The sequence below is a fragment of the Pogona vitticeps genome, chromosome 5, assembly GCF_051106095.1.
Source record: "Pogona vitticeps strain Pit_001003342236 chromosome 5, PviZW2.1, whole genome shotgun sequence".
NCBI lineage: Eukaryota > Metazoa > Chordata > Lepidosauria > Squamata > Agamidae > Pogona > Pogona vitticeps.
The window spans coordinates 165,899,966-166,044,144 of NC_135787.1; the positions used below are offsets into that span (position 1 = coordinate 165,899,966).

The following is a 144,179-nucleotide window of genomic DNA, read 5'->3' on the forward strand; positions in this document are numbered from 1 at the left end:
AGAATTCAAGTTCTTGAATATTTTTAATAGTTAATGCTGTTGGGTGTTTTATTGGTGCTGTCATTTTAATATTTAAAATATTTTAATTGGTTTTATCCTTTTTTCATTTGTTTGTTCCCAATAGGTTGCTGCGGAAGCATGCTTGTGAAAAATAGTGTTCTTGTACCACCTGCTAGGGCTGGTGTTCTTATGTGGCAGGGTCAGGCCTCCTGTTTCAGGTCGCACATTTCTTTGAGTGGTACTACTAAAAGCCAGCAAGTGGCCAGTTATTTTATTTATGATCGTATTTTCATTATAGGGTGTTTACAGAGTTTAGAAAAGTTACTTTTGCGGTGAAATAGTCAACAGCCAAGCTGGCTGGAGGCAGAGATGGGATTTTTGTTTGTTTAGTCGTTTAGTCGTGTCCGACTCTTCGTGACCCCATGGACCAGAGCACGCCAGGCCCTCCTGTCTTCTACTGCCTCCCGGAGTTGTGTCAGGTTCATGTTGGTTGCTTCGCAGACACTGTCCAGCCATCTCATCCTCGGTCGTCCCCTTCTCCTCTTGCCATCACACCTTCCTAACATCAAGGTTTTTTCCAAGGACTCTTTTCTTCTCATGAGATGGCCAAAGTACTGGAGCCTCAGCTTCAGGATCTGTCCTTCAAGTGAGCATTTAGGGTTGATTTCCTTTAGAACTGATAGGTTTGTTCTCCTTGCAGTCCAGGGGATTCTCAAGAGTCTCCTCCAGCACCACAATTCAAAGGCATCAATTCTTCGGCGGTCTGCTTTCTTTATGGTCCAGCTCTCACTTCCATACATCACGACAGGAAAAACCATAGCTTTGACTATTCGGACTTTTGTTGGCAAGGTGATGTCTCTGCTTTTCAAGATGCTGTCAAGATTTGTCATTGCTTTCCTCCCAAGAAGAAGGCGCCTTTTAATTTCAGGGCTGCTGTCTCCGTCTGCAGTGATCATGGAGCCCAGGAAGATAAAATTTGACACTGCCTCCATATCTTCCCCTTCTATTTCCCAGGAGGTGATGGGACCAGTGGCCATGATCTTAGTTTTTTTGATGTTGAGTTTCAGACCGTTTTTTGCACTCTCCTCTTTCACTCTCATTACAAGGTTCTTTAATTCCTCCTCACTTTCTGCCATCAGAGTGGTATCATCTGCATATCGGAGGTTGTTGATATTTCTTCCGGCAATCTTAATTCCGGCTTGGGTTTCTTCCAGTCCAGCCTTCCGCATGATGTATTCTGCATATAAGTTAAATAAGCTGGGGGACAATATACAGCCTTGCCGTACTCCTTTCCCAATTTTGAACCACTCAGTTGTTCCATGACCAGTTCTAACTGTTGCTTCCTGTCCCACATATAGGTTTCTCAAGAGACAGATAAAGTGGTCAGGCACTCCCATTTCTTTAAGAACTTGCCATAGTTTGCTGTGGTCCACACAGTCAAAGGCTTTCGCATAGTCGATGAAGCAGAAGTAGATATTTTTCTGGAACTCTCTGGCTTTCTCCATAATCCAGCGCAAGTTAGCAATTTGGTCTCGAGTTCCTCTGCCTCTTCGGAATCCAGCTTGTACTTCTGGGAGTTCTCGGTCCACATACTGCTGAAGCCTACCTTGTAGGATTTTGAGCATAACCTTGCTAGCGTGCGAAATGAGTGCAATTGTACGGTAGTTGGAGCATTCTTTGGCACTGCCTTTCTTTGGGATTGGGATGTAGACTGATCTTTTCCAATCCTCTGGCCACTGTTGAGTTTTCCAAACTTGCTGGCATATTGAATGTAGCACCTTAACAGCATCATCTTTCAAGATTTTAAATAGTTCAACTGGAATGCCATCACCTCCACTGGCCTTGTTGTTAGCCAGGCTTTCTAAGGCCCACTTGACTTCGCTCTCCAGGATGTCTGGCTCAAGGTCAGCAACTACATTGTCTGGGTTGTCCGGGATATCCAAATCTTTCTGATATAATTCCTCTGTGTATTCTTGCCACCTCTTCTTGACGTCTTCTGCTTCTGTTAGGTCCCTTCCATTTTTGTCTTTTATCATGTTCATCTTTGCGCAAAATGTTCCTCTAATATGTCCAATTTTCCTGAACAGATCTCTGGTCTTTCCTTTTCTGTTATCTTCCTCTATTTCTTTGCATTGTTCATTTAAGAAGGCCCTCTTGTCTCTCCTTGCTATTCTTTGGAAGTCTGCATTCAAGTTTCTGTAACTTTCCCTATCTCCCTTGCATTTTGCTTCCCTTCTCCTCTCTGCTATTTCTAAGGCCTCGTTGGACAGCCACTTTGCTTTCTTGCATTTCCTTTTCTTTGGGATGGTTTTCTTTGCTGCCTCCTGGACAATGTTACGAGCCTCTGTCCAAAGTTCTTCAGGCACTCTGTCCACCAAATCTAGTTCCTTAAATCTGTTCTTTACTTCCACTGTGTATTCATAAGGGATTTGGTTTAGATTATACCTGAGTGGCCCAGTGGTTTTTCCTAATCTCTTCAGTCTAAGCTTGAATTTTGCTATGAGAAGCTGATGATCAGAACCGCAGTCAGCTCCAGGTCTTGTTTTTGCTGACTGTATAGAGCTTCTCCATCTTTGGCTGCAGAGAATATAATCAATCTGATTTCGATATTGCCCATCTGGTGATTTCCATGTATAGAGTCGCCTCTTGTGTTGTTGGAAAAGAGTGTTTGTGATGACCAGCTTATTCTCTTGACAAAACTCTATTAGCCTTTGTCCTGCTTCGTTCTGAACTCCAAGGCCAAACTTCCCTGTTGTTCCTTTTATCTCTTGGCTCCCTACTTTAGCATTCCAGTCCCCTAGAATGAGAAGAACATCTTTCTTTGGTGTCAGTTCTAGAAGGTGTTGTAGATCTTCATAGAATTGTTCAATTTCAGTCTCCTCAGCAATGCTGGTTGGTGCATAAACTTGGATTATTGTGATGTTGAATGGAGAGATGGGATAGTCAGAAACAAAAGGCTAAAAGAGATGGGATAGTCAGTAAAAAAAAAAAGCTAGCTAATAAATTAACTGGTCACCTACAATGAGCACCTGGACAGAACATTGTATACACAAGGTGAAATCTGGTTGCTTAGCAGAGTTAGTCGCAACTAGAGTAGGCCCATTCAATCCTTGGACATCTGGTGAGTGAACTCCCCTGTAAGTTTCATTGATTCAATGGGCCTACTTTAGTTCTACATATATATGTGTATACACGCACACAGAGTTCGTATTCCCTTTTTTGTTATTGATGTGTGAGCGATCATCCTACTCTACCTTTGATTACTGTAGACCCAGCCTAGAGCATGGGGAAATTACTGTACTTTTTAAAACTGCAACTCCCAGAACCTCTCCCCAAACCCGTATGGCCACCTTACTAGGGTAGTAGCAGGCAGGGGCAGGTTATAAGACATGTCCTTCTAATAGCCATTTCCCCCAGCTGTGATGTACAGGGGCGAGCCTCTGCACCTCGAAATGTACCACTGCACCATGGATAATGTCTGCCAGCATTTACACAGTGTGGTTCAAAATAATAACGTGTATGAAAGAGAAGAGTTATACGTAGTGGGAAAAGTGTAAGAGTCATCTATCTGAGAGGCTCTAAGAAGAGAATTACAATTCCCAGAGCGGCTGGTAATGCTTGGCGTGGTGGTTCAAAAAAAAAAAGTAACTTCCCCGCGCTCTTCTTTAGAAGGAAAGGGACCAGCGTGCCTGCCATGGCCAGTCTTTTGGACGGAGCTTCATCTCCTAGCCGCCGGTCAATCTTATTTTTGGCTCTCTTTTTTTTTGCCTCGGGTCGCCTTCCCACCCCGCCCACTGGAGTGAGTTTCCCTCCTCTGGGAATGGAATCCACGCCGCCTGCATTCTTGAGCGCAGGCGGAGGGGCTGCTGGGACTTGTTTTTGACTCAGGCCACCCCGGAGCCTTCATTCAGGAGCCGATCTGCCCCCGCCTGCCTCTCCCCCCCTCCCCGGCGACGGCCGCTGACTGCTCCCGCCAGGTGCGCCTCTCCCTCGCTCCCTCTTTCTCTTTCTCACCGTCTGTGTTTCTGCGTCTTGTTTTTGTGCGCGCGGGCGAAAGAGGTGAGTGGGCGAACGAAGGACTGAGAGGAAAGGGGCCCGAAACAAAAAAAGGGAAAAGGGGAAAATAAAAAGTTTTGCTGCTACATCTGGTTGTGGAGTTTGCTCCCTTGGGAAATAGGCCAGCAACTGGAGAGACTCGAGGTAACAGTCCTTCCTTACTTGTTGCAGTTCCAGCAGGAGTACGCTGGTGTGCACTGGAAGAAAAGCGTGTGTGTGTGTGTGTGTGTGTGTGTGTGTGTGTGTGTGTGTGTGTGTGTGTGTGTGTGTGTGTGTGTGTGTGTGTGTGTGTGTGTGTGTGTGTGTGTGTGTGTGTGTGTGTACACACCTTTCTGATTGTGATTTTTGCTGAGCGGTTGAGACCCTTGTTTGTGACTGTGTATGGTTGCCTCTTGTCTCCAAAAGCTACCTAATAATTGGAAATAATTGCATTCTCACTACCTTTCAATATCTGCTGCTCTTTCCCTCCTTTTTTTGTGTGTGGTCTCTTTTGCTTTTTTTCTCTACTGTTGTTAACTACTTGGCATGGGATCTCTGATACTTGATGAAGTGCCACCCATGTGGGGTGGTGCTGTTTAAATAACAGCATGTTTAGATTGATAGGTTTAATTTCATGTGCATGTGGAGTTTAATTTCTAAAATGATGGAGAGATGCTGAGGCCTAAGGTTGCATGGCGAAGCACAGCCTGTTCCCCGAAAGCAATAACTTAGATTTCTATCTCAAGTTTGAATTCTGTCTTAGAAATAAATCACTCTCTACCCCTCTCCTTTCTGATACAAGAGTCACATAGTGCTGCCTGCAACCAGTTTCAAACTCACCTTAAAACATTTTGCCTGGCAAAGTTCTGCCATGTATTTTTCGGGACATTCATTTCTAATTTTCTGCCCTGCCCTGTAAGTTACTGGGGTATGCCTGAAAAAAGGATTTTTAATCCATGAAAGCTTGCATTGATGATTTTTTTTTTGCAGTTTAATAAAGGTACTATTGTATTTTTCCACATTTGTAATCTGTAACTAATGTATTGCAGGAAGGACATCAGCTGTACTCTTTTTAAATTTTGCAGGGGAGAAACCTTGGTGACCTTTGGTTTAAAATCAGGCTAGGTGTGGGTCTTTGTTCTGTGAGTTGCTTTTCCCATGCGGTATCCTTTCAGCACTCCTGTGCAGCTCATCTTGGCCAAAGGGAATGTTTGAACACCATGGAGTTACGTGGAGGTGGAGTCGAAGAGATGGGCTAGCCTTGTGCTATTCTATTACGTTTTTCATTGACTCATGCACTGTGTGATAAAAGTGTAGACTGTTCTGTTGTGTGTACTTTGGATGTTCAGGATAGTCATGTGGGGCTGCAAAACAGGAGGAAAGAAAAGAAGAGTTAGTGGGAGTTTGAACTGAGAAATGAAAGGAAGCCTCATTCAGGCCAGTAACAATTAGTTAATGAACCAGAAGGAAAAGATTGTACTGCAACAGTCATACAGGCCTTTTTTTGCTCTGTTGCCAGCTGGACTTCAGATAATCTGAACTTCCCGGAAAGCACAATGGTGAGAAGAATGCTTGCCATACCAGAGGGATAAACTTACAGAAGAATTCATAGAAGTAACAGTTTTCATCAAGGTTTTTTTGTAACTGGAACTCTTCGGCATGACAGGTAAGAAGGTAGAAGAGCCCATCTTCTGCCTATTGGGTACGGTGTGGCAAATGTCTTACGCCAGCAGATTTTTGGATATCATGAAATAGAAGCATATCATTATTTAATTTCTTGTTGCATTTTTGTTGCCACGGTAAAAATATCTGTTTGATATTTCTGTCATGTGTTCAAACAACCTGGCTGGGTTTAAGTACTGTACTCTTGGAGTTGGGTAAATGCTGGCTGAGCGATGCCATTTGCTGCTCTGCCTCAGGCAGCAGGAAAGCTTGGGAGGCTGTGCAATTGGAAATCCTACTGACTAATTTTAAAATGTAAGTGATTATATATGGATGCATGTATGTGTGGGGAGTGAGGGTTGAGTTTGTGGCTGAAAGAGGCATTTATCCTCTCTCGCCTCCTTGTTTAAATACTGAGAAATCTATAATCTCACAAAGCCCATAGAATATATGGCAAAGAGTGATTAGAGAAAGTACCTACCTCCAGGGAAGCCTGTAGGGGATGGAGATGGAAAGACTTGGTGATTCAGCATTGAGTTTGAATGTCTGAGATCTGTGAGTCATGGCATCTCCTTGGAACTCCACTGTCTTGCCTCAGAGGGACTGTGCTTAATCACAGCCAGGAATGAAAGAAATAGAGCTACACAGCTTCATAATTAGTGAAAAGAGGGGGAAGGTTGCTGCCCCCTCACCTCATAATTCCTGCAGATTAAGCCAGCAGAGGCCATAATGCGGCAAGTACAGCTTCCTCGAGTCTTAAAAAATATTACCCTTGTTGTCAAATAGTCCCGTGAACTGGATGAGGTCGAATAAACTGAAACTTAAGACAGACGTGCTTCTGGTCAGTTGAAAGGAAGAGCAGGGAATAGGGATGATGTAAGCCGCCTTTTTTAAGGAGAAAGATGGAGGAAAATATTTTAAATACGTAAATAAAAACTGGAAGTAGAAGAAATCCTTAAGTGAGGTCATTACGTCCTTTCATTTCTCTCTATTCGACCCTGAGCATCAACCATCTGTTGCCTTAGTGAGGGTCAAAGCACACACACTTCTCTCTACCACCAAGAATATGGCTATTTACCTTCTCTGTGACCTCTACCTAGGATATGAGCAGACTGCAGCCATCTGAGAGCCAGTATGGGAGAAAAGCAGTATGAAAGCACCATAAGTAAATAAAACATTTAGTTCTTTAGCATCTCTTGTGGGCCACACAATTCAACTAGCTAAATAGCTCAGTGAGTTGAAGCACTTACCTGCGGTGCAATTTTGGAATCTTGGGAATTGAATGGAGCTAAGTCTAAACTGTGGCAAATCCTTAAAGAAATGGGAGTGCCTGACCACCTTATCTGTCTCCTGAGAAACTTATACGTGGGACAGGAAGCAACAGTTAGAACTGGATATGGAACAACTGGGAAAATTGGGAAAGGAGTCTGACAAGGCTGTATATTGTCCCCAAGCTTATTTAACTTACATGCAGAATACCTCATGTGAAAGGTTGGACTGGAGGAATCCCAAGCCGGAATCAAGATTGTCGGAAGAAATATCAACAACTTCAGATATGCAGATGATACCACTCTGATGGCAGAAAGTGAGGAGGAATTAAAAAACCTCTTAATGAGGGTGAAAGAGGAGAGCGCCAAAAATGGTCTGAAGCTCAACATCCAAAAAAACAACAACAAAAAAAAACAACTAAGATCATAGCCACTGGTCCCATCACCTCCTGGCAAATAGAAGGGGAAGATATGGAGGCAGTGACAGATTTTACTTTCCTGGGCTCCATGATCACTGCAGATGGTGACAGCAAACACGAAATTAAAAGATGCCTGCTTCTTGGGAGGAAAGCGATGACAAACCTCGACAGCATCTTAAAAAGCAGAGACCTCACCTTGTTTTTCCAATAGCGATGTATGGAAGTGAGAGTTGGACCATAAAGAAGGCTGACCACTGAAGAATTGATGCTTTTGAATTGTGGTGCTGGAGGAGGCTCTTGAGAGTCCCCTGGACTGCAAGGAGAACAAACGTATCCATTTTGAAGGAAATCAACCCTGAGTGCTCAATGGAAGGACAGATCCTGAAGCTGAGGTTCCAATACTTTGGCCATTTCATGAGAAGAGAAGATTTCCCTGGAAAAGACCCTGATGTTGGAAAAGTATGAAGGCAAGAGGAGAAGGGGACGACAGAGGACGAGATGGTTGGACAGTGTCATTGAAGCTACCAACATGAATCTGACCAAACTCCGGGAGGCAGTGGAAGACAGGAGGGCCTGGCGTGCTCTGGTCCATGGGGTCACAAAGAGTCAGACATGACTTAATGGCTAAACAACAACAACAAGGTCTAAACGTGGAGGGAGAGAGTCCTGGTCCACAGAGGTGGAATGTGTTGCATTGCAGGATTGGATAGTGCTCTTTGCCTCTGTGCAACCATGTCCCTTCTTTCTCATGCTTACACATACACATATAAGCAGAGAAGCTGCAGAGTTTGGGAAAGATACTTTTCTTACTACAGATACCAGAATATTCTAATGAATGTGGCCCCAAAATAATTTTTTCAAGTTCTGATTGCAGAATGTTTCCTAGAAAGGCCATCTTTACAGCATGAATTGGCCTGTAACATCTAGAGAGCTGGGTGATTCTAAGGGTTGAATGACATCAGGCTGAGATCCCTCAGGTGGCAACTTCCCTGCCCCAAATTAGAGACTCTTTTGAATGAGAATGAAACTGAATGTGTTAAGTCAAGGGCTTTACCAAAGGGGTATGCCTGGGGAATAGACTTGATAGAGGCAACACTATAAAGGTACTTTGCCTTGACATCTGTATCACCCTTGTTTGTATCATTCTTTGTGGTCAACTTTTCTGTCCAAGGTACTGTACATGAATTGGCTTCTATCTAATCAGAGGTGGGCAAAATGCAGTTTACGGACTTTCTATACTCCCTTAGGGATATTTTTGAGGTTCTCTCTTCCTCTCCTCCATTAAAAAAAATGGAGGATCAGTTTGGAATCTCTGGAGGAACTTTCAGGACCTGTGAATTTGCAGTCAACACAACTCCTTCAAAACAACAACAAAGAAAACCAGTAGTGGTTATTTGGCCTTTTCCTGTTTTGATCCTTTATTTTGCTTGCATCTTCCATGGTGGCGTGGTTTTCATTAGGCAGAAAATTGGCCCTGGACAGTTGGAAATATTGCACAGTTCTGAATTTTTTGTAATTTTTTTCTTGCTATGCACTAGAAGTGCAGAGATCCATAGAAGAAAATTGCTATATGTCCCCAGAATCCACCCCGTTTCATTCATTAATTGGCATTTGAAGTCTCAGTAACTCAACTCTGAGACGTTCGTAGGAGAAAGAATGAAAAAAAAATATTTTCAATTGCTTGGAATTAGACTTATGTATGCCACTTTCTTTGCTACGTGCATACTTAACAACCAACCAAACAGATCAACAGCAAACAAACAACTGCAACCAATAGAGGAAAAACTCAGCAGAGAAGCGGGGCTCTCTTTGAAATCAAAGACTGGAAGGAATGATTGGTTAGTGCTGGATAGACAATCATCCCAGTCTAGAAAACTCCTTCCCGGTCACACAAACTACAGACAGAATGTGAGGTTGAGAATAAAACTCCATCAAGAACTCCCCCTCCTGATCTAAGGTCCACTGTGCTTCTTGTTTCAGATCTGTAAATGCCTTCTTCATCCTTACTGTTTATTTCTTACATGTTCAATCCTGCATGTGCAAGATCACATCACTGTGCTTCACAGAAGGTAATTCCGAGAAACCAGCATCCACTTGGTTCCATGTTCTGTGCAGAGGTTCAGATACCCAGCTGAGCCATGTGCATGCCTCAGAAGGTTGCTAAATACCCCCTCAGCTTGTTAGTTCAGCTAACAGATTAAAAGCTCTTAAGGGAGAATTAATTCATTTTTAATGATCTTGAATGTGTTTCCTTAGGGCCTGAGGATCTCATCAACGAGGCCCAAAGCCTCTCTGAGGCGGAAGAGGAAGAGGGCGCCCTGTGGGAGAAAATTGAGAGTGCGCGGCACCAGCTCACCCGCTCTCTGAACCCAGCAAAACTGACACCATACCTGCGCCAATGCCGGGTGATAGATGAGCAGGATGAAGAGGAGGTGCTGAGTGCCTATCGATTTCCGTGCAAGAGCAACCGAACAGGTAAGGGAAGGTAAAGACTCATTGGGGAGTTCACAAGAGAATTGGTGCTGTGCAGTGGTTAGAGCCCGTTTGTAGGTTGCCTGTGCTTTCCCAGGCCCATCAGTGTAGCCCTTCCAACCCAAAACCACTAGGAATAAAAAGGCTTCAAAATGGTGGATCAGGTCCCCTGCAGGTCACTTTCCTTTAAACATGTCTTTTGCCCATGGCCTGTTTTAGGCCTTTACTTCCTCTTTCTTAAAAAAGACCTTTTAAGACAAAATCAGGACATTGTGGGTGAAATATCACTATTTTTTTGTAGTGTAGAGTAACTTCTTGTGGTGCTTGTTACATTTCTGTCACCTTTGTGTTATTGTGTGGGGAGGTGACTGAGGAACAATAAGAGAATGGCATAAAACTTGAAAACCTCTGGCAAAATATCTTTTACAAGGAACTCTTGAAAGTGGACTACGTTACACTCTAGTAACATCCAAAGTGACTATTTTTAGGTAGCTACTGTACATTACCTGTAGCGTATGATTTTCTTTCCAAGCTGTGGGTATGATGTGGAGAAATGCATGTTGAAAGACAGAAGAGGTGGCCATGGGAAGCTCCTTAATGAATGCCTCAAAAACTGTTTTGAAATGTGTATCTGCCCTCAACGCTCTTTAATATGTTTTCATCCAGTGATTGCTGAGGGAACACTGTGGGACCTCGAGCTGTCACGCCAAGTACACCAAGTATAGAGCAGTCTTAATTGCTTTGTTCTGTGGGAAGTAAATTTTGCATTTTGTAACCGGGGATGGTTTTCCTGGTCTGTTGGTCTTGTTCTTAAGGGTACCTTGTTCAACATGCTGGTGAAGAAATTAGCCAGGAGCCTATGTGTGTAGGGCTGAAATGACAGGCAGGTAGGCTTGTGAGTGAGATTAGCTTGACGGAGTCGCTCAGACAGAAGTCCCTGGTGTTTGCAACTTACATGTGTAAGATCTAGCCTTGGCTGGCTGTGATGAGATGGAGCTCCAGGGATTGTATGGGTTGATTTATTCAGACATGGAAGTTTTGATGTACACTTTTGTTGGGCAAATGCTTGCCCTGGCATCTACTGAGCCCTTTGGATTTTGGTGGGAAGCATGTGGGTGAGAGCCAAGGAGGATCAATGGTTAGAGCAGGGTGGGAGTATATAGTCTTTTTGGACTGCAGTTCCCACCAAACCTTGCCAAGCATTATGAATGTGGTTCTGCATACTGGTGATGGAGCAGGCGTTAGTTCTGTGGAGACTTTTTAAAAAACTGTACTTCTCACTACAGGACTCCTCATGGATATCCTCCGAAGACGAGGGAAGCGAGGCTATGAAGCTTTTCTAGAATCCCTGGAATTCTATTACCCAGAACATTTCACCAGATTGACAGGGAAGCAGCCAGTTCAGCGTTGCTCCATGATCCTGGGTAAGAATTGCTGAACTCTGGACCATTATATAGTAAATGTAAGCATCAGATGTGGATTTTTTTTTCCTGGATGAGAGACTACTAAAGCTAAGAGGCTACTCATCTTTTATGAAGCTCAGAGCTAAGCACAGAGTATGGGCAGCTTCGCAATTAGAAATAGAGTTGACTTAAGCTGTAAATGACATATAATTATTGTTTAACTTCCTTTGGTAGTTTTTTGAGTTCAGCTTTGGACTAGGTGATCACGTTATATCACCACATAATCTTCCTAACTAGAAAGCTATCATGTTTTGGCCTAAAGTGTTTGCAGTACTCTTTGTGACCCCTTGGACCAGAGCACGCCAGGCCCTCCTGTCTTCCACTGCCTCCTGGAGTTGGGTCAAATTCATGTAGGTAGCTTCGATGACATTGTCCATCCATCTTGTCCTCTGTCGTCCCCTTCTCTTCTTGCCCTCACACTTTCCTAACATCAGGGTCTTTTCTAGGGAGTCTTCTCTTCTCATGAGATGGCCAAAGTATTGGAGCCTCAGCTTCAGGATCTGTCCTACCAGTGAGCACTCAGGGTTGATTTCCTTCAGAATGGATAGGTTTGATCTCCTTGCAGTCCAGGGGACTCTCAAGAGTCTCCTCCAGCACCACAATTCAAAAGCATCAATTCTTCAGCAGTCAGCCTTCTTAGTAGGTCTTGGCATCTTGTCTGAAGACTCAATTTGATGTATGTTCTGTGTCTTTTGTTTCCAGATGAAGAGGGGCCTGAAGGCCTGACACAGTTCCTCATGATGGAGGTGAAGAAGGTGAGGGCCCAGCGGAAAGGCCACCTGGCTAAAGAGCATCAGCTTCAGGTGAAGAACCAAGCTCTGGAGGAGGAGTGCAGTCAGCTCAAGCAACAGCTGCAGGAGCTGCAGAAAGCGCAGGAGCGGTGGCAGAGGTTTGAGGAGGAGTGGGACTCCAACAGTTTGGAACTGCAGAGGCTGAAGGATGAAAATTATATGCTGGCCATGCGCTACGCACAGCTGTGCGAGGAGAAGAATGCTGCTGTCCTACGAAGCCGGGACTTGCAACTGGGGGTATGGTGAGCAGGGATGTGCTTTGTGTGTGTGCACGTGCGCTGTGTTGCCTAGGGGAATTCTGGGAGTTACAGTCCAAAAACATGAATCTGCAGACCTCTTGCAGTATTTTATATTTGTTTTGCGTATGCAATGTATACTTTTTCTATTAATTATATTTATGTCCCACCTTTCCTCTAATGACTTCAAGTCAGCATAAATGGCTCTCTTTCTCCCCATATTATCTACACAACAACCCTGTAAGGTAGTCCAGACCGAGAGGAAGTGACTGACCCAAGGTTCTATAGCTCAGTGAATTTGATGACTCAACGAGGACTGGAACTTTCAGAGCATGAGTCGCTACACCACCCTGCCTCTCTGATGAAGCATGAGGTAGTGTGTACATCACAGTTGAAGCAGAGTCACTTCCATGTGCCAGATGTCCCTGTACTAATGAAGCATCTCCATTGTAGCTGCTCTGATCTTACTGCAACTCCTATTCAAGGAAATAAGCAAAAGGCGTCTCTTGCTATGAGTTCCTTGGCTGTGCCTCATCCTGGGTGCTGAAATTATCTGCCTCTGTTTCCTAGTTTCTCTTTCCCTTCACTTGCTTGCACTTTGGGAAGTCCTCTTTTTTCTTTCTTTTTTTTTGGACTCTTGTCTCTCTGCAAAATTCATTGCCACACCTTCTTGCCTGCCCTAGTTTTTGCAAGCTTTGAGCTTGTCCAAATGTCTCCCCTGAGTCCACTGCAGCTCATCATAACCCCAACAGGGATTCTCTGATATGCCAAAAGACCTAAGCTGATAAAGTACAACCTTTGCTTCTCTTTTAAAAAAGAGAACAAGAGCTTGCTGCTAAGGTCTCAGGCAGAGCGGTCTGAGAATCAATCCCACAGCAGGTATTATCCTGTGTCTTGGCTGAAGGACCTCACTAGGTCTTTGGAAAGTTTTTGTTTTGGACTGTAATTCTCCTACCCTTGCTGTCTGACATATCTTGGGAGTTGTAGACAAAAAAGTCACTCTTCTAGCTTTCACTTTTGCACCATATCAGGATTTTCTGTTAGGATTCTGTACCATTCACTGGGAGAATTTAAATTCCTTTTGCAGTTGGAAGGAGGTGTCTCAAAAAAAAAAAAGAGTCCAAATGTACAGCTTTGGGTCGAGGCTTGGAACAACTTGGTGCAAACCTGGCTCACCAAATGAGTGGTCATTTAGGTTTTTTAAAAAATGTGTCAATAAACCTGTATGTTAAAGTAGATAGGGATGCTTTTTATTGGATAAAATATTTTTACATAGCTAAAATACGATTTAAAAAAAGAATGGTGAATCATTGGCAATGGTGAATCATTGGCAATCACTATATGTATGATAACTACCACGCCACCTTGAACATCTCTGTTGTCATCAATTTCCAGAAGTTAAGCAGAGTCAGGTCAGTACTTGGATGGGAGACCACCAGAGAGTATTTGGTGCTATCTTGAGGACCAGATATAATAGCTCACCATTTGACCATGTGCTTTGCATGCAGAAAGATCCTTGACATCTTCAGGAAGGACTAAGAGAATAGTGTCCCCCAGACCCTGGAGAGCCACTGTCAGTCAGAGCTGACAGCCCTCCCCCCCCACCTGGGCTGTGGTGGACCACTAATCTGACTCAATATAAGGCAACATCACATGTTCCTACGTTTTGATCAGTAGGTGTTCCATCCAGTTAAAGCATGTGTAAGCTTTCGTATAAGGAGGAAGAGAGCCCTTTAGAAAGGAAGGCAACCTGTTCAGGTCCATTTCCCTCCTCCCAGTATCTTACTGTTGCAATATTCAGAAGTCATTCACTTCTGCAGCAAAGGTGGTTGGAGAGGAGGAAGCGTTTCCAGTGTTGGCAGGCGTTTTGCTTGCAGACTGCTGTGCGCCTCGGGGCTGGGCCAAGGCACACTGTTGCTTGAGGAAAAGGACAAGATGGCACTCCTCCATGTACAGTGGAGGATTTGATTGGCTTTTGAATACTGGCAATGGGAGAGCCTCGCTCTCTGGGCCTGAAGGTGGTGGGCTTCTTGGGTGATTAGGACAGGCTCTGTGGCGTGTGCAGCCCTGTTTTGCAGCTGAGGGAAATGGGTGTAGGGCAAGGTGCAGGATGCTCAAGGCGAATGGCTTGCAGCTGTTCCTTGAGCCCCTGAGGCAGTTGGCTCGCTCTTGTCTGTCCTCAGGGTTAGAGTGAGGGTTTTTGTGGGCTTGCTTTGTTTGCTGCAGAGGGCCTAGATTCACTGCTCTTTTTAAAAATAATAGTTACGGTGGGAAAAGGCATTTATTAAGGGTACGATGGTTGCCAGCAAGAACTAGTTACAGTAGTGTGCATGCATGTGTGTTTGTGTTTGTGATAGAGCCCACAGCCATCACAATACCCACCCTGCCCACCTGCTTCAGGTGATTGTGATACATTTGTGCTACAGTCTGTTCATGTCCTGAAAAGACTGGACTGTACTAGTCATGGAAGTTTCTGTCCCCCAAAATGAAGAAAAGTAAGAAATCAGCATTTGAGGGAAGCAAGATAAAAATGGAGGATGCAAAGAAATGCATTTGTTTGGGCTGGCTGTCACCTGGATTCTCAGGAATAAATGAGAGATCAACTGGGTTCACTACCAGGAGAGGCCACACCCTGCATGTGTATAAACACCGCTTTCTCAGCATGAGGGGGTATTATTCATGCAGGTGATTGTTAAGGCCTAGAGCCATAAGAATTGAAATTCCAGATTGCTGTTTTTGCATAAAGCTTAGACAACATTGCACATCCTTTAGGAAGGCATGTTGGCACAAATAAATCTTTCAGAATCATTGTCCTTTGGTAATTCTAATTACCCCTTTAATATCTGATCCACTTTTTCCTAGCCACTCAGATAAGCACCTGTAGAGATTCTTCATTTCTGAATTATGAGAGCCTCTCATATTTCATTTTACAAAATGGAATATCTCCTCTTCCTTGCAGAGTTGGGGAGGTCAATTCCAGTCATTGGCTCCCCACTTCCATAGTAGCCTTACTTACCCCTTCTATTCTGTCTCAGCCAGAGCCTCCGTGCCCCAAGCCAGCATTTTTAATATTCAGGTTTCAGGGAAACCTTTTCCTATTTTAGTTAATTTCTTTGTTCCCACTGGTAGCACATATCTTTGTTGTGAGTGTGTTATTGAATGTTTGTACTCTGTTTTAGTTCTTAGTTATACATAAAATAAATAACAAGGAGAATTTGGTTTAACAAAACAAAAAGGATTTTATTGAGGGACTACAGGTAATTGGTATAAAGGGAAAGGTAGGGTCTGAGGTATTAGTAATAAAGATCAAAACGACAGTGAAATCCAAATGTATTCTTTCTGTAATTCAAGATCAAGCTAACTTCTTCAAACACTCACTGACTTGCTGACACACACACTAGGCTCTCAAAACAGGCTTTTTCTTGTAAATTCTAGCACAACTGATTAGTGATTAACTGTAAACAGTTTCTCCCTCTGCATCTAAACTCTTAACTCCAAACTGCCTTAAAACTAATACATAGACCAGATTCCTCCCCACTACATTGTCCTCAATTCAACCAGTTAGTATTCAGTCATTCAGCTGCCTGTCATACTGGCATTCTGCCTATGGTATTCTCAATGTAGACGGTCAAAATTGTTCACATACATACCTGATATAGTTAATTGTAGATACATATGTAGACAGAGGTTTAGAGAGGCTGAAATTGGCAACTGTGGTGATTCTTAGACCCTCCAAGGTTTGCCTTCTGCTTGTCTAACCAAATGTCTTACTTCAGGTTAGGAAGAACTTGGCTTTTATCAAGAATGGCTGACATCACCTCTCCATGGTTTTTGAGGAAAGGAATTAACCAGAGATGCTGGCAATTGAACCTGGGCTGTTCTGCATGCAAGCAGTGAGCTCTAGCACTGCGCTACAGCTCATCTAATATGCTTTACCACTGAACGGTGGTCCATTCTTCCAGGTACAGCATTCCGTCATGTGCCATATACACCCATCTGTTTCTTGCTGAGAAGCAATAAGGAGAAGTGGACAGGGACTCAGGAAATCTGGGTTCTCGTCCCTGGGTTCTAGTCCCTTTGGGGGATTTGAAACTGAATGGCTGTGTATGTGGCAATGGTGGACCACTTTTGAACAACTTAGATACCTTGAAAAACCTAGTGAAATCTCCATAAGTTGGAAGCAATTTGATGACTCATCATGAGAACAGTTCCTGTGTGTGCGAATCCTTTCTGAAGGCTCTTGGCCTAAATCTGGTTGCTAAAGGTAAAGGTTTCTCTTGACAATTTTTTTGTCCAGTCATGTTCGACTCTAGGGGGCAGTGCTCATCCCCGTTTCCAAGCCATAGAGCCAGCGTTTTGTCCGAAGACACTTCTGAGGTCACATGGCCAGTGTGACTTAGACACGGAACGCTGTTACCTTCCCACCGAGGTGGTCCCTATAGATCTACTTGCATTTGCATGCTTTCGAACCGCTAGGTTGGCGGGAGCTGGCACAAGCAATGGGAGCTCACTCCGTCGCGTGGATTCGATCTTACGACTGCTGGTCTTCTGACCCTGCAGCACAGGCTTCTGCGGTTTAGCCCACAGCGCCACCACGTCCCTAAATCTGGTTGCTAGTGCCACCTAAAGTACGTAAACCCATTGACTCAACTTCTGAATGGTTGCTCAAGATTATGTAAATCTCATTGATTCCGTGCACCTACTCTGTCTGGGACTTCTGGCTGGATTTAGGCCTTTGTCTTCTGTAGTGTTCTTTTTAAAGTTCTTCCCAGAGCTTAAAAACTGCAGCTGATTTCAGCCTGTACATAAACTATGTTTGCTTATTGTCATACCATTTTGTGTGTATGTCCGTTTGTCGGCCTGTGCCTCCTCTTATGGTCTCTTCGTCTGTCCCCTTGTGTATTGCAGCCACTATAGAGAAAGGAACTGCCTGCAGTTTTTCTCTACAAAGCTCTATGCATATTGATGATGCTGTAAAAATGATAGATAGAGGCAGTCCTAGTCTTCATCAGTGAGGTCTGAGCCCTGTAGTGACATTCACATTTGCTCTGAGAAGGCATTAATACACAGGCAGCGACCAAGCCATTTCTTAATCTTCTTTTTAATGAACTGAACAGGCTGTAAGCACAGCAAAGCATTTTGTGCCACCTTAGAAATATAACACATTTATGATGGCATAAACTTTTGTGGACCTAATTCATTGACCTTTTTTGTTTTCACTGCAAAAACTAACATGGCTACCCTTCCAAAATGAAAGAGGCTGCACTGTTTTTAGGGCAGGCATCTTTTTGCATAGAATAGTAATCCCAGAAATTGTGAAAGTGTTTTTGAGATAGGTGTGTATAGATCATATATGGGACCTAAAGGTAAAGGTTCCCCTTGACAATTTTTGTCCAGTTGTGTCCGACTCTAGGGGGCGGCGCTCATCCCGCTCTTCAAGCCATAGAGCCAGCGTTTGTCCGAAGACAATCTTTCCGTGGTCACATGGCCAGTGTGATTTTTACCAGTGTGATTTTACGCTGTTTACCTTCCCACCGAGATGGTACCTATTTATCTACTCGCATTTGCATGCTTTCGAACCGATAGGTTGGCGGGAGCTGGGACAAGCAACGGGCGCTCACTCTGTTGCGTGGATTCGATCTTACGACTGCTTGGTCTTCTGACCCTGCAGCACAGGCTTCTGCGGTTTAGCCCACAGCGCCACCACGTCCCTATATGGGACCTAGGTAGTGCATTGGTAGTGCATTATTTTTTGTATAATTACCTTTTGAACCTGTTCTGTATCTTAAGGCTAGGTATTTAAGATGCTTACCCCAAATCATTTAAACAACTTAAAATAACTGTTAGATAAGGATAATGTTGTTATTCTTATCCCATAATGCAGATGGGAAGACTGAGGCTTGCCAAGAGTCTTGTTCAGGACCATCTGTTGAGTTCATGGCAGGTGTATGATTTGAACCTGGGACTTTTTAGTTCTTAGTTGCTATGCTACACCAGCTTCAATGACCTATATTTTATCCGAATGAAGCTATAGTTAAAGAACCCATATGTTTCTTCACTGCTACTAAAATGCATGGCTATGAGAACTGCTGTGCATTTGAGTATGTGTATGTGAGAGAAGGAAACAGTGCAGAGCCTGGAAAAGTTATGCTTTTGGACTGTAATTCCCAAGAATTCCCTAGATTCTCTCCAAGGAATCTGAGATGTGTATTCTTTTTTTTAAAAAAAATTCCAAGCTCTGGAACAATGTATATTTGCTGTCCTTGCATCACAGTTTTGGATTTTTCTACATTAAAAACATTTGTCCATTCTATTTGCTTTTCTGTAGGAAAGTATCATGTATTTTAAGTGCATTCAACTGAATGACTGCATTCTCGGTGTGCTTACACATTTTCCCTGTGTTAATTTGTTTTCTGACATTTTTATGCCCCCACCTAGTTTCTGACTAATGTCTTCTTCATGACTTTGCAAGTACTCCAGGGGAAATACAACCTGAGTTTCACCCGGAACATTTGCAGATCTGCTGAGAAAACACTAGCTGGAGAGCCATAACATAGTTGGATAAGAAATCCATAACCTAGGTAGTCTTTACACTCTGGATAGTTCAAGGAATTTATCAGACTGCACCTTGCTTATCAGACTTTCATTGTGAGCAATAGGCACACCTATTTCCTCTGTCTGAACTGGAACACTTCAGCTGTGAGCTCATGTGTTGACAGCTGTGTTTACAACAGACATCCTTCTAGACTTGATTTCTTGCTATTTTTGTCTCTGGCTTCAGGGATTCTGCTCATTGCCTTCTCATTGCTATTGCTATACAGTATGGTCTTACGCTTACGAATTTACTCGAAGAGCAACTTAGGGAAGTGACTTTTTGGACTGTAATTTGAGGAATCCCCTGGCTAGTGTAGTTCAAAAAGGCACCTTTTCAACTTTGCAAAGTAACTTCTTTCTGTTAACTTATACTGGTCAGATCCAAGGAAATTCTGCTGATGGACGTATTTACATTAATGGAGCCAGAAAAGGTGGAGTACAGGGGGAATGACCCTCTTCTTCCCTAACAGTAATAAAATGTCTGCTGTCACGTCAATTCAGACTTATGGCAAAATTTTCCAGGGTTTTCTAGATGTAGGGTACTCAAAAGTTTATTTACTTTTGGGCTGTGCTAGGGACTGTACAACTATCCAAGGCTATACAGGCTGGCTCTTCACCTGGGACACACAGTGGGGAATTAAATTCCCAGCCTATGGCTCTGCAGCCAGGTATCCAATTCATTCAACTGCACCTTCAAAACTGACCAAGAGGTCTGGGAAACTCTTTGGAAACATTTTGGCTTTTAGGTAACAGGACCGTGGAGAGGAATTCTGTTATGGTGGCAGATGATGGCTAGCATTGACACTGAACATGAGTGTGTAACTTGCTACATCCCTGTATTTCATGTCATAGTCAAAGTGGGATCACCCCTGATTTTGTCCTGTGCCTGAGGTGGCCATGCTGGCCAGGAATGGTGGAATGGAGGACCCTAGGTGGATGGAGGCGACCTTTATACCTGGCTTTTGACTTAGAAGCTCTGTCTTGTAACTCCAGAAATGCAGAATACATTGTGGGAATGTAAATGTGCTTTGTCCATGCTTGGATGGACAGATATATCTTTTGCCCATATTTTCTGTAATTTCAGGTTATCCATCGGTTTCGTACTGCAGACCTATTCTGGAATTTAGCCCGAGTTGAAATAAAACTGTATCTAAATGTCTCTTACTGCTTTCTCAGCATTGCATGCGGTGGTGTTGAGCTGTTTTGGTTTTTTTGCTTCCTATATTTCTAGGTGGATCAGTTGAAATGCAAGGTTAGCACCATGGAGGAAGAATGTTCCTTACTGAGGAAACAGGCAGCAGCATCTCCTCAGCGAGAGGTTGAGGATCATGGCCTTGTTGAAAGGATATCCGAACTGCAAGCAGAGAACCAGAGGTTGGCTGCTTCATTTCAGGAGCTTCAGAGTATGGTGCAGGTACGTGCTGAAAATGGTAGAGATGAATATCTAATCTGTCAAAGCAAGCCATTGAGTTGCATCTAAAGTTTTTTTCTCTGAGCCTTCAGCTTCTTGTGGATGGTGGGAGCCAACATCTGCATGAAGAAAGTTCTTTTGGAACCACCAGCTTAAGATCATAAAATAAGCCCAAGTGATCACACAACATATTTATCCATGTGAGGGTTCACCTGTAGTGGCTCACCATTTGCCTATGGAAAGCCCATAAGCAGAGCAAGAGTACTTAATAAGCATGCCACTGCTAAGGTTTATTAGAAACTATTCTTCAAAACCACAGTGCCTGTGATGATGAATGGAATCTTTATCTCATTCCCTCTCCCTCCATAATCATCATGATGGGAAGCCACTTATAGCCTTTATTATGTATGAATTTTCCTGGTCTTCTTTTAATGCTGCCCAAATTGGCAGCCGTCTTTACATCTCCCGATTGCTCTTTCTAACAATGAACTGCGTGGAAAAAAAATCTTTTATTTATCTTGAAGCTGCTGCTGCTTGGTTTCTGTGGGCTTTCTAGCATTTTCTAGTGTGACTGAAGGCCATAACTTGGTGTCAGAGCATAAGCTTTGCATTAAAAATATTGCAAACAAATAAGTATCAAAGGGCTTCAGGTAAGATGCTGTAGGCTGGGGTGGGCCCATTTCAGAGGTCTGGGGGCAGCTCCCATTCCCCAGGAACCTTAGAGGGTGACACCCATCTCATGACACCCTATGGGCTGTGTTTTAAAAACGGAAATAATTGCTGTGGTTCCAAAAGGTCAATAAGGCTATTAGTGATTTCAGGCCATTCCCTGCAACTTATTTAGGCCCACAGGGGCCTTTGTCCCGGCCTGTATGTGAATAGATGGCCACTTCTGGGTTTGGGGTGAGGGAGTCTTTAGGGGCCTAAATAAGGTTAGGGTTGGGGTTTTAGGATTATTTCTCCCTCACTATTTTGTCTAGAAACAGCTGCATTGTAGGGGTGGGATACAGAGTTTCTGGGAGCCACAGTGGAGGCCCTATGGCACACTTTCCCTATTCCAATGTAGCCAAAGGGTGATGGCCAGGATTGTTGAGACATGAGGAGCTGGGAAGTTAATTTGAGCTTAAGAGTTTGTAAGGCCTGGTGTGTACCAATTGGCCTTGGGGGATCATCAGATTCTAGTTAGGCTGGTACAGGAACCAAGAGAGCACTCCGGACTCAGACAATGGCATCTCCTGGGTTTGCTCTGGAACAAGAGGGCTGGAGGCTCAGAGGCTCTGGTGCTGCTGGTGGGACTCAGACCTTGCCTCTGAGGCTCCTGTGCTTCTCCAGTATGCGGCTGGATGTGTCAAACAAGGTGCCAGTGCCAGCAAGGCTACCCCCCCCTTTTTTTTCTGCAGCAGTATGATGCCTTTTTGTGAATCGTCCTTTGCTTTGCTCTGCCTCATTTCCCCCGTCCTTCTGCTTTATATTTGGAGATGTTATTTCTTACATTATAAGTCCGAGAATCCTATCAGGTAGCTGAATGCAACTCCCACATGTGTGAAACATGGGTTTCTTGCAAGGGTAGAGGCCTCAAATTACAGCCTAAGTGGAATTTTACATCTGGGCATGCTGGGAGTTGCCATCTAAAAAGTGACTCCCCCCTTCCCACCGTTTTTCAAGGATATGTGTGTTACCTCTGCAGCAGACCGTCTCCCTAGTTTGATTTAAAAATACAAATGAGCTGAACAGATGAATCTTGGCAGATCATTCCTTGACATGAAAGCTAGATTACTCTCCTCCCCCTCTCAGTGCATTCGTTGTGAAATGGGATCTGGTGTCATTGGTGTGTTAGATCACGGCTCAGGTTATTAAAACGCTAAAAATATAACCAGTTCGAAGGAAAGCCTTCTTGTTTTGACTTAGATATTGCTCAGATTCCGAGTGGGTGGTTTGAACAGCTGTTGCTCTCGGCTCATGGCAGAAATGGTATCTGTGCTATGAAAGGACTCCCTGCTCCCATTACTCTTTATGTGCCCAGGTTGTTTTTTGAGTGCTTCTCTGCTTTGAGAAAGTTGTCCTGCATGAACTAACTCTATGTCACAACATTGTGATGAGACAGACCTCTGTTCAATTAGTAGTTTGCCTTACAGCCTGGAAGCAATTATTTTCTTTTTATGTAAACTAATTAATAGCCAGGTGACATCACCTTTGTAATGTAGCAAAGAATAGCTTCACTCTTTTTTGTGTGTGCTTTGTAACTCTTTTAAGAATAGTTGCAAGGTATGTGTTATCATTGCTTAGATGTGCTTTGTACTGCAGAACAATGGCTTATAGCATTCTGGTTATTTTTTTAAGGTGACTAGAATGTAACTATTTTAGTTGTTTTTGAATACTGTACTGATAAAAGAGAAACAAAAGCATTGATGACAACATTGGCCCCAAGTAAATTCTAGACTCCTTATTGAGGTTGTGCCTTTATAGGTAGCCAAAAGGTACAGAAAGGGTTCATAAGCGCACAGAAAAGTCCAAACTCTTGATAATTTTATCCCTTCATTAAGTAAGGTGCTAGAATAAGCAGAATAGGGAATTAGAACTGGAAGGGGATGAAAGGCTGATCTTAAATCCTTGTAATTTGCATGTTGTTCCAGGATGTGGTGGAGGATAATGGGCTAAATCTTGTTACATAACTTTGTACCTTGTAAACCAGTTGGGAGGAGGAGAAATAATTGATGTAAACTAATTTAATGCTTCCCGTTTCAGCTTCTGAGGCTCCCTTGGACTCCCTTTTACTCCGGGGAAGCCTTTGGGCGCTTCAGAAAAGTGAGGGGAGGACTTTAAAAGTGAAATGTAGTTGCTGGATTGCCACCATCAGGATCAAGCCCACCAGCAGTAATCCAGTGGCAGTTCTTGAATTTTAAATACTCTGCCCCTAGTTTGAAGCTCCCAAAGTCTTACCCAGGGCAAAACCAGTCCTAGAGAGCCTCAGAACCTGAAACGAGTTGATAGGAAGCGTTTAATGAATTTTAATGACTTATTTCCAGTGTCCTGATTCTGTTTACCCCAGTGGAATTGTGCCAAGACGAATTTGCCCAGTGTTTCTGACAGCCTGTACATTTTTATTTGCCTCTTTGCATATTTGGTTCCTTTTTTTTGGGGGGGGGGGTTAATTTATAAAGGTATCACCTCAAGACAGAGAAAATAGAAATTTTAAAAAAAGTTTTTTAAAATTCTTTTTAAAAAAAAGTTGTTGAAGGCAACTAACTACTTTTCCTGTTATTGTAATTAATTATGTTTTTGAAAAGAACTTCACATCACCTGACTTGCTGAGATTGCTTCTTTCCTTCTTCTGGCTTTTATTTGTCTGGCGAAGGTGCCAACCAAGTACCATTGTTGCCACCAGTGCCAGGGAACCGCCTGGTTTCCTTTCATTTCCCCTTGGGCATAAACAAACAAACAAATATAGGTGGACAATTTCTGAAGAGCCAAGCAGGTGGGGAGACAGGTTTCTCTTAGGATAGTCAGACACACATGTTCAAGCCTCAGGTCCTAACTGAAAGCAGGTATTACAGACGAAAGAGAAAGTTTATTTATTTAACTTATTTATTTATTTAACTTACTACCCAAAGGTCTCTGGGCAGCAAAAGCTTGAACAAAAGCTTGCAAAAACAGAGTATAAAGCTATATAAACATATGACTTTAGTTGACTTTGCGGATGAAACCATTTCAAGGCTTTTGCCTCTGCTTGCGTGGAAGATGGCCCCTATTGTTTTTGACCAGTGGCCATACTGGCTGGGGGATTCTGGGAGTTGTGGTCTGCAAATGCATCCTTTTCAAGCTTTGGAAAGTGACAATTGTAAGGAGATGGCTTGGGCTGCCTCTGGCAGAGTTTGCACATCCGAAAGCTTCCTCTTTGGTGGATCTGGAAGCCCAGGGAAAGAAATGTGTTCTAGCAAAAGGTTATGGATGCCAGTGTCTTGAGTCAGATACACATAGCCTCAGAGAAATAGATGCAGAAGGCTGGCCTAGCCCTGAAAACACACTATATATAGTGGTTTATAGCATTCTGATGTGTGTGGTTTTAAGAGGTTGCTAAGGATCTATGACATCCCTGATTTTCAAATGCTATTTGTATCACTTTTATTTCATAATTTACAACTTGTTCTAGTTTTTAAAATGTGGGGAAAACTCGTTAACTATATTTTCAGTTTGAACTTTTCCCTTGCCGTAGGATTTATCCAACAGAATATATAATGTTACTTCAGGGGGATTTTTTTTTTAAAAAAGAAGACAGCCTCTGGATACAATCAGCTGTATAAATCTATTACATGCTCAGCAAAATTTTGATATCACCAGTATATTGTATAATTTTGACTTGGAGTGGTTTAGAGCCGGTCCCATAAAGCATGTAATTACAAGGAGCCTATCTCGGAAGACATGATCATGTTCAAAATGAACCATAAAGCATTGCTTAGTTGTGACATTTTGACATTTCAGTGTCAATCTGACACAGCTTGGATCCTTTCTTTCAAGTTGTAGAGGATATATTTTTTGCCCTTTGGGATGTTCATTTGTAACTCAGTCAAGACCTAGCTGCCAATCCTGAGGCAGGCTAGGCATTATTTGATTTTTGAAGATAGCATAGCACAAATAGTGTAAAATTTGGAGTTGAATTGCCCCGAGTTAAGAAATCACTGTAGACATTATCAATCGCTTACTGAATTATATGACTCAGTCTGCAACTCCCAATGTCTATGTTTTCTTTACTTGGACAATATGCCTCCAAACGTTAGCCATTCGCATAGCTACACAAGAGGATTTTGGCCAGTGTATTGTAGTGGCTGTTAGTCTAGGACTGAGGACAGCTTGCTCATTTACAAAACTCACTTAGTTGGTGCTGTTTGTCCACTGAACCTACATCACAGGGTTGAGTTAAGGATAAAATAGTAGTGCGGGAGAGGAGAAGGCACAAAGTGAAGATGGGAATCACCATATACATATATATCTATATTGTTTTGAGCTGTAATAAATATCTAAGTAATCAGCTAATAGTTGCTCTCCTCCTCATGGCACTCTGAGTGATGTGGAGAGCTGCCATGCCGATGCTGACACAAATAGAAACATCCAGGTGTGTTGTGGAAGCTCTCCTTGTCCATGGGGACATTTTGTGATGCAGAGAAGCATGGAGAAATGTCAGGAATGCTCCTGCTATTAGGCACAGAGAAATACGTACCTGATTTTAGGTGTGAACAGCAAGTTTGTTAGTTATTTAATATGTTATTGGTCTGTGCCGTTAGTTGCTCTTGACAGCTAGTCTTTTTTTCTTTTTTCTTCCAATGCTAAAATAACATGGTGAGCCTTAGATTCTGTGCCTCTTAACTTGGAGGTCATTTGCTGCTTTTCCTCGGGTAGCCAGATATCTTGGCTTGACCCATCCTGGCCTAGAGTGCACAGGTAGATATTAGAGCAGTGGTTCTTAATAGTGTGGGCTCAGGAACAGAGAACTCTAAACAAAAATTCTCGTGATTCTTTGGGGGGAAAAATACTAAGTGGCATAAAATTGCCGTACTGTAGGTATGTTTTTCCATTCTGGTGAGGAAGCCTATAGGGAGAGCAAAAGCTTTAGAATAAATGGGCAAGGGGATTTTTCGAGCTCCTGCCAGATATATTGAAAAAAGCCCCACTGCGTCACTTCTTCATTCCATTCTACCATCCACAGTTCTGCTCATCCCTGCAGACTGGTAATAGTCCTCCTCTGTTGACTAGGTGGCAGGTGAAGGCCAGGTGTCTGGGTCTGCAAGGATCCTTTTAGACATTTTGGAGCATGACTGGAAGGAAGCCCAAGCTGACCGGCAGGAGCTGTGCCAGAAACTGGACTCTCTGCAAAATGAGCTGCAGTGGGCAGAACAGCTGAGAGATAAGGTAAGATATTTCCCTCTCAGGCATTTATTATTCAAAAGGCATTGATGTACACTCCTCATAGTATGTATGCCCACTCCCCCTGTCTTCCCCTGGTCAGGATGCATCCAGTGTTTAATAGAAGGAGGAGAAACATCCAGTCTGCAGGCCTCCAAGCCTCTAGAATCACAACTTCAGATTCCTCCTAAGCCTTACCTCCTGCTAGTCACACTCTGGGCTATTGACATTATTTCTGCTTTTCTGCTCCATTTCTAACAAAAAGTGCAAGCAAAGGAAGGACTGCATTGGTCGCCAGAACTTAGAAGAAATGTACTGGTAATGGTGCTGGATGTAACCTGTTATGTTTAGGAACTAAGGAGGGCACAATGATGTTTGCGAACTGGCTGGCAGTGCTGTTATTTTTTCCAAGCAACGTTTAATATTTACTCAGTAGTTTTTGTTGTTACTTCTTTAGTGTAAAAAATTTCAAGGGGGTATTTTTAAGACATATCTCTCCATCTCTTCTGATGTTCAGGCCATTTTCTTATGATTTCCAATTCCAGTTTTTCTGTTCCTTTATTACAGTCAATAAATCAGACAAACGCTTGTACTTTTTCTCACTTTTCTGGACAGATAGTCCCCCTGCTCCTGAAAAGAGCTGAAGAATAATGTAAGAGCGATGGGTAATGGAATGAATAATGTAACTACTTAGTAAAAATGTTCTGGAATGGTACAGAGTTACTTTGGGGTCCTTGCAATGGGTTACACAAGTTCTGTCTGTAACTCTGTCCTTATTTAGTACTAGCACATTACTTTCTGGAATGCAGAACCTGATAGGTTTCAACTGAGAGAGAGCAGAATGTGACAAAAAGAATTTTCCCTACTCCATTCTTAAAGCACCTCCTCTAAAGGACGTTAGGGAAGTCAAAATGAAAAAAAAAAGCCCTGCTTTCTACCTTGTCTGGACGATGCATGATGGCTAAGTTAAAGGGGAGGAGATGGGAAATATGTCCATATGAACTCCTTTTCTCACTGGATGTGTTCTCCATCTGAATTCTGGAAATGGAATTGAATGAGATTGTAGGACCAATCTCATAAATTGAGCCCTAAATACTTCTCTGTCTGGAAAGAGTCATCTTCTTTGTATCCCCCCCTGTCAGTACCTCCAAGACATGGAAGATCTGCAGCTGAAGCACCAGACTCTGCAAAAGAATTGTGACCTGTACAAGCACAGAATGAATACTGTGCTAGCACAGCTGGAGGAGATTGAGAAGGAAAGAGACCAGGTGAGTTGCTTCATTTGTGGAATCTTCTTCTTTTTTGCTAGAACAGTGGTAGGGGGAGGGTTTTTTTAGTGAAACCTAAAACTTGGAAAAGTTACGCTTTTTTGGACTATAGCTCCTAGGATCCCAGGTCAGCATAGCCTTGAAAGCTGCATCTGGTCCTGGGGCTGCCTTAGAGTATGAGATCTCTTTCATTCAGGAGGTCTAGCGATGTAAGACACTCAAGGTTGCCACTCTCAGGCAGCTGGCAAAGCCTCAGCATTCAGGGATCATCACATCCAATCTGCTATTCAGGAGGAGTCGCAGAAGGCAGAGTGGCCTGTCCTTTCTTTCTGATTTGTTCCTCTCTGAGGCATTGGCTCCTCTTTTTTTGCTATCCCCTCATGGAGCAGGGACAGGCTGTGTGTGGCCCTCCAGTTCCTTTTGGAAAGTAACTCCCAGCATCCTTCGCGATTGGAGTGCTACTACTGGTGGACGTGAAGAGTTCAGCAACATAAGGAAGGTCACAGTGAGCCTCCTCCATCAGTTGCTAGAAGCAGAATAAATGAATCCGCATAAATTATGCAGATATATACAAAGTTGCTTAATTTGCATACGTTGATCAAAATTTGGCTTTTGGGGGAAAAAAGCATTCCTATCTCTGGATGCAGTTCTGCCTCCCCCAGGTATCTTTCTCTCTCTTCTAAGATGGTGTTTCTTTCAGGCAATCCAAAGCCGAGATGGCGTTCAGCTGCAGTACTCCCAGAGCCTTGTTGAGAAGGACCAGTACCGCAAGCGTGTGCGGTCCTTGGAGGAAGAGAGGGATGAGCTGCTGAGCAAAATGACACAGGCCGAGGGCAAGATCAGCACACTGGAGGCGCAGCTGCAACGATGTCAGTGCACCCGGGGCCTGGCCAAGAAGGTGTGTTCAGCTGAATGAGACTCTAATTTAAAAAAAAAAAAAGTGGAGAGGTTGATCATTGAGAGGGAGTACAAGAGAAGGGAAGGGGGAGGGAAAGGAAGGGAATTCAGTGAGATCAGAGGAGACAAGGACAGTATTCTTGTTGAGGGAACTAGGGCCCTACAGAAATGGAAACCATAATAGTGACCACATCCCAGTTCTCAGTTTGTTACTTTGGTTCTGAGCTGAAAATTTAGAAAAATGGTAAAATGGTATTTCCCATATTTTTTCCACAGTGGACCTCAGAGTTATCGCCCCTTCAGGCACTGATCCAGCCCAAACCTGCTTAGTTTCAGGATAGTGGGTTTATCGTGTTCCTTCATGTTATGCCTTAGGATCTTGTAAAGCACATGCCATAATAGTGCAATAGATAATTGGTGCATTTGCAGAAGTGCCACCATTCAGGCTGGAAATGGGTGGCACTTGACTTGGGGATGTTCAAATCTTTTTTTGCTCTCACGTCTAGCCAAATGGGAATTGTAGATTCTTATACACACTTTCAAGGAAGAGCACTTGAAAGGCAAGAGGCTGTATCAGGATGAGGATGACAACCATGGGCAATGGTCTCTGTCATGCCAGAGAAACAAAGCCAGAAAAACAAGCTGTTGTCTGCCTTTAGCTCGTAAAACATAAACCTGGCCTTGTATTTCCTACTGCTTCAAGTACATATCACTAGGGGATCAATACAGCACTGGCACAACTGACTGTTCGTAACAGGGTGTACATCCAGTGCCCTATATAATCTTCTCAGCATGCCCTTGAAGGTGTTCTGTGTGACTCTAGGAAACTACCTACTCTGGTTTATAGAAGCAGGTGCTGTGTTAGTCAAATAATAAGCACATTTTGTAATGGCTTTAAGTCAAAGTATTCAGAGGTTCGTATTGCTGGGCGTTTACCAAGGCCTGCAGCACAGTGGAGTGCCCCTGAAGCTGTTTGGCTCTGCTTTTCTCTATCCTTGCCATCCCTGCCTGTTTACTTGTCTCTTTCAAGTGCGATGAGTGACTGAAACAATGAGCAACAGGCACTGCCAGGGGTTTGCTCTGTCCTTCTTGGCAGCTACTTTAGTAAGAAACAACAACAACAAATAAGTACAGTGGTACCTCGCTAAACGACGACCCCGCTAAACAACGAATCCGCATGACGATGACTTTTTGTGATCGCTATAGCGATTCGCAAAACAGTCATTCCTATAGGGGATTTTCGCTGGACGTCGATTAGGTCTGTGCTTCGCGAACCGTTTGTTCGCAAGATGATGATTTTTTTAGCTCCGCAAAATGGCTGCCCTGTGTTTTCCAGACCCATGATTCGCAGGGCAGCCATTTTTACAGCTGATTGGCACTCGCAAAATGGCTTCGCTATGGGCAATCTTCACTGGACGACAAGGTATCTTCCCCATTGGAACGCATTAAACCGGGTTTCAATGCATTCCAATGGGGAAAAGGTTTTCGCATGACAATGATTTCGGTAAACAGCGATTTTCCTGGGATGGATTATTGTCGTCATGCGGGGCACCACTGTAGATAGATACAGGACATACTGATTGACAAGTGGTGTTAAAATGGAATTTCCCCCTTGTTCTTAACAGGGAATGCAGTTAGATTGTAGCTGAACTTTGTAAAGTTATTTTGAGTACAACTGCCAGAATTCTCTAGCCAGCATGGAAGTTGTAGCCCAGAAATGTAACTTTTCCAATATATCTGGTTTATAGTTTCGAACATACATAAATGCAAGTTTAAACGTAAGTGCCAGGGTAACTGCTTATAATTCTTGTTTCGATTCCAAACAGTATGGTAACCCTGTTCACATTTCCTCACAAGCTAGTCTCATTGTGTCCAGCCAGATCTATCTTGCATGTACCTTATCACCCTGGCCTACGACTTCCATCCTCAAGTAATTAACGGCTTGATAGTCGTACTCCTGTGCTAAAGAAGCTTTGTCATTTTGCCTTATCTTATCATGAGTGTTAGCTCCACTCTGTATATACAGAATATAGAGAAGAGAAATAAAGCACAGTCAGTTTTTTGAAACGTGAAAATCTTTATTAAAATATACCAATGAAGTAAATGAGAAGTCACATGATTTACGAAGTAATCTAGATTGCTCATATTGTTGGTCAGTATTTTTCTAGGGTGGAATGGGTATTTGAGATTAAGTGTAATTTTCTTAAATGGTAAGAGTGGCTTGTGTTTAGAATTTTAAAATATTTAATACGTAAGATGAATAGTTATTTGTATTATCTGTAATGTGATGGATTGTCTAAAATAAAGTATTTAAATATTTTTTAAAAAAGAAAAAAGGACTGTCAGCACTATGGGTGTATGTATTAATATAGGGGTCATGTATTTGCACTCTGTATCTGAAGAAGTAGGTTTTGATCCACAAAAGCTCACATACATGTAAATCTGTTAGTTTTTGAAGTGCCACAATATGTTGTTTCCCCCCTCTTTCTCTTCCCCTCCCTCTTTCATGAATTTCATATGTGTACCTTTGAGATGCAATTGGCCTTGGAGTCTGCTCCATGTTAATGTGGGGAGTCTTGAGGCAGGAGGTACTGCAGTCTTCTCCAGGGCCACCTCAAGATATTTCGATGCTTGAGGCAAAGCAGCCAACAGTACCCTTCCTTGCCCCCACCTACAGAACAGAGGAACATAATACCTAAATCCACTCAAGTAATTTTTGCACATGAAGCAGAAAATCCTACAAGTGCCTCTCCTCTTTCTAGGAGGTAAAACAAAGTAAATATGTAATTTGCTGCCTTTTCATTGACATCCAAAATCTGTCTTCTGAGAGAGTCACCCAACCTTGCCTAATGGTAGAGCTGGCCCTGGTCTTTTAAAGTGGCTTTCATCCTCTCTAGAATTACTATATTATGTGGGTTCATGTAGGGCTACCAGCCTAGAGAGTAAGGCTTTCTTGGAAATCCTAAGCTCCAATACATCTCTTTTTAGGAATTAATGATTTATTTATTTATTTATTTATTTTATTTTATTTATATCCCGCCTATCTGGTCGGGTCAGGACCACTCTAGGCGGCTAATGATGCTGTTCTGAGACACCCTATCCCCCTTTTTTTTTCCATAGATGTGTTCCTCCTCCCACTCCCTCTGTTCCATCCTGAGTAGCACATGGAGCATGATAGAGAAGCCCTCAGCCCTGGAGGATGGGGTTGTTGATACACCTGGGATCTTGGACATCACATTCCCTGGCGACTGTATAAGCCAGGATGAGGTAAGAGGGGGATTGAATAAGACCAAGATGCATTTGATTGTGTGCTGTCCATGGGGAGTGTCCCAGTGTTTTCTGTTAAGGATCAAGAAGCAGTTGTTGGGGGAAATCTCTGTCTTGAGACCATGGAGAGCTGGTCCTAGATAAAGTAGAGCTGAAGGTTACTTCTTTGGACTACATCTCCCAGTATACCTTACCAGCAGGGTTGCTGATCGTGCTGGCTACAGATTCTGGAAGTTGGAGTCCAGTAAAGTAACCTTTCCAAGATCTGCAGTAGAGACCACACTACCAGTCTTAACTAGACCTCAGATCTGACTCTATACAGGAGAGTTCCATATAACCCTCCTAAGAAATTGTTTGTTTTGTTTTTGTCTTGCATTTGTACAGTCTAGCAACATGGAAATGATTAAGGAAACCTGCAATATCATTAGAAAATGGCAAGTTTGATAGGTGCTTGATTTTTTTTTTTTTACAAAGCATTGGAATTTTTATCATTGATGGCAAATGCATGTTGTCCAAGCCAGAGACAAGCGTTTGGGGAGGAGAGCTGAAAACAGTTCCCTATTGCTGGGAGGTGAGGTTAAGAGTGCAAAGCCTCTTCCAAGATGTTTGGCAGAATGCGACCAAATCCCTGTTCTAAAACAAACCAAACTACATCCTATGCTGTGATTGTGATGTTCATATCTTGTTACATTGCTGTCTTATCCTTCTTTAGCTTCTATAGTTGTCAGTAAATATTTCACGACACCAAGCCACACAGGTTTACTTATGTGCTAGAAAAAAAGAAATCTAGAAAATGGCTTCCCTGAGATTGCATTTTAAACAGCCGGATGTTTCGGGTATTGGTGACAAAAATGTCAATCCCATGTGCAATTTATATGGGAACATGATCCATTGAATTTAGGAGAGTGTAGCTCTGTGTATACATGACTAATAGAGTTGGGCTGCATGACAGTGGTCCAGGAGCTGCAGGGTACAAATGCAATTTGAATTCTTTTAGGTGGTTTGTAGCACAGAAACTCTGAATCAATTGATATTCATATAATCCTCCTTCCCCAGCTATGTCTACTCCAGACATGCTGGATTCTCCTCGTATATAGACCACTTGGGTGTGGATAATGGGGATTGCAGTTCAACCCATCCAGAGGGTACCTGATTGGAGAAGCCTTTCCAAGCTTCTTGCAAAGATAATGAACATGAGTACGTGATCTATTTCATCGAGTGCATTGGGGAATGTATATACATGTAGAATATAGAATGTGGGTACAGTGGTGCCTCGCTTAACGATTACCTCATTAAACGACAAATCTGCTTGACGATGAGGTTTTTGCGATCACAAAACAATGTTTTAATGGGCAAAATTCGCTTCCTGACGATCGGTTCCCTGCTTCGGGAACTGATTCTTCACATTACGACGATCAAAACAGCTGATCGTCAAGTTTCAAAATGGCCACCCACTGTGTAAAATGGCTCCCCGCTGTGCTTTAGGACAGATTTTTCACTGCACAGGCATCCGAAAATGGCCGCTCTATGGAGGATCTTCGCTGGACGCTGAGGTATTTTGCCCATTAGAATGCATTGAACAGGTTTTTTTATGGGCTTTTTTATTTCGCTTGGCGAGGATTTTGCTCTACAGTGATTTCGCAGGAACGGATTATCCTCGTCAAGCGAGGCACCACTGTATATAGAAATGGATACATAATATATTTGGGGCAAGTAATAAAGTGTAAAAATTCATACCAAAATGAATTTGACCAAACTGGGAAGCAATGGAAGAGAGGAGGGCCTGGCGTGCTCTGGCCCAGGGGTCACGAAGAGTTGGACATGACTTAATGACTAAACAACAACAATAATAAAGTGTGGGAAATCTAATCAGAGAATAGATATGGAGAGAAATAAGACTTGTAGGGTCAGATTTTCATAAATAAAGTAAAATTCTTGAAACAAAAAACATTAATCTAAAATTAAGAAGATCAGTTTGTAATCATTGTGTGCTGCCAGTACAGATTTATGCTGCATGAACCTGGAATGTTAACAAACTCCACAGTGGAAAAGCTCACAAAAACTCAAAGAGCAATGGAAAGACAGATGCTAAATATCCGACCAATAGATAAAGTAAATAATTAATTTGTTCCACAACAGACAAAAATAATAGATGTAAAAGAACAATTAGCATAATTAAAATGAATATGAGCAAGCCACACCATGAGGCAAGTAGATGGATGACATAATAAACAAATGTATCAGTGAGGATCTTGGATTGGAAGAAGGAGTACTGGAGGGTGGCAGACTAAATGAAAGGATGATTCTAAAAGGATCAGCAGGACTGAGATGGATTAGAATAGTGCAAAAGAGGAGGCCTTTATTGAACATTGGATGTCAATGTGCTAATAAAGAAGTGATCTATTTCAGACATGTTCTGGATGGCATCTTTGAACATACTGGTTGTTTCTTTTTTCTCTTATTCTCTCTTAGCTATATTCATATTTCTCTCTTTAGCCTTTTATACAGCATAGGAAGCCACATACACAACTGAATTGCTCATAGTCACCCTGAGGTCTTGGGACAGGGCAGGCTAGAAATAATAATTGTCATATCAATGTTTGGCTGAAATCCTGTGACTTCAGGATTTGCGGAAAGCAAATGGCGTAATTTTCATTACCTTCTAGCTGGCAATTAATAAGTGCTAACAGGGATTCTTGAGTGTGTACCAGGCTGTGTCACTCCCAAGAATCCCAGTAATGAATTGTTAATTGCAGCTAGAAGAGGCGGATTGTTATGCAGTTTGGTTTCGACATGTGTAACAAAGCAACAGGATTTCAACCATTGAATATTTGTGTGGAATTGCAACAAGCCTTATGATTCGTCTTTGATGAGAAAGGCAAGATTTAACCATGTTTTGGAGGAAAATGTGGAAAATTGTAGGATGCGTTTTAAATTAAGGTGTGGAAATCTGAGGAGTTGGGATAATGGTTTTGTGTTCATTGTTCCCATGATCTTAACCTTTTATATTGCTCAGCTTATCCTATTCAATTATTTGCCAAACATATCTTTTCTTTTCTGTCTTGCCTCAATCCTTCTAGTTTTTTCTCTCCTACTTTTCAAAAGGTTCAGTTAGAATAAAAGCCTATGCATATTATCCACTTGATTTGCATAATTCTAATCTGTCCCAGAATGTTGAGCCAACAGCCAGTGACTTCTTAGCCTAGACACCCTTCATTTCCTTTTAGAAGAGAAATCCATCAGCTGCAGCAGCCATCATTCTCTTCACAGCTGGCTTCCAGATGGAGGGGAAGCTGCCAGAAACAAATGGGTTATTATCCCTTGTGCTTCCTAAGGTTTCCCTCCCAGGGCAGCCAGTTCTGGTGTCTGGTGCTATAAATGTGCTAGTGATGGCAAAAGAGTAAAGACAAATGTGCTCCCCAGCCAGTCCAGTTGCCAGTTCAAAGTAAGGTAATGTATTGCAAAATGGGTGGATGGACATCAGACTTGCGGGATCTTTTTTTTTTTTTTAAACTAGAACCCCCAGATCCTCCAAAGGACATGACAAAAGATGGTACAGAAGACATTATCTGAGAGCTAAAGGATTTTGAATGTACACATTTTCTCTTGGGAATGTAATGTAGATTTTAGGGTGACATAATGTGTGATTAACATAAATCACTGATCCACATGCTTCTTTTTTGCATTCCAAATTTTTACAAAGAGAGAGCATTTTCTGATCATAGAAAATATGTGGCTTTCTTTATTAGTGCAGAGTGTCTAGTTTTTGGTGGAGAGACTGTGCAGAGATGCAAAGAGAGAGCAGAGAGGATAACAGGTCTGTAAGTACCTCAGCTGTTTAGCCTCTTTGCCTAAAAGTAATCCACTCAACAAGAAAGAGGCCACTGAAATCAGGCTGCTTAAATTAATCAGTTAATTTGGTTAGGGTATGGCCCTATACTGAAGATATACTGGTTGAAGAGCTGTAGGATTTGGCCAGTGGAACCGATATTCCACCACTATGAAATAAATGCCAGGAGAGTATCAAAGATAAGCTGGTGACATACCATGAACCAGAGAGGATTGGTCCGGTTTGGCAAAGATAGATAAAATAAAGCAGAGTCATGGTTGGCAATGTGGTTGGAAAAGAAAGGAGGCATTTCAATCCTACCCAATAACTCTTCCATCAATGGAGTATACCAATGGCGTAACCATTGAAGTTGCAATTTTATACCCACTTCAGATAGTACCTGCTGTACTTGTGTGTGCGTTGGATAAAACCAGCAACAGCCTCCCATGTATTTGTCATATGCAAACCTGCATATATTCAACTGAGTAATTAAGTATTTAAAACTTATTTGATCTAATTGGATGAATGCCCTAGGTGATGAGCAGATGTTGAAGGCAGAGATGTCTGACTTCCTCCCATTCCTTCTTAGGAAGTGACGCCAGACCGAGAGAAAGAAATTAACCGTCTTTCCATCTTCCCCTTCCCACCCTGCGCTGGCTCTATTCTTCGTCGACAACGAGAAGATGGACCAACTCCTATGAAGAGGTGATGGCTCTAGTCTTGCCCTGCCCTACAATTTCTGTCAATCAGCTTCCTGAATTTTACGATCACCTGTATGGGTGGCTGAGAGATTTTCCTAGGATTTGATTTTTTTTAATAGTGACCTATTTGGGGTAGGGAGTAAGGGAAAGCAATGGGACATAGCTCTGTGCTTCAGGCCTTTTCATTGTGTGGTTAGGGTTTTAGGAATTTCTATGCTTCTTGTGAAACCTGTGGCTAAGGTTGGTATGTGTTCCTCTGGCTCATCCCAAACATTTTAACTAAGACTTTTCCTATTTAAATTGAAGCTGAATGTAAAATTTTAAGATATTCAAGAAAGAAGATTTGTGAGGGAGGGCTGAACACTTGAACGTCCCCACGCCTCTCTTTGCACTGAGGCTTCCTTCCTGCACCACTCCTCCATTCTCCTTGCTGGTCTCTCTTTATCCTCAAGAAAAAAAGGAAAGGAAAGCAGTAATTTCTGTGAATGGGGAGAAGGGTAATAAGTGACAGAAGGCAGAGCATCAGCTAAGAGAAGCCATAGGTGTGCTCTTTCTTATACATTGGAATGAGAATACGTTTCGTTCCATGCTATGCATAATTTCCACCAATGGCCTGACTCCCAGGCCGTCTGCTTGCCCACCGTGACTTTTATTCTCTTTTGAGTCTTGAAGAGGTTACTTTTCTTGTGTGAAACCTGGGTAGCTGGCATCCTGATGTATTTTAATTCTCCCTCCCGCTGCGCTCCCACTCACCCATCTAGAGAGATCAGGCTTGGGATTCTACATGAGGGGAACGTAGTCAGGGCCCCGATGCTCTGCCTTTGGTAAAGAAGAAGGCAGAGGTGGGCCGACAGGGGATAGCCAATGCCAGAAGTGGGATCTTGCGTTATTTCCCCTCGGCTTTGCCTGGTGCGTGACTAGGTGAATCTTGTTCCTTACTCCTCGTTTCAGAAACACAGTATGTGTGAGAATCCTCAAAGTATATGAAGGCCGATGCGTCCTTGGCCTACAAGTGATTCTTCTGATGTAGTTGGCAGAGTCAGGTTCTTTTCCACATTCCCACCTCTTTCCCATCTAGGACTGGGATGTGTGTGTTAGTGTGGAACAATCCAGAAGGCTGGGTATATGAGGGAACTGGGGAGTAACTTGAGTGCTGCTTTCCATAGCCTCTTTTCTGGCCCATTCTTACTTTAAAATGAAAAGTGGTTCAACTGGGCAATTAAAATCTCATGAAGTTTTCATCCTCTTTAACATTCAAGAATCGAGATGGGTCAGAGAGTGGAGGAATCTTGCTCTGAGCCAGGAAAGAGATGGAAATAGCAGTGTTCGTTCTACCCTGTTTACTTCTTATCGCAGCCCTGTCTGTGTGGTGCTCTGAGCTATATATGTTGTGGGGTTGTGGGGAGTTGGGGTGTAAATGCAGGTGGGGCAATGTGTCTGAATTTGCTTGAAAGGCATACAGGACAGGGGAGAAAGACAGAACAGTTTAAAAAAGTCCCCTTCCCCCCCTCCATCTTCAGGTAGCAAATAAATAAATAAATGAAAATAGGTGAGTGGATTTTAAAAAGCACTTTACTGATGAAGATGTTTGAGTTACATATTATTTATTTATTCGTCACTTTGCAATTGTGTTTCTGTTAAATTATTGCACATTGCTTTAAATAGTTTAAACACTTTGCATTGAATTGTTTTAGATACGTTATTAAAGAACTTCATCGTTTGTAGCCCACTTGTTTTGATATTATATTTGTTTAATTTTCTTTTAATATTGTAATAATTTATTGTTTTTAGCTTTATTGTTTCTTTTTTAATCCTGTGAGCCATATTGGATCCTTTTTAGGAGAAAGGCAGGACATAACTATTTAAAATAATAAATAAATTTATTTAAATGAGTAAAATAAATGTATATCCTACCTTTATGGTTATTAATTCATGATAATGTACATGGTTCTTCTCTTCATCACTAAACCCTCTCAACAACCCTATGAGGTAGGTCAGCCTGAGAGAGAGTGTGTTGCTCTGGGTCATCCCAGTCCTACCACTTTGCTGCTGCATTGGTCAAGTAGTATATCTGGTGCTGAGGAATGCATGAAGCCTGAAAGGGAGTTTATGCACTATGTTATATATGATAATCAAACAAGATATATGTTGGTGTTGACATACAAAGCCCTTAACTGTTTGGGATTCTGATGTCTGTCAAGAGTGTCTATCTCAAAGAATTCCTCCCAGGCCACACTGAAAGAGGCAAGAAAAATGTCTAATACAAAGTGGTCCTTTTTGGTGGTGGCCCCATCCCTGTAGGACGGTCTTCCCCTGGAGGTATGCCAGGCTGCCTCTCTCCAATCCTTCAGGAAATCGGTGAAGGCAGAGCTGTATAGAGAGGCTTTTGTCAACATACTCCCCCATGATTTATATGCTGTTGTTTCATATTGCAGTGTGGTTTGCCAATTTGGTGCAGTGGTTAAACTGCTGTACTGCAGCCAAAACAGTGCTCACAACCCGGGGTTCATTCTCAGGTATCTGGCTCAGGGTTGATTCAGCCTTCTTTCCTTTGGAGGTTGGTAAAATGAGTACCCAGCTCGCTGGGAGCAGGGGCGGAGGGGGGCAATGTGTAGCCTGCATAATTAACTTGTAAACCACCCAGAGAGTGCTTTCAGCATTATGGGGCGGTATATAAGCAGCACACTTTTTTGCTTTTTTGCATTCTTATGTTGTATGTGTTGTGGAGTGGGGATGGCTGGTTGGTTGATTGATATTTCTGTATTTTTATGTTTCTTATGTAAACTGCACAGAGTAGTTAGTGGCTTTTCACTAAGTCAGGTAGTATAGAAATTTCATAAATGAATAAATATGTTTACCTGTTAGAGAAAATGCACTGAATTTGTTGAAGAAATGGAGGGATGGAGATGTAATCATTTTTGTTCGTTTTTGAAAGAACATTATATGAAGAGAGAGAGGTTGAGATAGAAACAATACATGTAAGAATCCAAATTAACACCTATCCTTCTTTGTTTCCTTTGTGCCTTTAGTTGGTCTTATGGGTCCTTGGGCAGCTTGGAGGACTTCACAGGTATTGTCCCTTGTGGTTTTCTATTACTGTACAGAGTTTCTTCTTGAAAGTGGTTTGAGAGGGTTGGGGAGAAAGGAGGAACTTCCCAGTCAGCTATATCACTGTTCTCCCAGAAGGGGGCACCCTTGCCCCACACTTCTCCTATCAGCTCAAGGAGTGCCTCCAGGGGCTCAGCCAGCCTCATGCATGCATGCATGGATGTGTTCTTCCCCTTCGATTCTGGCTTGGTGTGTTTAATTTATAGAGAATTTTTATTTGACAATTCGATTCAGTTTCAGAGGAGTGGGAACCGGAATTGATGAATGCTCCGACCTGAGGCCCTTATCGGATCTAGGTGACGGGCTGTAAATCTCCAGGGCATGTCCTGTTGTGTATCTTGGGCCTGGCTAGATTTGTGGCATTTTCTGCCTGCTCATCTACCTGACAGAACCAGCTTCTGTGCAAAGGCTGTCTGATTTCTGCATTCAGATGCTAAAGAGTGGGAAGAATATTTGCTCAGAGCCTATTCAATGCATATCAGAAGCCGGATCAGGTTTCTCCTGCTGCCTCTTGTCTGGAGAATTCTTATAATCCAGCCCAGGTATTACCAGAATCCAGGGGAAGTGATGCCGAAGACATCCTTCTCTGGAGCTTATAAACAAATTCTTGCAGAATTTGGGAACATTAGGGTTTTCAACCAGAACTCCTAGGGACATAGGAAGCTATTTCTGACCACTGGGCTAGTATTAGAGCCCCATGGAACAGTGGTTAAACTGCAGTGCTGCAGTCAAGCCTCTCTGCTCATGAGTTCAGTACCAGTGGCTTTAGACAGTTGGCTCAAGATTGACTCTGCTTTCCATCCTTCAGAGGTCAGTAAAATGAGCACCCATCTTCTTGGGGTGGGCGGGCAAAGTGTTGCTTGCATAATTATGTTATAAATCACCCAAAGAGTGCTCAAGTATAAGTCAACATGATGATGATGATGATGATGATGATGATGATGATGATGATGATGATGATGATGATGATGATGATGATGATGACGACGACGACGACGACTCTGGCAGCAGTGGCTGCCCAGGGTTTCAGGCTGGATTCATTCCTAGCCTTATTTAGAAATCCTTGGTATTCTCTGGTGGCCTCCCCTCCAAACACTGACCAAGCCTCCCCTCTTTAGCTTCAGAAGTAATATGAGATTGGCATATTTAGGATTGTCTGAAGTGGTATCCAAAAAAGTGAGATTTTCAAGCTGTGTTTCTGTTGCACAGGAGCTGTATTCTGTAAGCAGTCGTGGCACAGTCAAGCAAAATGGCTTGAACTGACAAGCAAGACAAAACTGTTTAACTATAAAGTAATTCCTCCTCCCAAAAATCTCAGTTGGAAGACATGAGTGATGGTTCAGAGATAAAGGCTCCCAAACCAGGTGGTCTCCATATGTGTTGCACTTCATTTTCTTTTATTCCTAGCCAGTCTGGCCAGTGGCTCTGGATGATGGGAATTGTAATCCAGCACAGTTGTGGGGACCAGACTGGTCTACAAGATTGATATCCATCTGCTTAACTGAAGTAACGAATGCAGGGGTTGCCTGTGGGAAAAGGCCTTGTAGTTTGAGCTTGTCCCGAATTATCTTTAGATATCTGTGATAACTTGTTCTCTACCTTTTTTCTACCAGGAAGCGTCACCACCACAGTGTCTTCTCTCCAATCCCCTTCCTCTTCCAGCAGTGCGCACACCAGGACAAAGTCAGAAAACTGCTTACTTGACATTTCTGATCGGCAAGAGTTTGCCAGGAGGTCTGTTTGCTTTTTCTTCTCCCACTTCCAACGATCTGTAGGGGAAGCTCTCTGAACGTAAACATGCTCGAAAATAGGGCACCCCCTGTCAGTGACTCTGTGTGGCCTGTGCTCATGGTTATATGTCGTCTTTTCCCAAGACCTGTATTCACCTGCTCCTGGGATCTACACTGTAACTCCTCCTCCTCCAATCCCCTTGCCTTTCCTTGCATGTCAGGACACTAACATGTAAGGTTGCCCAGTTGATGAAGATGTTGTTTTCCTCCATTGGATGGTGGAGGAACATGACTGCTATGTTCTTTCATTTTGGGACCTTATGTGGGACATTGTGTCTTGATTGTGAGTACAGTATTCTGATCACAACTAGGATTGGCTGAACTCACCCTTTGATCTTGTGCTCTACCTCTAAGTGAAAGGGCAGAATAAGGGGTTACCCTGCCTGCTGGTTGCTGCCGCTTCCTGCCAGGAGTGTATGCACGTCACTGGAACAGAATGCAGCTACAACCTTTAAGCGGAAGTTTCCCACAGAGTTGTGTGTCTCTGTGTGTATGTATTTTCCCCCAGAGCACTTTTAATTGAAAGGAAAATAAAATCAAGACAATCAAAAGACAAATAAAACATCTCTAAGCAATCATAAGAATGGAACATTACCCCTGCTTTAGAAGATTTAGGTGGAACTGTGCAGCCTTCTCCCTCCTGACATTTCTCAGACATGCTGCGTTACAACCCTTGCCATCCCAGCAGCTGGAGTGTTGAGATGATGGTTGTAGCCCAAAGTCATCTGGAAAGTACCAGGATGGGGTACAGCAGGAGATGCTTTGTATGCTAAAGATGCCATGTTCAGTGCTTGGCCACATTCCAGCTGATAAAGGATCTTTGGTATAAATAGATTATGCTCACAGTCCTGGAGACCGATCATCTGTAGGCTTGATGGACCAGTGAAACAGGGATGCATCTGAGTGCTCAATCAGGGTAAAAACTCTGCTTATGACATCTGGCCAGTGCCTAGAAAAGTTCCTTTTTGGGCTACAACTCATTCTGACTTGGAAATTTAGGGGATTGTCATCAAATCAACCCTGAGTGCTCACTGGAAAGACAGATCCTGAAGCTGAGGCTCCAATCCTTTGGCCATCTCATGAGAAGAGAAGACTCCTTGGAAAAGACCTTGATTTTAGGAAAGTGTGAGGGCAAGAGAAGGGGATTACAGAGGATGAGATGATTGGACAGTGTCATTGAAGCAACCAACATGAATTTGACACAACTCCAGGAGGCAGTGGAAGATAGGAGAGCCTGGTGTGCTCTGGTCCATGGGGTCATGAAGAGTCGGATACGACTAAACGACTAAACACACACATCCAAAAAAGACCTTTTTTTTTGCTCTAAGCCTATGTGTAAATCATAGAAAATATCTTGTTTCTCTGTGACCCTGACAGATAGCTTAGGTTGAAAGAGAATGATCAGCCCAAAATCATCTAGTGAGCTTTATGACCAAGAAGAGATGTGAAACTAGGGCTGTACTAGATCCATCTGACCTTGAATTGATCTGTGATGGGAAGAGAAATGTGCTTCTGCTTCCCTAGAATTTAGAAAAGTTATTTCTTTGGTCTATAACTCCCAGAATCCCTGGGTTAGTATTGATGTTTCAGCAGAAAAATAGATTTCCCAAAGTCTGGTGGTTTGTAGAGTTCTCATAGTATCTTTCCAGACAGGGCAGAGCACGCTGGTTTCTTTGCATATGCTTGAAATTTCACTCCTGGCTTTCTTCCCCACTAGATCTGTTGTGGTGCATTTGTCTGCCACTTCCCCCTTGATCATCCCAGTACCCCAATGCAGAGGACTGTCTGGAGACATCTCCATCCTTGGAGGAAACAGGACTGGGATTTATGTCCAGTGGGTGAGGCCGGGCTCAGAAGCTGAGAGTGCAGGACTCCGAGAGGGATGCCGGCTGCTAGAGGTATGAGACAAATGGGTGGAATTCCTGTTAACTTTTGAGCCAGAAGGACTTGACAAGGAATGGGAATAACTGCAACAATCAATCACTTGGTTGCGCTCCTCCTTTGAAGTCATTAGTTCATCAGGTCAATGTGACAGCACATAACAGCAATAACAAAGTGATGCTTAATGGCTGAGTTGTATATCCATCTTTATTAAGACCATTCAGAACTCAGAGATTTTTCCCCCCCTTGAACTCCAAATATCTTGGCCAGATTAGCTGTAGGGATTCTGGGAGTTTTCATCCAAAATTGCATTTTTTTTTCAAGCGCTGACATCACCTCCAAACTCTTAATCAGACAGTATAGTTAAAAAAAGAAAAAAAAAGGAAAGAATGGAGGAAGGAACGGGAAAGTTAAAAAAACTGACCAGACAGACTTATTTTTGTTCCCTCTACCCAGATGAAGAGTTTTCTGAAGATCCAGAGAACAGACTACAGTACATTTTTGTAGTACTTCAGTTGGTCCTACTAGAGATTATATTACCCAATGATTTTGTACCCATGTTTTCCTATGGTGGACCAACTTGGCTAACATATATATAGTTATCCTACCTTTCTCCTGAAAAAGGAGTGTAGTCATAAGTAATTAATTACAGGTCTTTGTCCTGACCTGTAGTTTGATCCATGGGAGGGGCACAGTTGCGTAGGGTTGAATTGCGTAGGTATGTTGTTTTTTTGCTGCCTTAATTGCAGACTTTTTCATTCCAAGAATATAATTCAGTTGGTATAAAGGCTATACTCGTAATAGGTAGCATTTTATATAGGTTTTTCAGATATTCAAAGGCTTCTAGAAAGGACTGTAACTCAGTTGTAGGCCATACATTTTGTATGCAGAAAAAATACCAGATTCAATGTCTGGGAGCATAAAGATGGTGAGAAGCCACTTGGTTTGAACAATACTGATACACAAATAATCTGGCCTGATATAACAGGACCTTCCTATTTCCATAAAGTACTTAATATATATTTACATGTAGGCCTTATTGCAGCCCTCTAAAACAGGTCAAGCAAGGTCAACCCGAACACATTCCTCTCTGAATCAAACAACGTAACTTCTCCTGCATTCATTGTACAAAAACTGACCAGAATGGCAGTTGAATCTTAATTCAGCGCTGGTGGCATTTTCTGCTCACGAGGAGAAGGCAGCTTAAGGGGTGAAGAGGACGAGGTCACCTACTGCATGCAGCAGTAACCCTTCAGGGTTGCCCAACATTGGCTGCCCAGGGAGGCTACCTCATCTTGCTTCGTAGTAGGCCCAGTGTTGAGGTGAAGGGTTACGTTCTCCCCATTTTTCAGATAGGAAACTGAAAGAGAAAGTTGCTTAGGGCGCTGTGGTGAGTTCACAGCAGAGGCAAGATTTGAACCTGGGATTTCAGTTTCTCCATCACAAGCTTGCACAACGTATTAAGGGGTTGTCTTATTTGACTGCAGCAACTGAAACATCATATTTGCCAGTAACTATAAGGGCTGTAATAGGAAAACCCTAACAGAGGTTATGGCTTCCACATCAACCCATGCTTACTTGGCCACTATGTACTTGTATAGCTTGCATAGGCAAGCCTGCTCTCATTCTGGGTTGGATCATGTATCTCAGAGTTGACATATGTGTGGGGATAATCCTGTTTAAAGCGAGTGGGTCGAAATTAAGGAGCCTATTTTCTTAGCCCTGGAAGTGTCCTCTGTATAAGAGGCCCCAGGTGTCCCACTTTGTTTCCAAAAAAGATTTAAAAATCCAGCAGCAGCTTGCAGAGACCTGCTTTAAAGCATGCATTCATTAGCCTTTTTCCTTTGTCGTCTTGTATTAAGATTACTGAGGAGTTGGATAGAGAGGTAGAAAATGCAGCTTTTTTTGTCCAAAAATATTAGTCTGATGCTAACGATGCTTGATCCATGCATCTCCTTTCCATGTGTGTTTCTCTGGTAGCTTAGGGGGACTCAGCTAAATGGAGAGGTTCTCTCCTTGGAGAACTGCACACGCGAAGTAGCTTACCTAAGTCTATTGCACTGGGATGACCCATCTGCTCTCCTTTTTCTGCCTGATATGAGAGGTAAGGTGCTTTAACAGTACATGATACATGTGGCTTTTTATGCTTAATTCATCTGGACAGCCAAGGCTATATGTATTCTGCACATCTGTGATGGCGATTTAGAAATACGGAACAATATTTGGCCTAGAATTCCATACCTTTCAAATTTCATTGAAGTATTAAAAAACAAAACAAATGAACACTAAGTTACTAGTCCCTATAGAGACAGGATAAACTCTCAGAATCCAGAGATGAGACTGCATAAGATTTCTCAGTATCAGAGGGAGTTGCTTCAGTGTAGTGCTGTGAATACTACTATGTTTTTCCCTCTTGATGGAGGGAGCCTCATGGCACTGTTGTTAAACAGCTGTACTGCAGCCAAACTGTGCTCACAGCTTGGGGTTCAGTCGCAGTTAGCTGGCTTAAGGTTCATTCAGCCTTCTGTCCTTCTAAGGTCAGTAAAATGAGTGCCCAGCTCAGTGTGTAGCCTGCAGACTTGTAAACCACAGAGAGAGTGCTGAAAGTGCTATGGGGTGATATATAAGCAGCACACTTTGCTTTGCTTTGATGCCAAAGATTTGCTAAGAAATTCCCACTTCGGAGGTCCTCTCAAAAACATTATCTTTGGCCATTCGTCTTTCCCAGCTTCATACCTTCAGATCTGTTGGCTACAGCCTGCTTCACACAGCCAGGAGAGCCAAGCTGGAGGCAGTGGGAGTTGTCCTCCAATGCATTTTGGAGAAGCCCCAGCTGGGGAAGGTTGCTGTGGAGAATTGGTTCCTGGCACACAGAAGTTTGTCCCAGCTTGATGTGCACTTCTCCATACAGCACCTTGGCACTTAAATTCCTGCCACAGTTTATATAGCAATGTTTCATTATCACAGAAAGGTGTATTTCAAGTACAGTAGGACCACGGTATCCACAGGGGATTGGTTCCAAGCCTTGCAGAAGATGCTGAGACCCATGGATAATAGTGAACACAATACCTAGCATGGTAAAATAAAAAATCCAGAAAAGTGTTTTCACCATGTATTATCAGAACTGGCCACTGGAGGGAGGCAGAGGCCATGCTATGTATTCTTCAACAACAAGGATACATAACATCTACTCTACCTCCCTCTACTGGCCAGTTCTGGTAAATATATCATGAAAATATGTATTTTTAGCTTTTTAAAATATTTTTAATATTTTCAGATTGCAGATAAGTGAAACAGCGGATACTGATCCAGTGGATATGGGGGTCCTACTATATCCACACACGTGTCACAATTCTCTTTTTCCTTACTCTTCTCTGCCATTTCCGCCGCCCTTTTACCCACCTCTTTTGCCACTGTTCAAATCTCTTCTTCTAATTCTATATCTAGCAATCCAAATAGTGTTGAACTGACAAGACATAGTAAGACTTTGAATTAGTGCTGTATCAGTTTAGTGCTATAGCATTCAGTTTAGTGCTATAGTGCTCAACCAGGAGAATTTTTTAATGCGATTAATGCAAGCAGGCAAAAAGAGTAGCATTTGCTCCCGTATTTATTTATTTAATTTATTTATTTAAAATATTTTATCCTACCTTTCTCCTTAAAAGAACCCAAGGTCGGTACCGTGCCCCACTCTGCATTATCAGGGATGTCATCTGGATGCACCCAAACATGGTCCTAAGACTGATATCAGTGATCACACAAGTCAAAACAAAGACAAAATAATGTGCATAGAAACACTTCATAAAGCACAAGTCACGCTGGCTGAAGAAAATGTCTCCCGTATTCATGCCAGAGGATTAGATCTACTTGTGATTAGTGATAATGTTGCCAGAAAAAGATGTGTATATCAATGGTGAGCAATATGGCAGAAACAATAGGGTAAATACCTATTTGATCCCTCCCATAGTCATGTCGTAATCCTCAAGCTTTGGGTCCTATTCTTGGAGTGGTTGCTACCATCTTGCTGCCTTATCAATGGAAAGCAAGGCACAGCACCTCCCTTCCACCCTCTGGGCAGAGCAAATACTGGGAACCAAACATCCATGTCCCATTAAGTCATATTTGCTTTTTTGATGCAGGAGGAAATCCCAAGTGATCCATAAATGGCTTGGCAGGATTTTGGGATCTCTTGCATTGTGAAACTTTCTATGGGTTTTATTCCCTGAGCTGTGGTTAATTATGCAGAGGGTGAATAACTGTCCTTCATGAAATAGAGCATTTCACATAGTATGTCATCCCTTCATGTCTCTTAGTAGCTGTTAGCCATGATTTAATTTATTTATTTGATACCGTATGTATTCTGTATTTCATGGGACTAAAAGAGGCTCAAAACAAGAATAACGTGCAGGGGAAGGGAGAGAGAAAAAAGGATCATATGAAAGCATAACTAAACACGTGAAGTTGAAGCACAATGGGATTAAAAGGTATTAGAAGGACTGCACTAAGGAGAGCCTTTGCCTTTGGCCGGTAAGGAGGGCAGCCTCACCTTGAAAAGGCATTTTCACAGCCACTGATATAGTCCTAAGTTGAGCACCTGTGTTTGGCAACATTTCAGATAGCGTTAAGGGGGGGGGTTGCCCTTATCTCCTGTTTGTGGGCTTCTGAGGTGAACTTGGGAGGGTGGAAGACAGGATGTTCTGTTTGGTGGACTTCAGACCTGATCCAGCGGGTCTCTTCGTAACTTGCCTGCTCTTCTCTTTGTTAGGATACCAGCCTCTCAAAGATGCTCTCGATGCTGGCCGGAAGGTTCCCGGTGACTCATTTTATGTGAAGGCCAACCTGAATCTCCTGGAGCTTACGGACCCTAATGCCCTGTGTGTGAAGTGCCGGGAGGTTCTACATGTCACTGACACCTTGCACAATGGGCGGCTGGAATGGTATTGTGCCCGAGTAGACCCCTTCACCCTGAAGGACTTGGACGAGGGTACAGTGCCAAATTATAGCAGGTGATGGGCCACATGGGCAGAAGACACCATTCTTGTGTTTTGGTCTGTTTGTTGAAGAAGCTATGTTTGGGGAAGTTACCTTGTTTGGACATTTAGTACCCTCCTCAAAGAGAAAGTTATTTTCCAACCTTTGTGACAAAGAGAGAATAGTTCACTGTATTTCCTTAAGGAGGGACCTTAGTGCAATGGCTAGCTTGGCATGAAGGTTGTTAATTTGTAGACTTGCATAATTTGGACACAAAACGAAAGAACAAAGTTAATTTCTTAATTATTCCTGCCCTTATCCCCCGCTTTGGTTTGGGCAATTGTAGCGTTTGGGTTGTGTGAGTTTTCAAGCTGCAGAGCCAGGGATGGAACCTTAAGCCTTCCAGATGTGTTGGAAATCAATTCTTGGAAATCTTAGCCAGCAGGGTCAGTGGTAAGGGACTATGGGAAATGTAGTCCAAAACATCTGAAAGGCAAGAGTTTCCCCAGCCCTGCCATAGAGCAATACATTTCCGGGATAACAGGGTTGCTGTAGGAAAACGGAACAGATTTTTTTTGGGGGGGGGAGGATTGCAAAGGACACCTCCTCCTTTAGTTAATTTCCGAAATAAAGGCTTTGTTTAATGCTATGTATTTAAGAAATGCAAACAGCTGGAGGATGCGTCAGGGCCTTATGAAGCACTCTGCCCACAGAGGATTTTGCTGGTGTCTCATCTGCAGGTTTTGAGTAGTTTTCGCAATACATTCTTATTTAAACAGGGTTTTAAAGTCCATTTTGTAATATTCATGTAATTTACTGGATTAATATTAGATGGACTTGGGGTTTAGAGTGCTAATTGAGTTTTATTTTGTCCTGTGCTTCAATTGTGTTTCTATTGGATTTTGAGAGAAGGCTGATTATCCATTTCTGAATAAATAAATGTAAGTGCTGGGCAGCCACTGCTGGGTTAAGGCAGTGGAGAGGGAAATTGGTGGCAGTTTTGAGAGGGATGGAGAGCAAGTGGAGAGAGATGCGTAGCTACTGTGATGTAAATGCTTTGAGAACTGTAGAGAATTGACAGTGCTGCCCAATGGATAAGACAGGAGTTGGCAGTCCCTGAGTTCAAAGAACTGGTCTTCATAGGTCAAAGTCTCTTCATTGGCCTTACTAGAATTTAGAAAAGTTCCTTTTTTGAAGTATTGCTATCAGGGCTTTCTGGCCAGCATGGAAAGATTCTGGGAGTTGTAATCTACAAATGGAATGGGTTGGTCCTGTATGACTCATTGGTGATGAGTGAGATGATCATTCCATAAAATAGGGATGGAGGAGAGGCATGGAGCAAATGGCAGACATTGCTGGAGTTGAACTCCTCTTCATCCCACCATTGGTTCACCTGGGTGTACCTGATAAGAATGGAAGCCCAGCAATACCAGAAGGGCCACCACAGTCCCTGGTCCAGCTTTTACAGATTCCCATCCAGTTGTACTAGAGGAATCAACCCAGTTGTAAAATAGTTGGAAGAGAGTGAAAGTAAGTAGTTTGGACATAAAAGTCATGGCTTTGGCCCTTAGTAATTTAAATTAGTGATTTGCAGCACATTTTGCTAGACCAAAGAGGCTGTTGAGATCTAACCAGGGGCCAGTTTACAAAAAGAAATGAAGTAAACTCCCCCCCCCACTGTAACTAGGTATAAAAAAACTAGACGATAGGCTCCATCTTTTCAAAAGGTATTCCCCTGCCACTCTCTCCTTCAAAGACAGTGCTGTAACATATTGTTCACTGTTTAGAAAACAAAGGGAGTGTTTTTTTTCCTTGTAAACGAGTGAGAGTTGAAGTCCCCAAACATCTGGCATGCCACCAGTTCCTGACTTCCAGAAAATTGAAAGGGTTACTTTTCTTTTACTGGCCATGATGTTCAGTGAGTCATACAAATGACTTTTCTAAAGTTTACTGAATGTACAGTTGATAGGAGAAGCCCAGGAAAGGAGATCCGGAGAATTAATTGTAGGTCCCAAAAAGTGACTTTTCCAAGCTCTAGTAAGGATGAAAGAAGTCTGAATAGGTTGTGATCAATATAAAGACCCTATAAATGGCAGGTAGCTGTACCTGTGAGTGCCCCAGTGTGCCTGTCAACAGCACACTGTCTCTTTTCCATTAACCATTGACCAGGTTTCTAATTTCTGTCTTCATTTCAGGGCTCAGCAACTCTTGAAAATCCAGACAGCAACACGGCAGAAAGGTAGCAGGACTAAGGTGAGCCAGAGGTGAGAGACTGGAGAGGAGTGATCTACAGATCTGTATTTAGAGAGTTGTACTTTGGGTTTGAGGTTAGAGCTTGGAAATAATTACATTTTTGGACTAGAAATCCCAGAATCCCCCAACTTCATGGGCAGTAGAATGCTCCCTGGGGAATGCTGGTACTCCAAAAAAAAAAGTATTTTGTCCATAACTCTGACTGGGGCAACATTTAGCTTGGATGAGATTTATTGTTTTTGCTGATATGTATATTTCTTTTTTCTTGGTCTTACTGGTCTATCAGACCTTTTAGTGGATTGTTGTTTGGCTCGGCGAATTCAATCTCTGGCTGTGGGGCCAGAGGTCAAGAGTTTGATTCCACACTATTCCTCCTGGGAGAAGAGCCAGCCTGTATATCCTTGGGCAATCTGTAAAGTCCCAGGGTAGTCCTGGAAGAAAGAACTGACCCGTGTCTGGCTTGGAGCAGAGAGGAACGGGTTCAGTTTCACTTCAGACACAGTGATCAGCAGATGCCATTAGGCCATGTTAGCTCTTAGACAAGTCTACCTTACAGAACAAGGTAAATACGTTGTAATGCACGCCAGCCTGTGCTTCATGGATGAAGAGCCAGATTTCGGTGTGGTTAATTCTAGCAACAAGGTCCCCCCCCCCCCCCAGAACTGTGTGATATAATAGCAAGAAGAGCATCTCTTTTGGTGTGTACAAAATGCTTTTCTCTAAACTGTTCTGTAACAAATTTGGAAAAATCTGGGATTGTTGAGGAACATGTTGTATGTTCAAGCCCCCTCAGATAGTTGAGGGGGGTACAGGGTATATATGTTCTAGATACACTTCCAATGAGAGGATTTTAGTGCTGACATTTTTTAAAAATAAACAAACACTGATCTTGGGTAAGGAAACCTCACCACCACTAAATCTGAATGGGGGACCTTTCCCTAATCTAGGTCTCCTCCCTTGTAAACACATTATGGACCTAAGAGGAATTAGAGGATTGGTTCTCTGACATCAGTATTTACTTGGGTTTATTTAAAGAAGCCTTCTGCAACTTCCACCCTCCAGATGTGTTGCTCATGGGGTCAGTGGGAGTTGTACTCCAGCACATCTGGAGGTCAGTGAGATGGGGAAAGCTGCTTTGACAATGGAATGGAACTTAGACAATGCAGGAGCCAGACAGTTGATGTCTTGTTCTGACTGGGTATAAGAAGAATAACTGGGGGACAGGAATAGCATCTCTGCATGATATCTCAGCAGCGGTGGCTATTTTCTGTGCCAGCACAGCATTTTCTTAGAGGTAGCATCTTGTTACTGGCAATGTAAAGTGATGTCTCTCATTGTTTTCCCGAGGTGTTTCTCAAAGGATATTGGAGAGAGGAGAATTTGTAACTGTTGATATGCCCCAGTTCGCCTGGGGAGTTGTATCTCAAGACAATGTCTATTTAACTTCCAGTAATAAACATGTAGCTGTCATTTTATAGGCATCTGAGTGATGCATTCTCTGTTCTCTCTGTCTCCCTCCCCAACCCCCAATATTTTTTCTTGGTTTCCTTCAGCTAAAAAAACGGGCCTTGGATCAGCTTCGCCTGGTGAAACAAAAACAACATGGAGGGCAGAGTGAAGGCCTTCAACTGGATCTTTTCCTAGGTGAATGGCACCCCTCCCAACCCCATGTCTACATGTGCCTGCATGTATAGAAAGAAGCTTGCTCGTAACATAATACTGCCATTCCACACAAGTAACTCCCAGGGGACAGTTCTACTGCCCTGGAGTATATTCTGTATATTAGAGTAGTATGTCTTTTCAGTATTCATGAGATTTCTATTATTTATGTACACTGTAATTTATTAAGATGGAAACCCTGTGCATTACTATAGCAGCTGACAATGAAATGTTAAAAACCTGGCAGAAGGAATGCTGTATATATAAAAAAGGAACTTAAAAACCCAGCAGATTTAGAAAATCAGCACATAAATAATAGAATCTGTAAGATTTGTAGAATGACAGCCAAACTCCTGTTGAATTTTTATGGTCTAATTTTTTTCTGGCAAATTTCAGCAAATTAAGTAGTTGCTGTGGCCATTTGTTGTGGTGCATCAAGTCTCACAATTTGGCGTGCAACCACAAATGCCTGTGTTAACAACCCACCAATGAAATTTACACTGTGGAGAGGAGGACCGATCAGATGGTCTGCCCATGCAGATTATTGGATCTTGTTGGTTTCCAAAATGCCTTGGGTGAGTTTCTGGATGAGCTGGTTGGTGTGAGTGTCAAAGCTCAGCTTGCTGAATGGAATACTGTGGCGACCTGGGCAGTTGACTCATTGATCCTAAATGTTCTCTCCATATAAAGGGTCTGGTCTTCTCTGTGATTTACTGCAGAGCTGCAGGCCCTCAGACAAGCTAGGAGAAGGCTAGGAAGCTATGCAGACCCTGTGGTGCTGTCTGGCTGCTGTCATGGACTGGACAAGGGCTGACAGGTTGAAGTTGAATCCTGACAAGATGGAAGTCCTGTTGTTGTTGGGAACTCCTGGCCAAGACCATTTACCTGGACTTGATGGGATCATTCTCCCCCTGAAGGATCAGGTGCAAATCTGGGTGTGCTTCTAGACCCACCTCTCTCAATGGAAAATCAGGTCTCAGCTGTGGCCTGATCTACTTTTTACCACCTGAGGCAGATCATACACCTTTGCCCCTGTCTTGACGGGACCTCCCTAACAACACTGGTCCATGCACTTGTAATCTTGAGAACAGACTATTGCAATGCTCTCCATGTTGGGCTGCCTCTGAAGGTGGTTCAGAAGCTGCAGCCAGTGCAGAACGCAGCAGCCAGGCTGGTTTCTGGAACATCACAATTTGATCATAGTTCACATGCCTAGGCGTGTCTGCGCTGCCTGCCTTTATGCTTCTGGGCCAAATTCAAAGTGCTTATGTTGACATTTAAAGCCCTTAACAATTTAGGGCTTTGCTACCTGTCTGAGCACTTGTCCCTCAAAATGGCTGCCCATCCCACCTCTACCTCATACACTAGGAGGTTGTGGGTAGTGACCTTGAGGGAGGCCCAAAAATCTGCCCCTCAAAAACTGCTCCTTCTCGATAATTATTCCATCACATTGGAACTTGCTCCCATCTGAGGTACGATTAGCCCCTTCCCTCCTTGGTTTCAGGATACAAGTTAAGACCTGGCTTTCTTCACAAGCCTTCTTTGGCCTTACTCCAGAGTAATCTTGCCGATCGATGGTTCCCCCCCCCCAACTCATTTATGTACCAGCCCTGTTTTGCTGGCTTTATTATATTTAATATTTTAAATATTTTAGGTCTATACTTGGTATTTTATCTTTTGTCATTATGCCTCACATTTATCGATTATGTGGGTGTTATTGCGGTTGTTCGTGTTATCCTGATTTTGTTTCCTGCCCTGAGTAGTAGCTCTACCACTAAATGGGCAAGATAAAAAAATATATAAAAAATAAATATTGGCAGGTGTAACTAATGGGATTTGGGCCAATATATATGTATAAAATAATATCTGAGCCAGAAATAGAGCAGATCAACACAAGTTTTAAGAAGCTGGGATAATAAAAAGAAATGGGCTTGATGCCAGAATGCCATCAGAGTGAGCGCTGGGTCAGGCTGTATGGGCAAATCATTCCAGAGCTGAGTTTTTTTCCACCAGAAAGCCCCTATCCTTGGTAATTGTCTGCCTTGCTTCAGACGGCAGGAAAAGCAGATGAAGGAGAGCCCCTGATGAGGCTCTCAGAATTAGATTATGTTGGAATGTGGTGCCTGCCCAATAATTTGGCACCGTGGGATTTCTCTTTGATATATAAAATTTCCCAGCACTACTGCAGAGAAAGTCTTGTAAGCACAGATAATGATGAGGATCTCAGGGTACCAGATCCTATCCTGAAGGAGAAAATACATGCTGTGATCAGTTGCTCACTTTTTATAATAGTATGCAGCCCTTTAAATTTTGTTGGACTGCAGCTCCTATCACCTGTAGCCAATATAACCAACAGCAAGAATGATTGGAGTTGCAGTCCAGCCGCATCTAGAAAGGCCACATGATATTGTTCTCGCTTTAAGGTATCGTAAGATTCTTTATTAATGAATACTGTTTTGTCAAAACGCATGAGCCAGGATAGGGCTGGGTAAATTTTCAAGTGATAAGGAAGTGGAGAGGTCGGTGGTCTGCGCATCTCATTGCCTTAGTAAAGGGGCAGCCAGGTTGGTGGCCCTCGATAGAATGCAACCCCCCCAGGACCATTTTTGCAACCCTTAAGTCTTCATATCATTTTCTCTGCCTGCAAGTCTCCAGAAGCTGTGACTTTGTTATAAAGTGGGATGCAGGGCCCCTGGTCTCCCCCCCCCCAAATATTCTGAACGAAGATCACTGCAACAAATTGAAGTGGTGCTTCAGAACCTTGAAACGGGTGTGTCCTTTTTCAGATTGGTCATACTTTTCCTGTTGATGTGGCCCATGGTGGATTCTGCCTTGGCCTCTGAAAAGTTGCTGATTCCTACCTAGTTAATGAAGCTTTTGTGCAGAATTCTATTGCCAGTTTACACTTGTGTAAATGAAATTGAATAGGGCTCAATAGCAGATTGTTGCTCAAAAATGAGGTGTTAGTTGTGTTGCTGGTCACATGCCTAACTCAGCATATGCCCAGGAATTTGTCACCAAAACTCTCACACAAGCATAAACCAGGAATAGGATTCTAGGCAAGGTTCCCTCTAAGCTGGATGTGTGTATGTGCGCACGCGCCTCTGCTTCCCTCTGCACAGCTGTCTTCCCCCTCTGCGCAGTGATTGCTTTAGGTTCTGGTTGTGATGGGCCAGAGTTGTGTGTGCACACGCAGTAACAAAGTCATGTGTCCATGCGGGAGCAAAGTCCCATGAGAGAGAGGTGGAGCTGAAAGTTAGAGGATACATTGATTCTGGACATTACAAATGTACTGTAGTTATTTTCCCATGTATTGAAGATGCACCCAATCCTACTTTTACCCTTATTGGTTACCATAGTTCATTGCCTTCTATACGCAGATGGTGTTGTTAAACCCTACAGTCCAGTACGCCCTTTGGTGGTGCAGACCCGTCGCCCTGTTGTGCTCTCACCTGGCTGCTTAGCACCATGGATCATCAGAAACCTTCTGGAGCTCCCTTCTTCGCATCAGGATTTCTACTTGTGCCCAGCTGGTAAGCTGAGAGTCGCCAGGCCCAAGGTGGCAGAGTTGGGGAGAAAAGGGTGTCCTTTCTCTTTCCTGGAACTGGATGTGACAGGATGTTCACTTTTGGACTCCCTGTGGAAATGGATCTCTGCTGTACAATCTTGGATTTTTGCAACAGGAAGCTTCTGTGTATTCTCTTTCTGTCTGATCAGTCATCATCATCATCATCTTCCTTCTCAGTCTTGAAGAAGGAGAAAGAAAGGCATTTGTACTACTCCATCTGAGTTATGCAAGACTGCAGAGATCTCAGTCTGGTGCAGAAGTTCTGAACATCTGCATTTAAGTAGAAAAAATATAACCCAAACCCATTCACATTTATGACTGTGGGGAAGAAGACTTGTTCATAGGAGAGGATCACATGGCAATGCAGTGATTGTTGTGGGGTTTTTGCGAATACAGTGCATTGATTTCTGGATCATTGTCCTGGCCTGGGCTCTCTCAGGGGATAAGGGGAAGCCTTAAAGTTGTCCTGCCATGATGCATGTAATTGTATGTGGACAATAAAGGTACAAGAAATTTATTCTGAGTAAAGATTGCTTTCCCTAACTGGATGCCCCCCCCCCATATCTGTTGGACTACAGCACCCTAACACACAGACAACTTAGCCAGTGGCTAGAGATGATGGGAGATGTAATTGAGCACATTTGGAGAGTTGCTCCTCTCATACCTGCCTTGATGGCCTTGTCTCAATGCTTCTTCTACTCTTACCTTTCTTCATATAGGCTTCCTTTTTCTTACTTTGCAAAGATCAAAGGAAACAACACAAAAACAAGAAGAGAGGTTGGGCAAAAAAGGAAGATGACAAGGGATAATAAATACTTTGTGATTTGCATAATGTACAGCTGAGTCCTTTTCAGGTTTACTCAGTAGTAAACCCAAGTGTGTTCAGTTGGTCTCACTGACGGGTAGATTGGTTCATTGGATTTCAGCCCTGGGCTGCATTTTCTGCTTTGTAACAGAAAGCAAATGTCATTCAATTCACTAGGTTTTACTTTTGATAAAGCATATGTACTGGAGGTCAAAGCTGCCTTTTTCCACCCAGGATTTGGAATTGCTTTGTTGCTCATAACTCAGGCTTATGGGCATTTTCTTTCCCAAAGTCTTCAAGCTCACTTTTTGTGGTTGTTCTTGTTCTTTTCATTCATAGATGTCCTTGCTGAACAAAGGCTCTCCTCTGCCTCCTCCAAGAACGGTATGAATGCTGATAGAATCTCTGGAAGCCAGATGGCTTATGAGAGGATCCATGCTATCCAGGAGACTATTGGAAAGGTGAGGAGGGGAGCCAGACAAGTCCAGTTCTGAAAGGCAGGGATGAATGAAGTGCTGTGCTGTGTATTCTGTAAGGAAGGACCCCAAAATGGATTAAAGCTCACTTTTGTTGCGATATTACCTTTGTGACCCTTGGCAAAGAGAATATTTAAAACGTGCTAAACTCTGTTACGGTGCCTCTTAGATCAGGGAGTGTAATAATCAATGCTTTTCCGGGCTTTGATTATTAGATTCTATTAGCACAGTTTGCTTGTCTGTGTTTGTATCTGTACAAACAATCCCTAGGCATTTTGATTGGTTTAGTCTTCCTTTCTCTGAAGAAAGAACTGTAAGATGATAGCCTATGTAGGTCCATGGGCTAGATCACTTGTCTTGCCCAGAAGACCCATAGCCCTGAAGGTAGCTATGGGCTCCTCCTCCCATGTCCAGTCCATTATATATTGGATGGCCATGCCCTTCAATTCTCTCTTTTTCCTTGCAAGGCTGCTTGTAAATCCCATCTTTTAATGGAATTGCTATTGGAAAAGCAATGATATTTCACCATGTGGGGGTTTGATTTAATATAACTTGTCAGGCCCAGGTTATTTCTTTTCCATTTAAATCGGTAAATCTGTTGGGTTGCCTTTCAGAATAAACACTGCCTGCTAGAGCTGGAGGTCCAGGTGGTGAGGGATCTAATTAAACATGAAATATACCCCATTGTTATCCACATCGAGGTCACTGAGAAGAACATCAAGGCAGTGAGGTATGAGGAGACCTTCTCAAGACTGACACAAGTTATGGGGTGGATGGGAAAAGCTAATCATCTCCAGAGTGTCATGCGGTAACATGGGCGTGAGGGGAGAGGGGAGTTTATAGAGGCCTGTGTGAAGCTCTGTTTTTCTCTCATATCGGCTCTTGATTGTACTAGTTTCAAGAGAGGAAAATTCCCTGTGAATAAGACAGGTTGTTATAACAAGGTGTTTTATAGTGCAACTAACCAAGTTGTCTCAGATGTAAGACCCACGTTGTTTCCGTGGGACTTACACCCATGCAAGTGGCTGTAGGTTTAAAGCCAATACCTTTGTGGATGCCATTGATGCTCAAGTAATGGCACCGGGCTCTACACCATAATATCCTCCCATCCGTTAATCTGATATGTACTGTATGTCGGTTCAGACACACATGGTTAGGTTTCCAATTTGGTGCCAGGGCAGAAGAGCAAGTGGTTCTCCCCATCCTGGGTACTCAAAGCTAGCCATGCTACTTTGACACATGAGGCAAAGATTTGCCTCTTTCAAGCCCTGGCAGTGACAGTACGGAGACAAATGCAACGGTGCCTGTTTTGGTGACATCCCATATCTGCTGTCCAAAGTGGCTCTCCCACTCTGCCCAATGGTATCACCTCCCGTCTCTGTCTGAGACTGCTTGGGGGAGTCAGTGTCCATGTGCCAGTACCTGGGTGCAGTCGCCAGCATTTTAAAGTCATGTCTATGATAGAGTTGGGCTGGGAAGAGACGTCAATGGTCACTAGTTCTGTGTTAGAACAAGGGTGGACAAGCTGTGGGATCTGGAAGCCTGTGCTCAGGATTTGCTGGGTGTTGCACTGCCCCCCATGGGAGGGGGGAAAAAAACCAAAGCCAAAATATGCACTTCCAGTTTTGTTAGTGTTTTTTTTTTAAACACCTTAAAACAGTATGGATAGATTATATCTTGTTGAAAAGAATTATTTTTATTCTTCGAGGTGCAGTTCTCCTTTCTTAACAGCGTTTTTGGGGGAGGGAGGATTGTGTGTGTGTTTGTGTGTGGACTGTAAAATGGCCTAGGGGGCCCTTATGTTACAAGATTCCCACTAAAGAAGGATAGTAAGACCCAGCTGGCGTGCTGCACAAATTAACCCTGGGCCTTAGAACACACCATTCATTCTCTGCAAGGAAAGGTGTTGTAGACATTTTTGTAATCTGCCATTTTAGAAACAGAGCTTGCGAAAGTACCCTATTTGGAACACAGCTCCCAGAACTTTCCCATGCTCTGGATTTAAAAAGCATGAAGAGAGGAAATTGATTTATATTGGCGATACTGGGCCATCTAGCTCCTGACTGAGTTGCAGTGACACTTTGGGCTCTGACAGGAGTTCTTTCCCTGTCTAGAGAAGTATGGCATTGAAATTAGGGCTTTCTGCTTATGGGGCAGGCGTTTTGCAGCTGAACTACAGTCCCCCCCAACATGACACAGGCTGCTAAGTTTCACTGAAGGAATGCCTAAAAGACACTCACAGCCTCTGTCCTGAGCTGTTGACTGTGCTTGGGCCTTCAGGGGGAAATCTGGATCATTTCTGCTAGCAATAGAAGTACATCCTACATTTGCGATATCGCACTAGTGCACCAGACAGGGCAAATGCATAACATTTCCTTGGCATTCTATCAGTTCCTGGGATCAGACCATTAGACTTCAGAATGCTTAAACTAACATGCCTGACTTAGCCCATCTCTGCTACTACATAATTCATAGCATCCTGAGGAATATACTGATGATGATGCATTTTCTTTCCTCCTCTGTGCTTTCCTTCTAGGAGTTTACTTGGAAAGTCCAGGCTGCATGATTCTGAGGTGCTGAAGCAATGCCGAAGAGCAGAGGGGTCTCTCCATGCTTTGCCCTGCTCATGGGCCTTGGTGGACCATCCGGCCTGGTCTAGTGCAGAGGAGCTGGTGAAGGTGGTGCGGGCTCACATCTTCCAGGAGCAGACCAGGATTGTGTGGGTCGAGGAGAGTGACTTTTGATTGATGCTGTTGCAGGACTGGCTTCGTTGTTGACTTTGGATCATATGTAGGAGATTAGCCTCTGCAGGACAGTGGCTTGGACTCCTTGACCATGAAGATTTTTCTGATCTGGGATCCGCACCATGCCTCCTGCAGGCTGGGACTTCTTTGTAGTTCAGCCATTTTTTTTGCTTTAATTTGATGGATTCTGCTTTTATTTTGAAAACTTGGGGTTGAGTGAGCCCTGTGAAGAGCAGAACTTAGAAAAGGTACTAGTTTGAATTGCAACACCTAGAATCCTCTAGTCACAGTGGTTCCTAACTGTGGATCCCCAGATGTTCTTAGACTACAACTTCCAGAAATCCTGCCAGCACAGCTAGTGGTGGAGGCTTCTGGGAGTTGCAGTCTGATAACATCTGTGTACCCAAGACTGGGAACCACTGTTAATGAGTTTTATTTGGTCTACAACTCTCAGAATTCCCCAGCTACCATTTTGCACTAAGTCAAGCCTCCCCCTTTCCCATTAGCATGCTAGCTGGGGGATTCTGGAGGTTGTTATCTAAAGGAGTAAAAGAGTAACTTTTTCAAGCTCTAGAATTCTCCATTTTGCCTCTTAGTTTTTCCATTTCAACTGTTATCAGAAACCTAATTATTGTCTCCTAATTTTGTCCTTCCTTCCATCCCATACCTACCTCATTGCACTCCCCAAAAGAAGTGGGCTTGTCCATGAAAGCTCATATTAAAATATAGCCGTTAATCTTTAAGGTGCTGCAACGTTTTTGTGATTGTGTTCCCAACCCCCCAACCCGGGTAGTTTCCGCTTTCTGCAGTTTTCTGTGGTTTTTCTGCACCTCCTTTCATGGTTTGACCAAAGGTAGCCAGCTGTGCTGTTCTCTCAGAAACATGGCAGGTGTGTGGACTTATGAAAGCATCGAGAAGGCTGGGTGTTTTGTGTTCCCTGCTCAACAAAGTCTGTTTTCACATACAACCCCTTCCACATCATGAAAAAGATGAAAGTGTTGCTGCTCTAGTTGTTCAAATGTTGGGAGTCTGAAATCCTTGCTGAGCTATTGCAAGTTAGACAGAGATCCACCAAGGGATCCAGAGCTTACCTTCTACCCACGTTGCTCTAGGCCACCACTGTCTGCCACAAAATGGTAAATTTGTTGGGCAAAAGCAATGGTCATGTGCCTTTGAACAATGTATTTATACAGAGCTTGGAGAAGTTATATTTTTGGACTGCGGCTCCCCAAATTGGATGGTAACACTCAGAATGCTGTCTGAAAAATTCTAGGAGTTGAGTCTCTCCTTTCATTAGTTTCCATGCTGTGCACTCAAATTAATGTAAGCAGCAATCCATTTCATCAAATGACTGTGTGTAGGGTAAATAAATTGAGCTTAGGTGAAAATGACTTGCACAGTGTCCAGGCAGTGATGATGATGTTATCAAAAGTGGCCATTCACTAAATTCTTCTTGGTATTAATATATGTGAACTGTAGCCCACAAAAGCTAACCAGGTACAGTATCTGCCAGTCTTTTAAGGTGCCACAAGACTCTTTGTCTCGTTTTTGGTGCAACAGATGAATGTAGTGATTCCTCTGGAGATTCTTATTGCACTTGTTAATAATCTATTAAACCAGTAATTCCCAGGCTTTGGTAATCCAGGTGTTCTGGGACTTTAATTCCTAGAAGCCTTCCTCACCAGCTGTATTGCCTGGGGTTTCTGGGGAAAGAACACTTAGGTTGCCCAAGGCTGGAAACCATTGGTGTAGTGGATAGAGTGACAGACCTGAACTCAGGAGACTTTGGTTTAAATCTCTGCTTGGCCAAGGAAACCCACTGGGGTGGTGGTGGTAGCACTGGTAAAACCACTCCTTAAATTTCACACCTTAAAAGACCTATAGGGTCTCTAAATGTTGGTTCTGACTTGAAAGCACATAACACAGAAGGCAACAATTGATTCACACTTATTCGATTTGGACGCCTTACCATCCAAATCTTCATGTGAACTTTGGTGGTGGAAAGCCTAGATGTTGCTGATTATACATGAGCCAGCATCTCCAAATTGTTTCAGTCTTAAGGACACGAAGAGTAGCCAGAGGACAGGTGTGAACTCTGGCATGGCTGTTTGTTCATTTGGTCCACACCACAATTGTGATTTGGAACAACTGACAGTGTGAGTGTGAGTGAAAAATCATGTCAGAGATTTAGCCACTGCTTTGTTCCTCTCTGGAACTCACTGGAAGGACAGATTCTGAAGCTGAGGCTCCAATACTTTGGCCATCTCATGAGAAGAGAAGACTCTCTGGAAAAGACCCTGATGTTGGGAAAGTGTGAGGGCAAGAGGAGAAGGGGACGACAGAGGATGAGATGGTTGGACAATATCATCGAAGCCACCAGAATGAATTTGGCCCAGCTCCAGGAGGCAGTAGAAGACAGGTTGGCCTGGCGTGCTCTGGTCTATGGGGTCACGAAGAGTCGGGCACGACTAAATGACTAAACAACAGCATTGTTCCTCTTTGCAGTCTTTGACAGATGGCTGTGCAAGTGTTCAGCTTGTGATGCTCTGGTTTTATCCAGCTTTTTCTGTGTTCTTTAGAGAAGTTTAAATATCAGTAAGCTAAATTGAATTGTTAATAGCAACTGAAGATGGCTCGTTGAATGAATGGTGCTTGTTGTGTCAGCACCTACATAGGTGCCATTGATTCAGTAATCTAATTGGGACTAACAATTAGATTTTAACCCAGGTGTGGGCAACTTTCAGAGGTTTGAGGGCTGCACACAAACCCCAGACTGAGGATGATTCTTGAGTTGTGGTCTGGGCCTTGTGTTGTTCAGTGTCTTGTGTTGTTTCAGTGACTTGGATGAAGGAGAAGAGAAGATGCTCATCGAATCTGCAGATGACACTAGACTGATAGGGTTAGCAGATACAGTGGTGCCTCGCTTAACGAGTGCACCGTATAACGATTAAATCGCATAGCGATCCGTTTTTTCGGATCGCTAATGCGACCGCACAACGTTGTTCCAATAGGGAAAAATTCGCTTTGCGAAGACCGGTAAGCGTTTCGCTTACCGATCTTCGCAAAACGACCCCCGCCGATCAGCTGTTCGGCGGCCAAAATGGCCGCCGGAAGCCGGGAAATGGCCTAAAATGGCCGCGCGCAGCGTTTTCGCGCCCTCGTTAAGCGAGGCGAGGGCGCGAAAATGGCTGCCGGCCATCCTGAAGCTTCGCTGAACGGTGAGTATTTGGCCTATTTGGAACGCATTAAACGATGTTTAATGCGTTCCAATGGAAATCGCTGCCCCGTTCAGCGATGCTTTAGCATAGCGAAGGTTAATCCGGAACGGATTAACCTCGCTATGCGAGGCACCACTGTACTTCAGAAAATAAAATTAGGATTCAAGATGAGTTTGACAGCTTGCCAGAAAAACCAAACTGAGTTCCAATTTTAAAAAATGTAAGCTTTTCTTCCCCACTGACGCAGTAAGCATCATGTACACAAATGTAGGATGGGTGACACCCTGGCTTGGTAGAAAAGCATTTTGAGATCTTAGTAGATCCAAGTTCATTCAGGTCAACAGTGTGATTGTTGTTATGTGCTCTGTCAAGTCACTTCTGATTTTTGTCAGTTGAAATGCGGTTTTCAAGGTACATGAAATAATGTTCAAGGAGTGATTTACCATTGCCACCCCTCAATGAGTTTCCATGGAGATTTGAACTCAGGCTGCTTTGAGTCCTATTCTGAGTGTGTCCACTACACCACACTGGCTGTTTATAACATTATAACACAATGACAAAAAATAATGCGTGTTTAGCCTGCATAGGGCCCAGATCAAGCAAAGTAATAGTACTGCTCTTCTCATCTGTGCTCAGACATCTTCCAGAGTATTATCTCTAGAAGCATATTGACAAACTGGAACATGTCCATCAGAGAGCAGCCAAAATAGTAGAAGGTCTGGAAACCAAGCCCTATGAGGAATGGTTGAGGTTGGAAAAAAGAAGCCTGAGAGGTGCTATGTAGCCATTTACCAATGTGGTGCTTTTGTGGGGAAGATGGAGCAAGCTTGTTTTCTGCAGTTCCATAGGACAGAACCCAAAATAGTAGATTCAAATTACAAGAAAGGAGATTTTAATTAAACATGGGAAGAACTTCCCAATGGTAAGACTTGTATAACTGGAACAGACTGTGTGGGATGGCAGTTTTGCCTTTGAGTTTATCAGTTTAACAAAGTAACAAGTACATTAACTAACAAAATTGTTAACTTTTTATGGTTAGTGTATCAACTTACCTTGTCAATTAACTACAGTATTTATGCATTGAAGGTGGAGAAACCAGTCCATATTTGGGGTACTTTAACTTGAAATTTTCACACCATTTTAATGATATTAATAAGAATGCCATGGGACAATCCTTGTAACTAGTTTGCCCCTTTGAACAGCCTCAGCATGACTTCAAGAGCTATGTAATGATTTATGAAGTCATCCATTAGTGTTATGGGGCTATCACAGTTCCAGTATAATCTTAGGTGAGCGTCACTGATGAACTTTGTCATGGAAGTAGATTGTGATTCATGAACTGGAATTTAGTAGTAAGTTGCAACTAGAGTAAACCCATTGAATTAGTGGACCTCAAACAGATGTTGACTCACTAAATCCCCCTAATTCAATGGAACTACTCTAGTTGTGACTTACTGCTAAATTTCAGCCATTGTGTACATGTACACAGGCATAAGATTTTGAAAATTATCTGGGAAATGGACCATAGTTTAGTAATAGAACCCATGTTTTGCATGGAGGGGACTCGGTCTCTAGCACTTTTTTTAAAAAAATGCTCAAAAGAGGAGGTTCATGGGAAATACCTTTGCCTGCATACAGATTCCTACATCACCTATAATAAGCTATCTATAGAGCTCAACATTGGTATGGCAATGGGGGTACTTGGGAAAAGGAGAATGGGAAGAATCTGGTTTGCTTTCTCATTTGCAAGACCCTCTTCTTGTCAACAGAAGAGAGAATAATTCTCTTCTTTGCTCACAGCTTGTGGTTACAGGTTGGTAGAGTTAATTTTTTTGGATGACGACTCCCAGAATTCCCAAGACAGGAAAACCATCAGATGTTTTGCAGTTCACAAATAGTTGCAACCTGGGAAACCCTGCCATGACAATTGAAGTAGCCTTATTACAAGACTGGGCCCGGCAGTGTTGGAACGGGTGATGGGAACAGCGTCGTTTTTTGTGTGGCACAGGCAGTAGCAACACTAAAGCTGTGAAGACAGATTAGCAAGCTGTTCTTTCCAGTCTCCTGTTGATGGCTCACTCCTTGGGTGTTTTTTTTTTTTTGGTAGGGAAGGCGTCTGTTGAAACAATGCTTGCTTACTGTTTTTGCTCACTTACTCATTCTGACACCTCTAAAATTGCCTCACACTGACAAAGAGGCAAAAACAAATGATTCTAAAAGATGCCAGAAAACCTGACTGTCAGTCTCTTGAGTAAGAGGCATGCCAGCCTGCTTCCCTTTTATAAGTTTGTTTTTGGTAAGTTTGGACATTGTGATGCGATTTCTTGTTGGATGCACTCCACAAGGTCTTCTCCCGCTTCTCTAATACTTACCCAGTTCTTGCTGGTTCACTGGCCAAGCTCCCTATGGAGATGGCCTTGGGATAATTTTTGCTAAATATTAACTTGGTGAATTAACTTGGCTTGCTATGAAACAAGGACAGTTATGGATTGTTTGGCAAAGAAATGCCATTTGCACCTGCAGGCACCTATTAATGCCAGTAAATGCCTTGTAGAAGGCATGTAAAGAGTCATAAAACAGAGAGGAAGGGGTGTGTGTGTTCTGCAACAGCAGACACTTGGCATGCAGAAGGTCCCGGGTTCAGGCTCTGCTGGCATCCTTTTGTAGGGCTAGGAAAGTCTCCTGCATGAAAACCCGGTGGTGAGCTGCTGCTAGTCAGTGTTCATAACAGATCAACAGTCTAACACAATGTAAGGCAGGTTCTCACATTCTTTAAATAGAGTAGGATTGCCAAGTCAGTAGCTTCTGACTTGGGGGCCAAAACCAGGGACCTTGTGTGGGCTTGTATGATGTCACAGAAGGTTGGGAGGAAAGAGTTTTCCCCTCCAAGCTTCGTGCTGCTCCAGTCAGGGCTTGTGCAACAAGAAGGGTTATGAGTTGGGGTGCTGGTTCTTCACTTCCTGCTTTGCTCCAAATGGCACGATGGTCCAAGCATTGGTGTACCTGAAAGCAGGAATTGGATGAAGGATCTAGGGGAAGGCTGGAGTGTACTTGCAGTTTGGGTTCACACAGCGCCTTTTGGTGCTCTCTCCCCAGTTCCTTTCATTTCTGACTTTATGGTGTGCCAATGTCTGGCTGGCTGGCTGGATCAGTAAGCTGGAGTGCCTTCTTCCAGAGTTTGATTCCTCACTGTTTCTCCTAGGAGAAGATCCAGACTCTAGTCTTGGGCAAGCTGCACAATCCTAGAGTATCAAGAGAAAAATGAAATGGTAAACTGCTTCTCAATATTCTATACCTAGGAAATCCATACAAGGTAATCATAAATCAAAATTTCAGGGTGGGGTTGAACATTCTTGTATGAGGACTTCAGAGCCTCTCAGTTGTGTGGAGGATGCTCCCTCCTTTGATCGGAGTCTGTATGCATAATTCATCCTCAGTTTCAATTTTGAAGTAGGTCCAGAAAAATGAGACATAATAGGGATGACATAACAGGGAGTTGCACAACAGAACCAGTGGGGCCCTGGACTGTCTTGTTGGTCTCCACAGTGGAGGCTGGGAGGCCAACAGCTGTTTTGTCCAGTTGTTAGTGTGTAAGATACATCTTAAGTGCCCATGCATTGCCTTTTCCAGTTTTCCAACACATGCATACATACTATACTTCAAATGTACCTGCCCTATTGGAATGTTGCAGAGTTCAAGAAATCATTACTATACTATATTAATATTGCTAGATGCAAATTCAGAGCAGCCATGTTCTGATCATTTTTTATTCCATAAATGGTTTTTAGCATCTGGAACTAGAGCTTGATATCTCTGAACAGAACTGTAGAGGCAAAATGAATATTATGTACATCATTTAGCACTTTATTGTGTAGAGTTTTGCAGGGTGGTCCGTCATGAACCCACACAAAAAGACTTTCCCAAAGCTGTATAGCTGATTTTTGTGATTGTATCTTCTACTTCTGGTAACAGCTTAGCAGTGCAGAATTATACAAGTCTGCTTCTGGGAAGAGGCCGTAGCTCAGTTGCACGGTGTGTGCTTTGGATCCTGAGTTTTGTTGGTGGCATCTAGTTTCTTCCAAACTTTGTGTCTGAAGAAGCCTGAAACAGTAGGTGGTAACCCACAGATTTCCTAGACTAAAATAAATGTGTTAGTCTAAAGGTGCCAAAGGATTTTTACTTTTTGAAAATTACACTTTTGTTGCACAGTTCTTAAAATAGGGCCCAAAAGCTGCTGGTGGGAAAGACCTCTGTCCAAGACCCTGAAGAAATGTTGCTAGCCAGAGTCAGTGACAGTAGGCTAAATGAACAAATCGCCTGAACCATGTGAGGCAGCTCACTATGTTCCTCAGCCTCCTGTGATCCTACTGGTGATGGTAATTTCTCTAAATTCCAGATTTAGAATCTTTTGGACCAAAAGACACAGCTTCTCTAATAAGATCTCCCGGGACATCCATGAGCCAATTGGAACCCTCCAGATGTGGATCGCAATATTCATCAGTTCTATCCAGTACAGCCAGTGGTGAACAACAGTTAGAAATGCAAGCCCAGGAACACATGGGAAGCCCTTCTTTGCCTGACTCTGAACTAGAGACTGGCTTTATGTTTATACTATGATCTATAACACTACATTTTTGTGTCCTGTCGTGGCCTTTTAGGGATATAGCTTGGCTGTTCATTAGTTCCAAGAAGACCTTCAATATACTTGGACACAGTTACAGGGAAATAGTTGGGCTGCCTTGATTTTCCTTGTTCTCGGTGCCTCCTTTGGTTAGATTGAAAACAGCACTTGCATTTTATTTTTTTCATTCATTCAAGAATGTATATCCCTCTTCTTTTTACCACTAAATGTTGCTTAAAAATAATAGTTCAAATAAAAACCACTACAAAACATCACAGCATTGACTCAAAATGCGTCCCAGGGAAACAACAAACCAGCCTGTTGGATCATAAAAGAAGCTCCTTAAAAGTCTGGTGAGACAGGAATGATGCTTGAACAGATCTTTTATAAGTAATCAGGTAATGAAATGAGTTCCAGAACATCGGCAACATAGGAAAAGTTTGTTTTGGGTTACATAATTTTTTCTGTATCACAAAAAAAGTTACAAATGAGCTGAGCCTTTCAGTCCTGTCAAACTTTGGATCCCCTGTGGATTCTGTCCATTGGCTTGACAGCCATATAATCTCTCTCTCTCTCTCTCTCTCTCTCTCTCTCTCTCTCTCTCTCTCTCTCTCTCTTTTTGGCTGGGAGCAGAAAATAGGCAGTGATAAAATGGATTTTATAGCAATATACAGTGGTACCTCACTTAACGAGGATAATCCGTTCCAGCAAAATCACTGTAGAGCAAAATCCTCGTTAAGCGAAATAAAAAATCCCATAGAAATGCATTGAAAACCCGTTCAATGCATTCCAATGGGCTGAATAACTCACCGTCCAGCGAAGATCCTTCATAGAGACGGCCATTTTCGATGCCTGTAAAGCAAGGAATCTGTCCAAAAACACAGCGGGGAGCCATTTTACACAGCGGGCGGCCATTTTGAAGCCGCAGATCAGCTGTTTTAAAAACATCGTCTAGCAAAAATTTGGTTCCCGAAGCAGGGAACTGATAGTCGGGAAGCGAATTTTGCCTATTAAAACATCATTTTGCGATCAAAAGCGATTGCAAAACAGTCATCGTATAGCGGTTTCATAATTTAACGCGGCAATCGTTAAGTGAGGCACCACTGTATTAGAAAAAGATTGTACTGTTTCTGGCAGAGCTTAGCTTTGGAGCAATAGTGGGGCTTTCAGGACAAGATTTTGAGACAGACATCCAGGGGCCCACATGGCAGAATGCATAAGGACTCCCAAATGCAGGAGAACAGGCTTGCCATCATTTGAAGTAAGTGAAGTGAAACACATTGCCATCTATAGAGAAGGGGGCCTCCATATGACCAGGGAACTGAGAACCTGATTCCTAGACTACACTGTTGATATAAAGATGCTCTCTGGCAAGGCTTAAACGGGAGATAGACCCAGATGTTTAGGGCTCAGCTTGCAGGTGGCTTCTCTGGGCTCAGAACATTATTTAATCAAAACAGACCTTGATGTGTTGCTGGCAAGGGAATCTAACTACAGTACAGTATTGCCACCACTGCTCTCATTGGGGGAAGTGGTTGGGTGTGTTGTGCACTACTAATGAACTGCATTGTCATTCCCAGCCAGAAAATTATGGGAAACATTATTCGGTTCTCTCTGGTGAGCAATTCAGATAAAGTACCATGAAAATGCTCAGAAGAAAAATAAATAAAAACAAACCAACAATTTGCTTGCCGCTTGGGGATGATAAGAGAATGGTATAAAGCTTGGGGGGTTCTTTGTCAAAAATTCTCCGAAAATATATATTAACATGTCCCCTACAAGCAGCTTTGAAAGTGGTTGTAAAACATTTTTTTTGTTACACCCTAAAAGTGGCCGTTAGCTATTTATGTTACTTTTGAAATATAATTAATTCAGATCCTCATTACCCCAAAGTAAATAGTTAAGGATAGCTACTTCTCAGCTGGGAAGCCTTGATAATTCAGGAGCCACTATTTTGTCTTGTAACTAAACGTCAATAGATGACCTGTACAGTTGCCCCGGGAGAGGCTGAAAATGTCAATATATTTAAATCCACTCTGCAAGGAACCTAGCTGTGCCATTAGCACAAAATGGCGCTTCCAGCCAGACTCCAAGGGAGGGATGAGGAACCAGTGGGCCATCAAAAACACATCTTGCTAGTGTTCAGTGCTCCTTAGCTTCACCCAGAACAGTAAAGGATGCTGGGAATAGATATCCAAAACTGCTTTATGGCCAAACATGCTCAGTCCTTTCTCCAAGAATCACTTCACATAAAGTGCCTCGTAGTGCTACGTCCTTGAGGCCACAGAGACAGAAATGATGGTAACCAAAGTCTTAGCAAGCAGATTGGGCGGTATATGAACTACAGCAATGAGCATGAAGGGTTCAGATGATTTTATGCCAAGAGGGTAATATAATAAAAATTTATTAAGCACCTGAACAGCCAGCCACCACACAATCAATAAAGAACAATACAACAAATGGTCCTGCCAACAGGCTTACTGTTTGTAAATCAAGCACAAGGCAGACATGCTAAATTATCAACTATTGAGAGCTGACCTGGACAGCCTCTTGGCCCTGAGTCTGTTTCAAAGCATCACGCAGCTGCAAATGCCACTGGAGGGAGAGGTAGGTGTGTGTACACCTTGCTCTGCTTTCTAAATCCCAGGGATAAATATCTCCAGTAAAGCTGAGGATTTCTGTTTAATCACCTTTGGATGCTTCCGCATCACCCGGGGAGTTCCCCAGGCACCATGGAAAACCCCAAGGGAGCTGCTGATGTTTGCTGTTTAGCGGCTATCTACCAGCAGAGCACACCTCAAAGAGTGCCGCCGCCTTTGGGTTCCCGGCCGTGTCCTTGGCTTCCCGATGGGGAAGTTAAGCAGACCACAGGAGGTTCCAGCACGCCAAGCACCTTAAGCATCTCAAGGCCTCCGGCTCAGTGTTCTCAATAAGTCAGTGAAAGAACATGCTGATGTTCAAAGGGAATCTAAAAATAAGATATATATTTATAATATCAGAGGAGTGTCAAAAAAAGAGGGGGGGAATGCCTGGAATTCTTTGAGAAATCTCAAGTGATAGAATGTGGTGCCTCCTGGAGAAGCAACGGCTTTACTGTCCCCAAAATGGAATATTAATAAACATTTTAGAATAGAGCTCGCAAATCATGCTGGCATGGGGGGGGTGTCTTTGGGAGTGGCATTCCAGACAAAATCCCTCCCTCCAGCTGTTTACACCTCTCCCTTTTTTAGTCGGTGGTCATACCAGCTGGGATGTTTTGGGAGCTGTAGTACAAAAAAAGAGAAACATCAGTTCTTTGTAGAAATATTTTGCCTGGACAATGGTGGAGTCCAGACAGATGTCCTTCACACCCTGCTTTGTGCCCCAAAGAAATTAGAATTCTGGGCCCAGGCAACTGCAACTCTACACCAAGAAATGCTAAATTCTGCACCCTATATGAATTATGGAAACGGGACAAAATTGCATACTTTCCCTACTTTTTACATAATTTACAGTACAACATTTACTCTTTTGCATAATTTACTTCTCTTATTGTTGTTTTAGCTTATCATGGGGAGAGGCAAAGCAGGACGCAAAATTCACTAAAGCTCTATCCAAAACAAATGGCAATGATATGGAGCCACCAATTTGCTTTCTGAAAGTTCAGCCGTTGTTGCTGGCACAGATTTTCAACTGCTCTTTTGTAGCAATGAGGACTATAAGCTTGCCTCAAAGAAGGGAAAACTAAAGTCTGAAGCAAGTTGCATGAGGCACCCACAAATTCCCGTTTTGCATCCCTTACACGTTCTTATGTCTTACTGCTTTGCTAGTACGTGGGCAGGCCCTATTGTTGGGCAAAGGGACATGCCCATTTCAGTGTCAAATAGAGAATAATTTTAGGATGTCTCTAGAAGTAGCCTGTGCTTTTCTTTCCCTTTGTATTTTACATTCCACAAGCTTAGTTTTGCAATTGGTCAAGGGAAGATGAACCTGGTCGTTAATTGCTAAGGCACATATGTCTGGTCCATGGTGAGTGAGAAGATGTTAATTATAGGAGATATGCATTTTCTTTGTTTAGCTGAACTCTCAGGCAGCTAATTTAGGAAGTCAAGAAGGGGCATAAAATGATTATGTTAATATATGTTAATATACTATTTTTCATTCTCAGAAAGAAGTGTCTGTTTTCTACTAGGTGAGTTCTACTTGGTGTGTTTTCTACCATGGGGATAAAATTTCTTGGCCACCTCAGCTTGGAGAGAATATGCCATTTGTGTGCCTCCTCAAAATGCCCTGGGCCAGTCCTGGATAGAAAAAGTAGCATTGACTTCACCATCATGCAGCCAAATTAGGGCTCTTGTGGCAGTTGGGAGAGCAGAATGTGATCATTACAGATAACGCTTCATCATTCCCTGTCGCTCAGAAAATGATAGTCATTACCTCACCATGGGCATGATGTGCAGCCACAATCTTGGTACCACTTTCTTTTTCCTTCTGTTTTACTGCTGGAAGGTTTTCCATCATAAGAAATGGAACGGCTGCAATTTCTCCATAGCATTGTGAGCATTGAGGCTACAGGAATTGGGAAAGAAGAGGCAGCTTGGTTATGCTATGGAACACCACCTCCAGCACAAGAATTCTGTGTTTCCCTCTGTGGGCCACTGTCAGAACTTGGAAAAGTTAAAAAGTTTTCTAAATAGCCATTCCTAGAATTGTACAGTCAGTGTGGTGAAGTTCATCCCCAGAAGTGATTTTTCCCCAAGTTCTGACAAGTTATCCTCCATTATGTAATTTTATTCCAGCTAAACTCTTCTCTCTGCAACCGCAATTTACTTCCAAGGAGGAAGAGGAGGGGAACAACTTGAGTTTGGATAATGTCAGAGGTAAAGTCTTTTTAAAATCTTCTCCCAAGAATTGCCAACGAGAGATGTTATGAAGGTTTTCCAAAAATTTGAATATCCAGTATTCAGATTTCCTATGTCGTAGTTAATTTTGCCCTGGTGTAAATCCAGAATTGACTGTGGCACTGATGTGACAGTACTCATACTATATTTTTCCAGATGGAATTTATGCTCAAGGGAAGCCTTGGTTCTGTGAGGTAGAGAGGAATAATGATTCACAAAAGGCAAGCATGATGCATCTGAGGGGCTTCCCTGCAGAATTGGCAACTGAAGCAGAACAAGATTTTTAGAACGTCTAGACATGGCAGTTTCCCCAATACCTCTCTTGTACCGTATATTAGTTGATGGAGTGCAAAAATCCAAGGAGGAGCTGTTCTGGTTTGCTGATGCAACTCACATCTCCCTGAAGGAGAAGGATGCTTATAAGCTCAGCAAAATTACCAAGGTTAAGAAAACATTCTTGCAGAATATGAGCTGATGAATGATACCATCGGGCAGTGGTGGGGAGGCAGACGCCACTGTGGTCCACAGCTGAGGGAGGGGTAAGATTGCACCATTGGGCACTATGGGAGCTGGGAAGGCCAAGAGGAATTTGGAAGCTGAATGGAAATCTTAAAATCTAGGTCAAATGACAAACTGCGTGAATCTTCCCTTTGAGATGCCATTGATAATATTCTAAAAGGCAAGGTTTTTTTTTAATTAGGTCACTGCTCATCAAAGCACATAACAAAGAGAAAGATGTGCATAAAAATGCAGAGCTGTGCGATCTACTTGGAATGTAAGATCATCCCTTATGGGAAGGCTTTCAAGAACAACGCACAGGCGGAGGGAGGGGGGACCATCACTTTCACTTCTGGAAAGTGGAGGAAGAGAACAGCTTCCAGCCACCAATCTCTGCAGCATAGATGTAAAAGGCAGTGGTGAACCCATGAGTGTGTGCATTTGCTTGTGCATGCTTAGCTGGCACACACATTCCTTTCCTTTGCCAACTTTGGAAGCCGGGTGCTCCTCTTCACAGGATTTTTCTTATTGCCAAGAAACAGACAGGATCTTCCATGGATCCTCACTATCAATGTGGTGCTCCTGTGATGTTACAGTATTTCAAAACAACTACTGCACAGAACATCTGACTGAAGGCTGGCCCTGCCATTAGGTAGAACAAGGCAGGTGCTTCAGGTGACATGCTGGGGGGTGGTTGTGGCAGCAAAGTGCAGAATGAGGGAGCTGTGTGTTATGCAGCGTCTCCTGTGACACAAAAAGCAACAACCCTGCTGCCTCTGGAGAAGTAGAGGATGATCTCCCACTGCCAGTATGGAGGGGATACTCAGCTTCCCATTCAGTTCTACATGGAATGAAATGGGATACTCTCTTGCTCTTTGTCTCAGGCAGCATAAGGTCTTGGGCCACCTGGTGATGTGATTATGCTTTCTTTTTCAAATCCTGCCTTAGCAACTTATTGCAAAGGAACTTTAGCAGCTGAAGCTCAGAGCTTGGGAAAGTTATTTTCTTGGACAGCAACTCCCAGAATCTCCCAGCAAAAGTAACATGTACAAGATCTGTTTTGATTACCCATAAGTGCTGAAAGAAGCAAACCAGTAGGCAGTAGATCTGCAAGAAGAGGGTGTTCACTTTGGCTGTGGAGGATCTGTGGATGATTCCACCTCCAGTGCACCATCAAAGATGCCTGGCCATAGCCAGGAATATATGTTTTGCCAACAGAGGTTGGTGGGTGCTGGCCGTGAACCAATTTAGATGTAGAGTGGCCTTATGGCTTGTTTTGGGGATGACAGTCCTCTCTTTGAATAGTCATCCAGCCCAACTCTGATTTAAAAGTAATGAACCATAAAAAGAGAGTTTCAAATTCAGGGATTGTGGGTTTTCCCATCTGTAGGGAACACTGGGTAGCAGACTCAGCAGGCACAAAAAGGCACCTAATCTGAGTCTCTCCCACTTAAGTGAGGTGCATTGGAGTTCTGTTTAAATTATGGATAATCATTTGAATTTTGCATATGCACACCTCAATTAGCAAATGCAATTTCATGCATAGCATCTTTTTTTCTCCTTTTTGGTGACAACTGCCTGGCCACCCTGTTTGGATGCGGCAGGTTACTAGCTCAGTTAATAGAGATCTGGTTAATATTCACACCGGACAACTACAAGGTGCTTTAAGTGGAACTGCCTTTGGAAAGATTTTGCTAGCTACTGCAGAATACAAAGTATGAGCTGCTGGTGAGGGCTAGGGGGCTGGATTGTGCGTTACGTCCTCTATGTCGGCTCTATTACCCACATTTCTCAACTCAGTTCAAAGTACTAGTTTTTTTTTTTTAAAAAGCCCAAGCAGTTCTTTCAGCCTTCAGTTTTACTTGAAAAACTGCCAGTACTCATACCAATGTCTTTGAGCATTAAAATCTGCTACAGAGACTTCGCTTGCTTTCTTGCTAGAGCTTGGGAAAATGTTTTTGCATTGAAACACTTACTGATGATGCTGACAAGGTATGTGTGTGCTTGGAAGCTAGAGGTTGTTTTTTTTTTAAAGATAGTGTTTGTAAATTTTGGGGCTTGGGGACCCTCTTTGCTCTCTAACAAAACTGACCAGCAGAGTGTAGGTAGGCAAAGAACGGTTAAACGGGAGATTTCCCCAGAGAGAGAGACCCTGTTGTGCCCATAAAAAGGACTGGGTGGAGCCAAGGGGAGGGGGGCAGGAGGCAGCTGGTGGGACTGGAGAAAAGCTGTTCTCTTTTCAGCTCTGTCTCTCATTGCTGTTGTCCCAAAGGAAGCCTGCGTCAAGTTTGAGGTGCCCTGCACTCTTGTTGAAAGTGGCTGGTTGTTATTTTGAAACCTCAATGCTTTCTGGCCTGCTTTTGGGATGGATGTTTGCCACGAAGGACCCTTGAATGGCTACCCATCCAGGGTGACTTTAAATGGAACCCAGAGCTGTCTTGTTTGATCATCTAGGCTCAGGTGACCTGGTCCTTCTCCTTGCTATCAGTAAGGTGTCTGTCACCTGTCTTTGGCTGTCTGGGAAATGAAGTCACCTTAACTTCTACGTTTCCACCTCAGAGGCTTTCCTAGATCCTTAGGTATATGTGTGTGTGGAAACCAGACAGAGGTTTGGGTTCTGTTCTGTTTTTTTAAAATAATTTTTTGCTTTGTTGAAGTCCCTCTTCCTACATTCTGGGTGTATTTCTGCCCCAGATCTCTCTTGGGCTGCTCTTTGTTCTGTTTCTTTCCCCTCTGAGAGAAGATGGGTCTAGTGGAGTAGGTACTGAAACAAGAAAGAAGAGTTGCAACTGGGCTGGTGGGCTACTGTTGTGGTGAGATCAAAATCAAGGAATGATGTACCGATGTCTCCTTCGGGCCTTGCCTGGAGCCATTCTTCTTCTTGGGAGTGTGCTGCTCCTTTCCTCAAGGCGTTATGGTAACCAGGGGGAGACCCTCACCTACCAAAACCTTTCAGAAGGGCTATTTAGCAGATGGGCACAGCAGAAGATGGCAACGGTGGGCGTGACCAACGATGGCAGTCACACAGAGACAGAGTCTGAAAAACTCCAGGTCCGTGAAAAGCCTTCTACTGTTGGAAAACGTCAGCTGATTGAAGATCTCTTCATTGCCGTGAAGACAACCCAAAAGTTCCACCAATCTAGGATAAAATTACTGCTGGATACCTGGATATCCCGAGTGAAAGAACAGGTTGGTATGAATGCAAACGTGAGTACTGATTGAATTATACGATGCCTCTCCTAATAGGATGCCCCCCAATAGGATGGACTACAGCTCCCATTATCCACAGCCACCAAAACCAATGGCTGTGCTAGCTGAGGACAAGACTAGCTGTAGTCTAACGTATCTGGAATGACCTGGATTGATGAACGTTGGACTATAGAAACTAAACTGTAGGCTACAATTCTATATGGCATTCCCCCCTCCCCAGGTTTTGGATGTATGCAAAAGATTTTATGATGTTTGCATAAGTTGGCATGGGCGCTTGCAGTTACATGATGAGGTGCCAGGGCACATCTTGGTTGCATAATTGGGTATGGGACCTGTCACCCGTTAGCCTCAGCTAGTTGCAGCAAGTTGTGCAAAATATATGTTGAAAACAATATGGTTCTGCTATTGTAAGATCACATGTTTGGAGCTCCTTGGATGTTCTGACCATCCTCATTATGCTGCTCCTGGTCTGTCTTATCCTTTTCTTTTACCCAGGAAAAAGTAACTTTAGTGCTGCTTAGGGAACCTCAAGACAAGCAAAAGTACATCTCATATAGCTCTGAACCAGAGTGTTAATGTGTCGAGGAGGAACACAAAGAAACAATGGTTATGGCTCACCCAACAAGACATATTTTTGCCTGAGGTTTGGCAGCAGATGGTACCCCTCCATTCCAAAGTTAGAATATACAGCACTCTGAAGGCAACCAAGTTAATTTGGCAGCTGAGGGAGAAATTCCAATCAGCACATTTCCAACTCTTTGGCAGCTAAGAAAAAGACAGAGACAAGGCATTGTGTTTTTTGGAATTACTCCCTCAAGAATGCCATATTAATAACAAAGTTTTTTTCCCCATGACATCCAGAATTTGCTGCCTGAGGCAAGTGTCTAAATTCACCTAACAGTAGAGCTGGCCCTGGTGATGTTAGTATCTCTTTCTCATCTCTAAGCTTGAAATTTCTTGGACTTTTCCTCATGTAAAATTGGTAGTTACTTCAAGTGTCATACAGTTCAACCCTCTGCCAATGCAAGAAATCAATAGATAAAGTATCTGTAGAAGATGGCTAACCAACCTCTGTTTAAAAACTTCCAGTGAAGGAGTACCCATCATGTTCTTAGGTAGTCCATCCCACTATCAAACATCTCTTACTGTCAAGAATTAATTCCTAATGTTCAGCTAAATTTGAATCCATTAGTTTGGGTCCTGCTCATGTAGCCACAGAAAACAAGCTCAGTCTGAGAATCCTTCAAGTATTGGAAGGTCTCCCATTCTTCTCAGTCTTCTCTTCTGAAAGCAATATATCAGCTCATTCAACCATTCCTCACAAGACTTGGTACTGAGAGCTTTAACCATCTTGACTGCCTTCCTCTGGACGTGTTCTGCCTCATCAATATCCTTTCTAAGGTGTGGTATCCAAAACCAAAGGTGAGGTCTGACCAAAGCAGAATAAAATGGTTCTCGTACTTCCTGTAATCTGGACAGGATGCTATAGTTCTGTTGATGCACCCTTGAACTGCATTAGCTTTTGTTTTTGCTCCATTGTCAACATAGGGCTTGTCAACACTTTTTCTTTGGGGCAGGAGGGATCAAGCTAAATAAGGTCGCTAGGAGGTCCAGTATGTTATTTGGTGCAATCTTCACATCCAAATGACATATGTACTTAAAGTAATAAACAAACAAACAAACAAATACAGTAACATGTATTAAGGTGGCACAGATGTGCTGCACCGCTTTAAAAATATAAAAGACAAATGGAAAACTTCCTCCTAGAAGGAAGAGGAGACAGGGCAGGGCAAAGAGGTTTCTTTGCTTTTCTCTTAAAGTTATGGTCAAGAACTTTTTAAAGCCATTTCAGGACATGACAAATTCAGGAAGGAAGATTTGTTTGGTTTTTTCCCCAGAAAGTGCCCATGTAGTCCCGCTCACACGTTAAGTAGAGGTCTACTAAGAACCCAGATCCTTTTCAGACATGATATTGCCAAGCCAGCTGTCACCAATCCTATATTCATCTGATTATTCTTGCCTAGGTGTAGAACCTTACATTTTCCCCTGTTGAGCCTAATTTTTTTAAATTTTGGCCCAGTACAAAATGTGTCACTTTGAACTGTGAATGTAATGTCTTCTGAAGCATTAGCTCTCGATCTAAGTTTGATGCCATCTTCAAATTTGTTACTCAAGTCATTTTTAAAGATCGCGAATAAGTCTGGAGCCGAGACAGAATCCTGCAGCACCTCTTTTGGCCCTTTCCCCCAGGAATAAGAAATAAATGGCGAAGACTCTCTGCCAACCAGCTTCTTCCTACATATATTGGCTACTTATTAGTTATGTCTGTTGGTGATTTGCCCTTCCTTCTATTGCTTATCCATTTTAAAAATCTGTGCTTATTCGAAGGCTCCTCGTGCAGCCGCTCCTTTAGGTGCCTCCCGCTTTTCTTTCTGTTAACAATTGTTTGAGATTATGCCTTCAGTATTTTACTCCTAACCACTGGCTGAAATCCTGTTCTCACTGCAATGCCACATTATTTCCCCAAAGTTGCCAAAACTAATGATATCATCGGCCTTAACATGGCATAGCAGTGTGAACAGGACTTCAGCCATTTCTGAATATTTTTGGCCATTGGATCTCACCTAGTGTTTCCTTAAGCTTATTGAATGGACCTCAACTGATGGGAAACCCTGACATCTGAGTGTTCAGCCTGGAGGCAGGCATTGCATCACGGCCTCTCCCAATTTGAAGAGACCCTTGTCCAGCAGGCTGAGGCAAAAAGGCAGTCACGAAAGCAGCACAATCAGGGAGCTGGACAGGGAATAGATTGGATTTGTCTTCAGTGTGGAAGGGGTTGTCACTCTCGAATCGGCCTCCTCAGCCACACTAGACGCTGCTCAAAGTCCTCCATACAGAGCACGGTACCATAGTCTTTCGAGACTGAAGGATGCTTAACTATTGAAATCAGCTTTCTTGACACACAGAGTGCATATCATATATTACCTTCAACACTTCCTTCCTTCACTGAAGAGGGCATGGCCACTTCCAGCCCAGATTTCCATTGTCTTGATCTTGTTGACCAGTCCCTCCCTATTGCTGACAACCAGATTTTGCGATACTGTTGTTGTTCTCCTTGTTAGTCAACTTTTCAAACATCATATTGTCAACTAGACAAGTTTTGGATCTTATATTCTTGGGTGAGTAGGATTTCCCACAGGTATAAAGGTAGCTAAAGTCTCCCATCACTACGCTTATGTTTTCTCTTTGAGCGTTTCATTGGGTTCTCTTAGGCTTGTTGTATTCCCAGCAGATGCATTTTGTTCTTCCTGTTTTTGATCTTCTTGCTTTCCGCCAGTTTAATGTTCATTATTTTGGAAACAGTAAAGACACAAGACTGTCCATGCTGGATACACACAAAGGCCTTGCCACAGACAGACCTAAGGGAGGCCCATGTGCCTTAGCGACTGTCTGAATGACTTTGCCCTTCTTTCAATGCATAATGCAAGCACAGTGTTTAAGTAGCCTGCAGGCAGCTGGTGGGGAGATTGTTTAAGGCTTGTCTCTCTCTCTTTCAGTCCCCTTGGCTTCTTGAAAGCCCATTTTCCGCTTGACAGGAGCTATTCTTTACTGGACGTGGTTCTCAGTCTGCCCTTGGGATGGGGGGGGGGGAACATGCCACAATAATGTTGTGAAGAGGGCTTGGGACTGACTTGGGGAAGAAGAGGGCTGGGAGACAGCAGGGTGCTTACAAGTTTTTAACACATCAGCAGATGTTCTTTTCTAAACTCAAGTTTCCTTTCACCACAAAGCTTCTGTTTATTCCACTGTTGGATATCGTAGGGATATCAAATCGGGATTCTCATGTGACAAACCCTTTGTTTCATGACCACTCCTTGAGCTTGTGGGTTATTCAGTGGTGCTGGATCTCTTGCAGAGTTTTGAATTTCTGGTAAAAATTCATTTTGGCTGAAAAGAAGTATAGAGACCCACAGAGGCGAATAGCTACAAATTCCCCAGAGTTCATTCCTTTCTCATGAACTGGCACTTAAAGTCTTAATAACTCACTCTGAGATATTTGTAGGAGAAAGAAAATTTCTTTGCTTTCTTTACTGCACACATATTTAGCAACCAACTGAACTGTTCATCAGCAAACAACTGCCACCAACTGAAGAAAGGGAGGGAAAAGAAACAGCAGAGAGGCAGGACTCTCTTTGAATTCAAAGGCTGGAAAGAATGATTGGTTAGTTTTGGATAAAGAAGATAACTGCTGCAGCACAGAAAAGTCCCGCCCAGTCACAGAAATTGCGGATAGCATGTGAAATTGCATGGTATTTAACACTGGTGAAATTGAGTTGTATGGATAATAAATATTCTGATTTATGTGAGATTGCAAATAAAACTCCAACAGAATAAGACCAGAGCCTTCAGCCCCAAACTGGTATTAGCCCAGAATGAACTGGGAGAGTCATGTGTATGTGTTCTATAGTAGAGGCCCATGTCTGCACCATGCGTGGTGTCACAGCACCAGGCAGATTTGTCTAGCTGCCAGAGTTACAGTGCCCTGAGAAGGGCATGATAACTGGTACAGATGCCTGTTGTGTCCCGCCCACAATCTCTGTGCCAAATGTAGAGCCACTCTGATGCATTGTGGGAAGTTTAAAGTAGGTGCCTGCCTCAGTTGCCAGATAAACTCCTACCTGGGGGGCCCATCAATGTAGGAGAGGACCTACAAGAAGCACTTCCCTGGAGACGCTTTGAAACCTTCTTCAACCTGTTTTACATTTGCTGAATTTTTTTGAGCATCCAAGTCTAAAATGTATGGTGTGTGCGTGAAACTCTCCCACTACTTCAGGCAAGAAGAGAAATGGTACCTCTACTCCCTCACTGCTGCTGCTTCCTCTCTCCCATTGCCACCTCCTGTGTTTCTTGCCCTTTGGCTTCTTGCTCTGGGATGACTGCTTCCCCTTCTTACTTGAGGACAGGCTCTGTGTAGAGGAAAGCCAAGCACACGGCTCTCCACAGAAGCAGTGAGCTAGTTTCTAACTTCCAAGCTCCAATGACCTCTTAGAGTTAGGCATTGCATGTGGGCTGCCTGGGAAAATCATGTGTGCTGTGCTGGGGATCCTCATGGCACATGGGGAGTGGTGAATTCACCACCCATGCCTGTCTGCCACCTGAGGCAGATGCCTCCTTTTGCCTAATGACAGGGCTGACACTGTCTGCTACAAACCAGCACCTCTTTAATATCATAATATACAGATTTATTGGGGAGAAGCTACGACAGTTAAAAAAAACAATTTCAGATCAGTTTATACCTGTAGTTTGGAACAAACAAGTCATGAGAGGACCAGACTGTATAACAATATGAGCTAATCTGTTAATGTGCAATGCCCCCTCTCCCCCCCATCTGTGTGTGCAAAGAAACTGGGCCAGATGTTTATTGTCAATAATCAGACAGCATTTTAAAAATATCCAGACTTGTTACAGCCTTTCTTTCATAGCATCCTGCTGAGATGGGGCCTTATATTGTGCTGAGGAAAATATTTGTGGAGTGTTCAAAGCACTTCATGTACATTATCTTAGTAACAATAAGCCTTAGATGATGCATACCCAGGGCTAGGGGGATTTGGAGTTCAGCATATTGTTGACATGGGAATAACCCCTCTGTCTTCTTTTTTCCCCTCAGACCCATCTCTTCACAGATAAAGAAGATAATGAACTACAGGAAAAACTGGGTAATCCCACCTTGGAAATTGCAGAACATCTACTCTCTGTCTTTTGTAGGCTGCATATGGGTAACCTTCCTTGGTTAATAGCATCTTTCTGTGTTTGACACTGATGAAGGGTTGTAGTCCAGCAGAAAAATTGAATGCAGAACATTTCTGGGTCCATCTCTGGCCTCTGCAAGCAAGGCTGTTCAGTAGAGACTGGTGAATCCAATTTCATGAGCCAATGACCCATCCTGGGTTGATCTGATCTTTATAGGAGCAATTCAAGGTGCTGGAATCCATCCCTAAAATACACTTGGTGCCTTGAGTAGCTAGCTCTTTTAAAGCTTGGATTAAAGCTCAGGCCACTTTCACTGCCTCCATGACATAGGAGACTCAGCTGTCATGGGAGCAGTTACAAATGTCATGTACAAAACCTTAGAGAGATGTCACTAGTCAATATAGTTGATGCTGGGCTAGATGGACCACAGTCTGATTTGGAAGAGGGCCGTTTCCTATGTTTGTGACCAAGTACTCAATCAAGGGGGTCAGCATGGATGGGCATCAGCTGAGATCCCACACTCCATCTGGAACCTTCTGATAGGAACGATATGGACCTATTTCCCCTCTTTAGTATTGCAATCAACCTGTTTATTCCTCTCATACTCTTTGTTAGCTATCAAAGAACTGAATAAACAGCCACAGTGATAGTAGTGATGATAGCAGCAGTGATGGATGCCCCTGACGGCCTGTACACTGGCTTTCTGCTTCTTGGGTAAACAGCAACAGTGAGGATGACAAGGCAGAGGAACGGCACCAGAGACAGCAGCAGCTGGTGACAGCAGCAATGAGGGAATAGGCTGAAAGATATGTGTTTGGCGGTACAGTGAGTGTGTCTTGAATGGTCCTTTTCAGTTTGCCAAACTGAGTAAATTGAGAGATCAGGCCTGTATGTATTGATGCAGTTTTGCTGTCAGAGGGTGTGACTACACTGCAATTTGATTCTTAGCTTGAATTATGTTTGAATCACAATCAGTGCTCACACTGTGTGACTACACTGCAATTTGATTCTTAGCTTGAATTATGTTTGAATCACAATCAGTGCTCACACTGTGTGACTACACTGCAATTTGATTCTTAGCTTGAATTATGTTTGAATCACAATCAGTGCTCACACAGGTGCTGTGGATTGATTTGGGAGCTCACTCTTCATGCTGGATGTGATGTGAGTCACATTCCCGCCCATAACCCCTGTTCTTCCTTTCCTTCCTCTGGTCCTGCATCTGCTGATCTTCTTCTGGTTCACTGTGAAGCTGCTTTCTCATTTAAAGCTTTAGACTATTGCATTTCTCAATCCCTTTTCTATGAAAAAATCATATAAAAACATACTTAACCATTGAGGAATACAGGATATCAAAAGTTTGAACAGTAATTTTGCAAAATACACCATTATTCACACATCGGAATGATTCTGTAACAGGGTTCACCACCTTTCCCTTCCCATCCATTACTCTTTCCCCTTCCTTTCAAGTAATGTATGCAGGAATTACCTCCTCTCTGGTCACTTTCATTTTAAACTATTGTCTCGATGGACTTTTAAAGTCCATTTTCAGACCTGTCAGTTAAGTAATTAACAGGACTAAGTTTTTGCTTCTAAAAAAAAGGGCCTTCCCACACAATGTGAAGCTTACTATATTTGACAGCATTCAGGACTAGCACAAGATCCCCACCTTAAAATCATGGTGCTTTGCTTTTGCATGTCCCCACCCAGGTCCATCATGGCCCAACTGCCTGTACCACCAAAACACGATGTATGTTGCTGTCTTTATAAGAATGAATCACAAGTAACCACATGGGAAAAGCCCATTTGAATCATTCCAGCTTGAAAAAGTAGAAGCCTCACAGTGGCAGAGAAAAACAGCCACTTTGGGAGCAAAAAAGAGCTGGACCAATTTGAATCAGCCTTTGGTCATATGATCAATTAAAAATACTTTGAATTCACCCATTTTACAAGTGAAGCAAATGCCACAGTATTTGACTATGTTGTTGCATTTAGAGTTCTGTGAATAAGACTTAAAGCAGTATCTAGCCAAGGTCTTGGACTTCACGAAGGAGTGTTAATAGCCTGGAACATTCATGAGATGTTCTTCACTTTCCAGTTGGATACTGGGCTTCACCAGGTGAATTGAGATAATGTTAAGTAGCATCAGAATCTAATTAGAATGGTGCTGCTTTTGCTCCCTAGGCATATGGTTGCTTTCAGTTGTTGTTGGTTCCCCAGTGGCTTTTCACTTAAAGTGTTATCTTACCTACACAATGTCTTCACATTCACTGTCACTTTCCATATTTATGGAATATGGAAACCTTCCACCTTCTTGTTTTAGTCTTTTCCTGTTTTGTTAGATGCCTGGATGCCTGGTGGTTAAATTATTCACAGTTGTAGCATTTCTTTTCAAATGCTGGGCATCTTCCCCCCAGCCTGCATTTTCTCCCCCATAGTAGCAGCATCATGGTGCTCTGTTCACTGTGGTCCTTGTATCTTGTTCTGCCTTCTTCTTCTTCTGTACTGCATGCATGGGCTCCAACTGTGCATGTCGGGGCTCTGATTCTATCTTTGAACAATTTAGCTGCCCTAAAAATCTCCAAGCTTCTCTTGAAAGTCAAATCAACTGTCCTTCAACAACCTCTTTTACTTGAGTGTCCTGGATTCAACACATTGTGTGATCCCATATCAATGCTTCTCTGATGATTCCAGAACTTCAGCTGCTTCTTAGCACCTCTAAACTGGTGCAATTTTGTAATACTGTCTTCTGTTGCTTGGCCCTGAGTGAAGAAACTGTATCTTTTTACTGTTTCATTTTTCCCTAACGCAAAACGAGCTGTCAACATAGCCAAGGTATGCTGTGCTTTCTGTAGGCTGACGGTATCATTCATTTCTTTGCCTTCTCCAATCAAATATAAAAATACTTTCATTTTCACAGCTTCCTCTTCAGTTGCCATTGCAACACCCAGTGTGCATGCAGCGAATAGTTTCCTCTTTCCAGGCTTTCCAAGGCTGGGCTAGGATCAGACTTTGGAGGTTCAATACCTTGCTTATTTCAGCCCCACTTTTATTTTATTTATTTATTTAAAACTTTTATATTCCACCCTATATGGTACAACAATAAAACCATACAGAAGTGTTCAATATTTTAAAAGCATTTAGAAACATTAAAACCACCACCAACAAAGAAGCCCTCACAAGCTATTAAAATCACGGTCCTTATCCCCAAGGCCTTGGTAAACAGCCATGTTTTAACTTGGTGCCAAAATGAGATTAGTGTCAACGCCAGCCAAGCCTCTAAGGGGAGTTGTTACAACTGAGAAAGTTTTCTGCCTCTCATAGTGGATCACTCTCTTTGTGGGACAAGGAGCACTTCCCACCCCAAATCTTAAGATTGGGCAGTTGCCTATTGGGAGAGGTGTTCCCTCAAGTCGCTAGATCCCAAGCTGTTTGGGGATTTGTAGGTTATCACCAATTACAAATTGAATTGCAAATTGCACTCACTGCAGTATCGGTGGCGTCCTCAAGGGCAGCCTTATGTAAAATGCATCATAGTAGTCTAACCAGGAGGTTAGTAGAGCATTAACAATTGTAGCCAGGTTCTCCCTGTCCTGGAATGGTTGCAACAGATGGCCCAATCAAAGATGGCCCCAGACACTCTGGATCACCTTAGCCTTGAGTAATAAAGAGGGCTCAAGGAGTACTGCCAAACTATTTTTTTTTCCATTTCCACTCCTTTTTGACTTCGATTCCTTTTTGCTTTTGCCAGATGACAGCCTCTTCTTGTCCTTTTGTTTAGGAGCCACCATTCTAGGCACATTTCAAGATGGCAGGCGAGCCCCTTACAGACCTACACAAGCTCTGCTTTCAAACAAACTTTAAATAAAGAGTTTATCAGAACTTGCTCTTGCAGTGGCTTCTGAATCCTATGTCTGAAGTAGTAGGCTTTGCTTTCATCCTGTTTCTATTTCCTCCCAGCAATGGCATCCAATTCAGAATGCGTCTTAATACCTCTTTCATATTGTCACAGTCTCTGGTACTAGAGGGAATATATCACCATTGTTACTAGCAGTCGCTGATGGATATCTTATCTCCATGTACTTGCTTATTTGAAGATGGCCTCCTGAGTTTGAAAGGTTAACAAGTGTACATTCAGTTTAAAGGTAAAAAATGTGAGAAGGGAGAGACTGTAGGGACCTTGAAACTGCACAGCAGCTGGTAGCATCTCAATGGGAGGTAGAACGGTCACCTAGTTACAGTCTTCCCTACTATGGACTATTGTATTTCTATTTAAATTTGATTATTTCTTTCTATATTTGCATCTCTCACTAGCTTTGTGCAAATCTGGGTCTCCCTTCATCCTCCTTTTTGGCAATGCAATTTCTTTTCTTCCAGCAATGTGTGCACTGGCTTCCATCTGTGCTGAAACTGTACATATATTTAAAAGCATCAAAGATGCCAGTTGTCTCTGAATGACCTCCTTCCAAAGGAAACTCAAATTTCTTAGGTACATTTTCAGCTTTCGGAACTGCTGGAGAAAATGGGTGGGCAGAAAGAGAACAATACTGTACTGTGCACAGGACTGAAATGTGGTAGTATGTCCAGAATTCACCACTTTGGAAAAAAAATCACAGATTTTTATTGTAAAGGGAAAAGCAAGCAAACCTCTAGCCTTCGAGGTCCAAAAGATAAAGTCTGATGAAAATCTGACTGGTGAAATCTCAGAAGGCAGGATAGAGGCATTAGGAAAAATTTCCAGCGACAAAGAAGCAGGTTTCCACCCTTTGCACAGGAACAAAATATTTGTTTTTTCCTAACAAGGAGCAGAAACAGAATAAATTAAACAACAATCACATGTATGCAAATGGATTTAATTTGAAAGTGCACCGCTTGCAACAGATGGGTTTTGTTCTGTAAAGCCTTTTCAGGAACAGTTAAGGGCTTGGAGGTTTTTATTTTATTTTATTTAGTTTGTTTAATTAATAAATAATCCAACAAAATGTAAACAGGCAGAAAAGATATAACAGTAAAGTAGAAGTGATAAGGTAAGACAGTATTTTCATTATGTTTTAGGAAAGAAAATACAAGGTTTGGTCATATCCTGGAACTTGTTATTCCACTACACCGTAAATGACATCCATCTTTCAATAAGTGTATTTAGCTGAATGTGTCTCTGAGTCCTTTTGTAATGCATTAATTAGAACATAAGTGTAGTGATTCAGTTTTTATTATGATGACTCCCAAAATGGAGGGAGCTTTGTCCTCACCCTCCATTAGCTCCTGTTTACAGCTTGGCTGCAGAAAGGTTTATTACCAGCCTCAATCCAAATCTGTTTCACTGACAAAGCCCTGAAGGTAACACAGCGATACTATTTTTGGATTTTCAGGTATCAAATAATCAGTAATGTCGTTTATCACAGCTGGTATGTTCTCTAGAAACTCTGAATTAATGAGCAGCCTCTTCGTCAAATATGAAGGCATGTATTAAACAAAGAAGGAATATAGCTCCCATCTGTGTGTTATGAAATACCACACTGAGTTAATTTTTTTAATTGGCAGACTACAATCTCTGGAACACTTTTTTTTTTAAAAAATGCATCAATAATACATTGCTTTTATTCCTTCCTGCAGGAGTTCTATCCTTACTCCTTCTAGACTGTGCTTCTGTTGAGAGCATATCTCATTTTCCCCAGTGCTCAGAATCTCAGCATCTCCTTGCAGAGAAAATGAAATCCTTCTCTTGGCTAGTGCTATCACTGCTAATATAATTACTGTGTATAAAGTAATTGGGCAAGTGTCATCAGAAGCATCCTATATCTCGTGTGCCTGGAAGGAGAATGATGATCAACATCGCAAACTGTTCATTATTGGACCTCTTTAAACTTTGCTAGGTGGATATTCCCCCACTTGTTTTTGATATCAAATTTTTACTGAGTGCTCAATAGCATTACAAAAATACTCTTTTGCATATTACATAAAGATGGAGCTATACTTCTGAACTACTGTATTTCTTTCACTTTCCTCTGTGCTTTCCTCTTCTTGTGGGAAGAGAGAGGGGAAGGGATGAAGATACTATAGCTTCTGTTTAAGTACAGTATGTTTATCCAATACCAAGGAGCTGCCTTAATTAAGGATGGCTGCTCACCCAGTGCCAAGACAGAGGACAAAACAGGGCACAGCTTGGGATAAAATGCTACATTATATGAAGAGAGGCACATTTAGGAAAACTTTTTGTTGTTTTTTAGTCGTTAAGTCATGTCAGACTCTTCGTGACCACATGGGCCAGAGCACGTCAGGCCCTCCTGTCTTCCACTGCCTCCCGGAGTTGGGTCAAATTCATGTTAGTAGTTTCGGTGAGAATGTCCAAACATCTCATCCTCTGTTGTCCCCTTCTCCTCTTGCCCTTACACTTTTCCAACATCACGGTCTTTTCCAGGGAGTCTTCTCTTTTCATGAGATGGCCAAAGGATTGGAGCCTCAGCTTCAGGCTCTGTCCTTTCAGTGAGCACTCAGGGTTGATTTCCTTTAGAATGGATAGGTTTGTTCTCCTTGCAGTCCGGGGGACTCTCAAGAGTCTCCTCAAGCACTACAATTCAAAAGCATCAATTCTTCGGCGGTCAGCCTTCTTTATGGTCCAGCTCTCACTTCTATACATCGCTACTGGGAAAACCATAGCTTTGACTATGCGGACTTTTATTGGCAAGGTGATGTCTCTGCTTTTTAAGATGCTGTCGAAGTTTGTCATCGCTTTCCTCCCAAGAAGCAGGCATCTTTTGATTTCGTGGATGCTGTCACCATCTGCAGTGATCATGGAGACCAAGAAAGAAAAATCTGTCACTGCCTCCATATCTTTCCCTTCTATTTGGCAGGAGATGATGGGACCAGTGGCCATGATCTTAGTTTTTTAATGTTGAGCTTCAGACCATTTTTTGCACTCTCCTCTTTCACCCTCATTAAGAGGTTTTTGAAGATAGGAGAGCCTGGCATGCTCTGGTCCACAGGGTCACAAAGAGTAAGACACAACCACTAAACAACAAAAAAGATTCTTTAATTATTCTGTCTTAAAGGGAAATACATGTTTCTGTGTTAGGGAAATCTATCAGAGAAACTGTGTGCGTATACAGTCTGTTATTCAAATATTAGTGGCTGATGGTTAATATCAAGGTCCTTGCTTTCACTTCTCAATGTGGTTCTTTATCCTTAAACTGGGCTTGGACTGAGACAGAGTTCAGACAGAGTAAGTCTTCAAATAAAGGGCTTGTTGGTTGTAATGTAGGATACGTGCCGGCTTAAAACTGCTCTACACAACTGAGTCTTAGCTCCCAGACAATATGATGGCATGGCCCAGCTGTGTAAACCACTGCAACAGTGCTTCTTGTTTAATCTGGGCACTAAATACTCAGCTATAGTCCTATTATTTAAAAACATCATGGGTTTAATCGTTGTTGTGGGTTTTTCGGACTCTTTGGCCATGTTCTGAAGGGTTTCCTCTCATGTCTTAATTAGTATTTTTATTTCTTCATCGTGGTCTTCTGTGAATGCACACAAAGGGTTAACCCCAGCGCCAGCGTCGGTCCTCTCGGAACATTCTCTAGCTGCAAGAGAAAAGTAACAATGTTTAGGACTACCCCTACTGCGCACGCCCAGCCTAACCGTCCCTCAGTTCCATTTTTCCGCCTGGCAGTTTGGAACCTCTCGTTCTTAGCTGCGTTCATATATTTAAAAAAAAATTAGATTAATCCCTTCGTTTTTGACCTGGATTTTGCTATACGGACTACCCTCGCGTTTTTCCCCTCAAACTAGACGACATCGGTTTCTTCTTTCTACTTCCCTCGGCTTTGACTCAGACTGTTTTACGGACTTCTTTGCCTTCTCCTTCGAACTAGTCGACGTCAGTGTCTTTACCAACCTATGTCCCCGTCCGGACCCTTTAGCAGGTGTGTGGTGTGCGATCGGAAAATCCCCCACCAAGACGGCCACGATACTTGTTTGTATTGTTTAGGGGAATCGCACAACTCCAAATCTTGCCCACACTGCAAAGCTTTTACTAAAGCCACCCTTAAGGCTCGCCAACAGTGCCTTAAACTTCATCTGTGGGAGTCAACATTATCTTCCACAGCGCCTTCGGAGGGAGAAATGGCTTCCACTTCCAGAGCAGCCCCCGTACAATCGGTGGTTTCGAAAGTCTCAAAAATGTCGAAGAAGTCAGCGGCACCTAAATCGACCACTCTTGCTTCGAACCCCGAGGCGCCGGCTCCTGCTCCACCGAAAGCAAAGCCATTGAAAACGTCGAGGGCCAAGGCGTCCGCCAAGCCAAAGGCGACGTCCCTTCAGTTATCTCCAGCCTCCGGGTCGATACCCTCTCCGATCCTCGAGGGGTTGTCGAGACGCTTCGAAGCTTCGTCGGAGGCAGCCGCTCCACCTCCTTCTCGGCGAATTGAACCTGTGCTACCGGCGGGAATATCATCCCCGACGCCGAGCCAGCTTGTTGGAGCCACTACCGGCCTAACTTCTGCCCCACATAGCCCATCTCCTGCGGGCCAGGGGTCGTCTCCTCTGTCGATCTCGTCCGTGCATTCCGGGTCGAGATCTTCATGAGACAAGTGTCCTCGCTCACCCGTGCGTTCGAGGTCGAAATCCCCTCGAGACAAGCGCCCCCGCACGGAGAGGCCGCGTTCCTTGAGTCGGTCCCCTTCTACCGACCGCTCGAGATCGAAATCTCCTCGACGGAAACGGTCGAAGAGGAAGCATCGAGCCTCAACCCAGTCCGACTCTTCCCACCGTTCGGGATCGAAATCTTCGAAGCGTAAACGCTCTAGGAAGAAGCGCAGATCCCATCGACATCGTAGCAAGCACCGGCGTCGATCCTCTTCTTCCTACTCCGCGGACTCGGACCGACCCAAACGTCGTAAACATCATCGACGTCGACATGGTCGCTCGAGGTCCACTTCCTCGTCTTCGACGTCCGCGTCTCGTGATCGACATCATAAGAAGATCCGGTACATTTACCTATCTTCTTCATCGGAGTCGACCCGTCCTCGACGTCGACGTCGAGTTATACGCGTCGGGGCTAAAGCCCCTCCATTACCGGTTGTCCCTCCAACGCAACCAGTGCCTTCGACGTCGGCATCGACTACGATCCCGTCACAGCCTCAGACAGCACCAGTCGGCGCCGAGAGACCACCCCCAAAAAAGAAAAGGGATGTGTTCTCCTCAGATCCAGACGAGGTGTCCACAGAGCAATCCTCTGACTCCGATCAAGAACAACCCCTGCCCCTGCCACCTCATGAGTTGCCCCAGGGAGATGTGGTTGTTTCAGACACTGGGGATCCTCACGCGTCTTCTCCATCTGAGGACTTCTCTTGCTACTCCCAGATGATGTCAAGGCTCGCAAAAACCCTGAAGTTGGACTTGAATCTTCCTTCACCTCCGGGCGAAGACTTATTCTTCGGGGACATTAAGAAGGATAGCACCGCTCCTCCCAGTATAGCCTTCGTATCAGTGGTTATGGAGACCATTAAGGAATTCTGGGCTCAGCCTGCAAATACTCCAAATGTCCCTCGTCGCACAGAGAACTTTTACAGAATTCATGGTGCTGACACCCAGTTTTTGCTCAAACATCCAATTCCGAATTCGCTGATTGTGGAAACGAGTTGCTCCAGACCATCTGTCAAGGCCCATGTTACCCCCGTTGACAAGGAGGGTAAAAAGCTGGAGATTATAGGCAGAAAAATATACTCCCTGATCACCTTGTTGCTCCGAGTCATCAATTACCAGACTGTGCTAGGGGCTTATCACAAGCAGCTCTGGCTTAAGGTCTTGCCAGGGCTGAAACTGATACCTGAAGACGCTCGGCAAGTTTTTCTCAATTCATATGAGGAGGCCCAGACAGTGTCCAAACATGAACGCCTCTCTATTCGCCATGCTGCAGAGATCGCTGCTAGGGTGCTTATGTCTGCCATTACTATTCGAAGACATGCTTGGCTACGCTCTGCAGACATACTGGATGATGTAAAATCTAAGGTTGAGAGCCTCGCCTTCGATGCTAGTGGCTTGTTCAATGAAAAGACTGACTCCCACTTAGAAGATCTCCACAAAGCCAAAAGGACAGCAAAGTCCTATTCTGTACAAACTCAGTCTAGACAGAGAAAACCTCAATGGCGTAAATCTTATGGCCAATATCAACAACCTTCTCAACAATACCGTCCTTATAAGCATTTACCTCAACAGCGTTCCGGTCAGTCCTCCTCTTCTGTTCAGGGATACCGGCCTCGTCAGTCTCACCGTCGTCAATCTTTTAAACCACCTGGGAGAAAACAAAAACAGTATCTTTGACTTTCGTCCTCCCATACTCACTCATTCACCACCCACCACCCGTCTTCAGCCGTTTCTACACAACTGGTCTGCTATCACAACAGATACTTGGGCTCTAAGGGTCATTCAATACGGTTACCAGCTGGAGTTTATAAAATCTCCTCCGCTAGGCTTCATAAATCACTCCCCCTTCGACTCCTCGCTAGAGGAAGAAATTTCATCTCTTTTGGGAAAAGAAGCCATCTATACAGTACCACCACACGACATAAAACACGGGTTCTATTCCCGTTATTTTGCTGTATCAAAAAGAGGAGCAGGCATAAGGCCCATTCTCGACCTGAGACTCCTAAATACTTACCTGCGACCCAGATGGTTTCGAATGCTCACCTTAGAGTCCATCATGCACCTGCTGAAGAAAAACAACTGGTTCGTCCTTATAGATCTAAAGGACGCATATTTTCACATCACTATTCACCCCGACCACCGCAAATATCTTCGGTTCATATTTCAAGGCACAATTTACGAATTCCAGGCCCTGCCATTCGGCCTGTCCACGGCTCCCCGAACTTTCACCAAGGTCATGGCCCCAGTGGCTGCTTACCTTCGTCTCAGGGGCATCCACGTTTATCCTTATCTGGACGATTGGCTAGTGGTCTCCATGTCACGGAGTCAATCCCTGAAAGACACCAAGTTCATCCTACATCTCCTTCTCAATCTCGGCCTCACTGTCAACAGAGAGAAGTCCCAGCTCATCCCCTCCAAAACGGTACAATACATAGGGGTCTGCTTAGATGCCGTCAAAGGTCGTGCATTTCTCCTCCCAGAGAGGATACGCAAGATACAACGAGCCATCAGAAAATTCCAACCACGTGGCCGGGTGACAGCCCATCATGCCGAGCATCTTCTCGGCCTGATGTCTTCTACCACGCCGGCGCTAGCACACGCTCGACTCAAGCTGAGGTCGCTTCAGTCATGGTTCCTGGCTCTTTTCGACCCCATGATAGACAGCCAAAGGAAACGTCTTCGTGTCACGCCGGAGTTAGTCAGACAACTCCAGTGGTGGACATACACACCTCACCTCAAGGTCGGCCGGCCCTTTCGTCCACTCCATCTCACCGTCCAAGTCACCACGGACGCCAGTCCGTCCGGTTGGGTGGCACACTGCGGCCACCACACCATTCATGCCCTCTGGACTCCACAGGAGACAATGTTTCACATCAACCACTTGGAACTGCTTGCGGTCATCAAGGTGTTCAAGTCGTTCCTCCCTCTAGTGCAAGGTCGCAGAGTTCAGCTAGTGACGGACAACACCACCACAATGCACTATGTCAACAAGCAGGGAGGAACTCGCTCTCAGTCACTCCTATACCTCTCCATCCTTCTCTGGGAGTGGTGTTACCGCCATCATGTCTACCCGATGGCCATTCATGTGGCCACAGAGGACAACGCACTCGCAGACACTCTGAGCAGACTTCAGCATCAGACGCACGAATGGGAGCTGAACCCTCTGGTCTTCCAGGACCTTTGCCACTGGTGGGGGACCCCCGTGTTGGACGTTTTTGCATCCCCTCGGAATGCGAAATGCCCCAGGTATGCGTCCCGGGCCGGGCTCGGCCTACACTCTCTCGGAGACGCATTCATGATTCCATGGAATCAGGGTCTCCTATACATGTTCCCACCTCTTCCGTTGATACAGAGGTCCCTAGTGAAACTCTGACGTTCGATGACTCCGGCCATTTTCATTGCACCTTTTTGGCCTCGGCAGGTGTGGTTCCCCACTCTACTCAAGATGGCTGTGGACTCCAAAACTCTCCCTTTATGGCCCGACCTGTTGACCCAGGAGGACGGCAAAGTCCTCCACCCGGACCTCGAAACACTCCACCTGACATCCCGAGATCAAGGAGGTCTTGAATAGTGCCGTCAAGCCTTCCACATCTCGCTTGTACGCATATAAATGGAAAAGTTTTTTGAAATTTACCCAGCAGAGGGGGCTCGTTCCGTCTCCTGTCTCTGTTTCAACGCTTTTACAGTACCTACGCTACCTCTTTGACTTTAACCTTACTCTTTCTACTATCAAGGTGTACTTGGCAGCTGTTGTTTTCTTCCAACCCAGAGGCTCACCCTCTTCTCAGTTTTTCTCGCACCCTACGATTAGGACATTTTTGAAAGGCCTTGCTAACCTTCGACCTCCTGTTCGTCCACCTATCCTGCAGTGGTCCCTTCATCTGGTCCTGCATGCCCTTTCTAGACCTCCATTTGAGCCCATGGCTACCTGTGACCTTAAGCTGCTTTCTTTGAAAACATTGTTTTTGGTGGCTATAACATCTGCTCGCCGGGCTAGTGAATTGGCAGCGCTTCGCTCTGACCAACCGTTTCTTCAATTTTTCAGAGACAAGGTTATGCTCTACTTGGACGTTTTGTTTCTCCCTAAAGTGGTCTCGGACTTCCATGTGAATCAACCGCTGATTCTGCCAACTTTGTTCCCATCTCCGGCTACCGATGTTGAGCGCATGCTCCACATGCTCGATGTTAGGCGATCCCTGGCCTTCTATGTATCTAGAACCAAGGAATTTAGACAGGCGAACAGACTTTTCCTCTACTACTTTGGTCCAAAGAAAGGCTGTCCAGCCTCACTGTCGACACTCTCTAGGTGGCTTGTATCTACCATCGCTCTCTCTTACGAGATCAACCACAGAGATCCTCCAGAGGGACTTAGGGCCCACTCCACCAGGGCTATAGCCTCATCAACTGCTTTACTGCGTGGCGTAGACCTGCCCGACATCTGCCGGTCCGCTACCTGGTCCAATGCCTCTACCTTCATAACCCACTACAGGTTGGACATGAGGGCAAGAGATGAGACGAGATTCGGGAGAGCAGTGTTAACATCTGTTCTTCAGTGACAGCCCACCATCCGGTTAGTAAGCGTGCTAGTCACCCTTTGTGTGCATTCACAGAAGACCACGATGAAGAAAGAAAGGTTACTTACCTGTAACGATGGTTCTTCAAGTGGTCATTCTGTGAATTCACACAATCCCGCCCGGCCTCCCCTCTGTCTGTCTGTCACTGGTATCTCTAATGGATTCAGGTACCTGTGGCGGACAAATGGAACTGAGGGACGGTTAGGCTGGGCGTGCGCAGTAGGGGTAGTCCTAAACATTGTTACTTTTCTCTTGCAGCTAGAGAATGTTCCGAGAGGACCGACGCTGGCGCTGGGGTTAACCCTTTGTGTGCATTCACAGAATGACCACTTGAAGAACCATCGTTACAGGTAAGTAACCTTTCTTTTTATATCCCACCTTTCCAACTGAGAGCTCAAAGCAAGATGCATGGCTCCCTCTCTCCATTTCCATTTAATTCTCACAGAAATTCTGTGAGGTAAACTAGGTCGAGAGCAGAGTATGAAGAAGTTACTTTACTACAACTCCCAGAACCCCCACAAAGCTAGGCCACTGCCAATTTGACTGGGGGATTCTAGGAGATGTCATTTTAAAGAAAAGAAAAACCAAAAACATCAACCTTCCCAAGCTTTGGTTGAGAGAGGCTGGCTCAAGGCCACCAAATGATCTCCATGCCTAAATGGGGTTATAACCACCTCCTTCACACCAGTTGTAGTTGCTGCTTGACATTACACTGTCAAAATGATTTTGGCTTTCATTGAGTGGTCAGTGGGGAAAATCAGGTCTCATCCACATCCATGTGCATGCCTCAGATTGATGTGGGTTTGAACTGGGGTCTTTTCCCCCCAGTGATCCAGAATCACTCACTCTGAGTTTCCATAACAGCTTTCTTTGTAATCCAGATTCTTCCAAGTTGAGTTTCCATTTCATAATGTGCCCTCTCACTTCCTCCTCTCACTACTCCCTTCTTTCCCTCTCATGCCCTCATCATCCTTTGCCCATCTCTGCTCCTTGGAAGGGACATGCATAAGCCCTTCCATTTTATGTATCCCTGAGCTGTGGATAACGGGGAATACCTTCCAGAACTCAAAGCAAAGGAAGTATAAGGAAAGTTACAGGAAACCACCTCCCTCATAAGAAATATCTGTGCATAGTGTACAAGAAGTGGCACAGGCATATGTTACTGCTCTCCTTATCCCAGAACACCACCAGGCAGAAGGAAAAAGCAGAAGTTGTTATATGCTGCCAAGGCAGCTCTGACCTGTGGTGATTCTATGAATTATTACTGTCCAAAACATCTTACAATTAACATATGTATTCAGGTCTTGCAAACTAAAGGTGTGTTAGGGGGATAGTGAGGGTGGGTGGTAACCATGGTTGCAATCCTTGTCCAAGATGGCTCTAGTGTTTGTGTGTGTGTGTATGTGGGGGCTGCCTTTTACCCCAGTGGCTTGCCCTCTTATTTGCTCTGAGAAAGAACACAGAGGCATCTTCTTGGGCAGCAGAAGGGAGTGGAGGCGGGGGCTGTTGGTACTCTATCGGGAAGGAAAGAGCTCCATGGCAGTGGCCAGCCACTGGAAAGGAGCCTAAGATGCTACCTGCAGGGTGAGGTGTGGGTAGCTGAGACTCTGGGAAGATGAGGGTATCCTGTATGTGTGCTCACAGGGTGGTGGCAACTGGGGAAATTCATCCCCTCGTTCATGTGGTGGAGCAGCCTTCTCCTTTCTGGGTGAGAAGAGTGTTCACAAGCTGCTTGCCCAAGTGCTTCAGCCCGTCCCATCCCTTACGCTCTCTCACTCCTTGCTCCCTACTCCCAGCCTTGCTGGAGCCTCCCAAGAATTCTGAGTTGCTTCCAGTCAGAAAGACAGGTATAAAGCAGGGAGCTGAGAGGCAGTTGTGCTGGGAAAGAGCCCCCTCCAAGTCAGCCATTCTTATTCTGCCCTATAAGAACTGGGCTTGCTTGGGACAAAGGAACAAGTAGGGCTGGCACATCCCGGAAGGAAGGATGGAAGGAACAAAGGAAGGCAGGCAGGCATAGTCTGGAAGTAGAAGGGATTAATTTGAATCTCCAGTAGATCTGTAAAATAAACTCAAATCAATGGGTGATTGAAGAACCACCTCATAACAGGAACCAACAGGATGTGTGGATGAGGCCTCAATGTTTTTCCTTCCTATGTTTCATTGAGAGAATTGGTTAAGGTTGTTTTGAATATATTAGATCATCCCAACATGCTGATCTAGAGCTTTTCTTCTTTTCTTATTAGGTGATCATGTCATATTCACCCACTGTTCTGCAGAGTACAGCCATCCAGCACTTTCTTGCAAAATGGCGGCTGAGTTTGATGCATTTTTAGCTAGTGGCCGAAGGTAAGCAAACACACTGGAATTGGGCAGTGTAGCCAAGGAGTCAATCTTTGACTAAGGTTTGTGGGGGCTTGTGAGTTATTTATTGATGTATTAATGTTGTCAGTAAATATGGATTCTTCCTTCATAGTTGGCTTCTCATGCATTAATTGTCCAACGTTTAACATTCAAGCTGTTGTTTGCTTTTGCATAATGTCTTGGGAGGGAACCACTAACTGGGGCTGTCTGGGGTCATTGAGTAAATGTAGACAATGCTTAACATAAACAGCTGGGGGAGTCAACTCCCCCTGTCAACATGGACAACAGAGCAATTTTCAGTTATTTCGAAGTGGTGCATTCACAATGTGAATGTCAAGGTTAGTTTTCTGGAAAACCATGTGATTCTCCTGCTTTTGCATTCAAAGAATATATGGAGCTAATTCAGACTCTAGTCATGCAGGTGGGCGACTGAAGACATAAGCTTCCTGTTTCCACATGTAGTGTTTCTGAGACGAATGGGGCTCCCTCTCCTTCCCCCTTCTCTTTTGTAATTAACTAAAGCAAAATGAGACATTTACGGTAGCTCTGTGCTGAGATCTGGTGTAATATAGCTAACAGAGTGACAAGACAAGAACTCAGGAGACCCCGCATGGCATGGAAACCCATGTGTAGGTGTTGGCTATGTTAAATTTCTCCTTGAATTCTTATGTATCTTGAAAAACTCACATGATTGCTGCCATAATTCAGATGTGATGTGATGATAAATAATGCAATGTAGCTCTATGTTATGTACCCTGTTTCCCTGAAAATAAGACCTAACCTAAAAATAAGACCTAGTATGATTTTTCAGGATGCTCGTAATAGAAGCCCTACCCAAAAATGAGCCCTAGTTAAGTGAAACCCCACCCTCCACCATTGTGCAGCTACCAGAAGAAGATGACATGACTGTAAAAATAAAATATCCCTTGAAAATAAGCCCTAATGCATTTTTTGGACCAAAACTTAATATAAGACCCTGTCTTATTTTGGGGGAAACATAGTATTTGCAGAATTTCATTTTGGCCCTTGGTGAGAGATGTGCAGTTCTAGAAAACATGGATGAAGTGGGGTCTAGAATTGGTAGCATGGATACCAAGGATTATTTAACAATAAGCAATAACCTTCCATGGGTAAACAAGCTGAAACTGTATTCTACTGTTTCATAGGCCAATCATGCATCTCTTTCTATTCTTCTCCAGCTGGTTTTGTCACCTAGATGATGATAATTATCTTAACCCACAAGCTCTGTTGAAGCTCTTGTCTTCGTATTCTCCAGAAGATGAAGTTTATATTGGGAAACCCAGCTTGAATAGGCCAATTCATACCTCAGAATCCTTGCCTAACAACCAGACGGTATGTTCTACCCTTTACTTCAGAGGTGCGCATTGTCTGGCATTTGGGCTCCATGTGGCCCCCAAAACCGATTTTTGTGACCCCTTCAGGACCTTCCCCCTCTTTGTGTGTGTCTAAATATATGTGTGTGAATATATATAAATAATTTAAAACCAAAATAAAGATTTGAAACAATATTTGACAGCTCAAGAAGTTCAAATGAGTTGGAATGGGCGACTTCTCTATAAAGCTGCAGAAAATTGGCAGCACAGCTCCCTAACTGTGTTTTTATGTTTTTTTCCAACTTGTTTGAACTTTTTGAGTGGTCAAATATTGTTTCAAATCTTTATTTTGGTTTAAAATGGTACTTCTGTACCTTGAGTGCCTTAATTTATTAAGGAAGTCTTTACTCAAAGTAGTTACTTTCTGGTTCCAGATAGCTAATTAACCCAGAAGGAAGCCAGTAAGTATTTGCTCTGAATAAAAATTTCCTCATGCATTTAGGGTAAGGAGCTACAATTTTAAACTAAAATGAAAATGGTAATCAGTGCTGAGCCACTACAAATGTTACAAGAAATGGAAATAAAAATAAAATAGTTACATTGATGCCTGGAAAATGGTTTGGATCCTGTGCCATCATTTTTCAGTGACGGATCACACCACACATTCTTGGTGGCCTTTTTTTGAGTATGGAGGGACTATTGGTCTAATTGGAATTTGGCCCTTGGCCTGATGGGGATTGCCCACCCCTGCTTTCCCTGGCCACAACAAAGTATTTTGAAAAAATCTGGTTTGATGTTTCCCATTTTCTCAGACAATAAAAAGAGAATTCATACTAGGTTGACCTCAGGGGCAAATGTTGTGATCTAAACATAGGAGGGCACAAAATATTCAGTCTCTTTTCTGTTCCTCTTTTAGCTTGTTCGGGAAAGGATAATAGCTCAGCACTAGAGCACATGCTTTGCATGCAAGGTGCCAGATTCAGTCTTTGGCGTCTTGAGGGTAAAAAGCCAGGTAGCCAGTGACATGAACGATTTTTCCATGGCTGAGATTATAGATAGATGTGGCTGGTAGAGCAGAGCACAGGTTTCTAGCCTCCACATAGGTACATCTGAAATTTTGTGATATCTGTTACCACAAAATGGCTGCCATGATATCACCAGTGTAACTGTTTTTCCAAGACAAAGAAGCATTTCGGCATTGATGCGTAAAGTTGAATCTGTAGCAGGGTGATCAGGCTCCCAAGGGAATGAAATGATCTGGATTTGTACAGAAGACAGTATTGGCAGCTAAATCTCTCCTCAACATGTTTGATATTGGTGAAGGTCTTGGAAAGCAAGCCTATGGAGATATGGCTAAGGGAGATGGGTGTGTTTAACCTGGAGAGGAGATGACTGAGAGTTGATATGATGATTAGTTTCAAGTGTTTAAACAACTATCATGCAGCATGAAGGAAGGTGAAACTTGTTTCATGCTGCTCTAGAGCAGTGGTTCTCAAACTTGGCTCCCCAAATGTTCTTGGACTGCAATTCCTAGAATTCTTCACCACTTGCTGTGGTGGCCAGGATTTCTGGGAGTTGCAGTCCAAGAACATCTGGGTATCCAAATTTGAGAACCATTGCTCTAGAGGGCAGAATCCAAAACAGCCATTTGAACTCAGTGAAAAGAGGTGATTATTAGATTTTTGAAAAAAAAACTTCCTGATCACTAGAGTCTTTAGAAATATATTTCCTTCAAATCATTGTTTATGATGTCCCATAACTCTTCCAAAATGATATTATTTCTTGTTTGGGTAAATAGCCTTTGCCTTTCAATAATACAAAGTTAAAAAAACTTTCCATTTATCAGCAAACATATTCTCCATTAACAACCCCCTTTTAAATCTTATGTTACATGTAAATTTGTCATTGCTGTTTCCCACACTTCATTGTACCATCTGGTTAAATGAAACAAGTATTCAAAATTCCAATTTCTTGCAATCATTAATCTGGATTCTATAACTAAATTCATAATTATTTATTTTTAGCCCAGTCCCACTGCTCTACATTAAAAAATGCACTTTTTGGGGAGATATCTAATGTTACTTTTACCAAAAAACACACAAAAAACCCCAATTCCTTTACCAACTTCCAAAATTTCAATATCGCTTCACACTCCCACTACCTATGATGAACTCTCTCCTGAAGGTTTTAAGCAGAGTCTATGTGTCCATGGTGTTTCCTACATCAGAACACAATTGACCTTCCACCTTTAAAATGCTATGGTTCTATGTTTTCCTCATGCTTTGCCTCCGACGCATTTTTGGTATCACCTGGCAGGACAAAGTTCCAAATAGAGTAGTCCTAGAACGAGCTGGAATTTTTAGCATGTATACACTACTGAAACAGCGACATCTACGTTGGCTTGGGCACGTCGTGAGAATGGCTGATGGTCGGATTCCAAAGGATCTCCTGTATGGAGAATTAGTGCAGGGAAATCGCCCCAGAGGGAGACAACAGCTGCGATACAAGGACATCTGCAAGCGGGATCTGAAGGCCTTGGAAATGGACTTCAACAGATGGGAAACCCTAACATCTGAGCGCTCAGCCTGGAGGCATGCGGTGCATCACGGCCTCTCCCAATTTGAAGAGACCCTCGCCCAGCAGGCTGAGGCAAAGAGGCAGTCACGAAAGCAGCAAAATCAGGGAGCTAGACAAGGTACAGATTGTATTTGTCCTAAGTGTGGAAGGGATTGTCACTCTTGAATTGGCCTTCTCAGCCACACTAGACGCAGTTCCAAGTCCTCCATGCAGAGCACGATACCATAGTCTTTCGAGACTGAAGGATGCCTATGATGATGTTTTCCTCTCATAACTGGTCCATTACTATATTAATTGTAAGTCTTAACATAAATTCTACATTTTTTTTCTCCCTTCAGAAATCAGTCTATTTTTGGTTTGCCACTGGAGGTGCTGGATTCTGTATCAGCAGGAAGCTGGCCACGAAAATGGCTCCATGGGCAAGGTGAGTAAATAAGTTGGTAAGTTTTATATCTTGTCTGGTAACTAGGAATATCTGAATACCTTTGAGGGCTGGTTCCACATTTTCATGCAGTGGCACAGTTTTGGCCAATATGTCTGTGTATCACTATATCTCAGGGAGTACTTTTGCATGTGCTCTCTGTTGAAGTCTGAAAGTAGATGCTTTCCTCAATTCATGTCTTTCAAAATGTGTTGTGTTACAACTCTCCTCATCCATAGCCAGCATGGCCACTTGAAACAATGCAAATTGTCGTTCTGCACATCTGGAGGCATTGGATCATGGCAAGCTGATATAGGAGATGCCTACTCAAGGGTCTTATTTTTATTTACGGTATTTATTTTGATTTAGTTGTCAATTGCATGGAGTAATTATGACTATTATTACTACAACAAGCCAACAGACAAAATGCACAAATATTTAGAGGAACCTTTCTTTCCACTGGTGCTCCAATGATCAGAGTAATGTGAGGTTAGCCCTCCTTCCTTGCCCTTGCATTCTGTAAAATTTCAGAGACTGGTCTAGGTTTCTTATAGAACAGTCTGATGCATATCAACTGACAGATTGTGCCATTGACTTCAGTAGGGTTTACGCATGAACAAGTGAGAATTCCAGTGAGATTACAGCTGTAAACATACAGACAATACACTGAGCAGCTTTTGGATAGTTTTTAATATTCATACACTAGATAATGTATCTGTCCAAGACACAAATACACAAAAGCCAGCATGCTATTGCTAGTCCCGACTAGACTAGACCTATTGATCCAATACATATGTGTTGATTTTGTTGTTGCTGTTGTTAAGTCATTAGGTCATATCCGACTCTTCATGACCCCATGGACCAGAGCATGCCAGGCCCTCCTTTCTTCCACTGCCTCCCGGAGTTGGGTCAAATTCATGTTGGTAGTTTTGGTGACAGTGTCCAACCATCTCGTCCTCTGTTGTCCCCTTCTCCTCTTGCCCTTACACTTTTCCAACATCAGGGTCTTTTCCAGGGAGTCTTCTCTTCTCATGAAATGGCCAAAGTATTGGAGCCTCAGCTTCAGGATCTGTCCTTCCAGTGAGCACTCAGGGTTGATTTCCTTTGAAATGGATAGGTTTGTTCTCCTTGAAGTCCAGGGGACTCTCAAGTGTCTCCTCCAGCACCACAATTCAAAAGCATCAATTCTTCGGCGGTCAGCTTTCTTTATGGTCCACCTCTCACTGCCATACAACACTACTGGAAAAACCATAGCTTTGACTATGCGGACTTTTGACTGCAAGGTGATGTCTCTGCTTTTTAAGATGCTGTCGAGGTTTGTCATCACTTTCTTCCCAAGAAGCAGGTGTCTTTTGATTTTGTGGCTGCTGTCACTATCTGCAGTGATCATAGAGCCCAAGAAGGTAAAATCTGTCACTGCTTCCATATCTTCCCCTTCTATTTGTCAGGAGGTGATGGGACCAGTGGCCATAATCTTAGTTTTGATTTACCATTCAGCAATTGATTCAGTGAATCTACTGTTAAGATGTGACTATGCTAGAAAGCCAGCTTTCTCCAGGCTTTGCTGCAATTTGACTTGCAGCCTGTATTATGCTTGAAATTGCAATCACAGCTCACACAGGGGCTGCAGATTGATTTGGGTGTTCGCTGTTCATACTCATTGCGACTGGAGTAGCATTCCACACTACTGACCCTCTCAATTCCTTCCTTTTTCTGGTCCCGTCTCTGCTGATCTGAGAGGGAGCAGATGAGGGGGTAAGTACTAATAACAGTGACCCAGCAATAACAATAATAACAACGACCAGCAATAAGGTGATCGGGTGATCTGGTGCTAATATCATAGACGTGTTAAATTCTTCTAAAAATTGGAGGGTGATTGGGAGAGGAAATAATGCAGGGACATGTTTCCCTGGTCTGAAAATCACACTCCAACTGATTGCATCATCAAAATATTGCCTACAGACACCCCCCCCTCCATCTTTACAAGAACATATCATATATCATATTCCCACATGGGAAAAAGCCTATTCCAGCTTGAACAAATAGTACCCCTGCCAGCAGCAGACTAAAAACGCTCTTTTGGAAGCTGAAAGGGCTGGTCTGATTCATATCACCCTTTACATCATGTGGTCAGTGAAAAAAAATACTTTGAATTTACCTGTTTTATAAGCAGATCAAATTCCATGGTATTTGACCATATACAGTAGTTGCAGCCTTAGTTGGGACTAGAAGTACCATACTGGTGAAGATAATGGCGCCAGCATTTCTAGCTTTATGTCTCTCTGTTTCCTCTTCAGTCACTGGAGGAAAATGTTACAGCAAGAGTAACATGTTTTGAGCAAGGAGGAAAGTAGATCTTTGAAAGCAAGAGTAGAAAAACTCAGCGGAAAGTGGGTACGCATAAAGTTTGGTTGCAAGGACAATGGCCAACTTTTGCAAAACATATGCCCTTAACTAGGGAAGCAATCCTTTGTTATAGAGCAGGAATGGTGTTAATGTAGCCTGCAGGCCCCTTTTGCAGCCTTCAAGTCCCCTGTGTGTCCCCCTGCCAAACAAACAAACAAACAAACAAACAAACAAACAAACAAACAAACAAACAAACAAACAAACAAACAAACAAACAAACAAACAAAAGAACTAGCCTGTTTTGTCCTCAGAAATTTCCAGGGAGTGTAACTAGCTGTTTCAGGGCCCCCAGACTTGGTTTTGGCTGGAACCAAGCTTTCTTTTTTCATAGCTTGCTTTCAAAAATGGGGCAGGTGTGGCCACTGGGTTCCAAGGGTGAATAAAAATTGGGAAGTTGAGGACCCCCACCCTTCAGCAACCGCCCACTTTGATGTACAGTGAATTCAGGAAACTTACGAGGGCGGCTCTCCACCATTTTTGAATATTTTTAAAAGTATTGTGATTTTTTAATTTTTCTTCCTGCGAAATCTTATAGCTATCTGCTCAGGTATGTGATCATTGCTCATATTTATTTATTATTTATTTATTTTATTTTATTTTATTTATATCCTGCCTATCTAGTCGCGGTGGACTACTCTAGGCGGCCATATTTGTTGCAGAGCTTTGAATATCTGGTAAAATTCCTTTTGGCTACGCAGTAGAAGTACAGATACACGGAGGAGAACAGCTACAAGTTCCCAGAGTTTCCTTCTTTCTCATAAATTGGCAGTTAAAGTCTCAATAATAGAGATTGGGACGAATCACCATTTTGGTGAGTCATCATGCTTTGTGATGCATCAAAGTTGACAAAGCACAAAGTATGAATATCCTTCCCATGAACCGACGAAGCACGAATATATCAGTCAGTTGGGGGGGGGGTTAGACAACTGGAGGCTATTTTTTTAAAAAAAGCTGACCCCTCCATCCCCACAGCCTGCCCCCCTGCCTCCTTCCCACTACCCCTGTTGCCTCCCTACCTTGGCTGCCACAGTCTGCACCACCGCTGCCATCATCCATGGAGGCTTGTGCCACGGCAGCCTCTGCATTCACCACCTGGCACCCCTTGCTGTGATGGCCTCTCCCGTTATGGCCTGCCTTAAGGGAATCTAGGCTGCCCTTTGCAAAGATGGTGGCTGCAGCTTCCCTGCCTAAGAGAAGCTGCAGCAGTCATCTCCGCAAAGGGCAGCCTGGATTCCCTTAAGGCAGGCTAAGGGGATCCGGGCTGCCCTTTGCAACGATGGTGGCTGCAACTTCCCTGCCTTAAAAGCCAGTGTCCCTTACGGCAGTCAATGGCTGCAGAGGCCACCGCAGTGGGTGGTGATGGATGGCAGTGGCAGCGGGCGGCAGTAGATGATGGTGATGCTGGGTGGTGGTGGATGCCAGCAACAACTAAGGGAGGGGAAGTGGGCAGGGGATAGGCTGTGGGGGTAGGTGGCTGTTTGGTGGGCTGGCTGTCTATCGGCCAGCCAATCAGCTGATCAGTGGGCCCACAGGCAGAATGAACTTATTTATTATGATCAGATGACTAGCTCACACAGGCAGAATGCAAAAGCTATAGGCCCATAGGCTAGCCTTCCCTCTCTTTGTATGGGGGATGAATAAAAAGGGGGAAATATTTGTCCCTTTGTATTTGTCAGGGTCTCCGGAACTGACAAATATGAAGGGATTAATATTTAACAAATCAGCAATTTTTCATGGATATCACGATCCATTGTTTTATTTGTTCCCATGTCTACTCAGTAACTCACTCTGAAACATTTGTGGGAGAGTAAAATATATATATTTACTTACAGATCCTTGAAATTACAGACGTGTTTATGCTGCTTCCTTTACTGCAAACATATTTAGCAACCAATTGAACAAATCAACAGCAAACAATCAACTGCCTCCAACTGAGGAAAGAGAAGGAAAGAAGTACTTAGCAGAGACTTGGAACTCTCTTTGAATTCAAAGGCTGAGAAGGAATGATTGGTTAGTGTTAGCCAGACAGACAATCACTCTAGCCCAGAAACATCCCTCCCAGTCACTCAAACCACAGATAGCACAAGAGGATGCAAATAAACTCCAACAATATTTTGATATATTTTGCTTCATATAGTATAAGGTATTTTAATGAGATGAAAATAGAGAAAGTTCCAAAGAGATGAGCCAAAGACAAATTTAAAAAGCTGTTTCAACAAATGAAAAAATATTTCTACAATAACAAAACCAAAACATATGGTTGAACATTATCATTAGAATGTTCATTCCAGTCATGAACGAACAGTGCCCAGTGTTCTACAAAGTTATTATCTAACTGGCTTTCTGCCCAAACCCTTATATAATCTGTCAGTTTAGTCATTTTGGCTATTTGCCAAATCTTTTTTCCACACAGCCGTTAATCATGGGATTTTGGAACTGTCGCCTTGTCCTGATTAGTTGCCAAATTAATCCAAGGTGCACATTAAAAATCACTAATAAACTAAGATTGCATGTCATAATATTCCCATATATTATATTCCATTTAATATATATTTCTGATTGTGTACATTTTTGTTTGTATGTATGTTACATAGAAGGCCTGCTTGAGTGGCCAGTAGCATTTAGTAATCTGCTTTTACTGATGTGAAAATCAGTCAGTTTCATTTTCTTTGCATTTCTAAGAATCCCATCAACATTCTCCCCATCCCATTAGAGCACAAAAATCCTTGTGCATTTTGGTGTTCATGTTTCCTAATATATCCATATTTTTGGGATTTGCAACACAGACTAAAGTGTTACTATCTGGAGTTGTGGTGTGTTAGTTTGTGCAAGCATTTCAACAAAAAACACAAACCAAAAACAAAAACATATTGTGGTGCTTTGAAGATTAATTGCTGTATTTTAATGCAAATGTTTGTGGAATATTGTCCACTTCTTTGAGTAGAATACAGAGACTACATGACAAAGCATACACTAAGACACGGTGGTGTTTGGTTGCATTTCACACCCTGTAATGATTTATGATCTCTGTTTGGTATTCAGTTCTTTTGAAGCTACAGGTTCTGTAAACAACAACATGATTAAAGGAAACAGAAGAACAACAACATGTGGTAATTTAAACAATCGCAGAATTTACCTTTGAGCCCTGTTCTGGAAAGATGGGTCTGGTTGTTTGTGAAAGAAAACACCAGTATCAGATAACAGCATAATTATTATATCTGGCAATGACTTAATAAACTTTAAAATTTAATCCATTGATATGGATATCTAGCATGTGTATATATTTTATTTCAGCTGTTTCCCCCTGGATTCTTGTACAGTAGTTTTTCTTCTCCAGAGTAGCAACTTTCATATCTTGTGAAGAGTGCCCCAGTAGAGTGAAATGATTTGAGACAGGTTTCTGTGTACTGTATTGCAATTTCTCCTGTCTGATTTATGTCCATTAATTATTTTACATAGATTGTCCTATTTATCCTATGCAGAGTGCAGAGGGGCACTGTTGGCAAAAGAGGAATGATTTTTTTAATGATGAAAAAAATAGCACACCTTTGTTACAGTTTTTATTAAAACTATGCTGATGAGCTGGTAGTTTGGAAGGGATTTCGGTGGCCAGCCTTCCTGGGGGAGTTTGGCCTGGGCTCCCTCGGCCTTGCAGGACTGGGCCCTTGCTGCCTCTGGCTTGGAGGGGAGAAGGAGCTTTAGAAGGGTTGTTGTTGCTGTTGCTGTTGCTGTTGTTGCTGTTGCTGTTGCTGTTGTTGTTGTTGCTGTTGCTGTTGCTGTTGCTGTTGCTGTTGCTGTTCTTGTTGTAATACAGCAGACCAGGGGTTGGGGACCCCTGCCTTACTGTATTATGTAAAGACACCAGCTTCACCTGCCCCCTCCCATCAGTGGAGCCCCACAGATCCTCCCAAATCATTAAATCTTTACATTAGATATAACAGAAATTCACTCTCCCATTAGTAACTTGAGAATAATGACCCTCAAACAACCTATCCAACAACCTGTTTCCAGCTGGCTGGGTAGCTGAGTTGTTCAGGTATTTGGCTGCAGAGACAGAGGTTGGCAGGCCCCCAGTGTGCCTGCTAGGGAAAAAGCCAGTAGCCATGGGCAAGCTGCACAGTCTCAGGATGCCCTCAGAAGAAGGGAATGGTAACCCCTTCTGTGTATTCTTTACCTAGAAAACCCTGGAGTCGCAATTGAGTTTATGGCATGACATTATTATTAGCTGTTTCCAAGTATTTTAATGACATAAACCTTCCAGGGAATTCCGGTAAGTGAAAGCACTTTGGATTCAAAAGAGGAAACATCCTAGTAGGAGTGATTAGGGTTGCATCATTGATCTTGTAGAAAAAGTGTTGTCCAGCTTATTTTTTTAAAATCTCTGGTAAGATCAAGGTATTTTTAAAATCATTGTTGTCCTGTAAGTATTTTTACATGAATACTGTATTCATTTTTTAGAACAAATGCTCAATTCTCATGTTTTGCTGATATTTAGATGTTTATTTTTTTAAAAAATCCAATACCTAATAAATGGTGTTCATTTATTTTAATTATTTAATTATTTAATTATTTTAATTATTTTAATTGCATTTTAATTATTTTGCCCTTTTATTTTGCCTTTTTATTGTATTTTAAATGCTGTAAGCCGCCCAGAGACCTTCGGGTAGTGTGGGCGGCATATAAGTTACATACATACATACATACATACATACATACATACATACACACACACATACATACATACATACACACACAAACAAACAAACAAATAAACAAACAAATAAATAAATAAATAAATATTTACTCCCTAAGGTGTCAATCTTAACCTCAATTATTAGGATGTAACCACAATAAGACAAAGAGGGTCTTACTTTAGTGTAAAAAGTATAGAATAGTGATGCACATTTGATAAAGCACATGTCTGAGTTCTTCCCTGGAGTTTGTCAAATTGCCCATCTTTACAGTTTTGAGGCTTATAAAAAGTCATTGTATAAAGAAGTCTGCCCAGCTTAGCATCCTCAAGATGCTCTAGATTATATTGCCTGTTGTCCATGTTCAGCATAACTAGTGGTCAAGGATGTTGGGAAATATAGTTCAAAACATCTGTAGGGGTTCCATAAGAGCCGTGAAATGGTTTCTTCTAAGGAAGAATAAATCAAGTACAGTACTTGATTTGTGGTTGATTGTCCATAAAGACTATTAAAACAACATATAAAAGCTTTAAAAAAACTCTCTAGAAGATTCAGCTAATCAAGTGGATATCTTAATGCCCCCCAATTATCTTCCTTTTTGCAATAGAGTATTTCCCAATTAGAATACGATCAGTCAACTTGATCGGAACCCACTATGTCCACATAGTTCAGTAGGTTTACTTGATTCAAGGGGTGTACTGTGCTTAGGACAAACAACCAGATTTTGGCCAATACATTTTTATGGACAAGTGTGATATAATGATCAATCAGTTTAAAATTTTTGCTTTAGACCACCCCATGCCCAACGTAGTACATGCCAGAAATGCTGGGCTGCAGTTGCCATTAATTGAAGAATGCAATCCTGTATCTACTTCTGTGGGAGATAGCCTAATGAAGCTCGGCGAGGGTTATTTCTGAATACCCGTGTGTGAACATGATTAGACCATAACATTGCTACAAATAAGAGAATTTGGATTTCTGTCATAGCTAGCATTCTGATGCTTTCCTTTGCCTTGCCTTGCTTATCATTAAAAACCTCACTTTAAAATTTTTTAGTTTGCTCTAACAAAGATATTATTCATCCCTGATATTTAGAAGTGTCTAACACAGGCATGTCTAGGTTTTTCATGTGCCCAGTTCCTGTTCTTCCCTTTTTCCAGTATGGGGTTCTTGCAGAAATTTGAAGTAGGAAATCAGCAGCTTCACTACCCTTTTTGAAGTCTTAAACTGAATAATGAAGTCATTAATTTTCATGCTACGCAGGAAGTAGGCCAGGAAAAGGAAGCTGCCTGTTGAAAAGCTTATTAGCACATGCCATGATTCAGAAGATGGGGCGATTTATAGGCAAACAAGGGTTCAAAGGAAACAGGGTAAATTTTTTCAGTTTCCATTTGAGGAGCAAAAGGCAGCTGAGTCTTGGGAGGCTGAGCCACTGACTCGATACAGGTTCCTCAAATATTCCCTCTGGATAACACATGAAACAAGAGCCAATGAACCATAGTAGAATGGACAGAGTGTTGGACTAGGACTCAGGAGACCTGGATTCAACTCCCTGCTCAGCATCGGAAACCCATGTGGGGTGGCACTGGTAAAACCACCCCTTAAATGTATCACTTACTTACTAGTATTGCCATAAGTCTGAATTGACTTGACAACTTTAAACAAGCCATAAATGAAGATATAGACACAGCTTCTCTCACTCTTTTATTCCTTATAGTCCTGCTGTGTGCCTGCTGTAATTAGATGGGTTCCACATGACAACTTTTCATGTCTTGCACAGATTGTAACATGGACCATCACTGGAGAAAGGAACTCTTGTAAAAGCTGTGTAGGGTGGCCACTTCTGCATCTCCAAAAGGAGGATGAACAAACCGTGTGCATGGATTACCAGACTAGCTGCCAGTATTGCTGAACTAGCAGAATCACTGACTGTACTGCTTAAGGAATTGTGGAATTTGTTTCAAAAGTTACACTCCAAGCTCTCTAGTGGGTTGTAACCAGAAAACCATTTTCATATGTGTAACCAATAACTTTAGGCTTGAGAAAATTCTAGGGGTGTCAATACCAAATCCTCAGCTAACTTTCATGCAGCTCTAAACTTCAAGGATTAAGTTGACAGATGGAGAGAGATGCTTTTTTGTTTCAGTGAGCAAAATAACATGAATGAAATCATATTGTCCAGAATTTGTATGTTTGCATTTCAAGTTCTCTCCATCTCACCTATAGGTTTGTGAAATTTGGTAAATGTTGACAAAAACTAATTGAAATGAGATTCTTCTCCATGTACGTATGCCAAATTCAGTAGGTACCATCCTCTCTTAGCATAGAGATTATTGTGCTGCACCTACTGCCAGACAGATGTTAAAGGTGAGGAACCTCATTAGAAAGAGGTAGCATCCCTAATTCAGCATTAACATGGCTGGGATACACAGGAATTCACACTTTTTAGAATGAAGCATCTACATTTGACACTTTGAAGGAATTTTTTAAAAAGCCACATTATTTTTCCAACCAAATATGATCAATTTTTTAAGTTCTGTCAAATTCTTATTTTAAAAATGAGCTGAAATAAAATTCTTATTCATTCCTAATGAATACACATTTAAGAACTAACTTTATGTATCTGCAAACTGTCTGAAGTCTAAATTCATTGCATTTGATTTTCTCTAACAGAGGTGTACAGGCTGAAACAAGAATGATGTTAAACTTTCTTAATTCGTGATCATAATTAAAGCATCTTCTAAGTCTAATCAAATGATCATATGTACAACTTCTTTTTTATACTGTTGAGTCATATGACCCAAGCCAACATTCATGCACAGGATGCCTTCGGATATTCAATTGGTAGGGAGCACAAGTGGGAGGTGTTATGGGCTTATCTCCAGCTTCTCAGCTTCCCAGAGATATCTGAGTGATGGGCCACTATGGGAGCAGAATGCTGGACCAGATGTGTCTTTGGCCTGATCCAGAAAAGCTCTCCCTATATCATATTCTTGGCCGAAGAGCCAAACCACAGCACTAGATTATGCAAGTACACACACACACATACATTTCAGTTCTTAGGAAAAGTGTAAATTTCCATTTCCTTTTTGTTAAGTCCTTTAATAAAGCTGGCCCTGCTCTTTTTCAGTGGCAGAAACTTCCTGGTTACATCAGAGCTCATCCATCTTCCCGACGACTGCACTGTGGGTTACATCGTTGAGTGCAAATTAGGGGGTCACCTGGTCCCCAGTGCTTTATTTCACTCTCACCTGGAGAACCTAAAACTAATCAAGAAACCCCAGCTAACCAAACAGGTGAGATTGTACAGTCAGGAAGGGAGAAAATAATAAAGGATAGTGGTGCCCATGCTGGAATGAGTCACAACATTCCAAGATCCTCATCTCAGAACTCCAGAACTGGAAGGGACCTTATGGAACATTGAGTCAAAGAGGCACATCAAACGCCCAACTTTGGGCTCCACGGCCAGAGAACATGAACAGGATGAAATTGGCCCATTGTTACACATTGGGTTTGTAGGATCCAATCATCTACATATCAACAAGATATGTAGTTCCCCATTCATTACTTGTAACTAGAAATAGTTTGCAATTGTCTTTGCCAGGGAATTTGCAGGATGATCAAAATGCAGCTGGGCTTGCCTCAATATGGGCGAGACAAGGAGGGTCAGGAGAATGGGAGGAGGGGCAGAGAGGAAGGAGAAGGCTGGAAGCTAGTCCTTCCTATCGTCTCCCTTATAATGGCGACAGTGATTGAATTAATCATGCATTATTTAGATGAATCCTTCCTGAGAAATGCTTCCCCAGACGCTTCTCAGCAATAATAGGCAAGGGAATGAAAAGGCAATTAAGTCACCAATAAAACTTTTCCAGTTAGTGTACAGGGAAAAGGACCTCTTTTGCTCTGTCACTGAAGTTTGAGGATCTGTGAGCTGCTCACTCCTCTCCTGAGGACAGAGCAACCCAGTCAAGTGGAATCACATAATGCAGCTGTTGATGGAGTCCACCATTCAAGGATGAATGTGATCAATTTTATGCTAGTCTTATATGCCAGGACAGCAGTCTACTGTATGCTGTGCTATACTTGCTGTGTTACCTTGTCTTCTCTTGTCTTGTCTATCTAAGTGATTTCGAAGTTAACTGGTACCTCCCAGCTTCCTTTACCCCATGTGATTCTGATTACTCTGTAGCTTGACTCTGAGTTGGATCTCCCTGCCCCTGCCTTTAAATGATAGTTGCTTAAAGGAAGAAGAACCTAGGGACTTGGAATAAGGTGGAGTCTTGTATTCCAACCCCTGGATGGAGGATTAGAAGATAAGAGAGATCAGAAATTGCATAGGCATTGTTCTCCATTCTTATATACCAATTTGAGAGATGTTTAATTATTTCAAGGAAGTACCTGTTGCAAAACCACCACCCCCGAATCTTGTGTTAATTTCAAGAATAACTTGTTTTATTTGACATAAGCCTTTGTGAGCTACAATCCAGAAAAGCGTATAACAGACAAAACGTGTTCAGTTTTTAAAGGGCTAAAAGATTCATTAAAGGTATTTTTTTTTCTGCAGCAATCTGGCACAGCTACCTCCTTGAAACAATTACAAATCTTTCAGATGGATTGTTTCAGAATTTTATCTTGGAAACTGTCTTGGGAAGGCTTTCTCTCCCAAGAAAATATCAAAATATTATGACTAAACCAAATATAAATTAAAAAAAATAAAAAATGTTTCTCTCTTTTAAAGAGACTCGTAGATAGCCATCTTTCAGGGAAATCACATCCTGAATGTAAGTTTTCAAGTCAGATCTAATGGCTGTAATTAGGCAGGACAGGCAGGGATCAGGAGCAAAGGTGGGATAGGTGAAAAAAAGAAGCTTAGTGGAATAGTCTTCAGATCTGTCTGTCTGTGTCTCTGCCTGTGTGCATATGTGTATGTGACTGTGAGACTAAATGGCCTTGAGTAGACATGAAATATATACTGTACACAAGTCATCTTTTTGGCTGTGATGCATTAAGAACTTGTATGTTCCTCATCTCTCTCCTTCTTTCTGCTATTCCCTGGTAGGTCACTCTCAGCTATGGCATTTTTGAGAAGAAACTCAATGCCATCAATCTGGCTGGTCCTTTCTCTCAGGAAGAGGATCCTTCCAGGTGTGTCCTCCTAAAAGCTCCTTGGTCACAATGTGCTGGCAAAGTAAGAAGGGTTGACAGAGGAGGATACGAAGCATTAATAATGCCTCAGCAGAGATTTGGATAGAGATCATGCGAGAGAAGAACAAAGCCCTGCAACCAATGTGGAGTAGGGAGAACTGTAGAGTCAGAGTGTTGGCTTCATTCCCATCACTCTGAGTTTTCTTAACTTTTATCATCCTTTAAATGGAGCCTTTATTGCAAAAGGCTGGAATTGAAGCCAAATATTCAAGGTTGTTCAGGCCCAAGGGGCTGGGGAGGGTGGACTCTGGCTGCAGCTCCTGTTAAATCTACACAGGATTAGAAGACTAGTGACATCCGTCTCTGGGCATTTCACTGCAGTGCAGTATGAGAGCATCTGGTGTTGGATGGGGCACTGGGGAGCATGCACTCCTCCTACGCAACATTTCCCTCCTCTGCAGCATGAATTATCTTCATATGATTCCCTGCCTCCTCTCTCTCTCTCTCTCTCTCTCTCTCTGTCTCTGTGCTACTCACCTTCCCAGATTCCGGACTCTTCACTGCCTTCTGTATCCAGACACATCCTGGTGTCCACAGTTGGTCATACAGTGACAAGATCTCTGAAGCCCTCACCATGCTGGAGAAGTCTCTATATCAGGGCAAATCCGTTGGGCTCCCAAATCTCCATACAACAGAACTGCCTTCCAAGTGACGTAAGGAGGACTGATAGTTGGAAAAACACTAAAGTGGTGAATGGGACATCTTGTTGATGTGAACAAGAGACAGAGCACGAACTATTTTTTTGAGTTCTGCCAAATGTGCTGGCAGGTGGTCCTGGGGGCAGTTCACACTGTGTCCAGTGCAAAAGGACATCTCCTGCCCGTCCAGGTCCAATATCATGGATTACTCAACGGCATATATATGGCTGGTGCTATTCTATTTTTTTAAATATGAATTGAAATGGTCTAATGCTAATGGTCTCATACATGGTGTACCAGCAAATGACTCTGAACACACCCAATTTTATTTCAGAAACTAAGCAAGTTTGAGACCGGTTAATGCTTGAATAGAAGACCAGAGATCTCCAAACAGGAGCAGGAAAGAGTTCTTCCTTGAGGGCCTCTACCAGCTGGAGTTGGCAACAGTGAACTAGAAGGATCAATGACCAGATTCAGTAGCAGCCAGTTTTCCATGTGGGTAAATTCCCCGCAGACCTCCAGCTGCATGACCCCCCAAGTTCTATATGTAGCCCATAATGTTACTTTTTAAAATCTCCAGTGTGACTGGAGAAGTCTGGTCTGGCCATTCCATTAATGCATTCCATTCCATTGCACAGACCATTAATACAAACAATGTTGCTCTTGTGTCATCAGTGGCTTTCTTCGTCCTATGTTTTTTCTGTTGATGTAATTCAGCATTTGGGTGTATACTTTTAATACATGGCTTGTGTTCTCAGGATGTGTTTCCTCATTTCCAGTTGAGAAAATCAAATGACAGCCAGAGAAAATGAACAAAAGTCATTATGTCTACTGCAATAACCTTCCTTTGATGTGAACTCAACTCAGTTTCCTTCAGAATTGCTGGACTGGATTCTGAGAACAGGAAAAATATTGGTGTGTATATGTGGATCATAATTATTATCATGACCAGAAACAAGTACAACAATTTAGCAAATGTTCAAAACGTGTCACTGATCACTGCATCATAGAACTTTCATGCCAGCAGGGATTCAAGTGGTAAACAATTCCAACCCAATGCAAAGCTAAATGCAAACCCTGACAGATGGACATCTAATCTTTGTTTAAGAAGTTCTAATGAAGTAGAAATGGAGTTAGACCTCCTAATGTCGAACAACTCATATTGCTGTGGGATTTTTTTCCTAATATATAGTTGAAATCACCTTTAATTTGAATTCATTCCTTGTGGTGCTACAGGGGGAATATAATTTTCAAACTTGCAACAACCCAATAAGTTCAAAACATATTATGGACCTCCAGGTTGTAGAGCTGAGAACTGAAGCAAAGAGACCACCAAAGACCATCTGGGAAGAACTAACTTATTACTTGTTTACCATGTACAGCTCACTTTTCTTCTGATGAGTTCAAGACAACATACATAGTTCTTCTTCCTTTCTGCTTTTTCCTCAAAACAACTTGTGTGGTAGGTCAATCTGAGAGATAGTGAGTGGCCGAAGGACATCTAATGGGTTTCATGACTCTGTGGAGATTTCCCAAGTCCCAGTCCAACAGCTACACCACATTGGTTTTCTTCTTCCAGATGGTGTGCCAGAGAACTATTTAGATAGCTTTAGTACAGGGACAGCAACATTCATAGATTATGTGGCTATCAGCATCAAATAGTGTTCATAATGGGTACATGCTTTTTCCATATTTAGAGGCAGGTACCAATGGCAATGGAACAGTAGTGAGATTGTTGTGGGGTTTGGCTTGTGGGCAGCTCTAAGGAACAAGATGCTGGAATAGAGGTGCTTTTGACCTGGTTCAGTAGAGTTCTACCTCTGTGCTGGAAACTTTTTTTATCTTTTAGACACTGACATAGTCTCTCTAAGACATTAGTCTCTCTCTCCCCCTCCCCCCCCCCCATGTTCCTCACCTTGGATTCTTTGAACAGGGTGGGTTAGAATTTCAGAATAAATTGAATGGAGCATGCCTATCCAGTATTTTCCATGAGTGTTTCCAAGAAAGCTTGAAGATGTCTGAGGAGCATTGCCTCCTTGTAGAAGTAGGCCTATTGTGGATAAAGATGAGGCAGGCAGCCCAAGTGCTGGAATTTAGTGTTTCATGGAATGATGTCGGACAAATGGCATTGGGCTGAACACAAGCCATACAAGAAAATAATAAAGAAGCCAGAAATATTTGGACTGTGTGACACAATCTCCTGGGAAGGCATTCCCTGAAAGCCTAGTTGAAACAGTAGACATGAGAGTACAAGAGTGCTCTTGTGCTATTGGGAATGATGACAGTTGTAGTCTCACATATCAGGAGACTGTCAGCTTGAGAAGGGTTGCCACAGAGTTTGCTTAAACAAAGAAGATGCAGAAGGGTGAGATTTGTGTTGGAGAATTTCCTTTCATATTATGCTCCACATCAGTTGACTGTAGGAAGGTAATTATTACAATTTGTATATTTTCATCTTGCCCTTCCTGCCTGGTTCTCACCACCCACATTTTATCCATACAAGCACAATGAGAAGTAGGCTGGGTTGAAGGATTCCAGCTGGCCCAAGATTGTCCAGTATCCTTCAAGTGTAAGTCAGGATTAAAAACTGGGTATCTCTGAAAATGATCTAGTATCCTAATGGCTTCCCAGCCCTGAGTAACCCAGGCATCCTTGGACATCTGCCAACAGTTCTTGAGCTGCTTCTGCTTGCCTTTGGTTTAAGGACAAAAGTGGGAAGCCATCAACACAAAAATAGGTCTTGTTATTAACTATAATGTGTTATTAGCTATGACTTGAGTGAGAATTCCAGAGTATCTCATATGGTCCAATGTATTCTTGTAATGTTGTTCTGTGCCATCAAGTTGGAATCAACTTACAGTAACCCTGTAAGGGCTTTCAGGTGGTTTTACCAGTGAGCTTCCATGGCTCAAAAGGGGTTCAAACTCAAGGTTCCTGAGTCCTAGTTTGTCACTCTATCCACTACACCAGGGGTTCCCAACCATAGGTAGCCCAGGTGTTCTTACACTGCAGTTCTCAGAAGCTTTCACCACCAGTTGTGATGGCCAGGGTTGCTGGGAGTTGCCCTCCAAGAACACCTGGGTTATGCAAGGTTGTTTCAGTTTTTTTCACTGCAGGCACTACAGTGTACTGTGCTAGTCTCTCCCCCCCCCCCCCGTGCATATCAAGACTCTGTTGTTGTTTTTTTATTGCTGCACAGGGGATGTGCAGCCTTAGCCTTTTCTTCAAACCACTCCAGCATGATGCTGTTAAAATTTACCCTCTTTCTAACATGCAGAATAACCCCAGGTACTTTCTTTTGAAAATTTTTCTGATGATTATCCTGGCTTTACAAGTTGCAGCTATTTCTTCCTTTGAGAACTGTTCTAGGTACAGGCCCATGGGGATCAAATAACATTGCACTGATCAAAGCCCTTGGAAGTGAAGCCTCCACTTCAGTGAAGTGGGAAACAGAGTATGTTTTGAAGTCCTTGGAGTAGGTGAAAGTTTCCTTTTTAAAATACTGAATGAATACATTATGAAAAAGTTGCCATGATTAATTTCTGTTGGTCATGACAGAACTTTAGTTTTTCACAAAATACTTCAGTCGGCAAGATGAGCCCACTTTGGATAATGTGCTTATCTTTGGCATAGCAAATGCTTTCAGCTCCTGAATTTTAAGAAGAACAATTCCGTCTGAAGAAGGAAGATGAGGAAGATGATACACATATAATCCGGGATACTGTGATTGCTGGGGTAAAGGATGGTAATGGAATGTTTCTGTTTCAGAAGATGATCTGAAAGGGTTAGACTACGTCCAGACTGTCTCTAAAGTGAAATTGGAGATAATTGGGTTAGACCTGTGCTGTTAGAAAGAACTGGAAGTGAGGGGCATTAATGTAGATCAAGAACAAGAAACTTCTTTCAGCTGCAAGGGCCAAATTCAAATTCAGAGTTCTCCAGAGCTGCAAAACTAAGATCATGGCAACTGGTCCCCTCACCTCCTGGCAAATAGAAGGGGAAGATATGAAGGTAGTGACAGATTTTACTTTCTTGGGCTCCATGATCACTGCAGATGGTGACAGCAGCCATGAAATTAAAAGACACCTGCTTCTTGGGAGGAAAGCGATGACAAACCTAGACAGCATCTTAAAAAGCAGAGACATCACCTTGCCGACAAAAGTCCACATAGTCAAAGCTATGGCTTTTCCTGTAGCGATGTATGGAAGTGAGAGCTGGACCATAAAGAAAGCTGACCAACAAAAGAATTGATGCTTTTGAATTGTGGTGCTAGAGGAGACTCTTGAGAGTCCCCTGGACTGCAAGGAGAACAAACCTTTCCATTTTGAAGGAAATCAACTCTTAGTGCTTGCTGGAAGGACAGATCCTGAAGCTGAGGTTCCAAAACTTTGGCCATCTCATGAGACGAGAAGACTCCCTGGAAAAGACCCTGATGTTGGGAAAGTGTGAAGGCAAGAAGAGAAGGGGACGACAGAGGACGAGATGGATGGACAGTGTTACCGAAGATACCAACATGAATTTGACCCAACTCCAGGAGGCAGTGGAAGACAGGAGGGCCTGGCATGCTCTCGTCCATGGCGTCATGAAGAGTTGGACACGACTTAAGGACTAAACAGCAACAAAGAGCTGCAAAAGTATGGGATTGAAAAAAACTATCATAGATCTCTTTAACTAGCCATGAAACCTCAAGAGAATCATTTCATCCTTTCAGAATGTGGAATGAGGGTAGGAAACTAGCATACAATGGTTTTATGAGGTCTCATGGCCCTCTGAAGAATACCAGAAAGGGCTTATTTGGCCCAGGACTTGAGGTTCCCAATCTCTGCTGTAGTAAAAAACAACCAACAAACCAATCAACCAACCAACCAACCAACCAACCAAACAAACAAACCTCAGAATAAAATAAAACTGGCATTTAAAAAAGAAAAAAGAAAAGAAAGAAGTGGTAATGGTGCAATAAAGCTGACCAAATCATTCTGGGAGTGTTTTAAACACCAGAAATAACAATAATGATTCTGTTTAAGAATACGTTTTGGAAGTACATGCAATATATAAAGCAAAATTAAGAGGGAAAGGGGGACCTAGAAAATTACAAAAGAAGAAGAAGGGTAGAATGTAATATTTTTCAGTCAAAATGCTGCCATAACAGTGATGTCTCCATGTCCAGCAAACGAATGAGAAGATCTGGTCTAGAGGTCCCGGAATCCCCCAGTACTGGACTTTTTAGCTGGGGGATTCTTGGGAGTTGTGGCACAATGAGTAACTTTTCCAAACTCTGGAGAGAATTTTCTCTCATATGTAGAGAACAGCATCTTAGCAGATCCAAACTGCAGGCTTTAATCTGTAAGCTAGTGAGCTCACAGGATTGAGGGTAAACAGATGTCAGAGTCCTTGTCAGATCAGAAAGCAGGTACCAGAAATCTAGATCATCCAAATGGATGACCCATGTTCTCCAAGAGGCCACACCTTGTCATTTTCTTAAGGCAGTGGTTCTTAATATTCCAAAACTTATATCCCATGACTCTGTCAAAGAATCTGTGCTCTGCTACAATAGCCATTCTCAGCCTTTTTTTTGTACACTGCCATAAAACCAATATGAAAGAAATATAGGCTGAACCGGGATAGTGTGAGTCACATAACAGACCTTATGAGGTGGTGTGTAAAGAATTGTTTTCAGTCTGCAGTCCCCTTCAAAGGCGCCAGGGCCCCCAGAGGGTCATATGACCCCCGTTGAGAGTGACTGTGCTATAATACAAAAGCCTGGCTTTTCAAAGAAGGATGATTGAATGTTTTGTAGCCATTCTATTAGCATTGGCAGGCAGAGGAAGCAGAGAATTAGGACAAACACTGAGATCAGAAGTTACTACTAGCATGCCAAAAGATCACGAATCTGAATCATCTATGGTGAGAGGAGTCATTCAGAGACCACACGTCATACTTGCAGGAGAACATGGACTCAACAATTGCATCCATGAGCTCTGTGTCCAACCTAGACTAAAGATATGTGTTCCAGTAGTTCACAACCACTGGCATGCTTTCCTTTTAAAATATCAACTGGTTTCTCCGTCAGAAGAAGGCATGTCAAAGAAATTATAAATTCTGGCTCATGTTTCTTCAACCTAGCTAAAACCTGGCATGTACCATACCATCCTCTACAGATGCTGTGACCTTATATGGTGGAAACAATAGGAGGTATAACAAAACATATTTGGGGAAGCGTGCTTTCAGATACTCGGTCTGCAGGAAAAGGGTGGGGCTTGAGGAAGTATCCAGGGACCAGTGCTACAATGAAAAAAGGATATCATACACCTTAGGCTTGTGGGCAAAGCTGGGCACCTGGAATGTACGGACAATGACCCCTGGCTTCCCTGACTACGGCTTTCCTAACGACTTGCAAGAAATAGATGATATGCGCAAGACGGCTGTCATTGACATGGAACTGAGTAGACTGCAGATGGACATTGTTGCCCTGCAACAGACAAGACTGCCAGACTCAGGATCTGTCAAAGAAAAAAACTTCTCATTCTTCTGGCAGGGAAAACCATCAAATGAGACCAGGGAATATGGTGTTGGCTTTGCAGTCAGAAATACTCTTCTGAGATACATTGTTCCACCTACTGTGGGGAGTGAAAGAATCCTGTCTCTGCAGGTCCACTCATCAGCAGGACCAGTAACCCTCATTAGTGCATATGCACAAACACTGTCATCCACTCCAGAAGTGAAAGACAAATTCTATGACGATCTGGCAGCTACTATCAAAAAAGTCCCTGAAAGAGAGGCACTGTTCATTCTTGGAGGCCTTAACGCTAGAGTTTGGGCTGATCACAACTTCTGGCCCACTTATCTAGGCCGTTTTGGCATCGGAAAGATGAATGAAAATGGCCAACGCTTGCTGGAGTTTTGCTGCTATTACGGTCTTTGTGTCAGCAACACATTCTTTAACACGAAGCTGCAACACAGAGTTTCCTGGAGACATCCAAGATCAAAGCATTGGCATCAGCTTGATCTAATCCTCACTAGACGTTCCAGCCTTCCTAGTATTACGATCACACGCAGTTACCAGAGCGCTGATTGTGATACTGATCACTCCCTGGTAGGTAGTAGAGTAAAACTGCGAACAAAGAGAGTATATCACACGAAAAAGGAAGGAAGACCACGTATTGACATCAGCAAGACTTGCGATCAAAGAAAAGTGAAGGATTTTGCCCAAGCACTTGAGGAAGCCCTTCCAGGTCCGACTAATGCAAATGCACCTGAACGATGGGAACACTTCAAGAACACTGTCTATAACACCGCCTTATCCACCTTTGGCAAGAAGACCAAAAAGATGGCTGACTGGTTCGAAGCCCATTCAGAGGAGTTAATGCCAGCCATCGAGGATAAGAGAAGAGCTCTAGCAGCATACAAAGCCTGTCCTAGCGAGTACAACTTGCAAGCTCTTCGAGCTGCTTGCAGCCAAGTCCAACAGGCTGCCAGGAGATGCTCCAACGATTATTGGCTCCAGCTCTGCTCTCAGATACAGTTAGCAGCGGACACAGGTAACATCAAAGGAATGTATGACGGTATCAAGCAAGCCTTAGGTCCAATACAGAAGAAATCTGCTCCCTTGAAGTCTGCTACAGGTGTGCTCATCCAGGACCGAGTACAGCAGATGGAACGCTGGGTACAGCACTACTCCGAGCTATATTCCAGAGAGAATGTAGTAACTGAAGAAGCATTAAATAACATTGAGTGCCTGCCTCTCTTGGAAGAGCTAGACAGCGAACCAACCCTAGCAGAAATAAATGCGGCCTTGGATTCCCTCACCTCCAGCAAGGCACCTGGAAGGGACAACATCCCTGTTGAAGTGCTGAAATGCTGTAAGGAGATCATCACCACCGAACTGTATGAAGTCTTTTGTCTCTGCTGGAGGGAAGGTAGAGTACCACAGGACATGAAGGATGCAAACATCGTCACATTGTACAAGAACAAAGGAGACAGGGGCGACTGCAATAACTACCGTGGCATCTCTCTTCTTAGCGTGGTAGGGAAGCTGCTTGCCCGCGTTGTGCTGAAGAGGCTCCAGGTGCTTGCAGACAGAGTCTATCCAGAATCACAGTGTGGATTTCGAGCCAATAGATCTACCACTGACATGGTATTCTCCCTCCGACAGTTGCAGGAGAAATGCAGGGAACAACAACAGCCACTCCTTGTGGCCTTCATAGACCTTACAAAAGCATTTGATCTGGTTAGCAGGGATGGCCTTTTTAAAATACTTCCCAAGATTGGTTGTCCACCTCATCTCCTCAACATTATCAGATCTTTCCATGAGGGAATGAAAGGCACTGTAGTTTTTGACGGCTCAACATCAGACCCCTTTGACATCCGAAGCGGAGTGAAACAGGGCGGTGTCCTCGCACCAACCCTTTTTGGGATCTTTTTTGCTGTCATGCTGAAGCATGCCTTTGGAACTGCAACTGAGGGCGTCTATCTCCGGACTAGATCAGATGGAAAGCTCTTTAATCTCTCTAGATTGAGAGCAAAGACTAAAGTCCAACTGAAATGCATGCGGGACTTCCTCTTCGCAGATGATGCAGCCATTGTTGCCCACTCTGCCGAAGACCTCCAACAACTCATGAATCTTTTCAGCAAGGCCTGCCAAGACTTTGGACTAACAATCAGCCTGAAAAAAACACAAGTCATGGGCCAGGGCGTGGACTCACCTCCTTCTATTACCATCTCCACAAAAGAATTGGAGGTTGTTCATGACTTTGTGTACCTCGGCTCAACCATCTCTGACACCCTCTCTCTAGATGTCGAGTTGGATAAACGCATTGGCAAAGCAGCCACCATGTTCTCTAGACTCACAAAGAGAGTATGGCTCAATAAGAAGCTGACGACACATACGAAGATCCAGGTCTATAGAGCATGTGTCCTAAGCACACTCCTGTACTGCAGTGAGTCCTGGACCCTTTGTGCACGGCAGGAGAGGAAGCTGAACACCTTCCATATGCGTTGCCTCCGACGGATTTTTGGTATCACCTGGCAGGACAAAGTTCCAAACAGTGTAGTCCTAGAACGAGCTGGAATTTTCAGCATGAATACATTACTGAAGCAGCGACGTCTACGTTGGCTCGGGCATGTCGTGAGAATGGCTGATGGTTGGATTCCAAAGGATCTCCTGTATGGAGAATTAGTGCAGGGAAAGCGCCCCAGAGGGAGACCACAACTGCGATACAAGGACATCTGCAACCGAGATCTGAAGGCCTTAGGAATAGACCTCAACAGATGGGAAAACCTGACATCTGAGCGTTCAGCCTGGAGGCAGGCACTGCATCACGGCCTCTCCCAATTTGAAGAGACCCTTGCCCAGCAGGCCAAGGCAAAGAGGAAGTCACAAAAGCAGCAAAACCAGGGAGCCAGACAGGGGACAGATTGGATTTGTCTTCAGTGTGGAAGGGACTGTCACTCTTGAATTGGCCTTCTCAGCCACACTAGATGCTGTTCCAAGTTCTCCATACAGAGCACATTACCATAGTCTCTCGAGACCGAAGGATGCCTATCAGGCTTGTGGGATTAGCTCAGTTTTTTTATTATAATTCTAAGATCCACCACAGAAACTTGTTGCAGAAGACATACATAAAGAATTCTGAGCTAAGGAATCTGTTTTGTGTGTCAGAATTGAATGGCACTAACTACTACTACTATGACAACAACAACAATAGTAACAACTCTTATTCATTTTCCAATGAATTTTAGGATTATGGTGAGTCATTTTATTTCTCCACTTGTTAAAAGGTGGCAGTGGTGGTGGGAATCAGCAAGACTTGTCTGTCTACTTCAAATTATGCGGAGACAATCCATAGGGATCGAACCTCTGTCCTGAAGGCTACTGAAATCAGTTCATTGCCTGGGAGCTGTCCTTGGTGCTGCAGAATGTGGCTGATTGGCTTTTTGTCTTTCCTGTCAGACACAAAGCTTGGAAAAATACTGTTTTAATACCACAAAACTCAAAATCCTTTAGCCAGCATGGCCCCTCCATGCTAGCTAGGGGATTCTAGCATCTACAGTCCAAAAAAGTAACTTTTATAAGTTTTTATCTCACAGGTCCATAGCCTAGTGGTGCAATGGCACACATTTTGTGTGAAAATAATCTGTCTTCAGTATTTGGTATAAATAAAGGGTTAGTTCTTGTCAGACACACATTTGATGTAACTTGGCCGGAGAGAATTCAAGTCATCCAAACAACACCTTCCCTTTTCCTTTGCATAGTGCCATCCAGTCCCTGGCGGCTCTGCCTTGGCTTCCAGGCTTTGACTTCCAAGGCAAAACAGTAACCCCAGCTTCTGTCCCAAATGTCTTGTTTCTGACCTGGATGGGAGCTGGAGTCAAGCAACATCTGGAGGGTCTAATATAGAACAGAAAAGCTGTGCAGGTATCCCAGGGGCCTCACAGAAAGTGTATGTTTAGAGGAAATATTTGAAAAGGTGAGAGACGTGGCTTCCTGTGAGTATTCCTAGCTGAGTTTTGAAAATGTTCCCAGAGCCATACTGGCTGGGGATTCTGTGAGCTGTCATTCAAAAATTTTTTTTTTAAAGGCAACATTTTCAAGCTCTAGTTCTGAAATTATTTCCATGCTTTAAAGAGCAGGGGAGGAACGGCGGAGTTTGAAAAAGCAAGATGATAGTGATGGTAAATGAACAAAGAGCCCAGGAAGGGAAGTGTAACGATGCAACTGATGAAACAAAGAGGGCAAAAATGAATACCATTTGAGAAGTTTGACTTAATGTAAACAATAAATAATTGTACAGTGGTGCCTCGCTAGACAATGATAATCGGTTCCACTGAAATCTCTGTTTAGCGAAATCATTGTCTGGCAAAAAGCATTTCCCCACTGGAATGCATTGAAACCTGTTTAATGCATTCCAATGGGGGAAAATCGTCATTGTCTAGTGAAGATCAGCCATAGGAAAGCCGCTTTGCGAATCGCCAATCAGCTGTTTAAATAGCTGTCTTGCAATGCTTAGGTCCTGAAAACACCCGTTTTGCGAGCGCAGAGGGAGCTGTCAAAATCATTGTTTAGCAAAAATTGGTTTGCAAAGCAGGGACCAAACATTGTCCAGCGAAATTCCCCCATAGGAATCACTGTTTTGTGAATCACTATAGGGATCGCAAAAAGTCAATGTCTAGCGAAAAAACTATCATGCGGGGTAACTGTTTAGCGAGGCACCACTGTATTTATCCGAGCATCCGATTTACAGATTTAAATTAAAGAAAAGGCTTTGCTGATGCTTTTGGATTGAAACTCCCATCATCCTTCCCACTGGCTGTGCTGCCTGGGCCTGATGAGTATTAAAGTCCAACACATCTGGAATGCCACATGTTCCCCACCCATGCTTTAAATAAAGTAGCCTTGATTAGTGCCCTACTATTTGCTCACAAAGGTTTTGTTGCTTTGTTTTCTCTAATCTGTATGCTCAAGGACAGATATTTTAAATCTAACAGATTTGAAAAGGACAAATATACTTAAAAATCTGTACTGAATAAAAGGTGTGGATTAGAAACATAGCAGCAATATTATCTGTCTCTAAATATGCATATACAAAAGAATGTGGTCTTCAGAATATAGAAACAAGACAGCATAAATTTAAAAAAATGCCAAACTCCCATCGCACTTTGCTCAGCTTACCATCTGCTATTTATTCTCTTTATTCTCTGTACAAAAACATCAGACCATGTTTATTACGAGCCTAGTCCCTGGAGTATTTTAAAGTCTCTGACTAGGCAGGTCTTTAGATGCGGGAAGCAGTTGCTTAAAACATACAAATTAGCCTCTCCATAGGCCTATTGATTACGTTTACAAAAAGGGGAACATCAATAATATTTAGGGCACCCAAACTTAGGTACACATACAAGCTGCACTTAGTTTAGATGGATGGATGGATGGATGGATGGATGGATGGATGGATGGATGGATGGATAGATAGATAGATAGATAGATAGATAGATAGATAGATAGATAGATAGATAGACAGACAGACAGACAGACAGACAGACAGACAGACAGACAGACGGATAGACGGATGGACGGATGGACGGACGGATGGATGGATGGATACATGCACGCACGCACGCACGCACGCACGCACGCACGCACGCACGCACGCACGCACACATGCATCTCCAGGTTTTGAAACCTGGAGATGAAAGAAGGCCAGGGAGAAGCTCTTAAGACTTGCCAGAGCTCTGTTAAAGCTCTTTGTGGCTTCAGTTCAAGCCTAGCAAAAGTGCTTTCTACTCCACCTAAGTGACATTTTATATTGCTCCCAGATATGCTTCCAAAGATCCCCTCCTCCTTGCAGATATTCACATTCAAGTAGGTCTATATAAGGAGAGAATGTCCCTCAGACATTGATGTACTTTCCTGGAACCTCAGAAAAATCCCAAACTGTGCCCATTAACAGTTATTGCTTGGAAACAGTCTGGTGATACGGTCACAATATTTCCCACTAGAGAGAGGTGTACTGTATCTCTACATAACTGACAGTAATTATTTCTAAATTCTGAAAACAGCATACACAGTTTTAATGCAAATTTGTGCCTTTGTCAACGATAATGCCTCCTCTTTTGAGGGTCATGCAGATGTGGTCACTGTAGCTGTAAGTCTGCATTATTACTAGAAGCCACCTGGGAAATGGATTAATAGTGGCATTCAGTTAATACTGAAGTTGTGAACACTGGAGTCCTTTCTCCTGCGGTTGCATGAGGCGCGACTGATTTATATTCTCATTAAATGAAGTTTCTGGAGTCTATTGCTGAGAAAAAGGTTCTGTGAGAAAAGAATGGGGTTGATGAAAACATATGAAAGTTATGTTCCCAAGTAAATTCATTATTTTATGTTGATCTGATAGGGCTGCAGGTAGCACGGAGAAACTTGCACTAACTGAGCACCAATGCAAACTTCCCAGCAGCAGGAAAGAGACCATTCTGCCACAGAGTCCTCTGTGTGTTGGAGAAGGTTTGGGACAGGACAGTATCACTGGGGGATATCCTCATTTCCTTAGGTAAAGTATAGCCTCCAGGAAGAGAACTCATCTGCTAGTATTAGTTTCCTCATCCCTGAAAGATGAACAGGGAGGGTGGGATAGGTATTCCAAGATGGCTGGTCTGGAGGAGAACATGGTAGTTCCTCGAAATGGACCTGGGCTGTTACCTAGATAGCCTAAATACTGTTGCAAGCCTTAGTGTAGAAACATGTAGTTGTCCTGCCATCCATTATTGGACTGTGACTTTCATAGCCAATGACAAAAAAATCATGAGAGTTACAGCTCAGCCTCAGCTTGTCTTTTCCCCTTTCCTCAACTGGGGACAAGCTGTCTCCCAGTTTCCCTTTTACCATTCACCTCCCGAGGCCTGGCATGTTTCACCTTTGTCTTAAAGGAATGATAGGCAAGGATGGGGCACCTCAGGCCTGGGGGATGAATCCAGTCCTGCTGGTGTGGCAATCCAGCTTCCCTGAGTCCCTCAGGTAGCCATGCCTTTCCTGGAATACCATTGTCTATTAGGGGCGCATATCCCTTCTTGTCTTCTTGTTTTGCTTCAGAATGAGAAACTACAAAAAATGTTCTCCTCGTCCACAAAATGTCAAGATATATATATATATATATATTCATCTCATGGGGAGTTTTTTTTCCTTGGTGAGAACAGTTTTTGCTCAAGTAATGCCAACATCTTAACCAACACTAACCATACAAAATTCCCAAAGCAGCTGCTTTAGAAATCAGATACCATGGTCACGTTGTCATTTTGCAACAATCACCCGGTCCTTTTGTTCTTGCTCTGCACGTACTTCACTTACCCAAGTTGTTGAGATCTTGGCAGAAAAAAACAACACTCCTTGTCTGACTGGAGATGAAAGATCTTGCAGGGCTTGAAAAAAAAATCTTCATCAAGATGTCTCATTGCATCAAGACAACCTAAAATAACAAGGACAAGGAATTCAGGAAGTACTTTCCATGTCCCTGTCATAGTTAGGGTTGGTAATTTCTCCAATTTTGGATGCCCCTTCCCCATTCAGAAAAACAGAAATACTCCTAAAAGGTTTCTACTAAAATATTCTGATGTTTGGGCTCCCTTTTTTTTTTTTGCCACTGCTTCCATCCACAATCGGAATGAGATTGAACTGTTGGGCTGAAAGAGATTTCTGACCATTGCTGTAAGCTAAATTTACATTCACAAAACTACCGTATTTTTCGCTCCATAAGACGCACCTTTCCATAAGACACACCAATTTTTTAGGAGAAGAAAACAGGAAAATATAATCTTTCTTCGCTCCATAAGATGCACAGACTTTCCACCCCCTGTTTTGTGGGAAAAAAGTGCGTCTTATGGTGCGAAAAATATGGTAAAATGTGATGATAGAGTAACAAAGTCTCTTTAAAGCTGTTCATCCTGCGGTGCCCCCCCACCCCCCATCCTGGCTTGGGATTTTATCTGTCAGAACCTTAACCTATGTAACCGGGAGGTGGTGAGAACCTCCTGCTAAAGAACTAATTTATTTCAGTGTTTGAAATGGTGTGTTATTAATTACTAGCCTGAGATCTGTTGATTTGCTGATCTCTGATGTTTAAATTGCTTTCCAGGATTTAACAAGGTCGAGCAAGTTAGTCAAATATTTAGACTGAACACAGTAAAACATCATTATGTGCCTCAGCAACCAGATGCCTGTTATTTAACAAACTCTCTGGACAAATTAAGTTGAATGTCTTGTTCATGACTTCTTCTAGCTTGCCCCTATTTTTGACAGCTCAGTGGCAATGGATCTTGAGAAAGAAGAAGTACAGTTCCAAGTTAACCCTTATGATAATATTCAAGGATCTTATTTTCACATTTTCTTGCATTAAACAATGCACTCTGTCTCAGCACAGCAGATGCTGTTGTTTTGTTTTGGCATATATAAACAGAAAACTCCCTTGTTTAAGTCCTAATTGGTCCTCCCCCCTCCTCCTGTGGGCCATTCCTACATCTATTGAGTTAGGCCAATCTCTCCACATTAACCCGGAGTGAGCCTAGCAGCTAAGATTTCCACAGGCTGCTCTTGCCCTGGATAAATTATAGTGTATCTGCAACTTACCTCCCTCTCAGCTATTGCATCCTATAAAACAGGTATGTAAATTTGTCATTTTCTTTTTCCCCCAGCTGAGTGAGAATACTGCAGGGTTTGTTTGTTTTTTTAAAATTTTTCACATTTTGGCATCTTTTTCCATGGAATGGTTCTTCTTGCACAAGATTCTTGTACTTCGCACCCCAAACCTTGTATTTGGCACAACAATTTGCATTTTCTCACAAAACATTTCCCTCCATCGGAGCCCAGTCCCTGACGTACCTTTGTGAATCGTGTGGAATCCTTATGACTCCTACAGTGCAGCCGAGCACTCCTCTAATGGTTCAAAGTAGTGGTGCAGGAAAGGCATGGAGGTTAAAGGCGCTGCTATTCCTGTTGCTGGCTTGAGGGCTCCCAGTTCCTGCCGAATTCTTGCTGAATTATGGGGACAGGGAGTCCTTGAATTCCAAAAATCCCATCCCTGCTCCTCAGATTCAGACCCTGAACTAATGTGCAGTTGTAACTTGCTGTATCTCCAAGCTTTTGGTGCTATTTACAAACAAAAATGTGCACATTCAAAAAATATGTGAAATGTGTGAATTTTAAAAAAGGTGCACAAGTGCACCCTAGTCTATAGAAGAATACATAGAAAGTCATTTATTTAAAAAATCTGCCTCAGATGCATCAATTTTGAGAAATGTGCACGAGACCAGTATGTACATGATAACTGCCAGGACCCTCTGTCATGCTGCCTGAAGGATTCTTGGAGTTATAATCCTCCCCTTAAAAAAACCCCCATACACACACGTTTCTAAGCTCTGGCATCCTTATCCTGCACCTTTGGAATTTTGGCTGACTTTTTAAAACAAAGTCGTGGAGACCTAGAGAAGAAAATGTGCTCCAGTCTCACCAGATGAACATCTTGCTGGTATAAGTTACTCAACTGGAGAAGGTACAAAGGAGACAGAAACCTTGCTGAGTGTGATAGAGACAGAATACGGCTCAACCATGTTCCATCCCCATTTCACTCACTGAACCTGATTCCCTGGTTCCTCATGGACAGGGTTACTTGCTCCTGCAGTGTGCTTTGCCTAATTGACGAGGGCTTTCTCCTGCCCTGGGGAGCTATTGCACATGCTGGAGCTGTCGTTATTTACCTTCCTCTTTTCAGTGATGGCTGTGCATCTCTCAGCGGGGAAGGCCTGGCTATGCTCGATAAAGCATGTACGCCTCATGCTGCTGTATTGACACCCATCAGCCTAGCTCACTTCTTGCTTACTGTGGGAAGTAAGCACCAAGCAAAGGATGAATGGCCCATTCCCTCAGCAAGCAGAACAGAGGAGGAAGGTTTCAAATGGCAAGATTCTGTTTCTTCCTGAAATGGAGGGATGGGGCTTCCATTCACCCAGAAGAGGCCATTTCTCTAAATGTCTCTCCATGGCCCATCCATTCCATCTTTCAAGCAGGAAAGCATATGTTTTTCCAGAGCACTTTTGAGAAGGTACCTTTTAAAACCCCACCTCCGAGAATCCTCCACCCAGCATGCCTCATGATCACGGTGGATGAGAGATTTTGGAAACTGTAGTCTAAAAATTAACTGCTCTGAGTTCTGTATCTGACATGGAAAAGGTGGAGCAAATCCCCTGGCCTATGTAGCTTTGCCCACACAGCTACCCAGTGTCATGTAGTGGACAGGGTGAGGGACTAGAACTCAGGAGACCTGGGCTCAGATCCAGACTTAGCCATGGAAACTGTGAGAAGTCTGCCATCTCCTCCCCTGCCAAGGAAGACAGAGATAGAATGGACCGCAGACCCAGAAGGGAAAGAGTTAACTATGACCCTACTGAAAAACACATAGAATCCAGGAACTCGAAAAAGTGGAGAAATGGGCAGAGGGGGTAGAGTTGGTGGAAAAGGAGGAAGATAGAAAAGAGGAGAATGAGGAACAAGGGGAGAAGCCAGTAGCTAACATGTTTCCCTGAAAATAAGACAGGGTCTTATATTATTTTTTGCTCCAAAAAACGCATTAGGTCTTATTTCCAGGGGAAGTTTTATTTTTTTCCACTTACAACCATCTACATTTATTCAAATAAAGTCATGTCATCTTCTTCTGGTTGCTGCACAGTGGTAGAGGGCAGGGTTTCACTGAACTGGGGCTTATTTTTGGGGTAGGGCTTACATTAGGAGCATCCTGAAAAATCGTACTAGGGCTTATTTTCAGGTTAGGTCTTATTTTCGGGGAAACAAGGTATTGGACAGAGGAAAGTAGGAAGGAGGATGATGAAATGGAGGAACGAGTAGTTATAGTAAATTTGGATGGGAGAATGGACTGAACTGAACTAAAAGACCCTCAAAAAGAAGCCCAATGGGAATAGCAAAACAAACCTTCACATCAGCCCTCCTGTTGGGCAGAAAGAGAGGAAACAGACAGAAGAGGGAGGTAGAGGAAAAACAGAACGAATTAACAAAATAGATAGAACCAAGCATGGAGTACCTCCCCTGGGATGCTCCCTGGATCGAGAAGGTTCCCTCCCAGACCCCAAGCAACCCAGGGAAGGAGAGTGTGGCTATCCAGTGGAAATAGGGCTTAGTATCCCTAAAGTCAACTCCTTTATTACTGGCTGCCTCTACCGCTGTTCATGTCTGGGAGAGAATGTCTGAAGGAGGTGGTCAGTTACTGTTACAGAGTTTGGAATGTCCGAAGAAGAGTCAGAAAAAAGAAGAGCGAGGCCCATTCTGGAGGAAGAACCTGCAGACGTAGTGGTCGGTAAGTTATAGTTGCTGTTAATAAAGCAAATGGAATTGCAACCTGAACCTGTGTCTGAGCTTTTCATAGATGGGGGAAAGAGAAAAGAAGTGGGAGGCCCCAAGGGAGATCAGAGAAACTCAAGGGAGGTGGTGGGACGGGTAAAACTGCTCATTAAATGTCTCACTTGCCTTAAAAACCTTGTTAAGTTCCTTGTAAGTCAATTCTGACCTGATGGCACATTAAGGCACGTGCAGCTCTGCAGCTCCATAGACGGCCCCAGGCAGAGAACCAACATCTCCCATTAGCACTGTCTCCTCTCCTCTTTGGGGGGGGGGGCAACAATTCCTGGAAAACTCCACCTAGCATGGTGAATTTTGGAAGCTACAGTCAAAAAAATGGAACTTTTCCAACTTCTCTTATCATCATCATCATCATCATCATCATCATCATCATCATCATCATCATCATCATCATCATCATCATCATTGCTACTTAAAAGGACCCAAGGTAGTTTACAACAATTTAAAAACAATATTTAGGGTTATGGTTACAGTGATATACAAATATTTTAAGTATCATATTAAAAACGGTCAATAAAATCAATACTAAAAAGGCATTTAAAAACAACAGAGCACAACAATCCATTCAAGCAAAACCCCTCTCAGGCTGCCAGTTACTAAAGAAAAGCCTGCCTGAAGAGAAAGGTTTTTGCCTGCTTGCAGAAGGTCAGCAAGGATGGGGCCGGCCTAGCTTATCCTAGGAGGGAGTACCAGAGTCTGGGAGCAGCAACAGAGAAGGCCCTCTTCTTTTCCCCCACCAAGCATGCTTTGAAGATGATGAGACCAAGAGAAAGGCCTCTCTTGATGATCTTAATTCCCAGACAGGCTCATAGAGGGAGGTGCGGTAGTAGTAGGGGTGGGCGCTTCATATTCGTATCTCCGGGGATACAAATGTGAAGCATGGCACCAAGTATCATGGAGGTCCTTTCCCTCCTTGCAGAACCAATTCAGTCCAGTCACCAGGCTCCGAGCAGCACACACATCTGTCAGTGGTGACATTGCACCAATCATGGAAGTAGCCCTACCGGCTCTGCCCTCCTCTTCATGCAGCTGACCACTCCAGAGAAGAAGCAGGATGATGAGTCTGTCTGCTCAGCTGTTCAGTGGTCAGTTGGGTGGGAAGGTGGTGCAGAGCCGGCTGGGCTACTACTGCAATTGGTGCAATGTTGCTGTCACTGGATGTGTGTGCTGTGTGGAGCCCAGTGAGTGGACCACCCGGCTGGTTCTGGAGGGAGGGAATGGACCTCCAGGGCACCTGTGTTGTCACACTTCATATTCATATCTCCAGGAATATGAACATGAAGTGCCCATCTCTGTTGGAACCAGGTTAGAACCTGCACTTTGAACTGTGCCCAAAAATGGATCGGTAGCCAGTGGTGCTGTTGTAACAAGGGAGTTATACGTACCAGCCCAATTAGCAATCTGACTGCAGCGTTTGAGGTAGTGGTTTCCAGTGAGGTTGTCACATTAGTCGATAACAACTAAAATAACTCTGGTAATTCGATCTTCTTCACCAGATTCCTAAATATTGATTTGGGTTTCAAGTCTATATCCACACTTGACTGGGGTAAGAAGATGCATGCCTCCTGAGCGCCTTTTCACAGTTAAGGCATTGCATGTTTGATAGATTACCTTTGTTAATTTTAGCTTAAGCGGATATCTTCTACATACTTTATTCATTTGTTACTTACCATATTTTTCCATGTATAAGATACCCCATGTATAAGACACCCCCTTTTCTAACCTAAAATTAAGAAATCAATATTTTAAACATAAAACATTTGTATTTAGTAATTAGGTAACATTTACATACCAGTACAGTCATATTATGCATCACCCTTTAACTTTATTCAGCCTCTGGGCTCAGAACGCTCAGACATTAGGAGTCCCTGTTGCATCTGAGCACTGTTGCAATTGATTTGTTCAGCATCAGCTGATGTCAGTTACATAAGGCTTGTGACTGGAGAAAGCTAAGTCTCCTGACTGTAAGAAGCCTGTTTGCAGAAGCAAGGTATGGGACGTTTTGTTCTCTCCTCAGCTTACTTCACTGTATAAGATGACCCTTAATTTTTAGTCTAACAATTTTAGGAAAAAGTAGTGTCTTATACATGGAAAAATATGGTACATTTATACTCTGTCGTTTTCCCCATAACCTCAAGGTGGCACCTGATGCTGTCCTCTTCTCTTGCTTCTCAAAGCAACCCTGCGAAATAACTTGGGCAGAAAGAGATGGACTAGCTGAAGGTCACCAAGTGATTTCCATGGCTTACTCAGAACTTGAACCTGGACCTCTCAGGTTTTGGTCCAGCACTCTGAGCACTATGGCATAGTAGTCCAAGTCATTTTGTTTACCATTTCATGCCTTATACCAAGTTAAACCACTGGTATGTCTAGCCCAGTATCGGTGATGCGGATGGGTGGTTGCTAAAGAGATATATACTGTATACAGCATTTGTATTTTTGGAGTAGAGCACCCAGAATTCCAAAGGCAGCACAGCTGGCTGTGGAATTCTGGGAGCTGTAGTTCAAAAACACAAATCTGCATCCCTAGGGTCTCAGGCAGGAATCTTTCCCTTCTCTTTGGCAATATCAGAGACTGCATGTAGAGTCTGTGTTCTGATTCCAAGATAGAGACTTTCATGTCGGCAGAGCATACAACAATTCAGAATTCAAAATCCAAATTTGAAATTGCCCCTTACCATTTAAAAATAAGCAGCACTGAAACTCTAAAAGTTCCAATTTCTAGCTGGATTTTTAAAGTGTGTTTTCACCAAGTTTTGGGTTGCAAAAATGAGTTTGATTACTTATTTTCTGGATTATTATACACCTGCTCTTACATTTGAATAAAGATCCACCACAAAAATATCCTTGGAAAGATAGAGATATTAAAATATCAAATTTTAAGATTGAAAATTGAGTCCTCAATTCCTTCTTTAAAATGTTATCACTACATTACAGGAAACTATAACACAATAAATCAAATAAATCAAATGAATCAAATAAATCAAATAAATAAATAAATAAATAAGTAAATAAATAATTAAATAAGTAAATAAATAAATAAATAAATATTGTGAGATATAACAAGAACGGCATACAAAGAGACAACAATAATAAACAGTATCAGTAATAGTTGTTGGGGAATGATTTCTGTTTTGTCAACAAAGGTCACACGGTTGGCTAAAATGGACCAAGTTTTTCACGACTTGTGTTTATCTAATTTTAATACTACCCACTCATCTTGGGGGGGGGGGTCATTTGATTGGCTGTTGTGTTGATTTTTGTGGAGACTGAAGAAAAAAAAATGTTGTACCACCTCATGCTAAAAAAAGTATGTGCCCTTCTACGTCTTAGATTTTTTAATCTGTTGTGCCCAGTTTTTCTCAATTCTGAAGATCATACTCCTACCAGGTGTCCATGGAGTGTGATATATTGTCTTTCTGTCTCTTGGCTCACTCTAGATTGCCAGGTTTGGAAACTGAACCTTGATGGGAAGTTACAGCCGGAGCCTGGCTACTGAACATGCTGCTGGATGAACGAATCTTGGAAAGTGTAGTCCAAGGAGATAACTTCTCCAAATTCTATATGGGGGTGTGCATTCTGATTTAGATACTGTAGTGAACTTTTGCTCTTGTTTCAGCATGGACTTCATGGGTAATTTTGAGACTCATGATGAAAGAGAGAGAGAGAGAAAAGCTGCTGCTCCCTGCTATGTAGCCACCACCAATCTAATTTGCAGCAATTAGCAGGTGATAATAGTTAGAGCTGTGCCATGGAAAGTTTCACCTGCTGTCTTTTTGTAGCTCAAATTGGCTATTAAAAAGGTGGGAGGATCCAAGCCATTTGGCAGCTTTCGACTGAAGATGCCCAGCATAGACTGCAATACCTTTTAGAAGTGAAGTGGGGCCATTCATTAGGAGAAAGTGGAGGAGAAGTCCAAACCAAGGCCGTACCAGGTGGTGATGCGGAGTTGAAACCTCTTCTCAATTTGTCTTAATGCTCAGTTTAGCATTAGGAAGAGTGTCTGTTTTTAGAAACAGGAGCAGATTTGAGCACTGAACTGACTTTCTGAAGGGATGCATAAAACAAACTACTCGCCATCTGCTCTATTGTCCTGGAGCAGCAGCTGTAAGAAGAGGAGAATGAGGAAGCCAGAGCACATAAGGAGAGAGGGAGGGAGGGAGGGAGAACACAACTGATTAGGGGGCAGATTATGGATAAGAGAAAAACAGAGAATCTGAAATGATGGTTTGGATCCAGCCTTTGCCCTACTTTAGGTAGTACAGTAGAGCCATTGATATCGGTTATAGCATTAAGACCTATACGTTTCTTTGATTCTTCCGGGATTACTAAACTTGGACGGAAGCTGAAGAAGCTAGAGTGCAAGGAGAGAACAAGGAGAGACAGAAATCAGAAGCTGAAATGGATGGTTGTCCTTGGGGTGGGAAAACAATGAATTCGGCGTTTTGTGGCATCTCACAGAAGGTGTGTATAGGCCATTTTTCATGAAAATCCAGGACATAAGATGATGAGAGTGAGGATCTCAAGAGGGAGAAGGAGGAAAACAGAAATGGGAGCCCAAAGTTGTAGCACCGAACAATTGGTGTTGCAATATCACACTCCTGGAGAGATTGAAGTTGGTCACTACACTTTCTGCCTCTCAGGAAGGATCCTCCCACCCTAAAGATACTTGTATCTGTGAGTAAACAAGGATTGGGTAGGTAGAGGTTACTGAGATGACTATAAAATGATCTTGGACAAATTACTCTTGACTACAACTCCCAGAATTCTCTAGCCAGCATAGCTAGTGTACAGTTGTCTGGAGGATTCTGTTGAAAGGTATTGTATTGTTATTTAAATGCTAGTCCTTATTTATAAATTTGTATCTCAAGATACACATGAAGACATGCAAATAGTATGCTAATTCGTGTCCCCTTCCGGTCCCTCTTTGGTGATGGATTTTCTTGCTTGCTTGCTTGCTTTTGGCAGTGTAAGTTGTGTTGGCCTAAGTGGAAGGCTTGATTAAAAGAGGGTTTACAGAGTCTTTTTGCTAATGAATCCCACTTCTTTCCCCCAGGCCTTCCTCACAAAAAGGAAACGAAGCCCCGTCTTGTTCTTTCCTACTGAAAATTTAGAGCTTAACCTTCAGGGCATCTCATCTCTTAATAAGTGGATGCATATTTACTTGGAGGGCACAGTGCAGAGAATGCCAGCAGTTATTAGAATGAGATTATCGCCTGGGCTTGGGGCAGCGCCCTGATGGATGTCCTCTGGGTCACAGCCACCAAGGCAACCAGTCTTGACCTAACTATTCAAGTTGGCACAAGATTCTGATTAGAAAACTAAAGCAGGATGCAAAGGCCAGCCTGCATGCTTTGTTTCCTTCTCTCCCCTCGTCCCCCCCCCCACCGCCTGCCTCTCCGTGTTTGGCTAGTGTCCGAAAGCTTGCAGGCCAAAGACTGAGTGCCGGGCTTGGCAGTGGAGTAAATAACAGCAATATTGTCTGTCTCCTTTTGCTCAGGAGGGAAGCAGCCTGGTTTTTAATCAAAAGGTAAATAACAGCCAGGATCTCCTGACCCTTAATCCAATTTATTAGAACTAGGAAACTGCTTTCCAGCACAGCCACATGCCCCCCCCCATGTCACCCATTGGAGGGGAACGGCTGCCAATGCAACTGAGTCTGTTCTGCAGCTAGCGCTCCATCAGCTGTGAATCACAGAGAGCTTGAGATGGAAAAGCTCCTTTGGGTCACCGAGTCAATATGCAGGCTTGTTGCAGCTGTGGGTTGGTCTCCAGATTTAATTTTAAAATTGTCCCCAAGCAATCTTTCACATGACTCAGGAGACACTCCCAGAGTCTGCTGAGAAGCGATTCTTGATGTCTAGTTTTCTAAAGCCACTTCCCGGTATTGGAGAGAGAAATGCTTCCCACAGATAATTGATTGTTGTTATTATTATGTGCCATCAAGTCACCTTCAATTTATGGCATCCTATGAATGAGTGATCTCCCGCCTTTCCTGTACTCGAGAGCCCAGCTCAGCTCTTGGAAACTCAAGCCTGTGCTTTCCTTGAGGGAGTCAGTCCATTTTGTATTTGGTCTTCCTCCTTTTCTGCTGCCTTCAAATTTCCCAGCAATTTATTCCAGAGAATCCTGCCTTCTCATGATGTGTCCAAAGAAATACAGCCTCAGTTTCAATATTTTTTCCTCCAGAGATAGTTCGGGCTTGACTTGATCTAGGACCCACTTGTTCATCTTTCTGGCAATCCAGGGTATCTGCAAGGCTTTCCAGCACCACAGTCAAACAAATATCCTTTCTTAACTGTCCAACTTTCACACCCGTACACGATGATTCGGAATATAAGAGTGTGGATGGTCTTGGTTTCCATCGACACATCCTTATGCTTGATGATCTTTTCTAACCCCTTCATTGCTGCCCTTCTGAGTCTCTATCTTCTTCTTCTATGCTGGATGTAATGTTTTGGTCAGTGGGAACAGCTAATCCTGTGACCTTTCTTCCTAGTCACCCAAAACAACTAAAAAAAAAATTAAAAACACGAGCTACTGATTTTAGCACCAGATTGCCTCTGTATAGGCAAAAAGAAGAGAGAGATAAGAATAGATATGAAATACAAATGACTCTGATGAACTACAACACTCTGCTACATTTCCACAGCATATGTATATATGTTTGTACATTATGGAGAACTTGGGAAAACTGTTCCCTTTCCCTAATGCTGTGCAATGGTTTAATGTCTACAGTGAACCATAAAGGGAGAACCGGGGATCAGGAGAGACTGGGATTAAAGGAAGTGGGGCTGTGGCCTGTGGCATGGATCAAACCTCGTGGTGCAGTGGTTAAACCGCTGTACTGCAGCCAAACTGTGCTCACAACCTGGGGTTCAAATCCCAGGTAGCCGGCTCAAAGTTGACTCAGCCTTCTATCCTTCCGAGGTTGGTAAAACGAGTACCCAGCTCGCTGGGGGGGGGGGGCAATGTGTAGCCTGCATAATTAACTTGTAAACTGCCCAGAGAGTGCTTGAAGCACTATGGGGTGGTATATAAGCAACACGCTTTACATAGAACTGAGGAGCCAGCGTGGTCATTGGCACCCAAACAATCTGTGGTCTCTATGTGTGTGATCACCTAGTCCGAATAGACACATAAAATAGACTGCAAATGGAGCTGCAGCAAAACTGAACCGTTCCAATTCTACTTGCCAGTGTAATTGCAGTCTCAATTAAGAGTAAACCTATGAAATGGTAAGTCAATATGTAAATTCCACTGAGTCAGTATATTTATTCTAGCTGGAACTAGCAGCAGGATACTAGCCTATATGCACTTAATGCACACTGACTTTTCCAAAGGGTTAGGCACTCCCTTCCAAGGCAGAGCTTAGGAATGTAATTTTTTTGGACTACATTTTCCAACACCCCTCCCTTCTTAACCCTGCAGTCATGCTGATTGGATGGATGGTAAGAATTTTATTCAGCAATGTAACCATCCTAAGCTCTCTGTCTCTTACACATGCCACTATACATCCATGTTTTATCTTTGTAAAATGCAGGCATTTAAACAGGAAATTAATTGCAATGAGAAGCAGTTGTCATTATCTACATTAAGCCTGATAATAACATATTTCAACTGTTTTAAAGTAACCTTAAACTTAAAGTTTCTAGGAGCGAGCATCGTGCAGTTGGGTGGCGTTCAATATAAGCATCTGAAGCAGTTGTACATTGAGTCAGAACTTTGCTCTGCAAGGTCTTGATAGCCTAATACTGAAAAGTAAGATTGGGCTCCATGATCACTGCAGATGGTGACAGCATCCACGAAATTAAAAGACACCTGTTTCTTGGGAGGAAAGTGATGGCAAACCTAGACAGCATCTTATGCCAGCAAAGGTCTGCATAGACAAAACTATGGTTTTTCCAGTAGCGATGCATGGAAGTGAGAGCTGGACCATAAAGAAGGCTGACCACCGAAGAATTGATGCTTTTCAATTATGGTGCTGGAGGAGGATCTTGAGAGTCCCCTGGACTGCAAGGAGAACATTTTGAAGGAAATCAACCCTGGGTGCTCACTGGAAGGACAGATCCTGAAGCTGAGGTTCTAATACTTTGACCATCTCATGAGAAGAGAAGACTCCCTGGAAAAGATGCTGATGTTGGGAAAATGTGAAGGAAACAGGAGAAAGGGACGACAGAGGATGAGATGGTTGGACAGTGTAATTAAAGCTACCAACATGAATTTGACCCAATTCTGGGAGGCAGTGAAAGACAGGAGGGCCTGGCGTGCTCTGGGCCATGAGGTCACGAACAGTCGGACACAACTTAATGACTGAACAACAACAACAAGATTCACAAAGAACATGCACTCCCCCCAGAATACACTCTGTTGTTGGTCTGTAGATCTTGTTGCTACCCATGGAGCTGCTACTGTTTGTATATTTGATATGGTAGTCCAGTCTCTCAATTTAGAGAGGGTAACGTTCAGCTGGCTATCCTTCGAGGAAATGTCTTTTGATCCAAAGAAAGATGGCTCCAGATAACGGCAGATCTTCATACTTTCAGAAATGGGGTCAGTCATTACATCTTTCCCCAGAGTGTCATCAGTGGTGGCTAGTGTCCATGGTTTGGTGGAGGGGTAGAATCACCTGTGATGAAGACACTTGCATCACATTTGCTACCCTGCCACTTCCTTTGTCAGTTTTAAATCCACCTAGCACTAGATTATAAGCATTAAAGAATAATGTCCTCATTCAAAAGGACTGGACTCTGAGGGAAAAGATGTATGGTCTCCATCATCCTCACCTGCTACTACCTTGATTGCCTAGTTATGCACAGGAGTGGTACATTTGGAAATGCAGGTGCTGATTATGTCACTTCCCCTACCCACCCCACCCCATAAAGAGAGTCTAAACTTGCAAACTGATAGCTTGGTGCTTATCAACAAGGGAGGAACAGGCCCTGAGTAAAGTGAATGACTTAATTGTCCACTTGAGATCAAACCATCCTCAAACACTTTGCATTACAGCCCTGATGGATTGCAGCAACATTCTGTTCCTGCAAAAATCCATATCTCTCCCAGGTACTGGAAAGATTGCAGCTCTACTCCAAGGGAACAGGGAAACTTGAGAGGTGGTGGATGAGGCCACACTCAGAAAGCCTCAGGCCTTTGAATCCTGGCTCCACTAAACCACTGGTTTTGCGTCTAACTCCTTATAGGATACAGGCATTGGTGCCTGGGTCTAATAAAGTCTTTAGGAACTTTGGTTGTGAGAAAATATGGCTTTTGCTTAGATTCTACAGTCAGTCAGGAAGCTATTGTTTAACCAGTTAGGTTAAAAGAAGACTTTGTGGCTTCTGCACTTATGGGAAAGGAAAGGATTAGATAACACTCCCCTGCAAAGTGATGTGAGTGTACATGGGCACTCCGTATGTTTAAAATCACATCTTCATCCTATATTTTTACAATCTAGAACATTTCTTGCAATAAATTTTGTTCTCAGTTTCTACATGACTAGAGATAATCTTACATCTCTGAATAGAACCAATTTATCTCAGTTTGATGGTAAATTATTTTAACTCAGTCGTCAGTTTGGACCAAACCATCCACTGATGGTTTAATGAATTTCCTCTATGGCTCAGCATATACATTGCAGAGAAGCAAAATGAGGACAAATGTTACTGTCATACGATTTCCACAGATACTAAGCTGTTCATCTGATATTTTCCCTGAAGATAGTGAATTGGTTTAGATTTCCAGTCCAAAAATGGCTTTCCATTGGGCAAAAGATTTCTAGCTGGTGTCAGTTGGCATTCTTGCCATTTTTGAGAAGCCTTCCAGGAAATACAGATAATGTTAAAGACTGGAATGCTGCTTAGTGGCACAGCAGCCTCCCTATATATATATATAAAAGGGAAAGAGTCTGACAAGATGACCTATTCAGCTTGTTGCCCCAATGGATGGGACATTTCACCGTCCTTTGTTTTTCCTTTCTGTGTATCTCTAAACTCTGACATGGACTAAATAGACCTTCAGACTGGCCTTGTAAAGATGGACATATGGTCACCCTGTTTGATAAAAGGGATTTGTACCTATCATATTCTGGATGAATATGTCAGGTACAGTCCCACTCCTCAGTTAATCCTACTTCTTTAGTTTTCCAGTAACCAAATAGTCAAGCCTCAGACACCTTCCATTTGGGCAGTGTTAGGATTATTTATTTGCAGAGTACGGTGGCTTAGTGCTGAGCTTATGACTGTTGAGGAAGAATACTCACCTTGGAGACTAGTTGTAAGGTAGAAAAGTGAAAACAAACCATTTATTAACTAGGAAACATATGTCAGACAATGCAGGTAGCAACATTTCTACAACTGATTGCAATAAATCATAGACCTGCCTTCCATGTCCACAGAGCTGCCTTTGAGTCTAAATTAAGAAGGAAGTGACCTCAGAACAGAAGGAAGGAAACCTTGGAGTACCAGTTTACATGTAGATCTAGAAAGAACAGGGGCAAAAAAATACATTCAAATCTGTATGACTGTGTATGGACCCATCATTGTCCCATCCCTCACAGGTTATGATTGCTTGGTATGTGAATCAGTGTTCTGTTCCACCAATCAGTTCCTTTGTTTTTCATCCTCTGAATGATAGGATAGAAGAGATAAACAGTGCAACAGGAACTAGCCATTATTAAGTTCCTTGTTTTTGCTTTAACTTGTCTTGAAACTCTTTAGACCACTCAAGCGTCCCTGTGGCAAAATGGATCTAGAGTCCATTTGTTTTCCCTCAAAACGAAATACTTGGCTTTATGATCTTCCTTCTCTTCATCTTAAGAACAAATGTTCTACACTCTTTATGAGTCTAAATGCAGCAGCTCCCAGGCTGCAGTGTAGCTTGAGTTATTATGTGCAGATAAATCCTTTTTTCCATTAAATCTGACACCAAGCATTCCGGCTCTTTTTCTTTTTTCCTGCATTTTTCGGATTTTCGGTCTCTGTGTTTTGTAAATTCTTTCCATTTCCTTAGAACTTTTCTTTGCCTGCATCTGTTCCACTTTTCCTAAGATTTCATCCTGCTTCCTCTTTCCTCACACCCACTTTGCTGCTCCATCGGTCACTCATGCACCCACATTCATTTCCTCCATAGACTCCATAGCAGATCTTATGCAATCACTCTGTTTCCCCATTCACCATATTTAGTTCTTTTTCTCCAAAGTTCTTCCATGTCTTTCACCCCTTCAGTGAATCATTTTTAAAAGGATGAGTTTGTGTGCGCAGAGCAGAGAGAGAGAATGAGCGTGCACTGTGCTTTTGCCCTGGAACACTGCACACTGAGATCAGGCACATTGCTCTCCATGGAAACTCCTTTGAATTGCCACAACATTTATACAACTAACAGAGCCTTGTAGAATTCGCAGACAAATTAAATGATTTTCGGGGGGCCAGTTTTCTTCACTTCTATCAGTCAAGTGTCACCTTTTAAGAGCAATGCTGGGTCATCTTTCTTGGACAGAGGTGCTTAGGTAATACCTGGATAGATTATCTCTCTTTGTATGAAGGGAGTTCTGGATACTGTGCTAATCTATATTCAGTCTACTACCTGGAATTACAAAATGTTTGAAAATAGCTGACATTTGTTGTGGAAAAGGAAATTATATGGTCGCTTCCCAGGTGGAGAGGATGAGGTGAATCAAATGTTTTGCAACCATCCCCAAATCCCACACCAGCTACCAAAATTATTTATTTTGTGTCCATCTGGGGAGGCTTTACCATAACCTGCCACTGTCTGCCTCTTTT

At 43.0% G+C, this 144,179-nt stretch overlaps 2 protein-coding genes and 1 long non-coding RNA gene across 7 annotated transcripts; 2 read left to right on the top strand and 1 right to left on the bottom strand.

Moving 5' to 3' along the window:
* The first annotated feature begins 2,966 nt into the window (after positions 1–2,966).
* On the top strand, positions 2,967–60,209 carry CARD10 (caspase recruitment domain family member 10). Of its 4 annotated transcripts, none has more exons than XM_020787761.3 (22): positions 2,967–3,977; positions 5,555–5,701; positions 9,641–9,859; positions 11,143–11,280; positions 12,022–12,347; positions 20,172–20,354; positions 26,100–26,255; positions 27,392–27,517; positions 28,218–28,415; positions 31,535–31,681; positions 36,100–36,215; positions 39,241–39,281; positions 40,933–41,053; positions 42,827–43,007; positions 44,971–45,094; positions 47,756–47,996; positions 50,157–50,214; positions 51,768–51,858; positions 55,254–55,406; positions 56,586–56,707; positions 57,337–57,452; positions 59,259–60,209. In XM_020787761.3, exons 2-22 carry the CDS (start codon positions 5,695–5,697, stop codon positions 59,464–59,466), a joined length of 3,072 nt encoding a protein of 1,023 aa, XP_020643420.3. In that variant the 5' UTR covers positions 2,967–3,977; positions 5,555–5,694; the 3' UTR covers positions 59,467–60,209. The 4 variants fall into 4 exon arrangements, with proteins under 4 accessions (XP_020643420.3, XP_072856185.2, XP_020643419.3 ...); XM_073000084.2 differs by having other exon boundaries at positions 3,976–4,059; XM_020787760.3 differs by lacking the exon at positions 2,967–3,977 and adding an exon at positions 3,986–4,200.
* A 2,619-nt stretch (positions 60,210–62,828) lies between these two features.
* On the top strand, positions 62,829–115,248 carry MFNG (MFNG O-fucosylpeptide 3-beta-N-acetylglucosaminyltransferase). The gene is made up of 8 exons (XM_020787726.3): positions 62,829–75,872; positions 81,562–81,610; positions 97,102–97,204; positions 98,419–98,572; positions 101,469–101,554; positions 111,779–111,944; positions 113,708–113,793; positions 114,339–115,248. The coding sequence occupies exons 1-8, from the start codon at positions 75,516–75,518 to the stop codon at positions 114,403–114,405; spliced, it is 1,068 nt and encodes a 355-aa protein (XP_020643385.3). The 5' UTR covers positions 62,829–75,515; the 3' UTR covers positions 114,406–115,248.
* LOC144583097 (uncharacterized) lies at positions 89,137–92,595 on the bottom strand. 2 transcript variants are annotated; one of them, XR_013536689.1, is made up of 4 exons: positions 92,542–92,595; positions 92,328–92,349; positions 91,849–91,932; positions 89,137–89,221 (listed from the first exon to the last, which is right to left on the bottom strand). It is a non-coding gene; the product is annotated as an uncharacterized LOC144583097 (long non-coding RNA). The 2 variants fall into 2 exon arrangements; XR_013536690.1 differs by having other exon boundaries at positions 92,328–92,346; positions 92,542–92,577.
* Positions 115,249–144,179: the final 28,931 nt, after the last annotated feature.

What these genes read in the sequence shown, in the direction of transcription:
- CARD10 (XM_020787761.3), top strand. An exon ending in GCGTTGCTCCATGATCCTGG is followed by an intron (nt 11,281 to 12,021) that starts GTAAGAATTGCT and finishes TTTTGTTTCCAG; the next exon opens with ATGAAGAGGGGCCTGAAGGC. An exon ending in ACAGTGCCAAATTATAGCAG is followed by an intron (nt 47,997 to 50,156) that starts GTGATGGGCCAC and finishes TCTTCATTTCAG; the next exon opens with GGCTCAGCAACTCTTGAAAA.
- MFNG (XM_020787726.3), top strand. Translation starts at nt 75,516, where the DNA reads ATGATGTACCGATGTCTCCTTCGGGCCTTGCCTGGAGCCATTCTTCTT. An exon ending in TTTTTAGCTAGTGGCCGAAG is followed by an intron (nt 97,205 to 98,418) that starts GTAAGCAAACAC and finishes ATTCTTCTCCAG; the next exon opens with CTGGTTTTGTCACCTAGATG. An exon ending in AAAATGGCTCCATGGGCAAG is followed by an intron (nt 101,555 to 111,778) that starts GTGAGTAAATAA and finishes GCTCTTTTTCAG; the next exon opens with TGGCAGAAACTTCCTGGTTA.